The following is a 144179-nucleotide window of genomic DNA, read 5'->3' as shown; positions in this document are numbered from 1 at the left end:
GACTTAAAAGTGGTGCCATTCTCTGATCTGCAAAGCTCAAATTGACATCAGTGACCAAGAAAAAAAGTCCAATATAGGAATTAGTGAGAATTAGTGAAATTTAGTGAACACCTACTTTGTGAATGTCTTCCACCTATCCAGCACTTGTAATAATATCACAATGTCCAAATAATTTAAAATGTGTAGATATTTTTGAAAATATTTTTGGTATGTAGCGAAAGTTTTGGATAATATTTCTTTGTTTTTTTGAGAAATGCCTGGGATTTTGTTTGATTCATACAATATTTACATAGCCAAGAAAAGGAATGCGTAATTCACATAAATAATACACTGAAATACTAACAAAAGTATAAAATATTCTTTTAGTTAAAAGAAAGTCCTAAATTTACCTACAAACTACAAAGTTTAAACCCCTGTGGTTATTAAAGGCAGTATGATATACACAAAAGAAGCCTCTTCAGTTCTTTAAAATATGAAGAGCAGATAATTTGGTTTTAGACTTCAGTATCCAGGGAAAGAAAAAAATATAGTGGAGTAATAACAAAATGACCTCATTTACTGAGATAGAAGTGCGCTGTTTACTCTTTGATGTAACGAATCTCCTCCTTCCTTCAAACGAGAACACATTTGTATTTACATTTATGGAGACAGAATTATGGGGTGAGCATAAAATTCAGATATTATGTAATGGACAAAAGTGACACTTTCATAAACAGAGCTGCTGATTTTGAAAGTTTGATTTAGACGAGATGTTTTTCGCAAAAAAAATCTTACTGCCTTTGGATTATTAGTTTCCAAGGGCCTATTGTGGCCTGTAAGTAAGGCATAATTCAATTCAAGAATCAGAGGCAGTGAGATGACAGTGCTATGGGTTACACTTGCTTTCTTCCTCTTACTCTATTTTTTTTTAATTGGGTAATCGAGTCCATGTTATAACCAAACTGATATAAAAGGTCAGAGCAGGAATTAGTCTCCTCTTGGGACACTTTACCATGTGTCCTTGAAGCTCTTAAGGACATTTTCACTATGTTTAAAGAAATAGACTGCAAATCTGGGCATCGACCATTTATTTTTGTTGAATCTGCCTCCTTGGTTTGTCCTATACAGCACAACAGGAAACGCTGTCAGCCATTAGCCTACAAAGGAACTCTGATAAAGAATATGTGCTGGATTTGTTTGGTTTTTTTTTTTGTAAGTGGGCAGTGTGTAATGAATAAACTGTGCAGAAAGGAAAGCCTTTAGAAATGAAGATTAACATGTGGCCTAAGGTTAATGATACACTATCCAAAGTTTCTTTTCTTCCACGAAGGCATATCTTGGCTTACATGCACTGTAGTTATTGAAATTATAATAGAAGAAAACATTTTGGAAGAGGAATTATTGCCAATATTTAAATACAGTGAGAATGTGAAGTATAATATGCAATTTAAAGCTCATTAAAGTTATCTTCCTAGTTATTTCTTTAACAAAAGGATTTGGACTGGATTAATTATATCATGACCAAATTTAGAGAAGCTGATGCAACGTTTTTCTGGTATTGTGCTTTATAGTTACATTGCAGCTCTTGGCATCTGCAGCTCTGTATTCATCCTCTCAAAGTTTTTATTTTGAATCCTTGTGTGTGTGTCTAAAAACGTCTGTCAGGCTTAGAACTACTACTCTACTTCATAGGACAGAGTTCTTAGAAAAACAACACATTTTTCTTTACTATTGTATTATTCATGTCAAGAGTGAATGATATTCATATAGAAGGACCCACATGATCCAATGGAAACATCCATGCATTGTGAGGCACAAAGCTAATGGATTCCAAACTCTGGCTGTCTGAGTGCTCATGAGCTAACTTTCTGCATTCCAGGTGGTCTACCAGAGGCAGAAAAAACTTTGGGAGCCCCAACTCATAAAGAGACTCTGCTACACACAGAGGACTGGGAGGAAACCACCTCATAGAATTACTTGGGTCACTTTATGTCCAAATCAGTGAAGAACGTTATATATATATACATATATATACATACATATATATATTTTCACATAGCTGAACTCATCACAGCAGTGAGGAAAAAAAAAATAAGAAGAAGAAAAAGAGAGAAAAGATTAAGATTAGAGAGAAAGATTAAGCCCTTGATCTTCCAGTCTTGCCCTGAATCACTGAAAAAAAAAACCCAGTGCCAGATGCAAGCAGAGCCCCATCAGTCACTGCTTTGCTATACTGAAAGCACAAGAAGTGCCTGGCTTTTTGAGCAAAATTCAGCTTTTCAGAGACTAAGAAAACAGGGAGTTTGACACTGAAAAGTTTAGAAGCATTTAAAAAGGCAGCGAAGTGTCTTGCTGACTTCAAAAGATTTTGAACAGTCAGGCACGTGATTGAACAATAAAATGTATAATATCTCAAAAATATTACAAAACATCTGTAAATTTCTGTAGGTATTTTGGAAAAGCAATGTGTGTGTTGTTCCCCTGTTAAGAACACTAATGATTACAAGGTAGCTCATACATGGTGCAAAAACTGGTGTGAAAACTGAGTTCAATTATTATTCAGCACAATTACCAACCACTACAAAAAAAATTGCTAAGCAAATTGTATTGAAGATCTGTCTGAAAAATGTTTAAATCAATAGTAAAAGCAAACTTTATTTGACTTGCAGCCACAGTCTAGTTCCATTCCCAAATTTTCCACAGGCTAAGTAAATGCAATTAACCAGCAATTAATGCTTTACCTAATAAGAATTTTGTTGAGGAACTGAATATACAATACTCCCCCAAAATTGTGGAGAAAAGCAAGTTAAAGGAGTTTGTCACAGACATAGCTATAGTCAGGTGTATAGCAGAAAATACATTATTATTTGATCACTTCTGAAATTTTTCTTACATTTGATTTGGTTTTAGGGTGTACATTTTCATGTTAATACTTATTTAAAGGCTCTTGCTCAAAGACAAAATTACTTTCTTCTTTCTTGGGAGTAAAATCAAAGGTAATTCTATCTTGAACTGATGGCAGAAGTTCTCCAGAAGTATTTCCTCTATTAACTTATGCCTTCTATTTTTGATTATGCGCCTGTATTTCTCTTTATATGATACTTGTTCTGTTCAGCAATTGTTTCTTGGAAGTTTTTTTTTGTAACCTCATGCAACATTCTCAACACCCTTGCAACACAATAATTTCTCTTAAAATGAAGACAAGAATCTCCCATATGTTTCGATAAAAACAAAATAAAGAAATGTTAGAATTTTATACATAATCCAATTTGTAAATATAGATAAGTAATTCTAGATAAAATAGAGATATTTGAGTGCATTTGACTTCAACTCCTTTTTATTTAAAGTTTCATCAGAATGAAGGAATTATTAGGAAATGTATTAAATTTCAGGAGTCAATATTTTTTCAACCCCACTGCTTTCTTTTGCTGTATCTCCAGATAAATAAAGCTGTCTTTGATGTTAAATAAATACTCAAGCTTGTAGCTTATCTGATCTGCCAATTACCTTTGATTCCTGTGGTCCTTGCCAAAAAATTTTTATTTATCCAAGAATGATAAACGTAGGAATGAAACTTGTTATAATGAATACTCAGCATCTCTGCCATTTCTGCCATTTTTAATCAAAAATATGGGGTTTAACCATATGTCCATTATCTCTATTTCTGGCTTCATATTTTAACATCTAATTATTTGAGGAATCAAGGAAATGGCAAAGGTGAATTTCCAGAAGGTGAATGAGGGACTTACTCTGTCATCTGTAACCTGCAGAGTTTTATATCTGCCCACGTACAGTTGGGATATGAATAACTCCAAGATATATTACAGCTACCTCCAATTTCAATGTTGGAGTGCTCTGGTTCCCCTGGTCAGTCCTGGGCTCATGAGGAAATAGAGAGCCTTGCTTCCCATGCATGAACTTGGGAGACAGGAATACAAAGCAGTGGAGGCGAGATACTTGACACTGCTGACTGAACAAGCAATAAGTCCTTCAGAAATGTCCCAAAGAACCTCAAGAACTTAACAAGACTTTGTCCAGACCATCATCTCTGGTAGATCTCGAGGTAATGTGGCTTTTTGCCATTTGAGCTCATCAGGCACAAATAAGTGTGCTGAAAGAAAAAAATACATGGATTAATCTCTGTGACTTTTGTTACACAGGAGATTAGACAAAATTAGACCTTATTTATACACGAACTGTGTGTACAGATACAGCATCTACTAAGAAAATAACAGTAATTTCACGTAGTAAGAAAGGATTTCACTTTCAAATATCCTACCTGCTCAGTTTTGTTTGTTTGTGCATTGGTTTTTATTGTTAGCTGGTTTGTTTGATATTATTATCATTTTGGAGCCTGCTACTACTTCTGAAATAGATTTTTACATTTTAAATTCAGTGCTTGCTTAATATTAACAATCTCTTTTTTTTTTTTAATAATTCTGGGCATACTTTGAAAGTTCAATCTCCATTCTAACAAGTTTCCAGTTTGCTGATTCTTCTGTTGCAGAATAACTTGCACTGGAGAACTTAAAAGGCATCTCTAATTTCTGTTACTGTCAAAGGCTGGATGGGTCCAACTTTTCACTTTGAAATTACGTTCTTCTTATGAACTGCTTATTAGGCAATTATGTGTGCTGTTTAAGTTAGAACTAGCTAGAAATTGAAATAAAATTATTTTTAAAAGACTCAGTGGTGGTTCTTGTTGAAAGGCAGTTATGGCTGTGTGGCTGTCAGATAGGGTTTGGAATAATGAGACACACAGGTAATCAGCACGAACTGGCAGGAACATTTTTCCAGTGATTTCATTCCAAGGGGACCTGATTAGAAAAATATTGTGCTTATTACTTTTGAACGAGCATTTTAAGTAGGTCTGGCTAAAAAGGGTTGCATATGGCATTACTATTTCAGGCACCTACAAACTGTAAAACCTAAGTAACTAAAGAGAGGAAAATGGCTGTATTGAGGATCACCATTTTAGTAAGTCAGTCAAACAAATGTTTTTGCTACCTACAACTGAAATGTTCTGCTCCCAACTTTTGAAAAACATTCTAGGTGTGACCGGCTCCAATGTTGGTGAAATACACAGGAAATAGACATCAGGTTGTGATTCCCATCCTGCCTGTACAGCTCTGGTGCTTTTCATCTTGTGTTCTTTGGTTATCAGTTCTCATTTACAATGCTCCCTTCATCCAAGTGGACCTCGAATGCACTCATAGTGAATTCTGCTTTTCTTCTTCATTTTCTTCTTCTTGTTAACTTTGGGAACAGGTAAAACTGATTAACATAAAACTGAACAGAATATCAACAACAACAACAAAGATATCTGAGTTTGCAGTACTATGAATAGCCTCATCATGAAATAGGGAAGTAAGATGGATATATCTCTGCAACCTTTTGCTACTGGTACCACTCACACTGCAGTGTAGCTCTCAAGTCCAAAAGGAAATCTGCAATATAAGCAGAGAGGGAGAGAGGAATTGTCTCAAAAATAGCAGTGATTTAAAAAAGAAAAACTGAAAAACATTAGCAGAAATGGAGGAATAGCTCGGATCTATTAATTCAGCATCCATTGCCTGGTTCACAGGTGCTGTTATTCAGACGTGATTCAACTCATGCTGCTGCAGGAATGAAGAGCCGTTGCTCTTTTGATACTAAATGCTTTTCACTGCTATTTTTGTGTTTTTGAAAATGAAGGAAATGGTTATATATATATATATATATATATATATATATATAAAATACGGATAACAATAAGCCAGTGATTAAGACTGTATGAAAAGATGACATTTTTACAACTGCATAAGATCCAGTTTAGTCTCTCTGTCATCCATTTTGCATTACTGAAGCCTGATGAAGTTTTTCCAGGTAGCCACCAGACATGTCTTTATTGCCACAGCAGATACTGCTTATAGGCAAATATAGCTCACACTGATAAAAGTAAGAATAAAATCTGATCATTCTCTTTTGATGTTGAAAAGAAATAAAAGCACAATAGGTGGCATCACAGAGCTCCCACTGATTCTCTTGAAGGGGCAAAGAATTCAGTAACAACTTTGGAACCACATAGCTAAGCTACAAAGCAATATCCTTTCTTGAATCTCTGGATGTAACTTAACAATTCTTTTATAATGGAATTTGCAATTATAAACTAAAACTGCTCACAGAGTTTAAAAAAAAAAAAAAGAAAAGCTATTCAATATTAGCTACTTGGAATTATGCCTTGCTAAGTCATAATGACAGGCCAAAATGGAAGAATGTTTATTTGGTAGTCATCTCTTATGTTTCCCTATTAGTTTAAGCTGAATAAACTCAACAGACCAGCATTAGTAACAAGCCAGCATTGCCGGTTGCTGGGAGCATCATATGGTTAATTGGTTATAAAATGACTCTCAATAGGTAAATCTGCTGCTATTCTACATTTTATCTTAATAACTTAGTACAGTTTTTGGTAAGCCTGAACTACTCTTAATACAAAAATGCATTTTAAAATGCTGGACCAAACCACGTAAACTTGATACAAGCCAGCAGTGTACACCTGCAGCCCGGAAGGTCAACAGCAGGCTGGGCTGCAACAACAGAGGAGGAACAGGGCAAGGAGGAGATTTTCCTGCTTTGTTGTGCCTTCATAAGTCTCCATCTGGAGCCCTGTATTCAGGCCTGGGGTTCCAAACACAAGAAAGATGTGCAGCTGTTGGAGCGGATTCAGAGAAGAGCCACAAAGTTGCTCAGAGGGCTGGAGCATCTCTCCTATGAAGAAAGGCTGAAGGAGCTGGGGTTGTTCAGCTTGGAGAAGAGAAAGTGCTGTAGAGATCTCATTGCAACCTTCCAGTACTTGGAGAGAGCTTATAACCAGGAGGCGAATGATCTTTCAGATAGGCAGACAGTGATAGACAAGGGGATACAGACTTAAACTAAAAGATAGGAGATTTAGATTAGATATTATGAGGAATTTTTTTCACTCAGGATGATGGGCACTGCTGCCCAGAGCTGTGTGTGTGCCCCATCCCTGAAGGCACTGAAGGTCACGGATGGTCCCTGGGCATCCTAAGCTGGTGGCAACCAGCCTGCAGCAAGGGGTTGGAAATGGATGGTCCTCAAGGTCCCATCCAACCAAATCATTCTATGATTCTATGCAGGAAGGTAGAAAGATACAGCTGATGTCCCCTCTATTGGTGATATGTGGACGGTTGGACTGGATGATCTTGTAGGTCTTTTCCAACCTTGGTGATTCTGTGATTCTATGATTTACCCAGAGGCAATTCACCCAGTGGGCTCTATGTAAAAATATTTTCAGACTCCCGCCTTCCCAGTGCACCAGCTGCAAATGCTGTCTTTTGCCTGTTCAAATGAGCAAGACTAAAACAAAAACTTAAAAGAGGAACATAGATAGGTATTTAAAGGAAACAACCAGAAGAAAACACCTTGCAGTAGCCAGGTGCAGGAAGGACAATGTGAAAATGAAAAACAAAAAATAAAAATGATAAAAAAACCAAAACACAAAAGACATCAAATGGTAAGGGAATTCCTGCCCAGAAAGAACTGGATTAGTTTAAAATGAGTGCTGTGTTCTTGAGCAAGAACACATATCGAGGAGTGAGGAGGACTGCTGACATCTAGTGTTTTCTGCTTAAACAAATCCTCTGCTGATATATTCTCAAAGAGCAGAAGGGGCTGGATTTGGTGGCAGCCCCTGGGCTCGAAGCACACAGAGAGATCAGTGGCATCATTTTGTAAGGGAGTTGCAGAGGGAGAAAATTTGAAGTTCCTCCTCTGTATTTCCTGTTTGTACTAATTATATTTTTAAAGGCCTATCCTTTTGCAGACTGAAGTAAAGGAGACTGCAGAGGGAGCTGCATTTGAACATTTACTTTCTCCTTCCCTGATATTCTTATCTTCTTGAACCAAGAAACAGCTTTTAAAATCAAGATCATCAATCAGTGCAAGCAAAAGCCAACAAAAGACACCAGGAAAATCTTGTCTGTCTGCCTAGCTTCCCTGAAACCAACAACCACATTTGACTCAATTTGCTTTACATGCATAACAAGAAAAAGCTGGAAAAGAGTGCCTTCACCGATATCGCAGATGCAATAAGAGCACATAAATATTGAATGTCCTCACTGTGATTGTCAGTGTGCTGCCTTTTAACCAAACATAATTCTTCTATAATAGTTTCATTGGAGAATATGTTTTGCCTCCCCACGCAAGTTCATTCTCTTTGCTCTGTCTATTTACAGTTTGAGCATGCTGTCTGGTTACGTTAGGACTGTCATTCTTATGCTGCCATTATTATGTGGATTGTTTTGTGAGCTCTGTTGCTGTTAGACTCATTATTTTCAGCCTGCTAAATGTCCTGACCTAGATTTGATTGCCTACCAGGTGACTCATTATTTAAATTAACTTGTAGATCTACATCAGGCACTACAATCTAATTCCTTGAATTAGATTGCCTGCTGATTCTTCCTCTCCAAACAACTGATAGTTTGAATGACTGTCATTTATGGGAAAAAAAAAAAGTCCTTTATATATGAATCAGTATGTAGATAATAATTTTCATCTGTAACTTCTGTCTGGAATTTGTTTTTCTAAGCCTGAAATATATGTGAGGATGTGAACTATAGAAAATACTGTAAACACTCAGTAGAAAGCCATGAGAATTTAACATTTTGCCTGCAATAACCTTTACTTAAATCTCCCAGAAAGATAGCATTTGGCTAGCATTGAGGCTGTCTTTACCTATATTGCAGATACTTTGACCCAGCAGCTGCAGGGAAAGCAGTGTGCTAAACACAGAGGAGATCGTAACTTTCCTGAGCATCTCATGCAATCTAAAGGTTACAATGAGAATGTCTTTTTGCAGTGATGGATGGCTGCCCGCATGGGCTGCATCGTTATTTGGTGTGGGACAGCTAGGGCTGGTACTGCTCATCAATGAGGATAACTGGTTCACGATCTGTCTCTCAAAGATAAGACATGAAAAAGACACAGACCTCAGGAATGACTCCCAGTCTGTTCTCTCAACCACAGGACTGTTCTGATGAGGATATCAGCTTTCCTTCATGTGTTTTCTAGAAAAGGCACTTTGCATAAAGTTTCATAAATAGTTCATTCTTTTGTAATCATTACCCTCTATAAAATGATTTAAAAATGCATCATTCTCGTGCCACTCTAATTAATATTGTTTCCAGCTGATGAGTGGTTTTGACTCTGCAAGGTCAGCTGTTAAACTGCCACTGTCACACTCAGCTCTAAGCCTGTTAGTGCTTCATGGGGCTGAAGTTTCTCCCTTGGGTCTTCTGCTTTTACAGCAGTAGGGACGGTCTCTTTCTCTATTTGGTAACGTTTGCTCTGCCTCTTCTGAACACGGTTGCAAGGCACAGGGAAAAAAAAGTAGTAGTACTTGAGGTTTGGAAGCTGAACCTGTAGAAAGAGCAGAATTCATCCCTGCAGCACAGCAAGGGAAGGAAAAGCCCTGGGTGCTGCAGGCTGGTGCTTCCTGCTGCACAAGCAGAGGGACTCACTGCTGGGCAACCTCAGCTCAATGAGCATACAATCACAGGCCTAATTGTAATCAAATGAGTAATCCAGGACCAATCCATAAAACACATCAGTGTATAATTAACATTAAGTGAGTTCCTACTCCTATTGGACTTAATAGAAGATAAGCACAGCTTAATGGTAAGCATATAGTTGGTTGAATTGGACCTCTCCAGTCCCCATACATTTCAGAGAAGAAAACTTTGTAGTCCATAAGAGTGTGAAGGATTTTTTTCTTGAGTGTGGCCTCTAGCAGATAGCAGAACCTGGAGTAGATGAAGAATTTATGAGAAATATATACGCGTATATGAAAAATAAAGAAAAGCAAAGTGTATTTAATCTAAATCAAATCCCCTGGGGAGTACAAGCCAGTGCATAAAGCACTCTGCATTAATTTCAGTTGCACAGGAAGGATGAGGAAGCGTAGGATATTGCTTCTGCTTGTTTAGACCAGAACATACATTGTATCTGTATAGCTCTGTGGGAAAGGAACTGCTTGTAACACTGAAGACACAAAGCTCTTGGTGGCTAGAGGATGATCCAGAGCAGAAAATGGCAGCCATAGCCACAGCGGCTCGTGCAACCAGCTGATCGACTCCAGCTTCCAAAGAGCAGTCCACAGAGCCTTTGTACTCCAGCATTTCCATTTCTGGCTTCCAAAATTACCTGTTATTGAAAAATTATAAGGGTATTAAAAATTTACAGGGGAAAAAAATAGGGAAAACAGTTGGAGAAGAATGGAACTCGCTATGAGCATTGTTGGGAATACAGAAATACATGTTAGCTGCTGATGGCACAGGCACATAAACTATCAAACTGTTCTGCACAGCTAGGGTAAAGCTTGCAGAATTAAACATTAATGCTAAGCTGCTTAAGATGAACACTGTGACTCCAGACTGTGTACATTAGAAAGGTTGACAGAAGACTAATTTCTAAAGGAGAAAATGTTTTAAAAATTAAGCACAGCCATCAATAAATCAGCTGAGCTTAAAATAAAAATAGAGGTTTGGATTTATACTGACATTTGATTATAATATAGCTATAAGAATAAAGCTTTTACAGAACTATATTCTACAGTAGTCAACTATTTCTAACACTTAATGTCTTTATGCTGGAGATTGTGCTTAAAGAACTGTAACCAATGGTGTAGTTCGTGGATTTGTATCAAACTTTGCATGGTACAAACGCTACAATAATCATTTTTCTTAGAATATATATATACCAGTACAGATCTTCAGAGTGCTTTACCAGCATTATTTAATGACATGCACAATAGCCCTTTGAGGTAAGCATTGTGGAGATGGAAAAGCTCAGACATGCCAAGATATTTTTTAAAGCTATTTGGTGAACAAGCAGAAGGGTAAGAATTAGAATTTAAGAGGACTTAGCTCCCCAAAATGACTAAGGATCGTTGTTTTACAAAGGTTTCCAAATGTGATTAAACTATTAAAACGCTTTCATTCAAAATGCAAATAACACGTGGGCTCTAGCCTACTCCGATGCCTTTGGCCTAAACTGCCTCATTTTGCTGCTAAGGGCTAGATCCTCCAAGAGGTTTTGTAATCTGCCCCTTTAGCAAAGTGCTTACAGCAATAAGACTGCATACATACAGACTTTAAGCACCTGCATTAACGCCTCTGTGGATTAAAGCCATGTGGTTCAGCACCTTGAAAGACTGAGCTTTAAATTTACATTTCAGTGTCATACACTGCTTAAGAGAATTAATTTTTAATAGTCGAGGTATTGTTTCTGATGAGCTTAGTCCAGCAAAAACCTGAAAATCCCCCTGCTCAGATGTTCCTGCTCATGGTCTCATCCAGCAGCACCAAGTCCGCTCTGTTAGCCTGCATTTAGGTGGTGCTCAGGTGTGTTCTGTCATCCCCTATCTAAACAAGCACAGAGACTCCAGCAGACAGTGAGAGCTGCCAGCAAGGTAGTTTGCCCTGTGCCTTTGCTTTCAGTTGCAGTAAGCACATATTATTTGTGAGCTTGTGTTGAATTGTTTCAGGCATAAACTGCTGCGTTTGATTATGATTTTTGGTATTCCTCTTCTCTCTAGAGGTGAAATGGTGAAGAAGTGCACTTTTCCATCTGACTTGCAACCTAACGAACTGGTTCTCTTATTTCCTCTCTTGGTAAGATTTTTTCAGAGCATGTAGGTTGCTTTTGAGAAGATTTTACTTAAAAGCTGTAATACTTAAGTGGCTCCCAATGCAAGATATCCCAAATGTGACAAACTTGGCATCTGGGCTGATGATAGCTGTCTTTGACTCTCTATGGAGATAAAACTAAGACAACATGGAGTCATTCTTCTTTTCAATCAGAAATGAAAAACACGACTGAACAGTACATTTTGGGGGAGATTTCATTCACTGGCTTATCTAGAGGATGGGTGTTTGTGTCAGAATTTGCAAGATTCTTGTTTAACATTCAGCAGCCTTAGCACTCAGTAAACTGTGGTCTAATTTATGGTTATTATTATGGCTGATTTTGTGAACAGATTCTGAGCTAAATGGGCTTTTTGAGTATTTGTGTGGGTATTTACAATGAACCTTACAGTAATCTCTAATATTTGGTATTGAGAAAAAATTATGTCTCTCTTTTGATCAGCATTTCATGCTTTTAAAAGGAACTGTGTTTCCATGTTAAATGGAAAGTGTTTTCTTTTGACTGATGAAGAGCTTTTTTCCCCCCTGTTTTGTGGTAGAATCTTTTAATGTGAAATAAGAAAGTGAGGAAAAATCCAAAGTTCAAGAGAAACAAAACAAGAATATTCAGTTGGAGACTCTCAGAGAACATTACAGCTGCATTTCAAAATAGATTATAGTATTATTTTGTTGTTTTCTATTTCAGGATTGCACTAAATTTTCTTTATACAGCATAATCTGGTTCTTTTCTTGCCTTCTCCGTGAGCCTGATGGGGTCCTGTTTATCCTGACTTTCACAGTCTGGAGAAGGATGATTAGCAGTAATATTTGGAAGTGGAAACAGTTCTCTTGGGACCATCACCTGGCATGTATGACCTGCCATATGGTTGTGTGTGCAGATGATCACTATGCTGGTCTCGGCCACTGACAGGATTTCAGGACATCAGTCTCCTGATAGAAAGAGATCTTTTGTATCTCTTCCACTGCAGGAATGTAAGAAGACAAAGTGACCAGCATCTCTTACAGCAATATTCCCATTGTTCTGCACATTACACACGTTTATAGTAAGTTCTGGATGTTGAGTGCTCATGGAGCTGAGGCTCCACAAGTATTCTCTGGGATGTCCCCAAGTGCAGGTCCCAATTATGTTAAGCTTGAGTTATGCAGGAGTTAGTAGAAAAAAAAATCTCAGGTTTTCATATCCCAGATGAATAAATGGCAGAACTGTATGGGAACAGCTGAATCGTGGCCTGAACCACTGATTGACCACCTGAGGTGAGCAATGAGTCAGCCCTGGGAGCACAGATGAAGGCAATTCACCCGTGCTGCCAGAAGGGGTGAAGTCTGGCTCCACCTCTCTTAGATCCATTTAAGAGCTGACTACGAGTGGGGAAGGGTCTCTTGTGGAGATCCCTCCTCTGGAGTTTCATAGTGAGCTTAGGATACAGGTAAGCATTCTATCTATTCTCTTTTGGTGCAATAACAACTAAGCCAAATTCTCTGGTATAGTTCATAATTATAACATCTGTATATTTATTGATTATACACAGGACAAAGTTTATACTCAATATTTTTTTTTAACCCTGGCCTATGTTCCATGAAGGGAATAAGAGAGTGTTCCACTCTGTAGTTTAAAGATAAGAAAAGCTGTGTTTTTGTGTATGATGGAGTACAGCTTGGAAGTGGCCTTTTGTTGGCTCTGGTTTCCTATGCAGCAGTACTAAAGCAATTTGTGCTCTATGAAAACAGGTGACATCTTAAGGGGCCATCCTCTTGAAGCAGCACAGCAGGCTACATCCCATAACAGATCCAGAATTTTTATTGACCTGATAGTGTTGAGGTTTGTGCTACAACAATATAATCTCAATAGAACAAAACCTAAGGGTTTGCTTTTGTATTTTTCCAGCTTCCTAAAAATGCCACAGCCCTAAAGAAGCAGAAGCAATCTTACAACATATGTAGAATACGTAAGGATTTAGGAGGTGAGCAGGTAGGAATGTTTCAAAGACCATTCAACGTTTTCTTATGTATCTCTTCTGGGTCTAAATCTTCTGTTAGATCTGTACTTGGTAATGTAATTAGCCAAAGTCTGCAGCGATAGCCACTTAAGCTACCTGGTTTCAGGGATGACTGAATATCTCTCAGCCCCTTCAATCCATTTTTACAAATGTGCAAAAAATGGGATTACTGGGAGGCTTTGTGTGAGTTTCTTCAGCTGTAATTCCAGAGGAGTTCTTAGAGCTGTTCATCTAAGAGCTTGTCTCTGGGGGTTGATGACTCTCAAATCTATCTTACCACTTTAAATGCCTCATCCTTAAATATCCAGGGTTGAGGGGTAGAAATGCCACTTACCTTTCCATCCCCTTTTTGCTCTCGGAGAAGGATGATAAAGCTACTAGGAGAGACAGATGAAGATAAGTGGAAGGGTTAGGAAGGAGGAGAAAGGCATTTTTCCTCACTCACCCCAGCTTGTGCTCTAACAGGTATTTACAGTCTCTGGCTCTTGGTGCTTGTACTCAACTGTGTCAATCTGCTTCTATCCACAGGCTGACTGTAGCTAGGAGCAAGATAATTTATCTTTCTTGCTCTTACCCTTGTCTGTGTCCCCACACATTAAGTATGTTTCTCAGGCAGCACAAATATGTGTGAAATCTCTTGATTGCCTTTGCCCCGTGTGAAAAGGCATTGTGTGCTCTGTCCTTGACCAGCTATTGTTACGCTTTATAGCTGGCTGATGAATTCTCAATGCACAAGCACAAATTCTGATGGGTTGAATGAAAATATTTATATATGTATGCTCTGTACAGGAAGGGCACAGCTCTTGGTGACATTGCTACCTGAGAGCTGCATGGCACTCTGTGCTGGATTTTCATATTCATGGGCTACCTTCTTAGCCAGCATATAACTGGACTGCTTATAGACTGCATTGTTGCTGTGTTCTGACGTATTAATGCTTTTGGGTGGGGAAGGTGCTGTGTGTTGCTGCTCTTCATAAAGATTATTGCTTCCTACAGAATAGGTAGCATTTTTGGCACCTCTACACTTGTACTAGGCATTTCCAATTGTTCAAAACATAGTGGTTGTTGGAAATTTCCTCCTTGTCAGCTGCAAGGATCAAAATCAGTGATCTTTTTTTTTTCTAAAACACGTCGAATTTTTGTGAGCTTTTTTTCTCAACAGCTAAGCTGCTAGCTGTTAGCTAAGACCTCTTAGGAAAAGACAAAGACTAAGCTGAAGTTAGGGAGGGAGATAAATTACCTTCGAGTGTTCTTGTTCTTCACTGTCTGCTTAATGGAGTCTTCCATAAATATTTGAGTTAAAAAGAGTTTGTACTCTTGTTACTTGAAGAGCGAAATCATGCAGCTTACAAATTTAGCAGTCAGCTTCTCTCCAGAGACTTGATCTTATTTTTGGGTGGTCCTGTATGGACTTGTACTCAATGATCTATATGAATCCCTTCCAACTTGGGATATGATCTGATTCTATGGTGTGTGGTAACTGTTGAGTCATGGCCTGAACCACTGATTGAGCACCTGGGGAAAGGACCTGGTCAGCCCTGGGAGCACAGGTGAAGGCAATTCTTCATGTGTGTGACTGGAAGGAGTGCAGCCTGGCTGCACCTCTCTTAGACCTCATTTAAGGGCTGACTGCTATTCTGGAAGGATCTCTGGTTGGAGATCCTAAATCTTCAGTGATGGGTGAGTGCTTTTCCTTTTTTCTTTATAACACCTTTCCATTGTGTTAGTCCCTTTGTCATTATGCCTCCTGTACCTCCATTCCAAGGCATTGATCTTTCTGATAGTTACATCTGGTAAACTATAATACCTTCAATTTCAGAGAACAGTGTCAGTAAAAGAATGATGTCTAGAGATTTTGTAGGAATAATCTTTAAATAGAAGAATGACTACATCTACATCCTGCCTATGAGGCACCAATATATCACCTCTAAGTGTTTAGTTGTAAGATTATTGGGATAGTTGTACAAACAAGCCCAGTTCTAGACTTCCTTCTTTTTTCTTCAGTTGCAAAGCCAGGAAAATTGGTGAAATGGCAGGTTTTTGATATATCTAAAATATGCACTGATAAACATCTATCAGTGTGTTGTTTTTTTTTTCCTGGTTGGTTGATTTGGTTGGTTTTTGTTTGTTTCTTTGTCTGATTTTTGGTTGGTTTGTTTTAGCTCTGCAAAGCAGTTATTTAAACCAAAATGGCTGAAGCACAACCAAAGATCAGAGAGAGCTCTTTGCTATTTCAGTGTACCTAAGTACTCACTGGATTAGCAACATTGATGTTGTTGGAAATAATCCAAGTAATTTTTGTCAGGACGGTATCTCTGATAAAAGCAGAATTTATTCGCGATTGCAATGGCGGGCGTCCCACAAGTAGGAGCGCGCCTATGGACACAACATGACAGCCTTTATACCCTGTTTTCTCCCCCTTGCCTTCCCCCTCCCCTGTTTCCCCAATGGCTGGGTACTCCAGGTTCACAATCTTATCAGAAGGTTTACATTTGTTATTTACTTGTTATCTGGTGCCAGTCAGCAGTCATCCTGTTGTCTCCAAGATGTCTCGGTGCTCTCCTTGTCCTATTGATATGGTGATTTTCTTTAAAGTCATCATCGTTAAACAAAGAGCACTGGGGGATGATGTCAGGCCTTCCCAATGTCAGGAGCTTCCTCGGGCTGCCATGGCTTGTTCTCTGGTTTGCTCTCGTGCAGGATATTCTTGCAGTGTGTATGACAAAATGTACATATATACACATATATACAGTGTGTTCCTGGGAACTATGATAGCGGAGATCATAAAATAAAAATAATATTATACAATTCTAATGCAGAAACAACACTTGATTCCCACAATTCCCCCCTTTTTCTTTTTTATACATTGTTGATTTCTGCAATTCTTTAAGGTTCACTTTTATAGACATCGCCCTCTTCTTCACTTTCTTTATCTCCCATCTCCTCCAATACCATAATTTTATCCAAATGTAATAGCTCCATTAGTGCTTGCTTCAGTAGTGCTCTATCAATCACTCTACTAGTCCCCTCACAAAGGGGATAACACAGCAACCAGTGGCCATCAAGGCTGCTGCTGCTACTATCAACGAAGTAAATGTGGATACAGTCACCCCTTTCCATTTACCAAACCAGAACTCCAACCATCCAGTGACAGAAGTATCTATTCCTGATTTTTTTCTACCACTTCATTGCCAAGGGTGGCACCAAGCCCTTGCAATGCCTTCATTATTATGTCATCCAGAGCTGTGTTATTGGCATGAAGGTGCAACAACGGGTACCCAGTGTTACATATACATTCCTTTATCATATCTTAGGAGATCCTATTTTCTCAGGCCACCCTACTTGTGGCATATAACTGTCCTGCAATTCTCTTTATTGCACTCTTTGTATAATTTGTAAATCTCCATTGATTATAACAGATGTAGTTAACCCAATCTACATTCTTGTTGATCATCACCCACCAGGACAGTGACTCAAACCCTGCAACAGTTTGATTTCTTGCCTTAAAATCATCAGGAACAACAAGAAGATAAAAGTTTAAATCCTTAGCTTGCCCACATACAAAACAATATTGATATGTAATAATGTTCGTCACAAGAGATACATAAGTATTTACATTAAATGCTGCACTCATCAAATTAACATTTCTAACAGTTACAAGAGCCCACATTTCTGTCCTTAGATTCACAGTTTTAAGGGTCCAGCTGATTTCAGTTCTCATTGTGTTCGAGGGACCTTCTTATCTCTAGTATGATGTATTCACAATGCTTTCACTGTTGTGTGGGATGTTAGCAGTGCCTGGAACAGACCTACCCACCTTGGTCCCAGGGGCGAATCTTAAAAGAGATTTGTTACATACATATTATCGAGCCATATCAAGGCCTTGGGCTCTAGTTCCTAGAACCAGTTTCTCCTTTTCTCAGAGCTATTCCTGCAGACTAATCACATGCTCAGTTAGTATTTTGCTCCCTACTTGGGTAGAGATCCCCGTTTGTACAACATAAGGCCTTTTGTACGGTATTGTGAAAGGACTTAACCCATCTTTGGCTCTAGGTTTTGTTCTGGTACTAAGGAGAGCCAAAGGCAACAACTGTGGTCAGGATAGTCCAGCTTCCTGGCCCAGTTTTACACCCTGTGATTTAATTACATAGTTCATCTTTTCCTCCTGACCACTTGCCTGCGTGCTGTGTGCAATTGCCAATTTATTCCCAATGCTTGCTGACCTCTTGGACAATCTCTGCAATAAAACGAGTTCCCTGGTTGAAGGGTATTGTTGCAGGACACTCAAACCTTGGAATAATCTCCTGCAAAAGTACCTTGGTTACTTTCTTGGCACTATTGGTCCTGCAAGGGAATGCTTCTGGTCACCCTGAAAGGGTATTGGTTACAACTAGCATATATCAAAACCCTCATTTTTCCTGGCAGTTAAAAAAATCAATTTGCAATTGTTGTCCTGGAAGGTTCCCTTTCCAACAAGCCCCACTCGTACCCTGTTCCTGGTACTAGGATTGTACAGTTACTTTCTGGTGTCTGAACCCCCCCATGTTTTATTATGTTCCCTTAGAACCAAATTCTATAAAATACTAACGGGCACAACAGTGTGTCCATCTGGGTATGCACCCATCTGTCAGCTTGCTCTCTTCCCTTCATTCATTAGATTGCTATCCTTTCTAGAGTACCTTATAGGTTCTGACTAAGGTTCAGGTATTTCAAGTGTACCGTCTGGAATTAAAGCTGTTCACCAATTTCTTTTCCTTCAGCTGCCTGTTTTGCCACCTGATCCATCATCATATTTCCAGTTTCCTGTACAGTGTCACTCTTCTGATGTCCTTTACAATGTATAACAGCCATGATGTTCTTTGGTAGATTTACATCATGCTGAATTTGTTTTCCTTGTGTGTAAACAATCCTTGCTCTTTCCAGATGGTACCACGAGTGGGTACCACCCCAAAAGCATATTTAGCATCCATCCATATATTTAAGGTTCTTGTCAAGGCAATTATTTCAGCCTTCTGAGTGGAAGTCCCCACAGGTAATGGTTGTGCTTCAATTACCCTGTCAGTAGCAGTTACTGCATGTCCTGCCTTACGGTTTCCTTGTCTTCACAAAACTGCTTCCGTCGATGAATCCAGGACTCCTCAGCATCGTCCAGGACTCCTCAGCATCGTCCAACGGTTCCTCCTGTAGCTCTGACCAACTTGTACAGACAGCCTCCATGCAGTCGCACACTGCTGGCTTGGAGGCAGCTCTGCGTTGGTGTTCTGGGTGTTCAGCAAGTTGCTTCCTTCTCTTTGATCAGTTGTTCTTTCTGTTGAGAAACTTGATAGCCATTTAAATCAAGAAATTCAGCAAGCTCACAGTCCATTGCACAGTCCTTTGTTACTGTAGCATCCACGTACTGCAGTAAAGTTCCACTGTGAGATGGTGAATCCAAATCTCAGGCTCACGAGTTGACCAGTTCTCAAAAATCATTGGGCTGTTCTCACAACCCTGGGTAACACTGTGCAGGTTAACTGAATTATTATTATTATTATTACTTTTAATTATTATTATTTTTTTCTTCTCTCCATATTTGAGTTTTTCTATTCAAAGGCAAGTAATTTTAGACTTTCTTTTGCAAAACCAGGCAGAAAAAGGTGTACTTCAAGTCCAGAACGGTAAAACCCACCTACTTATCCCTTAACTTGGTTAATAAAGATATACACCATGTGTTGTATATATTCAACTTTTCTATTAATTGCCCTCAAACCTTGTACCAAACTATAGCTCTTGCCATCCAATTTTTCATTTGCAAGATTGGGTGTTGTATTTGGATTTCTATCCAATTAGTAATCCAAAATCCAAAAAGTTATTTTTATTTCTTTTATCCTCCTACAATCTTGTATCCTCAAAGGGCATTGCTTTACCCTGGTTGGGCTGGCTCCCATCTTTAACTTAACTTTCATTGGGCTGCATTTTTGGCTCTGCCAGGCATCCCTGATGCCTGCAATCCCGTGTATACCCAATGCAGGATTTACGTAACTTCTGGGAGTACAACATTGCTTTTCCCAGTTTGTGTTAAAGCCAGACTTAAAATTTTCAGTCCATTGCTCTTGCTTGACAAGTAGGTCCAATCGTCTCTACTGAATTTAATCTCTACATTCAACTATTCTAACATGTCATGCCCAAATAATCGTTTTGGAGAACCTGGCATGTACAAGAATTTATATATTCCTACTTGTTCTCCTAGCCTGTATTTAATTGGTCCAAAAAAAAGTAAACTTCTCTTGCCAGTAGCTGCTACAACTATTACAAAAATCATCTACGGGTAACAGTAAGACGCACCCAGAGGTACCAGAAAACAAACCTCTTCAGCCTGCTTCCCCTGCTGCTTTCAGTCCTGGCAGGGTGGAACTCTCCCTGAGTCCTTCCAGGCTCCCCTTACCTCTTCTGCAAGGTAAGGACATCCCTGTTAACCTTGCTCAACTTTGCATTCCCCAAGCCCTTTTCACTTCCCAAACTCTCATCATCACAGCCATTACTAACATTGTATTTCAGTTTCACTCCCTTCTCTCCCCAGGCTTCCAGTGCTCACACTGGATATCGGGTTTCCCCAGCTCTGCAGATGCCGGCTATTCTCACTTCCAATGTCCGTCCCATCCCCATTCACAAGCACTGCACCCCTTCACATCACAGCGGGCGGCTCCAGCCCCCAGCTCTTTCTCCCACTCCAAGTTGTTCTTACAAGCCGCAGTGGGGGGGGTGTGCGGGGATGTGTTCTTGTGCCGGCCCAACTCTAATATCCCAAACTCACTGTTTTCCTTAACCTTTTTGCCATTTTTTTTTTTTGTTTGTTTGTTTTTCCACAATTCCACTATTTGTACCCTCAACTGTAATTCCACATACCATTAACAATTGCAATTCCGCATACCATTAAAAACTGCATTGCCACATAATTTCCATATACCGTTAACAACTGCATTTCTACATACTATTAAAATTGCACTTCCACACAATTTCCACATACCATTAAAACTGCATTTCCACATAATTTCCACATACCATTAAAAGTTGCATTTCCACACAATTTCCACATCCCATTAAAAACTGCATTTCTGCATTTTCATATACCATTAAAACTGCATTTCCACATATCATTAAAAGCGGTATTTCCACATAATTTCCACATACCATTAAGACAGTTTCTCCCAGTGCCTTCAAAATCCACAAATCAAACAACACAATTCCTCAGCTTCCACAAACACCCAGCACTTGGTCTCATGATTAGGATACTCAATTATACAACTGGTCCCATTACTCCATTTACGTTCCTGGTTTCTTATTCAATATTCCCCCTGGCTCACCAACAATGTTTCTCCAGTGAGCCAAAATACAACCCAGGGGGTCTTCTCATATCACTTTAGACACCCCTTGTTCCATAACAGCCTCGTACACAACATAACATAACACAACACCTTCAGAACATAAACATTTAACAATCATAAAGACAGTGACAATAATCAGGACAATTTATCCTCAGGATCATTCCTCTCTCTCTGCCTTCCTCCAGAGCTCAACCTTCCCTCTGTATTCATTTCCCACACTTGCATAGCTGTCAACCTCCTTCTCCAATAAACAACATATCAATGATAAACATCATTTCCATCCATGAGTACAAATTAGGCCCTAGAAATTGATCTAATTGTTCTGCTACACTTATAGGATCCTCAGTTAAGGAATTTTTCTTGCAACTCCTAACTTCTCTTCTAGTAAAAACAGCAGGCATTACCGCACCTTTTTTTCCCTTTGACCTAAGACTGCCTTAAGAGGACAAAGTGAAGTATTAGTAAGGTTAGTATTAGAGAAAGGAAAACTCTCCAGGTCCCATTCGCATTACTCCAACTCCCTCAGTAATTAAGAGCGCATCCTCTCTCCAGGACCCTGCACAGATCAGCAGCACCCACTCTCCTCCTCTGGAGAGGTCACCGCTGCTTTAAAAATTGCACTGCTTTAGAAATTAAAAGGGGGGGAAGTTACCTAAGGGATCCCATTTATGATCTTTCTGCTTCTCTTTCCCATTTCCTTTGAACTTGGACTCCTCGCGAGGAACATTTCTTTACTCCTTGCACTCATTAAGCGACCTAAGCCAATTCTGTTTCAGAAAAAGGAGTCTTACTGTTGACATATAAATACAAAGTCTGATAGGCCCAATTTTCGTCAGACTCCTATTTTGGTCAAAACAAAAATGATTTTCCCTGTAGTGGCTCCCTACTGTATACAGTATTTAAACATCTTTTCCCTGTTCTTTTCCTAGTTTTGGGATTATTTTCCAATTTTGAAACACTTCTCCCAAGGGGCTGGCTCTCTCTAGGCACCATTCCGGGGACCTTTTTCCCCTGCTCTCGGGAACTCCTATTACCCATCCCTCCAGAATGCTACTGTGAACTCCCCAGCTCACAGGTTACCACACTCTGATTCTCGGATTTCAGGCCCAATCCCTCAGGAGTACTAGACTCCTATCTCGGATTAATAGGGGTGTACTGCTGGCACTTCGTCAAGCGCACAGGGTACCGCACACCAACAGTTCCCTCCCCAGACTCTTCCTTTCACCAACACAGCCGCTTCGTCCGTCCCTGGCCGTGCCCCTCGCGGGACAGCGGAACCGCAGGTCGGGACTCCGCACTCGCTTCGCACTGACAGCGCGTCTCAGTCACACACACTCAAGAGTCTCAACCGACCCCCAAGGAAAGAGTTAAATCCCCTTACCTTGGTCCGTGCACGAAGTTACCGGGTCGCAATGGCCAACACCCGTGCCTGCCTGCCCCTTGGCTTTTACAGAGTCCGTCCTCTATGAAACAGTCTCGGTTTTTTATCGGCCGTACCAAGGAGTCACCTCACCACCCAGACAGGACCGCTGAAATCAGCGGGGTGCACCTATCCTGTGCAGGGCAGTAGGGAAACTCTCAAAGAGGCGATAATTCTCCCGGACGAGCCCCCAAATTGTTGGAAATAATCCAAGTAATTTTTGTCAGGACGGTATCTCTGATAAAAGCAGAATTTATTCGCGATTGCAATGGCGGGCGTCCCACAAGTAGGAGCGCGCCTATGGACACAACATGACAGCCTTTATACCCTGTTTTCTCCCCCTTGCCTTCCCCCTCCCCTGTTTCCCCAATGGCTGGGTACTCCAGGTTCACAATCTTATCAGAAGGTTTACATTTGTTATTTACTTGTTATCTGGTGCCAGTCAGCAGTCATCCTGTTGTCTCCAAGATGTCTCGGTGCTCTCCTTGTCCTATTGATATGGTGATTTTCTTTAAAGTCATCATCGTTAAACAAAGAGCACTGGGGGATGATGTCAGGCCTTCCCAATGTCAGGAGCTTCCTCGGGCTGCCATGGCTTGTTCTCTGGTTTGCTCTCGTGCAGGATATTCTTGCAGTGTGTATGACAAAATGTACATATATACACATATATACAGTGTGTTCCTGGGAACTATGATAGCGGAGATCATAAAATAAAAATAATATTATACAATTCTAATGCAGAAACAACACTTGATTCCCACAATGTCATTAAAGCAGTCTCATTTTGTACTGGAAAATATTCACCTTAAAGATTCAAAAGCCAAAGTTTGACTGATTTAATTGTTTTTAATTTTGAGAAAATGTTTGCGAACTATCATGCAGTACAGACACTGGTACATAGGATGTCTCTGAAGTTCTCACTTCTGGCTCTTTCAGATGTGCTGTGAACAGCATTATAGATTTAGCCCCAACGATGTCTTCAGGAAAATGTGAGCAAGTTTGTTTTATGCAGTTGTAAACAATAGAAGCCTACAGAGATAGACTGAAACACTAGAGAAATGTTGAGAAATATCAAAGAAATACCCTTGTAGATTGACAAAATGAACAGGAAAGTAATATTCTGAAGCTGCAAAATTTAAGCTTATATTTCAAATGCTTAATACAAATAATAAATATTTAATTAGGAGAAAGTATTGTATGTTCTGCACAACTCATCTGCAATTAGCGATTTTTCACATGTATATTAGGAAAATTGTGATGTACATCATAAAGAAAGTCCAGGAAGCTTTGTTTCTGAATTTATGTGCAGCTCTCATCTCACAGGCACAAATGCACGCCCACCAGATAGAATGTTTTCCTATAAACCAATGAAGAGCTGCTTACAGCTCTGTGTTGATTGTGTTGTATCACTGTGCAGGTTCATTACAGCTTGACTGATAATTATTGCCTTAAGATGCCATTGAGACTTTATCTGGGTTTTGCTTACACACAGTAAGAGGCAGCAGAACTCAACCTGTAACACTGATGGGGTTTGAATATCACTGGAAGGAAATATTTACATCTATCTGCCAGTGTTTGCCTGAGATCTGTGTTCCAGAAACCACTTGGGTCAGGTTTAGGATAACTCTTTCTGTGTGAATTTTTTCATTTCCCTATGGGAGAATATTCAGCTGCCTAAAATCCTTGACACGCTTCATTTGTTGGTCTAGAGGATGCCAAAATTCTTGAGCAATTGGGAATAATATGATGTAGGAACAGCTTACTTTCTCCTTGAGTGGGACTGAAATGACCCAACATAATCTGGATTTAAACCTAGTCTCTTTAATGGGGTATATATATATTCTCCAAAAGAAGTTTTAGATGATGAAGGAAAACTTACAGAAGACCTGCATACCTGTCCCCCTCGAGACATCTGGTGAACATAGTGCTTTGCTTTTGCCCAGATGAGACCCAAGGAAACAGCCTTTAACTACAAAGCAGCACCAACAAAATGAGTTGAATTTCCATCCAAAATTGTCATTACTTTGGGAAATGTTTGTCCATGTCGAAAGTCTTTGAGCTGCTTTTTGTAATTACAATTTTGATTGTAAAGTAATGATGCTTTTGTTGCTCTGTACCTTGTTGCTCCTCCACCACTTTATCTGTTGTCTGTCCATGTGTTGACTTCAGATGTATGTGCATCTCCCGTTGAATTCAGCGGCACTCCTCAACCACAAGATTCAATTATCTGCTGCTAATGGCCCATCCATTTTGCAATCACCTGTTGCTTTCTGAGTATTCTCTTAGCTCATCCTAGTATTGACTAGGTTTATCTGAGAGAAATCTGCTGAGAGTGCTGTCAGGATACCACTTACCGGTGTATCTCTTTTTGATGTTCTCTCAATTCTTATTTTAGTAGAATTCTTATCTTTCCTACAACAGCACACATACCACTGTGCTTCTGTCTATGCACACATTAAAAGAAAACTGTGCAGAACTTTGACTTCAGTGACTTCTCATAGAAAATCTTGTCAATATTTGAAGTAGTGTTTCTAGAAGAAACTAGGAAGACTGTGGTGAGCTCTAGGTTGCAACTAAAATGTCATCAGCTATTTAATGTCCTAGTGGAGCAGACAAGGCCCCACATTTTAACATTTTCCCCAAAAGAACACCAGCAAATATTGGTTACAGAACTGAAGACATCATGGCTGCAGAAAGCTGAAAAACTGAGTTAATGCTGTAGGGGTTTAGGGTTGCTGACTGTGGTTCAGCCAGAGATCCTACCAGGATAGGTGCCTGGACCATACAGCATGCCCTCCAGGTGGAGAAGCCATTGAAGTATGAAATAACTGTGATGGTTCCCTCCACAGAATGCACCAAGCCATTACTTCTCACATTTTGTCATGGCAGCAGCCCCTTCAGTTGGTACCCAAAAGCTGCATCCTCATGGCAGGCAGAAAATGTTGATGTATGTTTTATATTCAAACACCAGTGGATGTTGCAGAGAAATTACTGAGTCCCCGATGGCAGCAGCACAGTTTGGACAGCGTATCATTTTCCTCTGCTAACCACTCTACAGAAAGTTTAAGTCTTTCACATGTTCACCTTGACAGATCTGGGCTAATGGGATCCCTGACAGCCCAGCTGCCTTGCATCTCAATGTCTCCAATTGGACGCAGGTAGCATGTTTTAGAATGGACATAAAGCTGAAAAGAGCAACTAATAAACCCCTGTGGAAGAGCTGTGCTTTTGTGAAATCCCACCAGCTGCAGTGTAATGCTGCCTGGTCATGGCCGCATGGGTTCACATCTTGATTCAGAGTGTGGCCACTCATCTCAAATGCAGAAAGGGGACATGTTCTTTTCCCTATGTTTATGCATTTCCTGCACTTGTTGATTACTTCAGAGGGCAGTGTATTTTAGTTTCCGAACCATACTACGTAAAGTGTTTTTGTCTGTCTTCCTGGCAAGTGTCACGTGATGTTCCTTTTGGCACATAACGTTGACAGTAGTCTCAGTGCTACTTAGTATTACTTATTTATCAGTTCAGTGACTCTGCTATGCTAAGGCAAATAAAAGGTACTATCTTCTGCCACAGAGCATAACATTGTATTTGCATGCCTGTATTTACTGATTGATCCTGATTAACATAAATTTATTGGATGTCATCAGGCCATTGTCCAACTCGTTAAAATTGCATGGTAGAAACAAAGAATTCCACGTGGCACTCCAAATCGGGGTCCTTCCACATAGAGGGCAGGTAGACACTTTCAAGGCATGTTTGTTTACTGCCCCAAAATGAAGCTGCCTCAGGTTATGGCTCTGTACAACCACTTGGGCTCCTTCTGAGAACAGATGAAGACTGCATTTCGGTCATTCATATCAGTTCAAGCAAAGAAAATAGGATGTCCTTCATTCCATTTTAGTGTTATGCACAGGCATGCTCTGTAAGTAATAAGCAATATTAATTAAATCAAATTTTGGTCTTCACTAAACTTGCCTACCCAGATTAACTAAGTATGAGAATTTTTCCTTCTTTGGTGCTGCTGGTGCCATCCCAACGTATCGTGCTTGCGCAGATAGAAAAGTTCTTTATCGCACTGCAGCACTTCCCATGCAGGAATAAGCTCTTCCAAAATATGTCTGTGACAGCCCCTGTTTATTTGCACTAGCTTTGTGCCTGTTTTGCTTTTGTTGCAGAAGGTGTGATTCAGCCAAGCAAGCTGCTGGAGGGAGGGGAGCCTTGTGTCTGCTGGCATGGAGAGGCACTGGCATGGAGGGATCCAGCACAGCACTAAGTCCTTTGGGAATAGGAAAGTGTTGGGGTTAAGGATTGGGGCTAAAGAAATGCACACTAAGGATGAACCTTTAGTTTAGGCCCCCATGGAAATACTGTATTCACCCCTCCTCCAAACTGCAATAATATAGGAACTGAGTCTCCTTTGTTACTCTAGCGTGAAGTTATTTTTCACATTAATTATTGCAGCCCACCAAAGTCCCTATGCTAATTTGATTTAATCACTCTATTCTGGGCAGATATCTCTTGGTGTAATCTTTCTTTATTCCTAGAATCTGTTTTGTTTTACTTTTTCATGTTGTTGAAATACATGGGAAGGCTAAGCATAAGCTGATGATGAATAGACAGCCAAAGGTTGGCATGCAGTGATTTGTCAGATATTTTTTTCAAGCTGCCAAATAATGAGGAAAATGCAGCGGTTGCAATGTGAGTGCAGCAATCATCATGCAAGTAGGATGGTACACAGCTATTCAGACTCAAACAAGTGGATAAATTTCTCTCTACTGTTCTAGAGTGATGCTCAATATCTGAAGCCATTGGAGCAGGTGGAATAGTGATGGGTGAAATCAAATGTTATTTGTATTCTTGACAACACTAACTTGAAGTAACTTGCTGGGTGAGGTAGAATGGCTGAGCTCGCAGGCCTTGAGTGAAGAGAATGAATGATGATTCAAACTGCTCACTGATGGTTAAAATTAGATCTAAGATGGTCTTATTTCTTAAAGTCCTTTGCTGAGCTTGTCTGCATATCACAGAAGCAAAACGCTAATCTAAGTCGTCATCTCAAAATAAAGCAGTGAGTTGCTCTTGTCATCTGAATATGGGTTCTGAACAGTGTTAGGAAAGCTGCTGTATTATGCTGTGTACGTAGGTGGAAAATTAGGTAGTATCCAGCTGTCTTTGTTGGTTTGCAAGATGTAAGGTAGGAGAGCCTGATGGGCAATACCAGCTTGGCCCTGCAAGGGGCTGCAGTAAGGCTTGTGATGGCACTTGTACTTCAGGCATTTCTTGTACAGAGCATTCTTTTGGGTAAAACCATGCAGAAATACAGAAGAATCCTGACATGTCACTCTTTGCCCAGGTAGTAGTCCTCAGTGCAGAGAAAGTGACACCCAAGAGCTCTACGAAGCAATGTCCAAGCCCTGATGGCATCTGCCATCATGTGGAAAACTCCAGTGGGTTACAAAACAGACTTCTACAGTAATGTTGCAAGGCATTCAATTCATCGTGAGATTAAACTTAATGTCTGCTCTGGAAAGCCTTCATAATGTGGACTATTTGCCTGGTAGAAATATGTGAGTAAATCACGAGCAGTTGCTTGGGCATCTTTAGTAATAGGACAAGGGGGAGTGGTTTTAAACGGGGGAGGTTTAGGTTAAATATTAGGATGAAGTTCTTCACACAGAGGGTAGTGTTGCACTGGAACAGGTTGCCCAAGGAGTCTGTGGATGCCCCATCCCTGGAGGCATTCAAGGCCAGGCTGGATGCGGCTCTGGGCAGCCTGGTCTGGTGACTGTGCATATAGCAGGGGGTTTGAAACTAGATGCTCACTTTTGTCCTTTTCAACCAAGGCCATTCTATGATCTATTTATCGCCTTAGAAAAAGTGTTTGTCTTGTAATATGCAGGAGACAGCTTAGAAGAAGGAAGGTGGTCCCATATCTGCAAGGGAAGAAGATGACCACACATTGTGTTTGAACAAATTAGGAAAAGGAGATCTGATGTTCTATTCTCTGGAAATGACTGTTCACTTAGACTTTGTATTTTAAAACTGATAAATCATAGATTTCATGGTTGTGTAAGATTTTCCTTTGAATGCCCATGCTGCTAAAAAAGTATTATAAAAGCAAAGCAAATTAATATGTTGAATTAGCTCCTGCTAATTACTGCATGAGAAGAAGCAGTTTGTCACAGAAGTATCCAGTTCAATGGATTCTAATGTGGTTGCTCAGGTCTCCTCGTAGAAGTGGGGCTTAATTGACATTAAGATCACTTGACTTGCACCAGTGAAACTCAACTTGCTGAGATCATGGCTGAATAAACCTATATCGGATGACTTGACCCTTCACTCTTGGAAAGCTATTGGTGAAGTCAGCTACAGGATTACTGCATTCAGAGCCACCTGCAGAATTCTTCATCTTTGCCCTGACACTGTAGTGTGTAAAATGAGTAAACTGTTTTTAGTGAATTGGTTGCAGGCTACATTTTGGCAAGAACATGTCTGTACTGGTATGTTCAAAATCTTGCTGAAAAAGGTATGGTAACTGTGATTAGATAGAGCAATCTTTAAAGACTTTCAAGTGACTAACTCCACGCGTGATCTTTTAAAAAGGTTTGTTAAATAGGGCATTGAGCTTGCAAAGCCTTGTTTGTTCTGACATTTCTAAGTAATTCAGATTGAGTTTCAATCTACTGGACTTCCTTATTTGCATTTCAAAGACCCTGAGAGTGAGCTTCTCTGATGTGGGGAAGAAAGAAAGAAAAAAAAAAAAAAAGCAACAATCCCCCTCCCCCAAAAAACTTTGCTAGTTGTTAGTTGAAGTGCTGACTCGTCAGTGATGTCACACTTTTGAAACTGCCTTGATGTCCAATTAAGGATTTCTGAAATGAAGCACGGTACAACACCAAGAAGAGCAAGGAGAATTCAGCTGACAGGAGATTAGCAGAGGGTTGGAGTTGGATCTAAAAGGGAACATTATCCACGGTGCATCCCCAAAGTGCCTTACCGCAGATCAGAGAGCTGCAGGAGTGTACCTGCTTGTTAGAAGGTTTATAATACAATGCACAGGATTTATAAATAACTGCTGAAGTCTAGTATATCTTTCATTAGCTGACTAGTTATGGTTTTGGTCTCAAGTGGAGAGAATGCATTGCTAATACCCTGCTAACCCATATCCTGCCTCGCAGCTGGTGATAAACTGCCAACACTTGATGAAGGGCTGCACGCAATAGTTAAACCAATGTTCCAGTAACAACAAAGGAAAATTAGGGCAAAAGACTAGAAAAAATGTTGGCTTTTAATTGTTTGCAAAGAAAAATAATTCATCACTGAGTGCAGTTCCCTTCCAATATCTATATAAATGTTAAGGTAAAATACAATGTCATCTTTATCTATCATTAGTAATGACCATTAATAATAGAAAAGTAGATACAAGCCTTATTTGAAATAAAGTAAGTAATAACCCTTACTGATAAATGAAATAAATCATATTCTGAACTTATTTTTCCAGTTTAAAAATCTACATCTTTGATCTTGGTGTAGTGAAGAGCACTCACCAGTTTGCTCAGGGTAATGGTTCCTTATGGACTGATGAGGTGTTGTATAAGGTAAACCCTTAATTTTGGTGTTAAGCAGTTTGGTTGTGGAAAGAAAGCCTAAGAAATGTAATTACACAGATGTTCTTGTACACTCTATTAACATATTGACAATTTGTCCAGATATCTTCTGGTCATTTCGAAAATGCCTGGATTATTCTAATAACATAGATATTCATTATTGTATTAATACTATGAATATAAGTTATATTACTGGTTCTGACAACCTCTTTGCCAAGGAGTTGAAAATTTTCCTTTTTTCTAAATATCTTGACTACCACAGGAATGAAACCATTGATCCATTGTAGAGCAGAAGGATCTACACTATTTTTTTTCCCTTTCCTCTTGCTCTACCTCTTCTCAAATAATCTAAGAATGAAAATTAAATTAGGATACTTCCCAAGAAAATGTGCTTCATACAAAACTTGACTTCTTATTTTCATGTTTTGTTGTTTTGACTTGTTTTAGTTTTAGACTCTTGTGTAACAACATAATATTCCAAAAGATATTTCAAAATACAAAAGAGGAAACACATTGTCAAAATTAGTCAAAATATGTTTTTTCCTTTACTTCTAGTGTAAAGGAAATTATAACAATAAAGTAGCCAAAATTTACCATTTCCAAGTAAATCTTTTCCTTTTTATTTATTTATTTATTTTTGTACTGGAAAACAGTTAAAATATTATGAAATTCCAATGAGATGTGAAGATCAACTCAGCACATTTTGGGGTATTTTTGTTTTTTTTTTTCCTTTGGCTAGTATGTAGCATCTGCTGATGAATATGCAGCCTCAGCAGTCTGCAGTATGCTGATCAGGAATTGACAGAACTATTTAAGATAAAGAGACAGGCTCAAAACTGCTGGGACTCTTAAAGCCTAATAAAGGAATGGAAGTGAAACCACCACATTTTTAAGCAGTTTAAAACCATCTAGTGGAGTTAGCTAAAGTAAACTAGACTTACACTCTTCTGCCTGGACTTGGCAAAAAGCAAAAGAAATCAGCAATCAGTTACAAGATCTCTCTCTTTGAAAATTAAGCTAATAACGTGCATCATGAAACCTTCACTCTTGAAGTGCAAAGATACAGAGATGTACGAATCTATTTCCCTATGATTCTGAACATCAGTTTACAGTTTGTTGTTATGGAATAGTGCAAGGCCTTACGCCTGAGGAAAAGAAAACTGAGTAGCAGTCAAAGATTGATGCTTATGATAGTTGTTCTGATGCTGTTCAAGTTTATTTCCAGTTCCACCAATGTCTTCTAATGCCAGGATATGTTTGATTTCACAAGGCAACTTCTATCTGGTCATTTAACTTTTAGACTATCTCAGAAAACCTTTTTTCAAGTACAAATGTATTATTAATACTACAGGAAAAAAGCCATCGTTATTATATTGACATATGAAAGATGAGTATTATGAGTAAAGTATTCATGAATTTGCTTAACAGTCTTGCTGCTCCAGCTTTTGTGCCTGGTTGTTCTTATAGTGGGATTAAGAGATGTGCATTGAAATAAAGAGCAGGAGTATCTGATAAATATAACAAAATACAGACAACTCCAAGTAGAAGAAACTCTGCCTGCTTTTACTGTGTCAGAGCCCTAAAAAGCCAGGCTTACTGCTTCTGCCACACAAAGTGTCAAGGTTTATGTAGTATAAATTACTGCTGAAGTCATAGCCAGACTGCATAAAACACAGTGACAAATGAAACAGAGTATAAGAGCTCCTGCAGTGATATGTGCAAGATGACTGGAATGTTTTATTTATGTGTCTCAGTTGCTAATTATATTAAGCATCTTCATATAGTTGGGTTTTATTCTGAAAAAAAAAAAAAAAAAAGAAACAAAAACAAATAGAAACTGGTTTATCTATAGGTCAGGTTCTGTGCCAGAAATTTTCAGCATGGTCACCCTTATCTTTACTCATCCATTTATCTTGCATAACTTACTTGTGAGAAAATAGGTTGGCTTTTATTAATAAAATGCATTTCTTTGTGATCCATGAGAATAAGTCTTCTGCATGGGCTGTCTTCTCTGTTCTATGCACTCTTACACATTCAGCACAACATTGTTTCTAAACATATGGTAGTTCTCTGAGAGAAAATAGTATTTTTACTTATTTTCTTCTCAACAAAGCAGAGACCTGAAGGACCATTTTATGGATATATCTGAGAATGTCCTAATGTCACTTGTAATCTGACTTTGATCTTTTGCGAGATGAAGAGTGAAGTCATTAACTTCAGGACTTCAAGGTTTGAGCCATTCTCCTCATCCCCACTAAAAAACAATGTGTACTAAGAGGTAATAACAAATCATGGGTAATAATGTTCTCATGGGTACATATTTTAGGAAGGGGGTAGGAAGCTGAATGTAAGGAGCCTGCCCTGTTCATCCCATCCTAGGGTGTGAGACTGAGAAATGGGAGTCGCAGTTCAGGTCAGCAACCTCTCCAGCTGTGTCTTGAGCACTTCATGCTTGACCTCTGCTTTATGTTTGCAGTGACTTCCTCCAGTTTTTGTTAATGCACAGCAATCAGAGAAGGCATTTCTATCCTGAGCCTCTCCAGAGCCTCGTTGTTTGTAACCATGGGAAAGCAGCCATCGTGCTTGCTCGAGAGGAAGGTGAAGTTGCAGTTGCACTTTAAATTCAAAACAGCTCTTTTTCTGTGCTGACCTCCCTATGTAGACAAGCCCTTTGTGAGATCATCTGCAGTTCTGATGATAATGGCGGCTTTATTTTCTTATATTGGGCCTTGGGGTGCAAGAGCTATTGTAAATCCTCCTGCATTCGTGCATGTTATTTTTCTTTATTCCTATCCTAATTCACATTTCCTATCCCCTAGACCAAAATAGTGATGTAAATAAGCTTTTTATTTTCATTTTTCAAAGTTATAGCTCTGCACAGCATGATACCAAAAAATCCACATGATTTCTCTTTTTAAGCAGTGTAGTGTTTTCTTTGTTGTTTTTTTTTTTTCTCAAGGTGGGGAGGTGTTATGTATGAAAGGTCAAATGCTGCCTCTCACATATAATTCATTTAATTACAGAATGATCTTTCTGGCCATCTGCTTATTGTTGAATTAATTGTCAATTAATTGTCTCTTAATTGAAGCATTTGTTTTCAATTTTCAAAGATTAGCAGGGTATTAAATGAGAGAGGTCAATACAATTTGGGAGAATGTTTTAAATTTTGCTTATAGAAGCTGGGAATTGTAGCTTTCATTAAACATCACTCCAGTATAATTTGTGTCATTAAAAATGGCAATTTTAGCCAATTACTGCAGCTGTTTTGACTTCATTTGCTTGAATGATTCCTGATCTCAGGACTTGAAAAGACCTGAAATCTCTCTATGGCTTTCTGCTGCTATAGCTAGTTTAAAAAAAAAAAAGAATCATACAAAGAAAAATATTTAAATTATTACTTTTTACTGGAAAATATGACTCTTTGACAAGCAAAACAAACAAATGCTGATATTCATAAAGGTAGACACCAGGCCCTAATTAAGTTGCTTTTAGAGCAAGGCAGGCTTACACAGGGAGAAGACTGATAGAGGTGAAAGCATGAGCATGGCTCTGCATGAGGTAGGATGAAAAGACCCCAAGTGCTTATGGGTGAGTATTCAGTACTGGGAGCACACCGATGGAGCTATGGTGGGTGCAATTGCACTGGGCAAATTATAAATGCACTTAAATATTTAGGGATTGAGCTCTTATTACCTTCAAGAGTTGTGTGAGCTGCTCTGAATCTCAGCCTAGAACCAGATGTTGACGTTCCCATCAGCTCTTCAGTTGTGGAGCCCTGGGAGCTGAGCCTAACTGATGCAAATTGGCCAGGAGCTCCCTGATAAGCCCACGGCTGTTCAGCACTTCTGGTAGCTGTTAAACATTTTGCTTCTGTTTTACATTTCTTTAAGTAATTTAGATGTTTAGATTGAATAAGGCATTGATCCCTTGATGTATCTGCTTTATTGAAAGGAAACTTTAGTTTTGGAAGATACACTTTTGAAAGAAAAGAAAAAGCTATTTTTTTTTTATTCCCCAATGAACTTCATAGTAGGGGGAAAAGCTACCTGAGTTTAATCCAATTTATAGCCTTCCTAATCAGTGATTCAGCAGATTCCAGGGGAAAGTGTTTAACGTTTAGGGTTTTTTATTGCGTGTCTTTTTGAACTGAGTAATTTTACTGAAGACAGAGCTGGTAAAGACAATCCTGTTATCTCTATCTTGATGTTATTCCATTTAAGAAACCACTGTTCTCTCTTCAGCTGTTAGGATGCAGACGAGAAGGGATCTGACTTTCCCAGTATCAATTCCTAGACATCAGCAATTGTGTACATAAACTGATACAAGCATTCATTTGACCACATTACATCTACTATCTAATCATGGAGAAAAGTCTTCCGAAGTCCAAGCTAACAGAGTTTAGATCAGAAATATCAGTGCCTGAGTAGATAATACCGATTGCTTGAAGAATATATTATGTTCTCTTTTATTTGATAGAGAAGAAATTAAATTTGATTTTGATGTTTGCATGCACTTTGTCTTTATGAGGATGAATGTATATTCATCCATCACTGTATGAGGAAACTCTATAAACTCTACCCTTATTCAGCCCAGACAGACTTATTTGTTTCTTCTCAGACATATGAACTTGTGTATTCAGAGTAGCCACAAGGTAAATCAGGTCATAATAGATTAGCCCATGATTATCATATTTTGCAAGCAGATGAATAAGACATCAAGAAATGGCATGATGTCCTGTGGTTTTTCTCCTGTCAGTCTGAGGTACTGTCTGCAAGGGCAGCTCTGAAATGGGAGGCCAGAAAAATGCAACGGAAAAAAGGGCCACGTGTTTGACTTTGCTTGAGGTTTTGGAATTTGAGCTTAATCCCTGGAGAAGTGAATCCAGAAGCATGGTAAAATGAGGGAATACATTATTTCTCTGTGTAGCTCTGTAGTTTGTGAGTAAATTGCCTCAACTGTGTGTGATAAGTGTAGAAAAGAGGATGATAAGGCTGCCAGTGAATATCAGGGTCTGAATAGGAGATTCTGGAGGGGATTGTGATTCATTTTACTTACAGCAATTAGTGTAGTGTATATATTCAGGGGAGAGCAAAATGATAATGTATGTTACAAAAGCCCAAATCCCAGGCATGTTAAATAAACCAGGAGCAAAGGTAAATCTGCTCTTTACTCGCATTTAGTGTTAAACTACAGAATCCAACAAATCTTGCCTGACTAAGCTCATACTTAGCAGCTGGGAACCTGTTTTCACTTGGTCATGCCTGCTGGCTTCACATAATTTATTTTTGATTTACATTAAGTGTGAGTGGAAAATATGGCCTGATTGCTTTTACTCAACAGTCATAAAGATGGCTTAGAGCACAGTGAAGATCATTTGGAGGTTGAACAGTAAGGTCTTTCCAAATAAAGTCATTGTTTTGTTAATGGTATCTACAAAATTAGTTAGAACAAAGCACCAAAATAGAGGATGATATTTATTTTTAAATAATATGCTTTGCTGAGATCTTCACTGTGTCGAAAGATCTTGCAGAGAAAGATTTAAAATAATCTTTGAAGAGAGTAGACTCTACATCTGAAAATTAAGGATTACGTATAGTAGAAAAGCATATATTTTCCATTCTGTTGAAGATTCATAAAAAGTCTGTCCAGTGATATCTATTTATTTATTTAATATTAAACACTGTGTTAGGTTGCATGCATCAAAGTTCTGGGTAGGGATTCTATTGCTGAAACTGGAGAGAACAATTCTCTGATAACATAAATGTTGGTGTTGTATATTTGCATCTACTTGTTTTGGTCTGTAGAATGGAATAACCTTTAACAAAGGCATCGCAGGTAATGTTTTGGTACATTGAAAATCAGAGTAATTTAATCTTTAACCACAAAATCTGACATTTTCCCAGAAATATTGTGTTCACGTTTAAGATTCTCTGAGAGAGTCTTAATGCATTTCATTGACTAATCATGGCAATTAGCGGTTTTGCTATGCAAAAACTGAAGAGCTAGTCTGCAGCTCATTTACCAGAACCCAAGTAGTTGTTTCTGTGAAGTCACTGAGCGCAGTAAGCAAGGTGAACATCAGCTCTTCGTGCTTTTTTTTTTTTTAATTTTACAACTTTTTAATGTTGTCTGATTAATGTTGTCTGATACACTGAGATGCTGTTAGGTCAATAGATCCTGCCCCCCCCAAAAATCCAGATTACTACCCTCAGGTGCTTTCATTAACTACTCCTTCTTGCAAGCACATCTTTGCCCAAATTACTGCTTTGTATTTTTTCATACTGATTTCAGCAGTTTTTGTCTGATTAGCGGAGTTGAAGTATGAACATAGTTCCTAACAAAGGCAATTCCTGCAGGTATGCTAAATGTTCAAAACGTTGCAAGATATCATTGTTGGTCTTTATAACGAGCAGATAAGTTTATTAATAAAACCCCTACAGGATTTAATTAATGAACCTCCACCACCTTCACCAATATTCCTTTATGTCAAGCAAATTTTGGAAGCCAAATTTTCTTTTTCCTGCAAAATTTATCTGTCATAAAATCACTGCAGCTGTTAATTTTATTTATTTACTTTATTTATTGGCATTCCTTTGAATTGGCAAAATGTTAATCAAGATACAGAACATCATAGAGTGTCTTTATCTTAAATGTTAGAATCTTGTTACATTTCTTTGTGAACTGAACACAACTCATGGTTCGTGAGTTCTAGCCTGGATGATATTAAATAGGTGTTTTGTTCCTACTGTGAGAGAAACTCTTGCAGATGAGAAAAATGTGGGATGTGTGATGTGTCACTGCAGTGTAAAAATTGTCTGACTTGTGTTACAAATGGCTTTATCTCCTTCAAAGCCATCGAAGAGAAAAATTGCCTTAAATGACTGTGGATTAATGTTCTGCCATATGAAATAAGAAGAGTGTCAGCTACAGACCACTGAAAGTAAGAGGTGACATGCTCTGCAGTCATCTGTCAGTAATACTGGGGGAAAATGCTGTGTTGTAAGAGAGGACCTCAGTTTGAATGACATAATACTATTGGCCTCATGCTGCCAATTCAAAAATGTCCTTGGAATTTATAAATATTATCAGTGGCAAATTCCTATACTATCTGTTACACATGGAGGTCTTCTATAAGAATTCTCACCTTGAAAGAGAAATAGATACTCATCATAGAAGTAAAAAGCTGTTCTTGAGTTGCTGAAAGTAATCCTAATTTGAAGCCCTAGATATGTACTCAAAGCTTCATACCCATATTTATGTTAATATTCTCAAAAACATAGACTGAGTGCATCATGTCACAGGCATTTTACAAGGAGTGGTTTCACATTCTGAAATCAGAAAATGGAATCAGTTATGACTCTGGTCAAAGCAGGACAAAGAAATAAAAAATAACTAAGTGGAATGAATAGATATATACACAACGATTAGCACTTGCTTGTCCCTGCAACTTTATCTCTGTTCTTTTCATAGAATCACCAGTGTTGGGAAAAGACCTCCAATATCATCCAGTCCAACTGTCCACTTAACACCAGAATTTCCCCACTAAATCACGTCTCTTAATACAGCATCTGAACACTTCTTTAAACATTTCTTTTGCATGTCTGTTCTGCATGTCAGATTTCACCTGGCTATGAGGATGGTGAACATGAACAGATGTGGCTTCTGACAGTCACCTCGCAGTACCAAGCACGGCCCTGTGCCACTGCTGATTCTGTCCATTTCTTTGGTCTCTCAATAGTCCTTATTGTTGCCATTCACAGAAAAGGAGTTTCAAACTTATGTGAAGATTCTTTGAAGCAAAGCCACAGGTTTATTTTCTGATTTGAAAAAACTGTTAATGTTTCAGAACTTATTCAGTTCTTTTCAATTCTGACATCTGAAGCAACGATGATAATATTTCCTTAGAGGTGTTCTTATGCTTGGGTTTTCGGCTGTCTGCTTTTGCTTGCCTTCTGTTCGGCCTTGAGAGGAAGGAAGCTTGCTTTGGCCAGCAGTGATGGCTCAGCTCTGGGGAAAAAAGTTACAACACCTTGTCAGGACTTTTTATCACTTTTTTTTTCTTTTTGAAGAGATGTACACCCAACAAAACTGTTTTATGTGAGAACATACATGAGAGTATAGTGTCAAGTCAGGTTGTTTGCTCCAGGCTTGTGGCTGCTGCCCTTCTTCCATCCTTGCATTACAACAAACTAAGTCTGCCATTCTTCCTGCTTGGTTGTTTTGTAATTCCTCATGCTGGTTATCTTGGAAACAGAGGTGTTTAATGCTGGTTATGAAAGGAAGCAAAGCATGTAAGATGTCAGCTTACAACACTTTCAATTATTGTGACACTGATGGAGCAGGCTGCTGCCAGGACTTGTAGATACGTATTTGCTATAGGCTTTGTTGCATGTGGTGGTTATGCACAAGAAAACTGTGATCTATCTAATATGTTGTACAGATGTGCTCAAACTACAAATAATAATTTAGGAAAAATGAAAAAGATGAAAAAGACCTCTATACCTTCCTGACCAGTTTGATGAAATTATGACTGATCTTTCCACAAAGACTTGAAAGACATCCTTCTGATATTTTATATAGGTTTTTTGGCAATTCTATGTAATTGCCACACCAATAAATTATTTTACACTACACTGTAAAATAAATCACCATCAGGAAATGCCAACTAAAGGCTGCGTTAATGGTATAGCTACTCCCATATGTCCAGCAGATGTGTTAAAGTGCATCCAAATCTCTGACCACATTATGAATTTCTTCAGTCCCATTCTAATGAAAAATCACAATCAATTTCATTTATTGGGAAGAGATGCCTTAAAGATAATATGAGTGGAGCTCTTGGAAGAGTTGAATCTAAGTGTGCATCGCACAGACCAGAGAAGTTAGTGCTGGGTCTGGGTTGGATTTTGATGACAATGCACTCATTTCACCATAAAAGGTGAGAGAAAAAGACTAAATTTACAAAATAACTGAGTTTGTTGGGAGAACTGGCAGTCTCCAGACTGATGGCACTGTTGTTTCAGCAGGAATTTTGTTAGCAAGGGCTGGAGCCAAATAAGAGCAAATTCGAGAAACAGCCTCCTTTAGCTACTCTGATTGATCTTCAGCATTGCCAGAGGAAGTTCCTTCCATCGGAAGTAAAGACCACATTTCTGTCACACCATCACACCTATGCTACAGCATTTACTTTGCTTTTTAAGTCCAGAGAAAGAGAGGGCGACAGGAAAGAGGAGGTGTGAGACAAATTCTTAGATGAATCCTTTTCATCTCTATTGAGAGAAAGGTAAAGCAATTTGTCAGAAGGATCCAAAGACACTGAGAGGAGTGTGGCTATCAGATGTGTTCAATAGCTGCTTTGAAACTGTGAAAAGTTTCCAGTAAGCAGAGGAGTCTGGCAGGTTCACCACCCGAATGGACAAGGAGAGGAACTGGGATGAGAGGGGCATGAATACCATTGTGTGGATGTTAGCCCTTCCTTTTCCAGTTTTCTGCGACTGCATCATAATATGTGCATCTCTTTGGGTATGAAGCAAAGCACTTTAAGGGAGTGATCCAACAGCGTCTTTTAAGTATTACTTTGCTGATGGCATTCCAATGTTCAGAGGAAAAGCAAGTTTCCACTGTTTTCAGGCTCAGGAGAATCCAATTAGCAAGCACAAATTCTTTTAAAGACAAATTAAAATATACTTCTGTGGGATGATCGTAATATGTCTGCATGAAGATACAAGATGTAAAATGTACACATATGCTTCAGAACCTTGAGGCAAAATATACGTCATGTCAGCAAAAGGGGATTGTTTGGATAAAGGACAGTGATTCTTTACAGCCTTGGAGCTTTATTTTATGATTATTTAAGAATGACACTTAAAATGCTTGAATACATTTAGGGCCTATTCGAATATTTTTTTGTTGTGTAGATAAAGAAGTCTTTTTTTTTTCTTTTTTTTTCTGAGACGTCCTGGTAGTTGTTACTTGTGGTTCCTTTGCTTAATGCCAAGCCAGTGAGCTCTCTTGTGCCAGTAAGTTAGAGGGCAGGAAAATGAGGCTAGTGACCACATCCAACAAGCTGTGTCATCCTCTGCCCAGCCGTCTGGCACTTTTGAGCCCTTTCTGCCTGTTTTGAGTGATTAAATGCAGATTTTTCAGCACCAGTCCACATGCACTTATTTCACAGGCAGATAGCAATGCAGAACACAGAAAACAGTGGGTAAAACAGCAGTGGGCTTACAGGCGCAAATAGAATTAAGTATTTTGAATATTTAAACTTTGGTGCCTGCCAGTTTGGCAGGCTAGACTTCTTGATGTGGCTTCAGTGAAACTCACCCATGAGCCTGTTAATTTGGACAGCTTAGGGGTTTGTTCAGAGAGAATGTGAGCCAGCGTGAATCCCAGCAGGGAGCTCCTGCCATGGGTTTGTGCACTGTGGTTTTGCATTTTTTCTTCTGTCCACAGCTGTTGGTATTTTCTTGGAGGCTGGACTCAACCTGGGCTTTGCTTCTCCTTTTTCTCTTTTAATGTCAGGATATCCTGAGCCTCTTTACTGGGGGCCGTTTACTATCAAATAGCTCCTTCGCGTTTCTCTGATGTTGTACTTTCAGAGCCTTCTCCTCTGAAAGCCTTTGGTAACTTTGCTTTGTGTTTTTGCGAAGCCAGCATCACACAGGTGAACCATGGTTAACCATGGTGAATGTACATTGAGGTGGCAGGACTGATCTGGCCCTGGAATTTTGTAGAAAAATGCATGAATAGAGTACAAGGCAGAAATAGAAATAGATTGGTGTTGTCATTTCATAGAGAAAGGATGTGGTTACTGTGGTCTTTTATTTCATTATCATTTGCAAGGCTCATTTTTGGAAACGTATCTTTTTATTTGGCTGAAAGAGTGCATCAGATGGTAGCAAATGCAGTGATACATTTTTGTAAGTCATTTACTGTTTACTTTTTTTCCCTGTATTACTTTCTGTCCCTACACACTACAATTTTGTTGATGGTTTTGGGGTCAGGGAAAGCATAACAGCATTTCTGCAGATTCTAAAACTTTGGCACAAGTAGGGATTATGTTATAAAGCAAAATGTGACATAAGTGGCCCATACACACTCAGTGAAACTCCTGGAGAGCACTGTATGTCACTTTTCTCTCACCTATTCTGATCTTTCCTGTTGTGTACTGGTAATGTCAGAATAGTTTGTGCAGCCACTACTTCATACCTTTGTAATCAAGGTCTTTTATCTAATAAGAGCACTTCAGTAGAATATGTTACTTCTGAGAAAAATTAAATAATAGTTTTGATGCACCTCTAAGAAGTCTCAGTGTGTGTCCTGGTCAGATATATTTCATACATCTCCTCCATAGGAAAAGAACCATGCGAGTAAGCCGTGTTGCAGATATATTGCCATTGTTCCTGCAGGGTAGAGGATTGTAATCTTTTATAGTAAATTTAAAAAAAATGAACTGCACTGATAAATTTTGTGTTTTACAATGAACACACTCAACGTGTTAATCTTTTATATGGTCATTGTCCAGAAGAAATATACATGGCGGATAGTTAAGACATCCCTGTAAGGCACCAGGGCAATATGCCTTCTATTTTAGATTAGGGTAGCCAAGCAGTTTTATTCTTTAAGGCTGCTGTAAAAGCTTATCTAAATGAAAGATATTAAAAGGTGAAGTTACATACAAGAGTGTTTCATTAAAGTCTTCCTGGAAGGTGATTGTGTTTTTTTTTTTAATTCTTGGTGTATCTTTAAGGGTATAGAATAAAGCTAAGGAATTTGTACTGGCCGAACAAGCTTTGCACATTTATTGCTTAATTGAAGGTAATTGGCCTGGCCATAGAAATGTAGACCTTGCCATTCCAAGATCATGACATGTAAAGGTTAAGTATCACTTCCAGTAAAACCTTCTCAGGGAATTTAAAAGTTACAATACAAAGTTTGGTAAGACATCTAATTTTCTTGCTGACTGTGATTTTGCTATTTTTAATTTAAGGTTATACTGGCATTTAATTTTATTTATAACAAGTATAACCTGATCAAAAATGATTATTAAGGCATCTAATGTTACTTTAATAATAGCTTAGATTTTTTGGTGTTTTCTTTCTCTTCTCTAAATGGCTGCCAACTTAAAACTTATCTCAGTGTAGCACAATTGTGGTGAAATTGCATAGGAGAAAAAAGATATACTTCAAAAAAAAAAAGAAAAATAAAGGGACGGGGGAAATGTAATACTTCCATCTGCAAATAGGACAAACCTGATTCTTGGACAAAACAAATTGTGAAATAGCCACTCATCAACATCAGTACACTGAAAAGTTCATAGATATTTTACGTTGCTACCGCAGAACTATCTACCATAATTTGGTGGCGATACTTGTGTAACGCAATTTATTTTGTGTTTGCCATAATACACTGAGTTAGTGACTGACTTAATTCTCAGCAATGGCTCATTTGAACTTGGATCCTGCAGGGAAACTCTACTGAAGTGTTGCATGTGCCAGCCATAGGTGCTATGCATTAACTTATATGGCATTTCTATTAGAAAACAAGACTTTTAGATATTTATGACTAAGCTGTAAGACTTGTTTCGAGTGAAATGCAAAGACTTTCATCTTATCTAACAAGTTTGCCTCTCCTATTTTCGGAGAGAGACAATTTGTTTTATTGTATTGTTTGTTGTTTGAGCTACAGTTAATAGTTACAAACATAACATGAAAGATTGCACAAGTTATAATTGCACTGCCCTGATGTCCATGTAATATGGACATATATGCTACCTCAGTAGCAGGTGGATCAGGCTGCAATTTTGCAGCTAGTTTGAGCAGGTCTAAGTCTATATCAGCATAGCATATCTTCCCTTCATTCCCAGTTCTGTCTGTGTCTAACCTCTACCCATCTCCTACATTTAAAAAAAAAAAAAAAAAAAAAAAAAAAGAGGAAAAAGGGGGAAAAAACCATCACACAAGTGAATATCAGTGCTGGCACAGGAGAGGGTCTGGGTGCATGCAGCCAAGATGAGAGAGGAAGCCAGTTATAAAACTGTGTGCTCTATTTAATTTCTCTTTAATAACAAAGCGAAAAATTTCATATCATGGAGAATGGGGAAGGATTTGCATTATTTTCCCAGTGGCATATACTGTTCGTCTTCAGTTTTCACCATGTTATTTGCTGCCAGAGGTCATTTATGGTCACATGAATAATTAGAAAATGTTCTTATGCAGGTGGATGTGTTCTCTGCTAATCACATTTGTCCTTCTAAAGACAGAGGAAAAAGTGTCTGTAATTTTTCACAACACATTGTTAATTAATCTAACATCTGAACATCCCTTCTTACTGAGGCTTGGTGTTAAAGCACTGATTTGGAAATAAAACCTTAGTTTTCTGAACACACATGGCTGTTCTCATTACAATCATTCTCCTTAATTATCAATTGTTCCTTAATTAGCACTAGCATTCAAGTGTAATATATGGACTCTATATTGCAATTACCTTGTGCGTGGAACCATTGCAGGTTCCTGATGGAGGACCATCTAGAGGCCAACATGTGCACGAGAATCATAGAATCATAGAATGGCCTGGGTTGAAAAGGACCACAGTGATTATCTAGTTTCAACTCACATGCTATGTGCAGGGTCATCAACCACCAGACCAGGCTGCCCAGAGCCACATTCAGCCTGGCCTTGAATGCCTCCAGGGATGGGTCATCCACAACCTCCTTGGGCAACCTGTTCCAATGCGTCACCACCTTCTGTGTGAAAAACTTCCTCCTAATATCTAACCTAAACCTCCCTGTCTTAGTTTAAAACCATTTCCCCTTGTCCTATCACTATCCACTCTCATAAAGACAAAGGAGAGGACAACATGGCTTCATATCTCTGTGATGCCCCATGCTCAGCAGCTACTTTACCCCAACTCAGCCACCAATAGTGTTGCTGTAGTTCTCAGCAGTTTCAACTCTTTCATAAGTAGCATTTGCCATGGCATCGAAGACATTTAGCTATGCATATTTTTTAAAAATTCTTTTTATTGTCCACCAGGATAACATTCTGAGGCAGGAAGGTCATAACTTCAGTAGTGGAATGACTAAGACTTTTCGCCCTGTAGTGGGAAGACTTTTGAGTGGTCTTATTGGTGGCATTTATTACTCTGTTGTACTGCAGGAACTTTAGAAGAAGCTTGCAGTGAAGCTGAGAGCTCGGCTGGGAGGGCTGCCCCCTAGCTACTGCTCTGAGAGACTTGAAAATAGTAATGTTTTATATGGGATACAGAGCAAAATTAGATATTGACTAATACAAATTTGCAATGACCTGTGGTGTCGTGCTTTTCCAATCTACCTCAGAAACATCAAAATTATAGTGTTTTCTTTTGTAAAGCTATGATCAAGCATTTCTTTGATAAGCCCTGATTTCAGGCTTTTGAAACAGTGCAGAGGAAGAATGGGAGACATGTTCACTTAATCCTAATGCAGTGCAGAAATACCTCACCATGTGTGCAGCAAGTTTTCAAACAACTAACCTGGGATTTATGTATATATATATATATATATATATATATATATATATATATATATAATTTTTTTTTTCTCAAAATGGGAAAGAGTTGGGAATTTGCTTCAGGTTTAATTTTCATTTTAAAGGTGGGTTGATATTGTCTAATAGATTGGGAGTACTGGAAATGCTGGCCAGAGTTCCAGCACCCGTGTTGATGCAATTATTATTATATTTGTAAAAGCTTATAGTGGTCTCAGGAAAGTATTGGGATCCTTTCTTATCAGATTCTGCACATCCATAGTGAAAAATGGGCCCAACTGCAAAAGATTTATCTCTAATTTAACTGATCGAATTCATGGCCTCATTTTTTTTCCACTTTATGGGAGAAGGAAGGTGAAGAACTATCTGGCATGTAAAGCACATGGAAATGTATATGGCGATGAGCCCTTAAGTTAAAAGTTGTTGGGAATGTTTTTCTCCAAAGTCAAGTGAAACTTGCTTTCTGTCAGAAAAGTGCTGCTGGTGCCACTGTCAGGTAACTTAATTTTTATGGGCTCTGTCATTCAGTTCTCAAATTCTCTGCCTGGTGCAAATTTATTCAGCTGATGATCGTAGAAAGCACGTTATGCTTTTGCATCATTAAAATAAGATTAGGAAATTATATTTCTGAGACAAAAAAAAAAAAAAAAAAACAAGATAGGAAGAGGGATTTTTATAGTTCTTCTTTTGTGTGTGTGTAGGGGACCCTCCAAGCCCAGTTCATCTCCCCTTGTGCAAAAGAGGATTTAACTGCATGCAGGGCTGTGTCTTTGTCTTAAACTGAGTAGAAGCATGGCAACTAAGACAATAACTCTGTTTGACAGTGTTTATTCTCTAGATTCCCTTTTACAGAAAAGGTCAATCCCAGGTAATCCTGCCCATTAGATGTGCAGAGTGAAAAGCCACAAGCACCCAAGCCAGTAGGGAGATGCAAGTTGGCCTCTGGAACCCAAAAATCTGCAGATTCCTATCTCTGCTCTGTGTCGGACATACTTTTGGTAACGAGGAATCGTGTGATAAACCAGAATTAACAAAGAGGCAAGAATTCTCTTGGAGATGTTATAGGAAGCCTATAGCTCCTCTTATGGAGCAGCCAGGCAGTGCTGAGATCTGCTCTCTGGTGACAGCGATAGGGCCTGAGGCAACTGCATGGAGCTGTGTGAGATAAGGTCAGGTGGGGTTAGGGAAAGGTTCTGCATCAGAGAGAGGTGGGCAGTGAGCACTGCCCCAAGCTGCTGATGCACAGAGAGCATTTGGCTAGTGCTCTCAGTACCATGGTCTGATTTTTAGGTGGTGCTGTGTGGGGTTTGGACTCAATGATCCTTGTTGGATCCCTTCCAACTTGGGTTATTCGATGGCTCCAGTTGAAGTGATTGAACAGGCTTGGAGCTACCTGTGATACACAGGAGTGCAGACACAGCGCTCCTATTTATACTTGAATTGTTTCTTAAAGTAATTTTGTTTGACACACTGCATTCCTACAAATGATTTTGCTTTCAGCAGAAAAAAATCTGCATTTCTATACAGATAACATGATTTTAGAACAAATTAAAAAGAACTAGAAGAAAATATATATACATTTGTATTTCTTGAGAAGGAATAGATTTATTAAAAAATAAACTTCTGCATTTAACTTTCTTGTGAAACATTTTAAAAGCCTATTTTATCCTTTTGTATCATAAAAGTCATTTCCTTCCTTTAATGACTCCTCACAAAAGTCGTCAGCACTATAAACTCTAGTTTTATCACAGTAGATTTATGTAAAATATTGCTAGTATTTTCTTCAAATCAATAAGCAATTTTCATGCCAATAGACGGTAAAATTGGTGTACTTTTTTGTAATTCAAAAGTAAATCGTATACTTTCTTAAAACCTGAGACAAATCATTTTTCTACACAGATAAAATAGCAGAAATCTTGAAAGTTGCTGTTCATCCTCTGGCTGAAGTCAATGGGCAGCTCTAAGTGGTGGCTCTTCTGCCACAAATGATAAGTCTGTATCAGGGAGCTGAGTGGAACCTTCTGTCAAGCCATCTTTCAGATTTCAGAGTGACCATCATGTACTTCAGCTCAAATTTTGTTTGTTTTCATCTGTAAGCATTTAGTCTATACAATATTATTGAGATCTCCCTATGTTATATGTGAGATTTTATTTGCCACTAGAAAATACCTAGGATGGTGTGTGCCTTAAATTTGTCTCATCGCTTGTGACTCCTTTCACTGATCTGTGACCCATGAAGCATCCTGGGCTTTTGCTTTTCTCGTTTACAAATATATGAATTTATTACTCAAAAAAATGACCTTGCTTGTTTAACAGCTTTCAAATATGTGGACATCTTACCATGATTAACTTGCTCTTTGCTGGTCCAGATATTTATGTGTGCCTTAGTGGCACGTTGTTAAACTGCACCTTCAGGAAATGGAGATGCATAACACAGTAGCCACTTCCCTAGTTGGTGTAGTGGTTGATTTAGGCTACAATGCCACTGAGAACCGAAGTCTGGACGACCCTACTTTGGACCAGCAATTTATTCTTACTGTTTTCCCCACATGAGTTCTAGCACCTGTGCAGATATATGGCGGAAAATTAATCCAGCTGTTCAGTATATATGGCTCCAGCTCATGATTTGGTTATAGAAGTGCTAGTGTTAGCAAAAAAAGTAGGGAACATTAATGCACACTTTATATAGTGATCAGACCTGTCAGCAGCAGCCAAGCCTTGCACCAACTTAAAATGAGTGGGGAACGGCAACCTTTTAGCTCTTTTCTTCAACCTGAGGGATGTATCTTACCTATAAAGCAGTATGGAATGGCGAGTGGAGCGCAGGGCACCATGGTGTGTGTGACTTGTGCTGTGAGGAGGCATAAATAATTAACAAACGGAGCAGAGTTTGGCATGGTTGGTTGAGTGACACTGACCTTGAGCGTCCAGATATCTGCTCTCACCAAGGCAATTAGTGACTGATTCAAAGGGCAGACGAGGCAGCCAGGAATCGATAAGGTGTGAGATATTCCATGGACACTGTCCTCCTTCCTCAGACCTGGTTATGACTTTGAATGTTCATGTATGTTTGCGTGACATTGCTCTAGATACGTCTTCTGATTATGGTCTCTGGTAATGTCTGTTTAATTATTATGTCAGATACTTTTATTGGTGGAATACTCAAATAAATGTAAACAGCACCTCATATTGCTACGGACTCAACACTCCCAGAATATAGGAAAAAATAGACCAAGTTCTTTATTTTTTTCCAGAACTGAATTTAACTGCAAACAGTGCACAGCATAAATAGCCATCCATCATCATTTGGTAGAACGTCAGAATTCAAAGCAGAAAAAACCATGACACAATTAAATAAAAGGGTGAAGGTACACATGGCATCCTTCTCACATCACAATTTGGTGGTGCAGAAAGGGTAAAATCCTCTGCTTTGTGCTGATAACATTGCCAACAGAGTTTTGGGACACTAAACTCCTATCTCTGTTATCAGTGGGAATCACACCAGCATCCCCTATAGAAAATATGGAAAAGCCATTTCCAACTCCGAAGCCACTGCCACCTCCCTTTCTGTGCTTGTTCCTGATGCCTCCTCCTGGTTCTGGGATATTTTCTCAGATGCTACAAGTTGGACCTAAAACTTGCATTATATCCAAGCATTCTGCCACGAATCATGACAGTGTGTAGGATATTTACACATTTTCCTTTCTTGCCACTGATACTAAAACATTTTTTTCAGTGTAGCCACACACCCAAATAGTTAACAACCCCACCAGGCTTGGTAAAATAAAACCAAGCAGCTGCAACATCTTCAATGTCATTTTCTGAATTCTGCTACTTTGGCTGTGCTACACATTCTGTAAAATATTTGTATTTTATCTTTAAAACCACATTCAGATGAAATGATCCAGAAGTGAGCAATTTGCCAAAAGCCTCTGTCTTTTTTTATTTTTTTTTTCTTTTTGTGCACAAAAGAATGTACAAAGCACCTTGGCAAATAATTAAACATTCTAATTTGAGGTAATCTTTGATTAATGAAGAAGTTGCTTTCGAATGCTCTTCTCTAGCTCTAATAATTGATCTCTAATTGTCCCCTCTAAAGGTTATATATTGCCTTTCCTCATGATTGTGTCCTACTAATGCCTTATAACTCAGATCCAGCTATTAGCCACGTTCATTAATTCCTCTTGAAAATGCTGTGAACTTTCCAAATTGAAATAGTGCTTTGTAAAACCAAGTTTAGTTTTGTACAAGTTGTGGGTCTCCTGAGAAAGCTGCACTGAGAGATGTCACAACCATGGTGCATAATTTATTCAATTCTAAATTATTTTAGAATTATATAAAAACTATTGGATGATGTTGGACAGAGGAAGTGTAGGAGGATAACTTAATTAAAAATAATAGCACAGGTGCTGTTTGTTCTCTTCCTGTAAGTAAACAAGTGATAGATTTAGAATGAAGTATGTTATGTCTAAGTGGTAAAGGCATTTATGCAGAAATTGGAAAACTATAGAATTTAAGACCTGGTGAAATAGCTGTGATAATAGGAGAAAAAACTGTGTTGTTTCACACAGATTTTACTTGGATCTTTAGCAAATGGAGAGAGCTAAGCACATTTACTTAATTGTTTTACTAATTGAGAGATGAGGCTCCTCCTAAGAATGTTACCTAATTTCTGAAAGCTGTTTTTTAAATTCTTTCCGCTTTAGCAAAAAAAAAACCTTTTTAACCTGTTTTTGACAGGTTGCATGTTATGCAGTTTAAGAAAATAGGCTAAATGTCATCTTTTTTCTTCTAGATATTAAGCTGTGTACCCAAATGGTGGTGTGTGCCCGTTGTCTGACCACATCATTACAGTGGTAGGCTTGCAATTACCCTGCCTGTTTTCTGTGTAGCCTGATATGAAAAAATGGATAAGGTACTTGCAGAAGCACAGATTTTTACAAATATGTCTAATTAATACAATTTGAAAATGCTTTTACTTCCTTTGCTCTTGAATTTTTCAGTCCAATTTCATTAAAGCAAAATACTTTATTCATGTGCTGCTTTCCCCAATTTTGGTTTAATTGTTTCCAGTCTGTACAGCCCGGCTGTCTGGAGATGTTTATTACTGAGTAAATGTATTCTGGAAGGAGAAAGTCTGGCTAAATTGCTGCAAAGAAAAATTCTACAATCTGACCTTATCAAGACACGATCCAGAAGGTTCTTATTTTTCATTTTGACTGGGGACTGTTAGCAAGGAAAAAACAATCCAAAGAAGTTAACTAAAGTCTATCACAACGGTCGTTGGAGGTGGGGTAGGAAAAAAAAAGCAACACAACATTGTCAAGTTTATAATCCATTCTGCAGAATTGCAGAAAAAGCGTTACACAACCTGTAATGATCCAAAGTTATTTTCTTTTGGCTTTGGAAAGAATAAATTCTATTCCACACAAATGCACTTGGTATTTAGGGAACCTTTTAATATACTTAAAGTATATGATAACACAGAATGAGTGCGAGGCATCAAAGTGTTCAATAATATAGTTTGAGTGATCTTTAGCAATTCTCCTGAGCATTTATGACTTGCTAGAGGGAAATGCACTTTTCAAAGATCATGAGCGGTCCCTATGGAGACCTGTAACCTTCCTCAGAGCAATTCACCACAGACTGATAGGTCTGATCACTGCGCAGGGGAGGCAGCCGGTTTAAAATGCTCTGGATATGCCCTGAGAATACTAATATGAGCCCTGTGACTGCTGAGTCATTGCCTGCACCTCGAGGTTCAAGCAAGAGGTGAGCTGGGGATTATAAATATCGGTAGGAAGTCAGCTATTGGCACAGCTTCGTCCAGACCTTGGCCAGTTTGTGGTCTGATTTGCTATATAAGCATTTTATTAGGGAATCAAAGGAGGATTAAATCTGCAGCAGTCAGGGAGGGCTGAGAGGCTCAATAGTGGGGACAGGGAGAGAAAGAGGGAGCATGAGATGCAGAAAGGACACTTGGAGACATGGAAAAGGAGGTTCTGAAAGGAGGTTGTAGAGAGGTGGGGGTAAGCCTCTGCTCCCAGGTAACAGTGATAGGACGAGAGGTAACAGCCTTAAGTTGCACCAGGGGAGGTTCAGGTTGGGTACTGGGGAAAAATTAGTCTCAGAAAGAGCAGTGATGCATTGGAACGGGCTGCCAAGGGGAGTGGAGGTGTTCCAGAGTTGTGCAGATGTGACACTGAGGGACACGGTCAGTGAGAATGGTGGGGGAAGGCTGGGGTTGGACTTGAGGATCTTTGTGGTCTTTGCCCAAGTGTAATTACTCTGTGTTTCTATTCTATGATTCTGTAAGCATGTATCTTTGCTCTTTTAGCCCTGAGTTTGGTTCTTACCTGTGATACCCCTTGTACCTGCTGGGCTCGCTAATACATTTGATCAAAAGTTGAAGAAAGATTCTCACTGAAGAATATGCAGGCATGCATCCCCTTCCCAAGCCACTACCTGCTGTTGAGCCATTCCCAGGTGTAACACCTCACATTGCTGCCTGCTACTATCCTTTAAATACTACTGGTTTCCTTGCTGCTCTGAGGCAGTTCTGAAAAGCAGCCCATTGATACAATCAGGCACAGCCAGCTTTGCAGCTCCAGCTGTTGAAATGCTCAGGTCTGCTGGGTGCTTCTGGTTCACCAGCAACACACCATGTGCCACTCGGGTTTTTTTTTTTGCACATTTCAGCTTGTTATTTTCCGACCTGTCTTCTCTTCCCCACCCCAAATCTTACTCCAGATGGTAACTGCTGTAAGAGCTTAAACATAAAATCAAAACTGTGAAGTACATTTGCTTTTATGGAGCTGCAAACAGGGGGCAGAGGAGGAGGGAACTGCAGCAGTGTCGTTTGTCTAACTCAGTTAAATTAATGTCCTCGGTTATTAGTCAACCTGTAGTGGTACAAAGAGCATCATAAAGACATGGTACACAAACATTTAAAAAAATGAAAGCTCTCTTATTATGGAATGCCTCATGATCAAGTCTCGTTGTTATCCTGTTGTATCTGGCCTGTAGCTGAACTCTGGTTTCCTTCTCAGAAACTCTTTGACCACAGGCAGGAAATGTGCTGTGAGTAGATGAAGAAGTTGGCAGTTGTCCTGTTGTGTCCAGACACACAGCTGGTCATTTGGTGGATGGGGAGCTGCAGATCTACCCATGCCTGGAGGCTCTGTCTGATACAGACACCTCTACCCGCCTTGGAGAGGATCCTGGAGAAAGGGTGGCTGGGAACACTGTAAATCCCCCTTCCCAAAGCAGTGACATTTATTTTTGAGAACGTTATGCAAAACATACCAAGCAGCTGCCATAAGAAAAATGGGTGCCAGATACCCTGTTTTGCTTTCAGTCTCTCAAATGCCCCTTTTTGTCATAGTGATGTCTGTTAGGAAGGATCAATTGTAGACCCATCCCGCCCCGGCTTTTGGTAGAAATGACTTTGAAAATCCATGCTGCCCAAAGTAAACATTAGTAAACATTATCAACAAATATTTGACTGGGGGGGGGGGGGGGGGGGGGGGGGGGGGGGAGGGGGGAAGGGGAAACTAAGTGCCTATCTCTTGCAAAACTTCTTTAAGATAGACAGTGATAAATGCTTCCTTATAGCAAAAGGGTTTTAAAACATCTGTGTATGTGCATTCTGCCTGGAAATTTGATGAAGGCATCAGCAGTACAGAAGTCTTTTATTAGCAGCAGCTGACTTGGAGAGATCTGTGGAAGATTCATCTATTCAAAGTATATTTCCTTGCTGTTGCCTCTACCATGGAATTATCTAAGCCAGGGGGAGTTACTGCTTTTGTTTTTCTTTGTGTGGAAATCACTTAACCCCAATTCCCTTATTGTCCTCCTCTATTACCATTATTAGTGTAGTGGTGGTATATTGTTCTCTAAATGTTATTGCAGGAAAGTAAATAAATTCTTCTTTATATTCATCTATTTTTCACCGAGACTCCACTTTAAAAATAGACCTTCAGGGATAAATTCTTAGAAAGAATAAAGACTCAGAAAGAAATGAAAATAATAATTGATATTCAATGTGAAGGAAAACAATGTTGGGAAAAAAGGAAAAAAAAATCTGTATGTATTTTTGGAGATAACAGTCCAATTGAAAAGGAAATATGTGAAATGAAGATTTCAGTAGCTCACTTTAGCTACCCAAAATGCAGCCAATAATTAAGAATTTCATCGCTAATTCTTCTGTGAGAAAAAAGAAAATATAAATCCATAGTTTTGGGTCAATTCTGTGTAAGGCAAACTAACAAAGGAAGAACCCCACATCAACATAACTCAAGCAGGCCAAGTACATGTGTTTGCTTAAAGAAACAAAACACAGGTGTTATGGCCTGGGAGTGATGACAAGGTCAGTTAGAGCAGCTGTAGAATATTTTAATCAAGCAGGGTACAAATGTGACCTCAGCTGCAGTAGGAGCTTTTTGAACAGAGCAGGTGTATAGGTGGAGAGATAGCAACAGGGATAAGAGTGCTGGTACATCAAGCTGGACACACAGAAATCCAAATGTGTTTTTTTGTTTTCTTTTTTTTTTTTTTTTTTTTTTTTTTGTCTGATTGTGTAGTTGTTGCTGTTAGGTCTGAGATGAATTGTATCATGCAGTTATGAAGGTAAGATGGGTACACGTTATGCTTTTAAAAATAGCTGTAGGACATGTCTTATGCTGGTAACCTTAGTTTTCCTTAGTAACTTTGTGGGCTGCTGTCTTTGCCTAACTGCTCCTTTTCTGACTGTAGAAATTGAGGTTGTTTCTGGTCAAGGGCCTTCCAGGTTGTCTTATCCTGGATGAGCCAAGAATTTTCCTGTTAAAGAGAGCCCTTTTCTAGTTTATTTTATCCTACTGATAGCAGAAGTGGTGTGGGCCTGCTACCTGATGTGCCAGGTGTCCTAGCAGGTCGTCCATCACAAGGTGGGTGAGCTTCAGAATGCCTTCACTTATTTGCTGCAGCATGCCTTAAGAATAACACATAAGAATCCTCAGGGTAACAAATGAATTTTATGTAAATGTTTACATGGAGAGGAAAAAAAAAAAAAAAAAAAAAAAAAAGAAAGATTGTTTCTTCTTCAATCCAGGACCAAGGCTTCTGTTGTAAGACCTGGAGTGTATTCCAGTGATGCTGTGGGTGAATAATAGGTGGACGCAGCAAAAGAGTAGCGCGAAAGATGAGATGAAGCAGTATCAGCACGCTCATGGACTTGTCTGGCACTGTGCAGCTGAGCACATCAGAATGAGCCTTCTTGTTGATCCCCTAATAGCTCTTTTGAGAAACGGGTTGAGGCTGCCCCCCTCATGTCATGGCATTCCTTCCTTTTCTCCTAGCACACTGAAATTCTGTCTCATGCAATCTCACTCTGCAGATAACACTGTTCTCCTCTCCTGTTTGAACTCACCTGTTAGAGAATTGACTCTCTGCAACAATAACACGGATCTGCACATTGCTCTTACTGCAGTTCACAGCGGTTTCATCTCTTGTCTGCTGGTTACTTAACAGCATCATGGAGGGGGGGGGGGGGAAGGGGGGGGGGGGGGGACAGGTGATTGGGTTAGTTCTCAACTTTTTTTTTTTTAAGTTGACAGATTTGCTGATTGCTTTAGCCTTGAATTTTAGGGCAAAGGCTTTTGTCATTGTTTTTCTTTCATCTCATCTAGAGAGTGGAGGAGAAAAGCCAGGAAAAGGGGGTCAATGTTCCTACTAGCATGAAAATCTACAAAAACATAGTTGGTCTCTGCCAGCATAGCTGTTTTTGTGTTGTCACTGACAATCGTGGATAAAACTCAAAATACCATTTTCAAAGGAAAATGCGCTAAGAAAGCTTGCAGTCTGTTGTTATCGTCTCTTTATTTCCAAGGACGTGCTGAAAAATTGCATTGTATTTTAGCTTGTTGTGATTTAAATGGCCAACCAAATGAAACATAAATACTACTCTGGGTTGAATGATGTTTATTCTATTACTTCAGCAGCTGCAGTGTCCCTGCATCCTGCTTTTCTTTTGGCCCAAATTCCTGGTGGTACAAATTGTCTTGTTTAGTCCCTTATCGAGACACTTGGACTCTTGCTCAAGACAAGCAGTGGCAAATCCAAAAATTCATTTGACAGTATGAAGCGAGTATAAGAACTGAGGGCTTGATGTTAGCTTTATTTTGGGTCTATACTGAGTATTTTCTGAGATGAGAGGAAGTGTTTCAGTTTAGCAGTATCAAAAACAGTGGTGTTTACTGAAAATGGAAATGCAGATAACAAATCAGCATTAGCACAGGCTTATGTTCACACAAGTCCATGCTGGAGTTGCAGACTAAATGTAAATTTGAGATAAAACTCTGACTCCTTTAACTCTCCTCAATGTTGAATTATTATTTTTTTCCTATCTTTTTGGTACTGAATGAGGCAAAAGTAAAAATTCTTGGTTGTTTTGAGGTGACTATGCTCTAGCTGTGTGTAGGAATTAACGTAGCTCTAGTGCAGACAGTGCGGATTGAGCTGAAATAGGAATACATAGGTATTGAGGTGATCTTTACAGGAAGGCAAATAGGAGTATAAACTCTATTTGTCTCTAATTTCACCTCTGATTCTTCTGTTTCCCACATTGCCAAATCCACACTCCATGTAAATTCCCCTTGCTCGCCCTGCCATGTTCTTGTACACTTTACTGACTCCTAGCTGCTACATATCGATCTGCTCCTTCCCTAAAGTCAAACAGCTTAGTTTAAAACCACTTTCACTATGGTTGTTTGTGGCCTCAATCTTGCACCTCTCTGGGATAAAGGTCTTAATCAGAGATTTTAATTTTGCAACAGCAATAAAGAAGAGCAATATATAAACTTCTATATGTACAATATGCACACAAGCCATTGCTTTCGGTTAATTCTTGGGGGGTGGGGAGGTCACGTGCTTATCCTCTGCTCAGGTCAGAGTCTGACAGAGCAGACGACACATGACTACGGTTCTTTCCTAATGCGACTCATGCATTTGCACAAGGGTTTCCTCATCCTCTCCCAGGAACGGCTGCCAATCTCAGGGTAATGTCACTTCTCTGTGGAGGGGGAAAGATGAGCTTTAGATGTGAAATTACTTGTAACACTGAGTCACTGCTCGATGTTAAGGTCAATGTATGTCTAAATTGCTGTAAGTAACTGAGTTTATTCTAATCCCTTTGTCACATTCCCTTGTTGCAGCTGTGACACTGTTCTGTTACTTATTTAATTACACGTTGTGTTTGCTGCTGACTGTTGCTGGGTACACTGCAAACGTTTAGATTTCTTTTCCCTTCTCTTCATTCCTGTAATGTAAACAGATTCACTGAAGTGTATTTAACCTGAAATAATCTAGAATGCGTTGCTTTGGGCTGTGTATTTTAGGAGTTGCCTTCTGCACTTCTGTCTTCACGAAAGCAGCTTTCTTAGTGTAAAGGTGGGAGGAAGGATCGTCCCTTACACACTGCACAAAGCTGTAGGTTTTCTTTGTTTCAAACAGCTGCAGTCCATGATGCCATTGATGCTGTCATTGGGTGTGCTTTGAAAGCACAGATCGGTTTTGTTAACTTGTATGCTTGTGTCGGTGCACAATCCCAATACTCAGAGTTCACTCGCAGGGTCACCTGAAAAACTCAAAGGTCTGTGGGCTGAGCCATGTTTAGCAACCTGTTGGACAGCCATTGGAGGGCAGAAAGTGCAGGACCTGCTGTTTTTTCTTGATAAACTCTCCCCTGAGGCTACTGACACAGCTTTTAATTAGGGATTCGTTGTATGCCCATGTCAACACTATCTTGCGTAGAAAGACTGTGAGTAAAAACTTGGAATGCTTGAAAAGAATGTTTTAAGGGGCTGAGGGACTGTACAGTTCTTTTATTGAAGGCATCAAAATACAAACATAGGCAGAGTAGAACTATAAAAATACAGTAAGCACGTCTAGGAATAGGGGAGATTTTTCTTATAATTAAGCCTAATGGACCTCTGTGTGTGAGTTTGATAGGATAGCTTGTTAATATTCATACTTATTTCTGTTTAGTCAGTAAGTTATGCATAAAGGACTAAAGAGAAATAATCACGTCCATGTCATTTGCCTGACTTCCTCATCCATTGTCTTTTATGGTCTTTCCACTGTTTTCTATGGGTTAAAAATTGCGAATGAAATGAGTTGGTACTTGTGTTGATCAAACACGTAATGACTCTTTTTAGTTTTGATTCCACATGCTCTTTTTGAAAGCTAAACACTGCCAGCATTCACTGGTGAGTTCTTTCAGTGAATTCCTGCATATACCAAGAGGGTGGGAGAAGTAAGGGCTGAAGTGGAGAGTACCTCGGGGAGAGGGGGTGGGGGGAGAGAAACTAGTGAACATCAGAAAGAGATGGGGAACAGAAAGAAAAGCTGCAGAAGAATTAAATCTTATGGTAGGGGAAGTAGTGAAGATGTCAAAAAAGAAGAAAAGAAAAGAAAAGAAAAGAAAAGAAAAGAAAAGAAAAGAAAAAAAGCTGATTTCACGTCCTCTTTCTATTAAGCCAAGAGTGCCAGGAAATTTCAAGGAAATGAGGAAAATGCTTGACATTTTTATTATACTTCAGAGAAGGTGGTAGAGGTTTTTCTTAGTATTGTGTGTTTATACTTCAAGTCACATTAAAAAAAAATCCTGATAAGGAGATGTGGGGAAGTGGGAAGAATATTTTGCATTGATTTTGATTTGAAGAGGATGCAGAATATAATTCTCAGTTAAGTGAAGATGATTGGGTGGAATAAAGCTGTACTGTTTTTGATTAAAAAAAATATCTGCATGTAGAAAATAATTCACAAATTACTGTGAAATAACTACATGGCACTCTGTTCTACAGCAATTAGGAAGTGCTGTAAAGTGTATTCCTCTGAAGCCTAAATCTCAACTGAAGAACAAAAGTGCTTTTTTATTCTGGTCTCAGAGTTCGATTCTGGGATTTCATTGCTCAGTAGGATTTTGATTGATTGATTTTTATTTTAGTAGTTTTGTCTAATTTCATAATGCTTGTATTAAATCAGATACCTCAGAGCACTTAATCATTTTTAGCTTCTAGATCTTTGCATTGGATATTATATTTGCTGTCAAAATTTAATATAAGAATTATAATAAACAAAACTCATTGATCAGATGCAGCAAACTGCAGCAATGACAGGGAACCAGAAGCCTCATCCAGAAATTCGTCTCTAATAAAGAGACACCTACTGAATTCATTGGGTTTTGGGTCAGGCCTCAATTGGATACAAAACCCATTTAGGCTTTCCACACAGGCCAGTGGATGACCTGGATTATGATAGCTATTAATCTACTGTAATAACTTACAGTCCTTACAATGAAATAGGAAAGAGACAGATGGAAGGATGCTGTCGTGTCTTTATGTGTTGGGAAAACAAAAAATCTGGAGACCAGATGAGAGGGATATGGTGTGTAAATAACAAAACAAAACAAAAAACCAACAAAACCAAACTATCCTTCAAACATCCTTATACATCTTCTGGTCATAAATTGCAATGGAATTAGCTGCATTACCTGTATGAGCTAACTGATGGAAGCTACATTTGTTGTAGTCTCTTATCCAGGAGAGAAGGTGGGGTTGGAAATACTAATGCTATACATTACCCCTCCTGTGAACCTGTTCTGTGATACTCAACTCCCTGTCAAGTACACCTGCTCTGCTAGGTAAAGAGTCTCAGCTCTTTACATACACTGAGGTCTTAATTCAAGAATTGTGTTCATAAGCAGCAAAAAAATCTAGGCATTAATGAGAGAGAAGGGAAGCCTGGATGTAGGAAAGGCTGCTGGGTGGCTCTTTTATCTGGAACGAGGCAGTAAGGAAGGAGGTATTTCCATCTTCAAGGATTTTGCTTCCTTAGTGTGCACTAAATCTCTATTAAAAAAATAATACAGTTATATATTGCTTTCATGTTTACTGGCCATTCTTTCCATGATAGTGTTGCAAATAAAAGAAATAAGTCTTTGGAACTAGTTTTACTTTCCAAGTGCTGACTCCTGTATTGCTTGAAAGTAGTGCTGGTTAAGCCCATGCCTTCTTATAATTTATAAATGGGAGAAGTGTAAACTTTTGCCTCAGTATCTTTATATTACAACAAGGTGCTGGTACAGGTGGTGTCCGTAGCACGTCATGATCCTAGCTTGCTTTTGTAGATATTTTGCATCTATTGGAAGAAATAAAGGTCTCTATAGAATATTCTCTGATGAATGCCAAGAGGGTCCAGAGTACACTTCTGACCTATAGAAGGCTGCAGATGTTGCCAATACTGCAGCAGAGGAACTGGGAAATGCAAGGTCCAGGAGCTGCTGCACAGCTGTGGAGGCTCTGGGAAGCAGTTCCCACTGTGTCTTCCAGGGGTGATCAGTTGGTGTGTACTGTTTTCATCCATGTCAGCTGCTCCTTTAGCACTGCACTCAGCAACTCATCACACTGTAGCTGTTCACCTCCCAGAAGCCATAGAAAACACCGACAAAAGGGATGCTCTAATACCTTTCTATCACTTTTCCAGTATTCCTTTCCTTTTTAGTAGCTAAGAAGTGATTAGGATGACTGGGTAAGGATGATAAATTTGGTGATGATGAGGAAGTGTGAAAAACCCACGTTCAGCAATTGCTTATCTCCAAAGGCCCCTAAAAGAAAGTGAATATTATCGGTTAAATATCAGCTTTTTTCCCCCCTCTGTGTTGCTGAGATGGGGGAAAAAATAATACTGTTTAATGTATCTACTCTGGAGAGGAACATTCTGATCATAAATCAAATGATTAAACCAGATAACTGGCATCATGCTGGCCATTTACCTAGAGAATAAAGAGGTTTGAATTAATTGGCACTAATGGAGTTGCTCTATTCAGAGAGTTATGTTGAGATACCCACAATTGTCCTTCCTGTATGTGGTCATGAAGCTCTTTTGGATGATGTTCAGGGGCTACCATTAAAACTTGATTTAAAGAAAAAACGCAACAACAAAAACTCACTAATTTACACTCTTGTGCTTATTGCTTGGCTTGGGCTTTGTCCCTTCTTTGGAACAAGGGAGGTAAGACCATAGGATATCTGATGTAGCTTAAAATATTTTAAGGTCTTGTTTTTGAGAGCATCTTGTGATGTCTTTTTCATCTGTATACTTGCTGTCTACCCCTGTACATTAGCACAAAGGGCCCCTCCTATTTGGCAAGGAAAAAAAGCTGAGAGAGTCTGAGCATTGTAGCCTGGAAACAACTTTCAGTGTAGCTATGCACCTGCTATCTTTAGGAGCACAGACTGTAATAACAACAGTGCTGCCTCTGGTTTTCAGATCTGGCAACTGTGAACGATGCTTCAGTGTTTGTAACTGCTGTTGGTCTGGTGGGAGAACTGGGAGGCTGCTGATATAGCTTAAAAAGGCAACAGCAGCATATCTATGGAGCTGGGGGGAAAAAAAAAGCCTTAAAAACAGAAATACGTTGCTATGTATTTTCTTGAATTGATCAATTTTGCCATTATTCATTCATATTTTGCTACTTAAAAGCTTTAAATGAAGAAAATGTGGGACCTTGAATGCTGCAGCTTTGGTAGCTGCTTATCAACCACTCATGAATATACACTCTGTAGAAGCTAAACTGTGGCACTTCTCATTTTAAGGTGAAATTGAATGGTCTGAAAATGGATCCATCTTCTACTGCACTACCAGCAACCATTATAGAGCAAGCTGCCTCGCGGCTAGGATGCAGCCCAACAGACAAGAAACTTGCTTTATACTTAGATGAAGAAGATGAGTTAAAGCATCTTCGTGAATGTTTCTATATCCCGAAAGTCAAGGATCTGCCTCCAAGTGAGAATTATAATTACAGTGGAAGAGTGGGGGGAGGGTGGGGAATTCTTATCTTCTGCATACGTTTATTGCAAATCACTGGAAATCATTGTCACTTATGAGATAATTGAGCAATTGCAGTTATATCTGAGCACAGTGTGTCCCTGGTGTTGCTAAATCAATCCATCAACTTATTCTAGCACCAAAAGCTTTATGCTCTCATTCCCTTCCTGAATAAAATGCGAGGATACAGTGCTTGCATGGTGCTTATGCTGTCAGTCAGCTGCTTTGAACAATATAGTGACTGATTGAAAATTATAGGCGAAGCCTTTCTAGCTAATGGTTTGAAACAGCAATGTCGCTTACAACTTGTAGTTCAGCACAGTTACTTCCTCAGTATAATACAGCTTAGTGTTATCTGTCTAGTTGCAATTATTTTAGTTAATGAATGGGACGGTATGTATATTATATTCACATTTCTTCCTTATTGCTAGTAGTGGAGATGATTTTCTTCCTGAGGCTAGATGAAGACTGTGCCTTAAAGCAAATAATTGATCTCAGCAAATAATTCATAACAAAGCCTTTATTTGGGGATTGCTTTCCCCATGAATTGCCTACAAACAGATCACTGCATGTTTCAGTGTAGCCATGCAAAAGAGTCTCTATCTTTTTCTAACCTGATGAGTAGGTTGTTCTGGGGAGACTGGATTTGGGCACAGAGGGAATTCTGGTCAGGTTGTTAAGAGAGGACCTGGTGTGCAAGCAGCCAGCCAGGAGGGGTAAGCCAGGAGGGATGCTTTTGCTTCTTATCAGCGCTCCTGACAGGAAGTGCAAAGCATTTCCATGTTTGGATGCTCTGGTGCTGTGCTTGGCACTGCTACCAGTGGGTTTTGTAGCTGCTACTGCTGTTGTGTATGGCCACAAGTGACCAGGGAAACCTGGTGTGAGCATCTTATCTTCAAAGGCAGTGTGCTCTTGGTCTCTGCTTCCCAAGTCCCAACTGGGTTTATTTTCATCTCACATGTCAAATGCATGGGGAACAAAACTTGAAGTCTTTTCAGCTGGTATTACCTTGGATGGTGAGAATGGTTATGCATGGTCCTCCTCTCTAATACCCTTCTCTGTGGCAGAAAGCTTTTATTAAAAATTTAAGGAAAAAAATCACAGTTTTCTTGCAAAATATTTTTGCTAATAAAAGCAGGCACGATTTCTGCAGATTTTTTCTGGAAAGGAAAGTACTGATGGAACCTGAGAAATTATAGTTCCACTCATGAGATTACTCTTGGAAAAGGTCCATAATGGAAAACTGACAATTTCTTGAATTTCTGAACATTTTTTGAATGTGTGTTCCTTCAATATCTCCTTACCTAGCAATCTGGAATGCTGGGAATGCAGTGTGGTGGTTTCACTCTCAGGGGCAGTTGAACTCCAGTGCAATGCCTTAGCAGATTCAAGTTAACAGAAGTATCAAAATCTACATACAACTGACGAGATACTTCTGTGACAGTATTTGTTGCTTCCTTTCTAACATCCTCTATGTTTGTCAATTAGCATATTTGGACCAAATCTGAATTTCTTTACCCAAGTTACTATAATTCATATACCTGAGATTGTGACTACTTTTCTTTTTGAAGCTAAGCAGCCTATTGATAGTATCAGTTGAACAGCCTAGAGAACCCATCATTTTTGTATTCACAAATTGAAGGTTCTCTCTTCCCCCTTTTTCCCTGTCTCTGTTAGAAGCAGCTTCCCTGCTGAAAAACAGTAGGGGTGTGGGGAAAAAAATATATATTTACACTGCCAGCACAGAGATCTCATGACATTTATCTTGGCACAGGAGCGGATCCTAGATAACATGCTTAAGATAAATGTCATTACAGGAATTAGCCATCAAATACCTTTTTATATATTTACATAAAGCGTAACAGTGAGGTTTTAAAATGAAGCCTTAGAAGAAGCAGATGAGAACATCCATAAGAGACAACTGTAAAGTTACATACGTGAAAATATTTAGAAAGTCAGTATAGTAGCTTAATTTTGTTTTCAGCTTACAAACTGTCTCAGCTGTCTATAATGTTTATTTGTTATATCGATCAGGGAGAAACAACTAGCAGTCTAAGTCCCTGGCAAATCTGAGGTTTTATGGGCAAGCCTGAGGGACAATGCACAGGTGAGCAAATAAGAAGTGATGATAGGAGAAGATTTAGGGAAACATTCACGTATCATCTACCTCTGAGATGACAGCATAGTCTCTTTAATGTTTTTTTCTTGCATGTTGAGAGAGGTAGGAATGACTGGATTGTGTTCAGGTACCAAATTGTCAGTCTGATTAAGGCTGTGGCGTGTGTTTTGTCATATCATAAAGGAACTGAGCATCATTTGCTTTTCTTGAGAATAAAAAGTTGTCCTGGAGTGAAAGTGGTAAGCTGTATTTCCCTGAAGAGATGGTTAAAGGTACTGTTAGTCTTAAAAATGTGGCTCTTTGGAGGGCTTGTTGGGGATGTGTGCATGGGGAAATAGGAAGATATGTAAGAAGTGATCTTTCATCCTTCAACGAGGCATAGGATTCAAGTAATTTGTAAGCAGATTTAATCAATTTCTGGCTCATGAAAATATTATTTCTGATTCTTTGGGCTGAATATTTCTGAAAACATGCTTGTTTTTGAAGTTTGAAAGGTATGGAAATACATCTCTAATGCAGAAAGATTATGTAGGTCTGACCAATCCACACACATTTGAATAGATGTAAGAATCGTTGATAATGTATCCGATAAATCTTTAGGTAAATCGTTGTTCATGTACCTTATCCTATTCTAAGGGCACATTTCTGTAATTATCTATCTTTTTGTACCAGTCTTTATCTCATCAGTAGATCTTGCTTCTTATTAGAATATTTCATAGATTTATGTCAACCACAGCTCCACTAGGAATAAAATGGTCTAGTACTGTAAGAAATAAGGATTATTTTTGTGAAAGACACTTGTCTTAAACTTGTAATGATATCACAATGACAGTGGAAATTTTGGAATATAGTGAAATGCTGATCAAGACCAGACAAACTAAACAACAAACCAAACAAAACCCTAGAGTAGACAGCAGCAACTGTCCAAAATGAGTATTTTAATGATGCCAGGGAGGAGGAAATAAACAGCCTTTTGTGAAAAGGAAGAGTATAGTCTCATATAAAGGCTATCACATGCCAGAAAATAAATATCAAAAGTGACAGATGTAAAAGTAGAAAGATACATTTTCTTAAAGAAGTAATGCTGCTGCTTTCCAACAGCAACCCAAGAGGTGTTTTATCTAGAGAGAACTGTGGTGCAAGAAAAGCAGCCTTGTTTATAATTCCTTACCTGTTTTAATGCTTGATTGAAATAGAAAGAGTAACAGTGAGATTTAGAGCTTGAATTCTTGAGCAAAGACCCTTCTTGCTGTTCCCAATGAGACCATATTCTGTGCTTCTTGATAGGAAGAGAACTGTTAATAGAACCAATTTAGGACCATGGATAATATTTATACCTCTCTCCTTTCATTCCTATTAAAATATGGATGAAAAACAGACATAGTATCTGTAAAACAGATTAGGCTGAAATTGCTCTCTGACTTATGCTTTTTAAAAGCTTCTAAAGCTTTAAGGAATAAATTACCTATGTTGCCTATACTTCTGAAATATGTGTTTCTGGTGAAGTTCAATGAAGTTGGTAATTGTTAGTGTGAAATGTAGTGAGAGACCTCTTCCAGACACCTAATCTATTTTTCTACCGCTTTAAAATAATATTTTCAGACTGAATTGCAGACTTATTTAATTCTAGCATGCATCTTAACATATTCCCTCGTTTACTAAGAATACAGGTAATGTTAACTTTGGGTTTTGTAAGTACCTCTATAGATGCATGCTGATTGCTTATAAGAAGATCATCTGTGCCTTCAAGGATATCTAGTGTGAGAAACAATAGAAAAAGACAATGTTTGGATTGATAGACGATGACATGGGGTAATTAGATTGTGTTCAGAACATCACTAGAGCTATTATTTATAAATTTCCAGGCCTTGCTTTCTCCTAATCATTGCAAGAATTTGTCAACATACATTTCCTCCTCCTTAGCAGAGGATGACGTGAAGTGCAGCCCACAATATATGCTGACAAGAACTTTTGTGACTGCCTTACACTATTCCAAAAATGAATATTTCTCTAGGTAGCGATTTAATCATGCGGAGAGATCTTAATGAAAGACACAAATTTACCTAGTCTTAACTTCTACTAAGCGTACAATTGAAGTAGTTTCACAGCTCAAAATAGTGACATATTGATGATGGAATAAGTGGATGGTCTGGCCAGGGAAATGCTCAATTTTCACTCACTGTTCATTAGGAACCTGACAAAATCAGTGCTGGTGGCTGCTTTCCATGCAGCTGAGAAACCTGGGGATTTAATTCTGCCTGAACTCACACTGGTTCCAAAGTGCGTGTGCATGCACTTGGCCCCAGATTGCAGGAGCGTGAGGGAATAACCACTTGCATGTTGCTCTGCTGTCCTCCACCTTAGAAGAGGACACTTTTATGATGAGGCCACTTGTATGGCAGGAGGAAGGCTGAGATGTTGCAATCCTGTTTGCCTTTGGGGAGCTGTGATGGAAGCAGCTCTGGGTGGTGACACGTGGATATATTCCTTCCTTGTGTTATTTGTGGTTTCCCACTGCAGCTGACCTGACCCTGGTAAACGGAGAGGAGAGCTGCATATACTTTGTTGGGAATTCTCTTGGACTCCAGCCAAAAAAAGTTAAAACTTACCTGGATGAAGAACTGGACAAGTGGGCTCGAACGTAAGTAGACCATGTGAAACACCACCCTGTGCTTCAGATGAGCACTCTGCTTTATTTTAGGATTTGCTTTAGAAATGCTTGAGTAGAAGAATAGTGTGCTAAACCCTCTCCAGCACAGGAATAAAATGTTCAGTGTTTCCCCAGAATGGTTTAAATCTCCTTTAAAGGTGTGAGTGGCAAAGGAGGCAGAGAGAAATTTTCAGTTATGATGACCTGTGCTGCTCATGATGGCTCTGCTTTGACCCCTCTGAAGGGCTGTGCAGTTTAAGCATCTCCATCCAATTGCTGCATAAGTTTATACACAAGGTGCATGAACTCACTTGGTTACTGCAGTTTGCTAAGGAACATGATTCAGTTTTAGGACTTGTGATGTTTCTAATTCATGTTTTAACTGCTTGTGATTCGCTTGAAGGGAGCTGCAGTTGGGTCAGTTCCCCTTGAAATGGCACAGAGCACAAATGGTGCTACTGGGGAGATATCAGCTCTTCTTGACCCAAGTTGATGTTGCAGATGGAGACTGCATGATGTAAATGTGAAAAGTTTGTGGCTGCTGTTTGCCTTGTTAATAGATGGATGCTGTGAACTAATAAAAATGGTTTACTGTTTCATATTTATTACTTCTTTTCTTAGAAGTGAAAAGAAGGTTGAGAATGAATGGGAATGGGATTGAACTTTGGGAAGCCCTCTTTCCTGCTGGTTATTCATTCAGTGCAGCACTGCAGTTTCTACAGCCATTTGAAAAAATTGCAACCTTGTCCATTTCTGTATGATTATCGTACTTTATCAGAGAAACAGCTGAGTTTTTTCGAAAGCTAAAAAGCAGATAGAACTCTTATCTGTTACTGATGCACTGCGAGTGCAAATGTATTTCAGCTCCCTTAGTGCACCTTTTTATTGGTTCGCTTCCATCCCTATGTTTGTCTTTGCTACAGTGAAGCATATATTTTTTTCTTCCCCCTCAACGATTATAAAATTTTGGAAGAAAAGTGTAGGCAGCATGTTTCTCCAGAAGATCAAAAGCCCTTTAAGTAGCTGTATCCAAGGGGGAAATATGGCTGGATGTGATTTCTAGCTACCAGAAGAGAGGCAGCAAACCCAAAAAGGCTATTTGGATCTGAGTTGTATTTTTTGGCAAACAGATTACCCAGAATACATCAAAGATTTAAAGAAAATAAATTTACCAAAAAAATTTCCAAAATGGTGCTGGCTGCAGATATATTTAAGGCAACTGAGACAGTCAAGGTGAGGTTGAGCAAAATTTGAACTAAGGAATTTGTGCAAAGGAAATGATGGTGGCAGGGAGGGAGGATCAAGTGATGGGAGCTGCGAAGGGATATGGAGCTGAAACACAAATAGTTCTTCTGGTCACCAAGGTCAGCTTAGCAAAATCCAGTATAAGACAGCAGCTGAAGCTTGCTCAATGCCCTCTGTGTTGGCAGTGTTGAATTTAGTGGCTGCAGCTGGCATAAAAATAAGTAGCAAGACTTGAAGGATGTTTCTAATTCATACACCATTTCTTAAAGTCAGTAGTGACACAGATTCTGTCTCTCTTAGAAAACGTGATAAACCAATTTGGTTGCTGTGTCATAGGACTCATCTTAAATAGCTGCTGCACTGTCTATTTAAAATGTTTTCACTGCTTCTAGCTGGTGGCAAGAGCGAAAGGGACAATTACCTGGGAGCTGCCACTGGGGATGGGAAGCTCATGTCTCTGAGTGGTGATGGGCACAACTCATTAGCACAAGACCTGGAAAGGGAAAGGCTTTCATGTGTTTTCTTCTTTCTTGTGCTCCCTCTCACACTGGCACTGCATTCCCCCCACACACAGTTCAAATGGGGGATTATTGCTTTCTTTCCTTGCTGACTTTTCTGACTCCAACATAACTCCTGGTTTGGGATTTTCTTTTTTTCCATGTTCCTCCTTTCTCTCTTTTGTATTAATATATAGAGACTTCAGAGATAGATAGATATAGAGATTTAAGCCACTGATGCTCTCAGTGTAGATTAAAATAAGAGCACTGGAGACTTTATCCTTTTGGTTTTCTTGTTTTGATTTCTACTGAATCTGAGGTTTCCTGAATGGGGGCAAAGAGATGAAGGGTTGTCTCCTCTATGCTTAGCCTAGAATCACCAAGATTCCACTTGTCCACTGTTTGAAATCTAAAAGACCAAGGTTCCAGTGACTTGCCTGGTTGGATGAAGGCCAGAAGATGCTTTACAGTATCTTTTTTCCCTCTTCATCTGCCAAAGCTGTTTATGCAATTAATGCATTTTATAGAATAATTGCATGCAAACATACTCAAATGTAAAAGAAAAACTTTGCCTTTTGAGGTGACTCATTGAAGTGGAGTTGTTAAATCAGGATGGAGCCTGCTGTAGGTCAGTTGTGCTTTGCAAGGAGATGGCAAGGGAGAGGAGAGCCTGTGATATGGAAGTCTGAGGAGCTTGTTTAGTTGGGCAAAATGAAGAGTGAAAAGGAAAAGGATTGCTGAATGTGTCATGGTACAAGCACTGGGGGGGGAAGGAACAGCATGTGAAATAACATACTGGTATGGTAAATATAAACTGAGAATTAATACACTCAGGGTAGAAACTAATTAACTATATATGCTTGGAAGCATTTAAGCAATCTGGTAACAACCTTCTGGTATAATAGAAAAAAAATATGCATGTCTGATGAGAGTTTTACAATATGGCACCTGCAGTACCAAAAGACTGGTTTTAGTGCATTAAAAGGTGTCTTTCGTGCTGAACTCACCCTGCAAGACATAACAGCCCTGTGAACAGGAGGGCAGCTTGGGCAAAGCCACTTCTCTGCCCTTCTGTAAGAGTCATCTCTGTATTGTACGCTTTAGCACACTGTATGTTAGGACTGTAAATGTCTTCTTTATTGTCCTGGTTTTTGTTTTTGTGGGTTTTTCTTTTTTCTTTCAGTTTTATCTTCAATCTACTACGCTATGCAGTTCTTTTTCCTTGGATATGTCCTTTCCTTTGACTACTTCTTTGCTTGAAGCCAACATGAAAGTTAAGAGTCTGTATTGGCTCCTTAAGCAGCTTGCATCATTTTTGGCAAAGAAGCAAAAAGGAAATTTCCATTTGAACAAGATTTGGATGAGTGCAGAAGATTCCTGAAGCTGGCAGTTAATGTAAATCCCTATTGTTACCTCCTTTGGAACCTTGGGATCGTATCAGAAAAAGTGTTTTTAGTTTTCATAGTGACTTTTAAATCAGCCAGGCCTCAGCAAATAAAATGTGGCGTTCAGATTTCTTCCCAAATTGAAAACAAAATGGTAACTGACGAAAAATTAATTTGCAGAATGAGAAGTTCTCTCAGTAGTTTAAGAAATTGATCTGTCTGTATGATGCCTTACGATTTGATGAGATGTGTTTTGTATCCATTAATTTGAGTACTTCAATTTAAATCTCTCTTGCTATCTAGAGTACAGTGGAAGCAAAATAAGTTAGGTTACATGTGTCTGAGGGGAATGCCAGAAGCACCGCACTTGTCCTTAAAGATTATTACCCCCAGTGCCTACCAGAGCTCAGAGAGGGGTGGCATAATATACAGAGAGATAAATTCTCTGAGGCAGAGCATAGAATTTTACAACCTAAGTGGAATAGGATGTATTGTGCCATCAGCAAAGGCTACAGAGTTTCATGTGATTAAAATAAAAAAAAAAAAAGAAGTCCAAGAATATGCCTTTAACTACCATTTTAGCTGCAATAATTTTTGTCTCTTGGCATTTATATTGCCCATCAAGAGGAAGGCAAGCTATAAGATGTGCCATAATAATATGAATAATAATTAATGCTGGTTCTCCCCTCTTTCACTGTACTCAATTTTTTTTTTGTGTGCTTTCTTTTCGAAATAAAATAATCTCACAGCTGAAATCTCATATCTGTCTTCGTGATAACTTGGAAATTTATTCTGAGTTTTTTGTTAGTCTTGTATGTTGGTAGAGAGAGCTTTTGTCAGTAAATTCCCATTAGAAGGACACTAATGGCTATAAAATCAGAGAAAGCTAATGAAAGAGAATCCCATAGGTAGTTAGGGCTTCTTTTTCCTATCTTATTATGTTCAGTATCCTCTTTCAGAAATGCAGATTCCTTCAGGCTGGGAGCCACTGAAAATCTGTTTGTGTTTTTCTTTCTTTAAAAAAAAAAAAAAACAACAATCTGTGTTATGCCAAATTTTCTTGGTCACTGTATAACGCTTAAGGATAGGAAGGAAAATTGGCTATAAGCGTCTTGTTGTTTGTGAAACACATACCACTGTCTTTAGGGAAAGCAGCTGCATTATGTCCTGATTGGAGAAGCTAGGAACTGTGTTTCTCCACTTACCCAGCTACTGCCCTTATTTTTCGTCTATGAAATATTCTTGTAAATGAGCCCTATTTCACACTGCCCGCTTCTCATCTCAAGATCTCATCAGAGAGTAATTCCAAAACTGAGAAAAGCAGTCAGCTGGTGAACTGTGACCTTATCCAAATTAAGGAGCGAGGTCCTCCTCTTAATCTCTGTGGAGTTAGACTGGTTGAATGTAGGGAGACTGTATTTTGTCTGTAAGAGATATTCAGTATTACCTGTGTTAAGCAGGAGCTAGTCCAAAAACAATTGGTATTTCACAAAGAATAGGCAAAAAATGTTGGAAACAAATTGTATACTTGGCGGCAGTTTGTATTTTCTTTGCTTGGGGTTGTGGTTCTTCTTGAAATATCTCTAAGAGGTGTGATTTAGAGACAAGGTAATCAGAAAATCTGACTGTAAAAACATCCAGGTTATTTTTGTGGGTGGTGGAACAAAATTCTGCTTGAGGGCAGGAAAGTTGGAGGTGGACGGGTAAAAACAATCTTCTAAATGGTGTGAAGGATGGGGGGCTGGCTCGGATTCTCTCGTACACACTCCTTTGTCACACCTTAATCTGCCAGAAGTCTTCTCTTGATTTTAAGTGAATATGTAGGTTCATTCCTCTTTAAAAGGTTTCTTACGTGCTGTTTTTCCTTTTTCTCATCACAACTTCTCAGGCTTATTTTTCCTACTCTGTTTCCTACTGTCTCAGTCCCTTTTTGAAGCTGCTTTATACTTGGTTCCCATGCAGCCTGGCATTTCTGACTCCACAGGTACCCTGTGGTGCTCTGCAAATGTGAAAATCATCCAGTGTGAGATGGAATGAGACGGAAGCCCAGAGCAATGTTCCCCTAGATTAGCACCATTATTGCTTTTCTCAATCTGCTATCATTTGCATTTAAATCTGAACACCACCCCCTGTATGTTTAAGAAATTTTACAATTTTTTATTTTTATATGCATGGTGACTTCTTTAAAAGTTTAATTCTGTCACATTCAAAGCAAAAAAAAATAAAGTTAAATCCAGAAGTGAAGTCTCTTTGGAGTAGTGATGCATTCAGATCTATAGTGCTGGTGTTATCCACTGTAGGCACGAACGGTTTGCAAAATAAAGTTTCAAAATAGGCTCTGTTAAAGCACAAACATCTAATTGCACATCTAGAATAATCTGTCAGGGAGAAAAGAAGCAATTTACACATAGCTGCTTGGGCAGCTTTATGCAGATGGGTGAGCTCAGAGAGGAGACTTGTGAGACAGAAATTGATTGACAAGAAGAGTTGAATAGACTGACCATGGAAGTGGTGGAGTCACCATCCCTGGAACTGTTCAAGAGAAGGGCTAGTTATGGCACTGAGGGACAGGAGCACTAGTGAACATGGTGGCAATAGGTTGATGGTTGGACGAGATGATCCTAACATTCCTAACCAGGTATTTTTCTTAGGACTGACCCAAATGGAGCAGTATGTTTTCATGTCTTCCCTCTCTTTCCTTGCAGAGGAGTTCATGGCCACTTCAATGGGCAGCGCCCATGGGCACTGGCGGATGAATGCCTTGTGGACCTGATGGCTGAGCTGGTTGGTAGGTGTGAACTGCAGAGAAAACTTTCTCTAGAAATGGAAACAAATTTCTTTTAAGATGGAAAGCCCTTAAGCTCTTAATTCCTTGTATTCTTTCATGTTGAAGTAGTTTTTTCTGATTGCCTAGTACACGGAGTAACACTTTGTTTTAAGGCTGCAAGTGATTTAAGAGATGAATGTAGGCAATAATATATGAGCATATGCTTATCACGGATCTAATTGCAGCAAAGGGTTTCTTGGAGCCTCTTAAGCCAATTGGTCTAACATGTGAAGTCCTTTTAAAGGGCACTTGGCATTACAGACTCTGATCCTCCCTCCTAGAAGTGAACTAGTGAATTTTCCCTTTTGAGAAATGATTTCTACCTAGACATTTTCTGCTTTTCCTCTTTTCCTCATCACTAAATCCAGCCTCATATTTGAGAACTGCTTATGTCAATGAAGCAAGTAATTGGGGCAGGACCTGCTATTTGTAAGTTCCCATTACCCTACTGTACTCCTTGAGGAGTCCAAGTGCTGCAGGACGTGGGCAGTAAATGCAGCTGGTTATTCTGGAGATTGAAAAGTAGCCCTGGAGACTTCTCCTGGTGAGTTTGCCAGCCACAAAAGCAGTCGTCTGAGTCTGAATGCAAATTTCCTCTATTGCTTCTTATTCTGGCCTGTGTGCTGTTGCTGAAATAACCTTTCACTGGGATTTTGCTAAGATTTGTTGCTATCAGAAGGGGGAGGAGAGATGTTACTGACGCAGTCTGTCTCAGACCCATTTTCTCCCCAGTCCTTACAGCTGCTGTCAAGGTTAGGTTAGGAGATTCTATTAAGATTTGTCCAGTATTTCAATTTATTTGTTGAGCTTAATTGTCAATATTGATCACTTTAACCAAATTATCATGTGTTCATTTATGCGTTCTGTAAGGATAAAATATTACTATTGTTGACCATTCGTATGCTAGATATTGTCTTGTGTAATTTCTTCTCCAAGTCTAGACAAGAGCTCAATGAGAAAGGTGCATTTTTCTCCTTCAGGCAAAGCTAATGGGTTCTGAACAGCAGGAAAGGGAGACATTAAAGAATGTTTAATGACAAGCGCACTTATAAATTTATTTTATTCCTAAAGCAAATAAAGAGAACATGTGCCAACTTTGACTTCTCTGTGAAGTTTCAAAATCAGTAGAATTTTGGAAACTATTATTGGAGAGGAACAAGTACTGGAAAACATTTCTATACTTGGCCTATCTGTTATGTAAGTGACAAGATTATATAAATATTGGTGAGGCTATGTTGAGCATCGTTGTGCTATGTGGACCAATCCCATTTGCAGAATGAAATGAAAACCAAAATGCAGATCTGTTCTTCTGTCTTCCTGTATTTTGTTTTTGGCACTTGTTGCTGTAGTACCTAGTATTCCCAAGGAAGTGAAGAAATTGCTTTATTTTTTGCTTTCACAATGTTCAAGGGCAAGCTCAGTGTACATGTATCTGGTAACTATCACAGAATACAGAAACGTTAGATTATAAAAGGGAAGTATGTTGAAATGCTGGATGTAGATGACTTAGGGATTTCTCTAGTTTGACCACTCTTCCCTGGCAAGTTGATGCTTTTGTTCTTTTGGTGTTGTACTGGGGAGCTGTGGGCAGGTGAGAAATGTGATCAGTCACATAACTACTTTGATGCATAAGAAGGGCTTTTCAGTTGTAAACCTTGAACTTCAGTAACTGGAGGGCACTATGAATGCCTCATTATTCATCAGATCTGAATGATATCATGATATCAGGAATGTGTGCCGTGGATCTGTTCCCAAAATGGGGTTCCTGATCACCTGGTGGGGTGCAGGAGTGAGCTGGGCATTGACCCCCCCACAGGTGCCAGCTTCAATTTGGCAGTTTTAGTTTAATGTCACTGCAGAAAGCTAAGAGTAAGCTGGGGGTCTTCTCCCATCTGTTATGTTGAGGCTGCCAGCTCAGTGCATTTTATTTGTTTATTTAAAAAAAATATTTGAGGTGCAAGAATAGGGAAATGAGTTTTACTTAAATTTTCTCTAATTTCCTATGAGCCTCCCTATTTTTCTTTCCTTTTCCAAACTCCGTGTGACACAGATGCTTTTCATACCAAATGGACCAAACTACTTGGAACTTATTACAACAGCTTGTTTCATTTTAGAGTGTATAACTCCCTCTCTAAATATATATTTTCTATGAAAATTATGATGACTGAGGCCACCCTACTGTTGACCTATTATAGTTTTAGAACACTTCAGTGGGAAGCTTTTTGTCGTCCTATTGTTTTCCTCAGCAGTATAGTCAAGAATATCATTCTGGATTTTGTCCTCAGATGTGTTTAATTAAAAAATGGAAGAAGTTTTAGGCTGAAATCTGATCTGCACATCAGCAGGTTTTTATTTATATAATATCCTTACAGCATTTTTCAGAACCTATGGAAGCAATCCTTAGGAGGTAAACAAATTAATATTTTCCAAATAATAGATGCATTGTAAAAATGGCATTTACCTGTCTATATCAGTAAAAAGATAAAGAGAATAAATGCAGGAAATATGTTATGCTGTTATTTATTATTATGTACTGTCTTCCAGCAAGATGCAGTATATGATTTGAGTGAATTTGGATTTCTCTTCATAGTGATTTTGATGTAAGAATATAAACATAATTTTATGCTGTTTTTATTCCGTATTTAATATGTTATGGGAAAGAGGAATTGTCAGTTCTCACTCTAAGTGGTAGTGAGTGAAAAATATTTATTCATATTGGCTAAAGACTGTAAAATATCTCTGCCCATCTAATGGTTTATAGTGCTGTAACATCTTGCTTATTAAGTGCGGCCCCATTTTCTTGTTCAATGAAAGTTACAGTAGTAAATATGTTGTGAAATGCAGAGTCAAGGTCAGTGGAGGCCAGAGCTTTTTTTCACCCTCACACCAAGCGGCATAACGTGATGCTGGTAATCTCAGCTGCTCCTACCAGACTTTATTAAAACATTACAACCTTGGCAGGATCACCTTCCAATGGAACAAGATTAACTGTGTGGCTGCTGCTCCATGATGTGCTCAGACAGGTCTCTGTTGAGGGAAGACTGAACACCGAGCAGATTTGTAGTGACTTTGAGTGATAAGGAGTATTTGAAATAAGCAAACCGCTTATAAAATGGGAGCCTTTAGTCTTTGTTTTCAATCACTTCACAGAATGCTTTTTACTTATTCTGCTGTGGATCAATCTCCTGCTGCAGACAGAGGGGAGAAAGATGGCAGTGCCTGCCTAACACAATCATAATTGTCTCTGAAGTTGTCTTTTGCAAATGCTGCTTCCTTCTATTAAAGAGGAGATTTATCAAGCAGAACATACAGGTTTTAGCCTGCCTTGGAGATATGGTATAAAGTTAGGAAAGAAAGCAAGCAAACATAATTTTGTCTCCTGTGTGCTGGGTCTTTGAATATTGTAATAGGTTAATTGGATCACAGAAAGGTTGTTTTCTGAAAACAGAGCAGGTTATAAGGGGTAACAGTTTTCCAATGACACGGATGAGGTTTGTTTTGTGGGCATGAAATTCAATAATGGAAAGCTTTTAATAAATATATAATTTACAGAAGACAAATGTAGTGTCATATTTAATTTGGGATGCTAGCATGCAGCTAAAAGTGATCTACGGATTAACCATTAGTTTGATATGGGAGTGGTGCAGTGAGCAAAGGATTGCTCATGCAGAATTTGCTGTGAAAAACAGATTTCTTGGAAAGAGCAGAGATAGACAGGAAAGCACCATTTTTGATTTTATTTTTTTCCTAGCCTCAAGAGTTCCATAGAAACATTAAGGCTGCAGATAACACTGTTTTGAGCTGCAATCACTGACTAGCTGTCTTTGTATCTGCAGTAGAATGGGCACAAGGTGACTTCTTCCAGCAGCATGGAGCTTGTGGATGCAGTGCTATCAGAGGGAAAATATATCAGAGGAGAGCAGTTTAAGTGATGAAAAATCTTGTTTTTCTTGCTCAAGAGCTAGGTTCACTTGTATTTCTTCTCACAAACTCCAAGTTCCTCATGTTTGGAGGAGGGAAATTAGAACAACTTTTATTCCTCCTGGATCATCCTCTGAACAGGTCCTTAGGACTCACTGACAGCTATCAGCAGGTCTTGTTGTTCAATGATTTTCAATTTTAAATAATTTTAAATAATTTTAAAGATTTCAGCAACACAAAGAAGGCCATTGAATCTCTCAATCAAGGTGGTTCTTGGCTTTTCCTGTGATGGCAGAAGCTTAGACCTGCACAGCAAGGATTTAGGAATAAACTCTTCTTTTTCACAGATTTCCATGATCTTTGATTAAGTGTCCATTTATTGAGCTTAGCCCATGACTGTGTCTCTTTCCAAGGTTGGTATAGTTGTAGCTCAGGGAAGCCACACCACTTGTGATATAGTGGGATTGTCTCTCCTTTGTTGATTAGGGGCCAGGACATGAGAAAGACAGGATTTGCTTCTCCTTTTCTTGCTGCTCCCCTTCTTCTTTTTGCCCCAGCATGTTTTCCTTTCCTCTTTCTCCATCAGAGTGGCTGCTGCCCTCCCTGCCTGCTCGAGCTTGCCTTCATCTCTCCCTCTCTTCACTCTCTTTCCACCTTCAGCAAACTCCATTGATGGGTGATGACTACAGCAATGTGCACAAGCCTATCTTCCTTCCAGCTGAAGAAAACTCTGAAAGCACTGATTTGTCAAGGGTGAATTACTACTTTTCAACAACAGACATCAGGCAAAACAGAAAGAAATAGGAATTGATTTTCTCCATATCTCAACACAGTACTTTGCCTTAGAGTCCCTCATCCTGCCTGAAACCTTTCACCAGTGGTTGATAAAGGTTTGAGAATTTGTTGCTTAATACTCTGTAATAACAATTAGTTGTTACTCCATTAGCTCTGTCTGTGATTAACTGTGGCCAAAAGGCATCTGTTATTCCCCTCCCTAGAGCTATGTAGCTATGGCTGCTTCCTGTTAAGTTGCCACATTAATAATGGCCTGTTATATTCATTAGGCCATTTTGGCTTGTTTTTTTAATTAGAGATGAGGTTTATGTTGACATCACAGCTACCACCTACGACAGATTATTGTCTCAATATGTTTTCTTACTTGTTTTACAGATAAACTAATGACAAAAATAAGTCTGAAATCTTACTTTACGTATAGGCTTATGACCTGATTTTTGTCTGAGGTATTAATGGCAATAAATCTGCTAGTGGTTTGCCAAGAAATAGAAATACTTCATTGCTTTTTGTTTTTCTGTGGCTGACCTGAAAAAGAAATATTTTCCTGCTAGTGTGGTGTAGTGAGTCAGACAAGAAATCTTTTTCCTTCTCTGTGATGACATCTCAAACATTTGTTTACTTTCCTGTCTTTAGAGAAACACTGACTGAAAACATTTTTCTTATTTTATTTTCTCAATACTTCACAAGGTTTCTCAGAAATTATGAATCAAATCCAAAACAGTATATACATTTTTTTTATTTCAGGTTCCCAAAGACATGAAGTAGCCTTAATGAATGGACTAACTGTTAACTTGCATCTCCTGATGGTATGTCTTCGTGAGTTTTATCTGATATGTCGACAAATGTTTTTTCCTTTATTTATGAATGGCTGTGACAAATATGCTTTTCTTAATGTAAGTAAACTGTTTTGTGGGGATCTCATTAAGGCAACACCAGGCAAATGCTAAACTTTCCTTAAGCCCTTGAAATAGTATCTTGAGCAACATCATTTCTGTATAAAACCAGGCTCCACTTGAACAGAAAAGCTGGACAGAAAGGTGATTTCAAGGAACAGGTTGCCCAGGGAAGTGGTAGTGTCACCATCTCTGAAGGTGTTTAAGGGAAGCGTAAATGTAGTATTCCAGAACATGATTTACTGGACAGTATTGGTGGTAGATGGAGGTTCTTTCCAACCTTAATAATTGTATGACTTCATAAAGTTTGAGCTTTTCTCACATGTGCTGTCCTCAGAGAGGATATCAGAATATTAATTGATGGTAGTTAAACATCCTAAATAGCTGCTCAACTCTGGATTCCATGCCAAATTTGAGAGCTAAAGAAAGACAAGACCAAAGAGTAAAGATGGAGCAGTAATGTGTATTAAATTTCAAATCATTATTTAAGTCCTGAATTTTATATAACTACAAAATGCAAAACATCTGTTTGTTGGTTTTATGACACTGTGGCCCTAAACGTGATTTCCTTTTAAGTAGCTCCCTCAACAGTTATATCCATGGTTCTTCAGTGATTCCGAAGTTTGCATCAAATGAATGATCACATGAGGTTTTGTGTGGTCAACATGTAGAATAAACATATTAGCATTTAGATCTTGTCTGTAACGTATCTCTGAATTTCTCAAATTAAGGCACCTGAAGCAGGGCAGGGTGGGGCTATGTATTAGCTAATTGACCTAATTGCTTTGCTGAGAATTAGGTGCAATGCAGCTAGAAATCGAGTAAACAGCCCAGATTGAGCCCTGTGGAACTGTCTCTACACCTCTATCATGAACAAGAGGGTTCCTAAGTCTGCTCCTACTCCTCCTCTTGATGATGATGAGTAGGAAAGGCAATTCCCCTGAAGATGCTGAGATGGGTGAGAATGAGGTCTTTACAGAAAGCTTGATCCTTTCATTCAGCTTGTTTTAGAAGCAATGGTTTGATAGCTAATGTTTTAGAGCTGAGATGGAAACGCAGCTCTTTTGTGCTTTGCTATTCTTCAGAAGGGAGATGGGGCTGGGCGAAATCCAGACTTTTCTCTGTCTGCAGTCAAATCTTTGCTGTTGATTCTTGTAAGAGCAAGTTTTCACTATCGGATTTTTCGTGACCTTCATTATGAATCTATGAAATACAGTATTATAATGTTCTCCCACTTTGATAAATGTTATATGGACAGAGAAATATTTGTGGTTTCTGGGGATTCTCTGTAGTCTACATGAAAGTAAAACAGTCTTTATTAAGTTACATGCTGGGAGCATCTCTGCTGAGGTACATTTCAACGTATCTTTTTCTTTTTTTGTTCCTAACAGCTATCTTTCTTTAAGCCTACTCCAACACGCTATAAAATTCTTCTAGAAGCCAAAGCCTTTCCCTCTGACCATGTAAGAAATTAATATTTTACCATATTTGTATTATTAATCATATTTTTCCAAAGAATATCAGTAGCCTGATTTGAATATTTATTAGCTCATCTTGTCCAAGTAACATTACAATAAAAAAATCTGTCAGAAGCTTTTGAGCTAAGCATATTTTACAGATCGTAACTTTATTCCTTTTGTTCAAATAAAAAATGTTACAAGAGGAAAAGATTGAATGGGCACATTGATTTATTAGTCTTTTTAAAGACATCGAGCAAACTACTGGCCTAAATCAACTCGAGTTGTAAATGTTTTATTAATTCTTGTTGCTGTTTTACTTTATGAAACCAAATCAATACAAATTCACAGCATTAACACTTATGTATCCCCAGACAGAGATGGAAATGTTTGTTCTTAGCACTTTGGATTACTAGTTCAAACATAATTTGTCTGCTATAAAATGAGACGCAATTGTCCATGCATCATAGCTTACAGAAAATTAATCTTTGCATTTGTGACCCACTGCTACTTTATCATCAGCTCTGTAAACTCATGGAAATTGGTAACAAATTTGATTTCTAAGGTGTGATAGACACGACTCAAACTACTTCCAAGTTTATTTGTGTTGAAGAAGGCAGCACAACTGTATAAACCTCAAATTGCCTTTATTTCAAACAAAGGCAATTTCATGCTAATCTTGCATTTCTTCCAGGTGCACTTGTACACTGGGACTCCATCTTTTTAAATTTATATGGTGCTTCAGTAATACTCAGTGCAACTCCTGTCACTTCAGTTCTTGTCATGTAATTTTAATCTATTTCATGGTATTACTTGATAATTTTTATGCTATCTCCAGAACCATTATTTACTGATTTAAAAAAATCAGTATGTAAGAATTTAGAACTCTCATTTCCTCCTGGCTGTGCAGTACATGAGGGTAAGTAACATGGGTAAGAACATGTGTAGGTCAGACCTGTTTGCATGGAAAGCAGTGCACATGTGACAGCTTGGGAGTTGGCATGTGCCAAGCAACATGCATACCCACGGCCCAGGTTTAGCAGAATGAGCTATAGATTGTGCTGCTGTGATTTCACTGGACCATTATCTGTGAAGGTTTTGTTTGCTGACATGTGGCAAAATGCATCTTTTGCCTTGTTTCCAACCTCATTCTGTTCCATGAGCCTATCCTACAGAATTTAGGCTTTGACTTTGTCTTTGCTGCCTGATGTGAATTAAATTCTGATCTTTTCAAACCGAAGGGAATCTAGAATGTTTTCAGAAAAGTCAGATTAGGCTTCAAGCATTAATTTTAGTGAAAGGCAAGCATCTGAATTGCTTTTCTGAAGTTCTGCTGTGCTTGGCTTTTTTTTTCCTTTAGTTGCTTTATCGTGAACTTAGGCTAATGTGCTCTGCATGAAAATCTCTTGCAGTATGCTGTTGAGTCCCAGCTTCGATTTCATGGACTCGATGTGGAGAAAAGCATGCTCATGCTGCGGCCACGGGAGGTTGGTGAGATGCACGTCAGCTCTCCTTGCTAGTCCTAAGGCAGAAGTGGATCTCATATGAGAGAAGGCATATGTTTTCAAATATTCTAGCAGCTGCCTGCAGAAGTTATAGTCCCATGTTCCCTATAATGCTTTTACAGTATTTGGACAAATTTACACAAGTTTAATGTATATTTAGGTAGAATTTCAGTTTTATGATCAGAATTACAATTGTCTGATTCAACTGGTGCATTTGCCTTAAAAATGTGGCTCCCCACCCCCCTACCCCAACCCTATTTTTTCCTATTTGCAGAAAGCTAACAGCATCCTGAGAGAACTGCAAAATGGAACAGTTCATTGAGAAACACTAATGTCCTTTTAGTGTCCTAAGGTAAAAGATTGCCATAACATGAGCAGCACTGTGCCTTTATCTGCACAGGCTAAGGAAAAGGTCTGCTTTGAATAATATGCAGCACAGAGTAATTTGAAAGATTGCCTTGCTTCAGTGTTGCAGTATTAAGAACTCTGCCACCTAACTATAAACTGGTGGTGACCTTTTGCTTCTGAAATCTGAATCATCTTGTAAGTAAAGAGCCCACTACTGAATGCTGATAGATTTGCAAGAATGGTTGAGATAACAGCAGTTTGCAATACTTGCAATTCAACAATCTTGTCCCAGCTCTTTTCAGTAACAAGTCTAATTTAATTCTAGCTTTTCACTGCCTAATTGATCCCTAGGTGCTGGTATGTTTTACACAATCCCTTGCTAGGAAAACAGAAGGAGGACAGGGTAGTTGCTTTCCTGTAAAGAATTGAGAATGGAGACTTTTTGTTAAAGTTCTTTTACATGTAATGACCCCATGTTTGGGGATTGTTGCGCTTTGATGATGCGAGACTTATTGTTTTTGAAACAGAAATACAGCAAACTTATAATGGTTTCCTCTGGGATATGAAGTTTATCAAAAAAGTATAGGACGAAACTGTTAGACAGCTTTAAGCCTTGTGAATGTCACAAATTTCAGATATTTAAAAATAACCATATATGCTGGCTTGTAAATTAAAGCTGTCTGAAATATTAGAGTACGAAACATGCTAAAATATGAAGTGAATAGACATTTAAAAACTGGCACTTTCGAGATAAGTTTGCTAATTTTCTTTTTTGAAGTAACTCTACTCATAGGCTACTTCATGGCTCTACCTTTGTATATCATTACTGTGCTAAGGATTTGCTTTTGATCTCCTTATGCAAGCAGCATGGCTTGTGGTAAAATATAGATTACGAAATCAGAAATGACAGTTTCATTACTGCCAAAGTTGATGTAAAATGTGCGTTTTAACTTTGTTTTAGGGGGAGGAGACCTTGAGGATTGAAGATATTCTTGCTGTGATTGAAGAGGAAGGGGACTCTATTGCTGTTGTTCTGTTCAGTGGGGTGCAGTACTACACAGGCCAGCTGTTTGACATCCCTAGAATAACAAAAGCTGGCCAAAAAAAGGTAGGATTGCTCCAAGACCAGCCTAAATGTATATATAGGGAAATATTTTTGATTTCCTCTTTTTGTGGAACAAACTGGAGCGTATGTGGAATGCTGTGGGACTCTGATAAAAGGTAAAAGCATGCTGTGCACAGATCATTTGGGGACTGAGTGCTGTGGGAAGAAAGAGGGCTGAGAGAGCCGATTTTATAGGTGGGTCTTAAAGTATGTGAGGAGATTATGGAGATTATTCATGACTTGACTTCTACCTGGCTTTCCCTTAAGGATAGAATTCTAAGAGGTTCAGTGCAGTAGAGGGGGAGGAGGAAATCATAGCTTCTGTCTCTCTTTAAAGATTAATTTGTGCTAGATTTCTCCTCGTTTGGCAGACTTCCGTAGTTTTCCCTCTTTCCCTGTGGCCTCACTTCAGCAGTGTTCACCCCTAAGGCAGGTGAGCTCCCACAAAGCCAGCACTGCTCCAACCCCACTGCTCACTTTTCCAGAGATGAACGCATCAGCAAGATGACTGTGTTTTAGTGATGGCCTTAGGAACTTGCAGACAGTGTGCTCCATGGGCATAGCTGCAAAACTTCTTTAACCATATCAATTGCCTCAGGAATCCAAGAGAAAACAGTTTTTAATTAAGTCTTCTACTCTCCAGGAAGTTTCCAGGCTTTGCATAGGGGCACTCTTTTAGTAGATGTACCTTTTATCTAATTGAGGATTAAACCACTCACAGGTGAATTTATTTAGTATCACTGTGCTTTTGCAAAGCAGTAAATTATTTACAATTAGATGTTTTAACTCTGGAGATGTTCCTGACTCGTGTCAGAGTGTGTCTTCCGTAGCTGTAGTTTTGGCTGTGGGCGTTTCTCTGGAGGTCAAGGGAGTAAGCAGCTGGGCTCTGAAAAATGATGGTAAAGAGCAGAGCAGGTATGAGAAGAGCTGGTACAGGGACTGTGGATTATTAAAAAGAGTGGGGTTCTGACTGAACAGCACTTGATGACAGAATTGGTCCTGAACATAATATAAAACAGCACCAACCTGTGACACACATGTAGAGAGCCAAGGAAGAAGGAAATGAAGGCAATCAGCTGCGGGGGCAAGCAGGTCTGTGCATCAGCTCCAAGTAGCTCTAAAAACAACACCTTTGTGGTGCCTTCCTCTTCCAGTGTTTTTCTGAAGGTAAGCAGTTAGAAGGATGGACTGCAACATCTGAAGGGCAGACAGGTGATTGATGGGGTGATGCCAGCCAGTGCATTGCTCACTCATGCTCTCTGTCGCAGCAGAACTTTTTGCTCATCTACTTACACCCACATACAAACCGTGCCTCCAAATCCACTCTGTGAAGGGTCTGAAAAATCTGATATCTCTCTTCACTGTAAACATGAACAATTTGGAAAAATCTCTTTACATTCTCTCTTATAGATGCCCACTGGACTATGAACATGCATTTCAAGGAGCAGAAGCTCTGTGGCTTCAGTGAAAGCTATGAACTAATTCAGTGACATGCTAAGACATGTTCCAGGGGAAAAATAGTCAGTGATAGTTTGTTCATACAGAGCAAAAATGGGCTTGATGGTTATATTGCTTGAGAGGATAACCAGGATGTGTTATAGAGAGCTTAACATTTCCATAAGGCTGTGCAAGTCAAAATATTAATTCAAGCAGGAGGGTGCATGGGCTGCTGTGTCCCTATGAATGCTTCTGAATGAATGTAGGCATAAACTGTGCACGCAAGTAATTAACCTGTTCATGGATAGTGTGTTGGACTGGGAAGTGAGTACATTCATGACCTGGGATGTTATTGTATTTAAAGAAAAGTAATAAAGTCTGTAGAAGTGCTTGAGTGCCTAGATAGCCTTAAAAGCAAAGTATAAGGCAGCTCTTGTTTTTCAGCCACTGTCAGATACATTCAGCTCCACATCCTTATGGATTCTGCCTCTGGGCTAAGTGATGTTTATATGTTTATACAAAACTAGTTTTTAACATACAGTTTCACCACACTTAAACAATCAGCATACTGCAAATATTTACTTGAGCAGCTATTAAATCAGCAATTCATGGAGAGTTTGCTGTGTTAATAGTGGAAAGTTGTTTTCCTGAAGCTGCTGCTTCTTGATTTTGGAGATTCTGGTTACTGAAGGGAAAATGCTGGGTCCTCAAACACAATTGGCTCCTCCCTTCAGTTCTCAGGTCAGAACTGATGTTAGGAGCTGATGCTGGGCCAGAGGAGAGCAAGGAACAACTGCTGACCCAGCCGTACAGAGAGAAGGAGATGTGATGAAAAGGAAACAGCCTTTGCTGCTTAAGAAATTTGAGTTCAGATGATTAACCTGGATTGCATTTAATCCAGTGCTTTTGGTCCTCAATTTTGAAACAAGTAGAACTTGAAATGCAGTGTCAACTAGAACAATTCTTGATTATGTTGGACAGTGAGGCTACTGAGATGTCAACCATCTAGGGGGATTCCAGGTACTTATGATAAGCAGCTATTTTATTGTATTTTTTTCACAAGGGCTTTTCCATATGTTGTTTGAGGAAGTACTTTGCTTTTATTTTATTGTCTTTTTCCTCTTTTATGGACCAGTTAGGGAATATTATGAGAACTTAGGATCCAGTATTCTCCCTGAGTTGAAGAGGTATTGTTTATCATGCAGATGTTTCAGTGTCTCAAAAGGTCAACTTGATGACTCAAAGGGAAATTCCAGTGCCATGCAGCAGATCAAGCAGAGCTAGATATGTGTGATAAAACTGCCTGATAGGATTAGTCATTAGCATCCATGTAATGTCTATAGGTTTCTTTTCTGTACAGTACTTATCCCTGGGCTGACAGGCTTTCAGAACTTGAAGACCATTTCTTCTTCAAGAGATTCTGGACCTGATGAAACCAGCAGTGGTTAGAATGACTGTCTCATACGTGACATTAACATAGAACAGCTGAAGTCCTTTAAAATGTGCATTAAAAAAGGCTTTGCCTGAGAAGTCATGTTGACAGCAGAAATACAAGGCTCTCCTTAGTGGAATCGAAGAGTAGTGAATGGTCCCATGCTCCTGAGCATAAGCAGTGAAACTGTGCAGAGCTGACAACAAGAAATTGGGAAGACAATATGAGACAGTGTCATTTGAGAAGAGGGGGAAGAATATCACTAGTCAACTGGTGTGGCTGAGGGGAAAAAATGTCCTACGGATGGTCTTAATTATTGTAATGGACAATTGAAATAAAGTCCTGCAGTGCTTTACCCCATCAGGGCTTAACTAGAGGTCTGAGCCACAAGCTCTGGAGGTCTGGAAAATGTCCTAGGATCCTTGAGGTCAATCATTTATGAATTAAGTTACCAATTTCCTTTTACATTTTTTAAGCCAATTTTGTAAGTTCTCTACGTATGCTAAGATTCTTCCCAGAGTGAAAGCTCTGCACATAGACAGCTTCATTAAGTCATTAAATATTAAATGAACTAAATTAAGCTTGAAAAATTACCTCAGGCTATTTTTCCATCTTAGGTCTCTCAGATAAATCAAAATTACAGCGTATTGTGCTAGAGACCCATCAGCAGGCTGAAAGAGGATGTAACAGTTTTTCTTGTTCCACATTTCTGTGCTTGCTGTAGAGGTTGCAGGAGATTTAGTTGTTTTATTCCTCTGCAAGCAAAGAAATGGCTGACTTCTAGGAGACTGCCTTTCAAATATGATTTTCATTTTATAAGTTACATTGTACTTTTCACTGTCTCTGTACAGTATGTAAAGTATTTTAATCTCTTGAGTCCCAGTAGGAGGAGATTTAAGATCCTTCATCTTCATTTCTTTTCCCGTCTCGCTCTAAATGTCCCAGCTTTGCTTGTGTGAGGCTGTCATTTCTCTCCGTCTCTCCAAATGTCATTGTCCATGCTGAGTTGTTACCTGCTGGTTATCAGCAGCTACCCAGACACGTTGCAGGAATGACTTTTAGATGTTAAAATAAAACGGAAGAGGCAGGGGAGTGCTTGCGTCCTTCGCTTTGCCCATAACAGATGGAGAGCTCTGCTTTCCCTGTGCCTGGGGAAGTGACGTTCCCACGCAATCCCTGCTCTGCGTGGTGTGTGCAGGGAGAGCTGTTTCAGTTTGTTTTACTTCTTCCATGAAATCTGTGTGGCTAAACATTTGCTGTTCATGCGACTCGTGCCAGACGCCTTCCTAGGAAAGCCAAGCAGCATCATCGTTTTTGGGGATGACAACTTGAGTAAAACATGAATGGGATTTCCCGAGGTGGTGCAGGAAACCAGCATGGAACCCAGGTTCTCAGGCTCATGAAATTTAATGGTGCGCTGTGGGATTTGTCAAGCCATTTCAAAACAATGGGGATTGGTTAAAATGGCTGAGGGATATGTCCCGTGGGTGGCATGCTGATGACTATCTGCTTGGTGGGCTGCAGGTGCATGGCACTGATGCAAGCCAGCACCTACCAGCTGGCATCAGCGGTCTTGGCACACTTGGACATATTGAGGTTACAGATGTAGCTCTGGCTATGGAACATCTATTTAGTACCATGATTACAAGGGCATGCAACTTCCTGGTGTCACAGAATCATAGAATGGTTTGGGTAGAAATGGACCTTAAAGCCCATCCAGTTCCAAACCCCTGCTGTGCGTTTGTTGCCCCCCACCAGATCAGGCTTCCCAGGGCCACATCCAACCTGGCCTTGGGCACCTCCAGGTATGGGGTATCCACAGCTTCTCTGGGTGCCTCACCATCTTCTCTTATTTTCACTCTACAATCTTTTCTCAATTATTCATCTTGCACTTAAATATATTGTAGAAATTACTGCTTACATGTAAGGAAGGGCAAATGAATTCAAGACAGAATTTACCATAGAGTTGAATTTCTTATGCACTTTTTTCCATGAGCAGCAAGTTCTTTTGTATTAATATTGTTAATGTGCTGCCACGCTAATTCTCCAAGACTCCTAACATATTGCAGTATGCCTGTTGTTCACTGAAACCAATGAATTTCTTATAGCAGTTTAAAAAAAAAATTGGTGTAGTTCATATGCATGTAAATGTTTGAATCCAGACAACGGATGTTTTGAAGCCGGGTTAATGTCTTAAGCTTTTTCATTCACTAGCAGATTGGCTTTAGTATCTTATTTTCTGAACCTAAACCATTTTATCTCTGGATGAGAGCATTCCCATGGGCATCCAGTGTGCTTCAGCTCTCTGCATTAACCTCATCATTTACGTTTATTTGTCCTAACTTACTCCTGAGCGTCTCTATGAAGGCAAGTTGCAGTGTGTGTGAAGGCTGGAATATTTATTGGAAATCTGGTTCTGTTTAATAGCAGATGCTTATATTATGCAAATATTGTGGCAGTGGATTTTCTTCTTCCCATCATTTTGGGTTGGTTTTTCCAGCTGATAACTTCACTAGTTCCTCCACTGGAATTACCATTGGATCTTCTTAAAATGCTGCTTCATTCAAATTGTTATCTATCTTATACAGAGGATTAAATATACCAAAGTATTGTTTAAATAATTCAGTTCAGACTCCCTTCGTGCAAGAAACAGCAAGAGATTCTTGGAAAAAAAAGAAAAATCCTTTGTTTTATTATTGGATGCTGATTTTTTTCTGAAGCCTGGGCTCTCACTCTTATGCCTACCATGCTGTTTTCAAGCTGGCTGTTTGTGGTTTTTAAAGCAAAATGCAAAATAGCATTTTATTTGTAGTCTAGGCACAAAAGGCAGTTTTATTTCTCTGTGCTTAAATAAATAGCAAAGTTAAGAAGACTTTCTTAGTTTAAAAAATGCTGCCATCCAGTGGCTGTTTTGTGTGTAAAACTGCTATTTGTGATCTTACACATCTGTATTATATATCGTTTTTTCTCCTTCCTTACACAGTGCCCCACGCAAGTTTTGGTTGTTAAAATACACCCACTTTTAACAGAGAAGTGGCAGTGTGTTAACAAATACAAAAATCCCTAAAAAATCAAGATGTTGCATAGGATGCTATCTCACTAATTTGGATTCCCGAAGAGCAACATCGGGGTTTGAAAATTGAGGAGACTTTAAACATAAGAAAAAAGTAAAATCTAACTGCTGTTCTCTGAATAATGTCATTATGTATATTACTATTTTTCCTCTGCCTAGAGCTTCTCTGACTGCTTATTTCGAGTGATCCCACTTTACTGCATGAGGAAAAAAAAATGGAAATCTAAACTATCTCCGAGTGTCCTTGAAGACAAGCCCATAAAACAAATGACAGTTTTGGTAGATACATACAGGTCTCATAGTAAAAACATATAGATGATGGAACTTGTTATCAAGCCTGTATAGAGAGCAGTACATACAACTAGCTTTGAAGATACTTTTTCAAAGTAACTTTAAGGTGCTGGTTATCTTGATAAGCAATATATTAAATATTTTTCCTGCAGGGTTGCTTTGTTGGATTTGACCTGGCTCATGCTGCTGGGAATATAGAGCTCCATTTGCATGACTGGGGAGTGGATTTTGCATGCTGGTGCACCTACAAGGTAAAAGAGATTCCTTGTTTGAGGTCCTCTATAATCTCATTTATAGAGGTAAGATGAGTATGAGCTATAACCTGAGATGTTATTATTCAAAGCTTGGGTTGAATCTTTGAACCAGCTGCAACATCTCTTGAAGGATACTGACTCTAGTGGTGCTTTTGTTATGAGAAGCTCCAAAAAGTAAGCGGTACGTTGTTGTTAGTGTTAGTGGATGTTGGTGGATAGATGCCAGCAGTGGCTAAACATCTGCCCTGATGGATGTTCAGATCCATGGCCATGGAATCAAAGGCTCTCCTCTTATTTCTCACACAGAGAAGTCTTGCCACTATGGGATTTTTGTAAATTGTCCCTAAATGAGAGCAATTTCCCCTAAACTCAAAGAATTTCAGGTCATGCAGCAGGATATTTATTAATTCTCTTCACTTTCTGTTGAGATTGAGAGTCAATAAACACAGGTTAATGAATTATTTCTCTGTATATTATAATGTGGGTCTGCTTCAGCCTTTTGTCTGTTAGATTTCAGATACCGTATGTAAGCCAAGAATATTTTTACAACTAATTTGAAAAAATACATCTACTTCTACCTACGTTAGCACTTCGAGACAAGTGCTAAGATCTCCATTTTAAAAACCATGAGAAATATTGAAATTAGTCTGTTTTATAGAGCAGGGTGAGGTAAGAAAAGCTATACATTACAGATAACGAGCACAAAAGATGCTTACGTTTTGATTTGTTCTTTCCAGTATTTAAATTCTGGAGCAGGAGGCCTCGCTGCTGCCTACATTCATGAGAAGCATTCCCAGAGTATTCAACCAGCGTAAGTGTATTTCTGAACTTAAATACAGGGAGCTGGAAAGGTAGACAGGACTCCTGATCATTGACTTGTAATATGTTTGTATGGATGGATGCAGAAAAAAATTCCCTGCTTCAAAGAAGACTTATTAGACTAATATTTGTTGCTGACTTATTGCCTTAATGAGGAAGGTAGTGCAAGTTTAGATAATCTGGTTATCTGACTTTGTTATCTCAGAAGGGTTATTTTATGCTAATTTGGGTATATTTTGAAATTGTTAGTGTTTGAGCTCACATCTTCAATGATTTTTCCTTGAAGTCTGCTATTGGTTCTAAACTAAGCGTAATCATAAAAGAGAATGCTTATAATATTAAAAATAAGAAACCCAAATCATGCCTGTGAGATGGCTTAATGTAAAGAGAATACTTAATATCTTCTTTTTAAAAATGGATTTTTTTAATCATTGAAGTCTTTTATTGGTGAACAAAAATCAAAGGCAATTTCAACTCTGTGTCTAATAGCCCTTTAATACTGGCATGTTTTCATTAAAATTATATTCACTGGTAAAGCTGGAAAGCATTACATGGAGATCTGTGCTCTCAAAGACTTTATAATCCAGGAAAAGCTGTGCTATCAGAACTGAAGTTAGCTGCATTAAAAAAAAAAAAACACCTGTAATTTAAAACATTATGTCTGCCCTTTATGTATATTAAGAACAGTAGGATTAATACTTTTAATGCATTGACAAATGTAAACACGTCCTGGCTTTAATGCTTGGAGAATTTGCTGGCGCTTGCTTTTATTTTAGCTTGAGGAAGGCAAACTAAATCAGGTTTCAGAGAAATAATATTATAATAAACAGCTTTGCTGTGCTATGTGCTGGTTTCAGACTGTCTAGACTCTCAGGAGATAACAAAATAACACTGATAGGTTCTTCTCAGTCACCCATAACAGAAAACTCATTAGGATGACATATGACCTGCTGTGAGCTGATTTGATCTTCATGTGTGAATGCTGGCAAAATATTCCAGATATTGGGATAGCACTGCTGGAAAGGTGTCTGTTAGTCCACCATTAGTCAGCAGGTGCAGGCTTGGTCTCCTGGCCTCCAGCTTTGGCTGTGGCATGCAGGGAAGATGCTGGGCAGAGGTGGAAAAAGTGCACCAGCTGGAAATCACAGAATAGCAATGGAAAGAATGAAAAAAGTCTCAAGAACTTTGAGTCTTTCTTCTTCCTTGATGAAACATTGGAATTTCAAGGAGGGCACTGGCTTGGTAGTGTAGGGAAGGGCTTAAACTAGTTTTTCCTGAACCTGCTTCTTCATACATAATCATTAACTTGTGTATTGGATCTCGATGTTGAATGCCTTAAATACAAAAGCTTGTATGAAAGTTTTTCAACCTGGGACTCAATTGAGAATATTATTCCAAGCTTCCTGTGTAGACCTTCTGTATTATTTAATCACAGTTATTTCATATTTCTTAAGATCTGATAATCACTCTCCAAACTGTTTGTAGCTAATACATCCTGTTTTTTTTTCCTCTTCCCTACCGACCAGCCTTTTCAGGCTTCCAAATAAGACAGTGAGACAAAGGAGAATTTGTCTTTGTCAAAGTATTCAATTTTATAGCTGATTTAAATGCAGAGCAATTTGCTGTATGTTGTACAATCAAATAGAGTGGAATTTAACTGCTCTGGAAGTTGCAGTTTTTATGTTGAATCTGAAAAAAGTCTTTGGCTGTCATCTGAATCAAGGATGACACCCAGTGGCCAGACAACTTCATTCAAAACCGAAGCACTAAACACTTTCTTCACTTCCACCACATCCACACATAAAGGTTAATTAAATTCCATTCCAGCTGATAGCCCTTTGTCATTTAAAGCATGTGAAATATTGTTTTTTTGCTCATGATCAGCATTATGGTTGTCACTTTACCCAATTCTATGGATTTAATTTGTTTCAACCTTTATATTTTCTAGAAGTTATTGACTAAGTAGTTATTTATCCATTGGAATTATATATCATATTTTAATATTAAAAAATATATATGTTCTGATTGTAATTCAGAGAGACAAACCCAGAATATCTGCCAGGTGCCTTTTTCTATTACTTCAGGGCAAAAAGGACTTAAGTACTCAGTGGAAATTAAACAATTTAATCCATATTTCTTTACTAAGACACTCTTAAGCCCAGCTACTGCCTTTCATCAAAGGCATTTAGAGGTGTTTTGTCATTGTTTTAATTTCCTTTATTTCTATATGTGTGCTTTTTTTTTTTTTCTTGTGCCCAGATTCTTGCTCATATGAACATTGCAAGGAAATGGGCATTGGTGTTGTAGGTATGGCTGCTATATTACCCACAGATGTTGTTCCATCCAGTCTGCTCCCTGGACTAGAAAAAGTGAAAACTCTGCTTCTTTCTGTATTCTTTTTTATGCGTATGTGTATGTATAGAGAGATTTATTAATTTTATTTTAGTAGCCTTCTCACAGCAGATAGGGCCATCTCAGGACTGATCTCTGCTTTGAGCCTGCAAACTGAGGCACTGTGTCAGCCTAACTGTAAATCTAACACCTCCAAACCTGCATTGTGCAGTAATACCATGTCATATTCCAACAGACTGAAATAATCACCAATCTCACTTCTGTTTATGTGCTAGTTTCCCACTAATTTCTCTGAAGTCACTAACTCACCAGTTCAAGAGCTGGGTTTGATCCCTGGGCCTGGTGATCAGAAGGTGGAAGGTATGGGCAGCACAAGCTTATCTGTCCCCTTCTGTGTCACTGCAAATACTGTCCTGCACTTGAGCTTAGCTAGATATCGTCCTCTAACTCATAGCAAGGCCATGGGTTTAAAAGTTACATTGTGTAACCATCCTAATTAATATCTGTACCTGAGTATTTTGGGCAGTCCTTCACTAGTCCACTATCTTTCTTCCCACAGTAGTAAAATTTAATCAATCTGACATATATGGGCCCCATATATTCCTATTCTCTCATGATCTCAGCTCCTTTGAAGTCTATTTTATTACTTGAATGGCTCTTTTTAATACCTGTTCTATCTATATCACATATATCACAGAGCAGTATACTCTTGGCTAATTGTGCTAGAGCCATTTCTCTGTGACAGTAGACCTGGGCAGAGTATGGAACACTGCTGATGCATTGACCACTGGCTGCATGCTGATCCCAGGCCACCAAATTTCCATTTGAATTCTGTTGTGCTGCATAATGGGAGATTAATACCGAAAATCAGCTTGACTTGCATTTTGAGCTCAGAGAAACCCCTTTTTTTTTTTTTTCCGATTCTCAATTTCTCCATTTATGAAAAGAAGGGTAATGATAATTTGCCATGCAGGTTAGCTGCATTAGGGACAAAGTTAGTGGGCATGGTGGGGATGGGTTGGTGGCTGGACTTGATGATCTTAGCGGTCTTTTCCAACCTTAATGATTCTATGATTCTTTACAGAAATGTGCAAGTTTGCAAGCACCTAGGATATATGGTACAGCAGCAGCCAGGTATTCATAGCAACTGTGAATGCATGGTGAGCTTAATCCTGCTGTCAGCTGACATAAGGGATGGGGAGGGAACAAACTCTCGGAGTCTTGAGATAGGAATGGAACAAAAGTCCTCGCTGAATCCTTGTAAGAAAAAGTAAGGCACAATTTAAAAAGATGAAAGGGAAATAAATGTATGTAAAGTAGTCAGGAGAATAATAGATAAGACTTGGCAGAGGATTAAATGAAAACTGTACACAGCCTAGCGTTTAAAGCAGAAGGATTTATCAAGACTTCAGCACAGACTAGCAGCAGGTAAAAAAAATGAAAAGTTTAAGTGATGTGAAGAAGTGTTGCGTATGCAGGAAGCAGATGATGTCCAAATCACATCTACTTTTGCTATAGGGTAAAAAAATAACATAAAATAAATAAAAACAACCATTTCATAGTGCCTTTGAGAAGGACAAGATACCCCTCAGACAAGTTCTTTGTATATTGAGGTGAAAAATCAGCCATTTCTCTTAGATCTCTTTTCTTTTAGATTTCTTGAAAATTGAAAATACCAGAGCACAAGAGGTTTCTCTCTACCTTTTTGTGTTGACCTGCATATCTTTTTGGTAGGTGGACTATTTCAGAGATATGTGATAAATGTAAGCTGTGTCAGTGACTGTGTCAGTGACTGATGTCTCCCCTTCCCTCCTCTCCCTTGTCCCCACCCTGCTCCCATGCCAAATCCTCTCTTCCCATTTGCTCTACTTTGGAAGTAGTTGCTCAGTTCCTTCCAGGGTTCTGGTTGTTTTCCTTTAGTTATTCTCTCAATTTCTGGAGAGATACCGTATTATCCCTTTTAGAATTGGAGATGCTTAATCCCCAAATGAAGTAGCTGAAGCTTCTTTGACGTTGAGAGCAATATGGCTTTGGAATGAGGTGATTATTGTTGAGAGTGAGAGAGAATAACAGAAATGTTGGGAAAGTTGCTTTATAACTACAGTACCAGAAAGAAGTAAAGTTGGTTAAAATGTTTCTGAGAGCAGGGGACTGATGTTCCAATTGTTGCCCTTGTAGTCTATCAGATCTTGATACTGCTGATAACTGGGTAGAGCATCCTGGCCTGGCCAAGTCAGTCTGAAGAAGCAGTGCTGAGACTTCCAGGACACTGCACTGAACACGGTGTGTTGGAAAGTCAGGGATCACAGATGATAGTGTGTGTGGCTGTGTGCAGAAGGGCATGTCGTGGTGCACTCAAATTGTGGAGTGATGTATAGGCAGTGTCTTTGCGGAGCGTAACACGTGTCCCCGGAGTGCATGAAGTGTTTTGTATTGAGGTAGAAAGGAACTGTTTCTTTGCCAAGGAGATGATAGCAATTTAGATCCTTGAGCTAATTTAGAAACCAAAAGTTAATACCTCCCTTGGGAAACGACTGTTTAGGAATAAAGGCATCGGCTAATTAGGCTTAATTGCATTGTCTTGGGACAAGTGATTTATTAGGCCAATCTAGACCCATGATGGGCCTGCAGGGGTGTGTTCTCATATTCACCAGCTGAATGGCAAATATCCAGTAGTACTTTTTAACTTTGGAATAAGTCTTTGGGACAAAAAAAGAGAGGTTAATGTGCATTCCCACTTTCATCTTTTCAGCTCTGTGCATCCTTTTATGTCACTGCCATGATAAAAATCATTTTTATCTTGTTCATTGTCAACATTTTCTATCTTCCTTCAAATCCTCCCTTGTAATTAAGCTTCATGTTCAAGCAGTCTTGCTTCTTTTCTCATTATAAATAATCCTCCCATTTTCTCCTCCCTGAAGGTGTTTCCTTACCTGTTGTCATCACTGCCTTGTCTGGGTTTTAAGGTCTGCAAGAGAGGGCCTGTGAGTCTCCTTGTAAATTCAAGGGATTATGTACAAGTAAAGTTGCTGGATATCAAGTATGCATTCCTTATAGTGCAGCTGGAGTGTGTATGAAAGTAATGCGCTGTTATCATTCCCTTTGTGTGCTCCCATGATGTACAGACCTTTACTGTAAGTTTTGAATTCTTAATCTTTGCAGTAGAGCATGCGGAAAATCAGAGATGTGTTTCCATTTATATTTCTCAAGTACAGAGCTTTAAAAAGCATAGTGCTGAACTGATATCTGCTTTTGACTGTAGGCATCAAAATGCTGAAATAAGCAGAGATAAACAGGCAAACAAAAGCACTTAGCCTCTCTGAGTCATGTATTCTCACCATGTATTCTCGCAAACAGTATTTATAGCATTGGTTGTTTTGGCTGCAGACATCTACAGATATCTTACAGGCATATATGGGGATTTCATGTTATTTAAGCCTTGGTCTCTAATCTCTTGCTTTTTCATTTGTCCAAAACTCCAGCAACATGAAGAGATGTCTTTTCAAGCATTCTTCTCACAGTTATTTTTTTCCCAATACTGGTCAAATCTTTTAGTTCTTTCTGGTACTCGTTCTCCAATACCAGCGTACATGATAGATCAGAGCCAATTCCAATTTACTTTCAATCTCTCCTTCTGGACCGTGCTGGCAGGACACAAAACACTTGTTTGCTCTGCCACAGCCCCTTCCTGCCTCTAGCTTTGGAAGTGAGAAGGGAGGCAGCTACACTTCTCACAAGGGCAATTTGCCATCTGAAACCTGAAGTTTTTCTCATCAGCTGGTGTAAGTCACAACTGCTTGAACACATGAAAGGAACCCAACAGGCTTAGGCTGGTGGAAAGGTGAGTGTAGCCTAAGGGCAACTCTTGCATCCCCATTAACTAGCAAGGAAGAAATCCTGGGGCTCTCCTCAGAGTCTATGGCTGCTGTGATCTCTTTTTCCCACTTCAAAAGATATGTGTTGTTAGCTGCTTGCTCTTTGCACCTCCGATCTCATCCTCAGTTAGTTCTGAATGCTCTTTTCTGCTGTGCCTTAATTTTACCAGTAAGGAAATGCAATGAGCTGGCTTCCTTCCTGCTGAATGAGCTTCCTGAGAGACAGTACTCACGTTGGTGTCATACTTCAAAATGGAAGGCAAAGCTACCTTTCCATGCCTTAGGTCACTGAGATATTATCTCCTCTCTCATGCTTCTCTCACTCTTTGCTTTTCAGTATGCACCCTTGCTCAGGGAGGAAAAAGCTGTTGGAGAGGAACCAAAGGGGGGCCACAAAGATGGTCAGAGGGCTGCAGCACCTCCCCTACAAAAATGGGCTGAGGGAGCTGGGCTTGTTCAGCTGGAGAAGAGAAGGCTACTGGGTGATCTCATTTCAACCTTTCTATATCTAAAGAGAGCCCATAAACAGGAAAGGAGTCAACTCTTCAAAAGAGTAGATAATAGCAGAACAAGGGGAAATGGTTTTAAGTTGAAGGAGGGAAGATTTATTTTGGATATCAGGGGAAGTTCTTTACTATAAGTCTGGTGAGATGGTGGAACAGGCTGCCCAGAGAGGCTGTGGATGCCCCGTTCATCCCTGGAGGTGTTCAAGGCCAGGTTGAATGGGGCCCTGGGCAGCCTGGTCTGGTATTGAATATAGACGTTGGTGGCCCTGCCTATAAGGTGGGGGAGGCAGGGGGGAGAGGGGAGGGAAATTGAAGCTTCACGATCCTTGAGGTCTCTTCCAACCCAAGTCATGATTCTGTGATGATTCTATGAGGTTCAGGATTGGCTGTGACTTCATGCAGATACCTGTGCTCACTCTGGTGCCTGAAGAGAAGTGAGATACCGTGAGGAATGTTATATATTCCTCTCATCTCCTTCTTCCTCCAAGTTTGAATCCAATCTGGGAGCTCCCTTAATTTCTCGTCTTAGACTTCAGCTCAATAACATCAGTTTGAATCTTCCAGTGCCATTTAGTGACAGTAAATGTTTGGTAATACATCTATAAGATTCTATTGCAACTATTCTGACGCTTAAAACTTTGAATTCAATTAGTTCCAATCTCTGACATACATTTAGAACAAAACCCCTCATCTAATGTAGATTGCTTTTTGTTTCAGGCAAAGAGCAGAGGTGATAACTCTTGCATTTTAGCTAATAAGGATTCCAGTATGATAAAGGTCTTGCATTAATATTGTGATTGCTCTATTCAAAAACAAAAAAGAGTCAAGGAAGCACATCTTCCCATATCTTTAAATTTTCATATAATAGTTCAGTCAGGTACATTTATTATTTAGAAATCTATCTAGATATTATTCCCTCAAAGATTCATTCAAGGGATTGAGGAGGCCATATAGTAAATGCATCATAATAATCAAAACCATCCAAGTTTCCTATAAGTCAGAATTAACAGTTAGAAGTATTTCTTGGAGGGAATGTTGCTTCTGCTTCTTGTTTAATTTAATCTATTTGAAACAGCCTAGAAAAATTTACTGAAATCTGAAAGAATGTAATATGCTTTTACCACTACCATAATATAATTGGGAACTATTCAATACTTTATAAAAATAGCTGAGAATTTTATTAATATATCTATATGCTAGTTGGCTCCCTGCTTGATTTTTAATTTCTGATGCTAGGGAGAATATTTGATTTTTACTTCTGCTAAGCGTGTTAGCATACTGTTGGCTGTATTTCCCCTTTTCACAGATCTGATATTTCTCTAGTGCGAGTGATATATAAGCACTTTGTGCTAATAGTTATTCATAAGCTGATTTAAGTTTTTAATTCATTAGCCTTAGAGGTGTTGTTTTTTGTTGTTTTTATAAGAACTTTTTCTGGGATTTAGTTTAGCCCACAATTTGGCTGCTGCTTGATTGTGCTTTCCTTTTGCCTCATGATGGCGAATGAAGTTATCCCCCCTCATCACAAGGTTTGGCGCAGAGCTGTCAGTCCTCCTGGCCCTGATTGCACTCGGGACGTGGCAGCCATTCCTATTCCTCTGCACTTTGTCTCTTGTTGCAGAAGTGAGCTCAATCTCCTTTCCTTCCAACCTGGAGGGGTAATGTAGAGGGACATTTTGAAATTGGTGTATTCCCACTTGTGTCGAGCCTAAAAGACTAACAAGGAAAAAAATCAATGCAAGAGGAGCATGTGCAACCTCTGTCTTCAAATACCTACTGGCCGTAAATCACCTTGTGCTTGATTGACCCAACAGCCTTGGTTTTTCACCCAAGAGTCTCTCTAATTGTGGCAACAGCTGCATTGAATTCCCCACCCTTGAGAACACAGGAGCTGAGAGCTGCCTGTTTACTTTTGGGGAAAAAAAAAAAGAAAAAAAAAAAGGATGGAAGAAGAGCTTGAAGGATTTTGTCATGTCAGCTATTGCAGCTGTATTCTCAATAAATGTCATTATGTCCATTATGAAACTGGCTTTTCAAGATAATGGTCAAAAAAATTTTGATGCTAGGCACAAAATGATTTTTTATTTTTTTTTAACCAAAAACAGTGCTCAAAGTATTCTTTTTATGCTGATACTAAAAATGCAAGCTGCTTAATAGAAATATCACACTATTAACCCCTAATGCAGTCATGTTACCTTGGTCCTTTGCCAAAGTGAAGCCTCACTATATTAAATATGAAAAGTTACTACTTCCCCAGTAACAACTTTTCATAAGGATTTGATTGTTTTTCCACTAAGCTGTAAGAAACTGGTCTGTTTATAACGTATGGCATTGCTCACAAGTTGCATGTGCTTAATAATTAGGTAATAAATTGAAAAGCATCACAGTGTCTGGTAGTCTGAAAATACACAAGTCTGAGACAAGTAATTACCTGAGCTTTATGAATTCTTTAACAACAGATCCTGCTTAAAATTAACTATAGCCACTGAATGGAAGAGAATAATGGAAAAAAAAAATCTGTTCTTATCACTTGGGAAAAAGGATGTCTAAATAGATGTAAGGTGGGTTTGGGCAGGAAGGTTCCTTAATATAGCTTTGGCAATCCTGGCAAGGTTTTCTGAAGGAGACAGTGAGAGTTAAGTTTGCAAACATTACCAGAGCCCAACGGGTGCTGGTTGCTAACTCCTCATGCAAATCCTCACCTCAGTGTGTTCCTTATGAAGAACACTCCATAACTGACAGCTTCATGGCATGTGAAGAATTTCACTTGTACGTGAGGGTTAAAATCTTTGAATTCTGTATCTCCGTGATGAAACTGGGTGTTCCTTCAAAATTCTTCAATTTGATTAAACAGACCCCTCAAGCCCAGATGAGATGTAAGTATTTCACTCCCTTCCAGCAAACTGTCAGCAAGGAAGACTTGGGTTGAAGCATGACCTTGCTTTGGTGTGCAGGAAGATTGGGGCAGGCTTGGTGAATGGGAGTTTGTTTAGCAAGCCCTATTTTCAAGCATGACTGTTGAATAATGTTGTCTTACTATGCAAATTTATTTTATTTCAAAACAGCTATAAAATGTGTAGAAATAAGCAAAGGAAAAAATATATATATTTTTTTCTTTCTTTCCATAAAAGCCTGTTAAGTGACATGGATAAAAAAAATATTAAATTCTGAACTCAACAGAAACCTGAGATTGGCAACAACTTTTGAGTCTGAGAGAGTAATTTGGGAAAAGGCCGAGAAGAGGGGAAAGAGTGGCATCAGTCATTGCCTACAGCTTCCCTCCTCCCATCTGTATTTAAAAAAAAATCAGTAAAAAATACTCTTAGGAAATCTGTTTCTCCATACGTACACAAACCTCATTACTAAGTATGTGAAACCATGTCAACGAGTATATTCTCACCACTCACCAGAGAGTTAGGGCAATACTGAGCAGTATTTCTGGATCTGAAGGCTTGAGGCATAGAAGGATGAAATTACTCATTTGCGATCAGGGAAGTCTGTGATAAGAAAATTGAAACTCCTCAAACTCAGTCAGTGAGCCAAAAATACGCTATGTAAAGTAATGAGCATCTTTTCTATTTGCTTTCTTTAGGAGAGCTGATTCCCAACACTATTCTATATTTTGTCATTGAATCCAAACAAATGCAATCATACTCCTGAATTTGCAGTACAGTTAATACAATATGATATTGAAATTTAAAAGTAATTGCTGTTAAAAATGGAGTAAAATTAATGCAGAGTAGAATGCAAAGACTGCCTCAGCTATTGAACCTGAGGATCATGTCTATGCTTAGAGGAGGTGGGAAGCATGCTTACTTCCAGGCTGGTGAAATCTATGTTCATGTCATCCAGTTCCATGCACCTCAACGTCACCCCTGTGGTAGGTGGCCCCTGGCAGCAGAGACAGTGTTGTACCTTGTTAGTGTGTGGTTTGGGAGGGTGGGAGCATGCATGCTGCTTTACTCTTTTTCTTTTCTCGCTTGCTCCCAGTTTCCAATAGTGGTTGCATAGTATTACATATTATGGCTTTGTGAGGTGGTACAAGTTTATTTACACAAGGTCAAGATCTGGGATTTACATTAGTCTGAATGTTGCAGGAGATGCTCCTGCTCAGGACCTGACTCCTGGCTACCTCTTCCATCTTTACTGCTCTATAGTGGAATATGCCTCACCACCTGGAACTTAACAGTCAAGTTGGAGATTTTTATATAGATAAATGGCACGCTGAGGAATACTTCAGGTCTTTTGGGATTTGGCTGTCACTTCTTTTCCATTATAAAGTACTTTTTGAAACATGAGTGCTGAATGGGGCTGGCCTTGGTAGTGTGGCACACCACGACCTTCTCATGCATAGCAGGAGATGCTGATCAAACATGGTCAAGTTGCTGTAACTGAGGCCACTTGCAATTTGTTCCCAGCTTCAGACCGGTCCCAGACTCCATGCTTTTGTTTTTCTTTTTCAGTCTAACTCCTGAGACTTTGTGAGTTATTTACTTAACACTTTTCACGTTAACGGGAAAACATAGGAGATGCAACGGACCTCCATTCTTTATTTGTGTATCACATCATAGTGTGCTTCTATGGTCTTATAAACCAGGAGCACATGGGGTGGATGTGGTAGGGATGTTCTTCAGCTGGCCAGTGGTTCTGGGTGGGTGGGACTGCAGGAAACTCAGCTTGGTGGATATTGTTGGCCTCTGAACTCCTTTTCCATCGGGAAGTTGTCTTTGCAGACATAGTGTCAGTTCAGTTCTGTGTTCTTTGCGAACTTCTCATTTAAAGACGAGAGCAGGAGAAGGCATCATATGAACTCTTAATGCTGATTTGTACTGATAGGTAGAACACTGGCACAGAAATTCAAATCTATGTCAATACTCAGAAGACTTTATAAAATAAAATGAGGAGTTAATAAACAGTTCAGTAGCAGCCCAGTAACTACATCAGCACCTTTGCATGCACAGCCTGTCCCAGAACTTCCCGTTTATGATTTAACTTAATCCACAGTTTCATAAACAGAGCGTGGTTTGCTGGTATGTGCTCCTAACATAGACACTGTGGAAGCAATGCATGTAAAATTCCTAGATAGCATTATGACCTGATTATGGAGTGAAGAAACACACGCATGGTGAAGCCAAAAAATGTGATGTAGCATATTACTAATTTCACACTGAATTCCCATTGCAGCTCTTTAACGTGCTTTCTCATGAACTTAAAATGATTTCTCACACAATGTAATGAAAGGATGCTTCCAGTGCATTGCCCTGGACTGTGCAAGTCAAAATGCATTAATAATTTTTCCCTGTTTTCTGTATCACTACTCAAGAGTTTATTTTTCTCCTTGCGAAGAAGGGAAATGAGAGGCTGTGCTGCTTCAGGCTGTAAATTATAAATGGGTAGAATGATCATCTGTAACTTGGACACAAGGGTCAGCAAAATTTTTTTTGTATATTTTCTGTGTTTTTTTAACTGGATGATCTTTGATGTCTGCGCTGCGCATGCATCATGATCATTATAGCCCACGCTCTTGCATCATTAATGTAACTACAAACGAGGTGGCTCAAGTTATGAATAAGTAGTGCTTCAGTCTAATGCATACAGATATGAAGGAAGGAAATGAGCTAAATAAAAATGCTTATTGAGGAGATTGTTCCCTGGTGTAAATACTCTTAAAGGGAGTAGAGTTAAATGAGAGGGTACCGCTCCTTTCTGGAGTCATTTCCAAACCCAGCAAGTTTTTGTTCATTTATTTGAAAAATAAGAGAACATTCTGGGGTAAAGTGAATAATATGAAAAATATTTCAGCAATATTCATTATATGCTAAGAGTTGCACTAAGTGACTGTTTGCTTTAAATTGCATGTTGCTTCTTTCAAAATGACTTCTGTGCACAGATTGGAGAATGGCAGAATTTACCAGGAAAGTCCCTGTGCTTTTGAAGCACAGAGATATGGATTTTGTTTGCAGGATGAAACAGAACGTGTTATTTTAAATAGTGTTTCTTACGAAAGTGGGTTTTATGTAAAGGTACACACTCCACAGAAAACATACAGCTCTTCCTGCCCTAACTTACTCTCCTTTTTAACATGCCAGCAGTGGGTTTCATGTTTATTTTTAATGCTGAAGAAAAAGAAGTTAGCTGCAGGAGTGCTCCAGGAGCACCTGGATACCTGGGATAGGTTCCTGAATGTCCAGATGGATTTGAATATCTCCAGAGAAGGAGATTCCACAACCTCTCAGGGCAGCCTGTTCCAGTGCTCCATCACTCTGACAGTAACAAGGTTCCTCCTTGCACTAGCATGGAACTTCCTATGTTCCAGTTTCTGCCCATTGCCCCTTGTCCTATATCAAGGTAAAACCAGGAAAAGCCTAACCCCATGCTCTTGGCTCCCACCATTTTGATATTTATAAGTGCCAATAAGAACTCCTCTCAGTCATCTTCTCCAGGCTGCACAGGTCTCTCAGACCTTTCTTCACACAAGAGATGCTCCAGGCTCCCATCACCTCTGTGGCCCTCTGCTGGACTTTCTCTAGAAGTTCCCTGTCTTTCTTGAACTGCAGAACCCAAAACTGGACACAGTTTTAACTCTCAAGTCCAGTTACATCAAATTCTAAAGTGTTTTTAAATACCAGAGTATATTAGAGAGTTCAAGAAAATATTACATATTTTGTAGAGATCGTGACTGGGAATTCAAAATTAGTTTAGATTTTGGTGTCTGTTTTTGAAATTAGAATAATCAAAATGGTGACTGCATTTCAAAATACTCATTTTACATTCAGAGCAATGACTTTTTAGCAAGAGATTTTACTGAAGCATCTTAACGTGCTGTTTTATTGCCTATTATTTTTAGAGAGCGTTTACAAAGCCTTATGTTTAGGGTTTAACACCTTAGCTATTTCCCATCATAATAGGTTGAAATTTGGCATAGCAGCGGCAACCCTCATTTCATTTTTTTTTTCTCACAGGAAGTGGTAAACAGCAAATTGCTAATTTATGAAGATTTTGTTAGAGTCCACACTTTGAAGCCTGTCAGCTTAAATGTCAAATAATATGACATCCATATGGACTATTAGATCAATGATAGTGTAAGACTAGGGCTGCTTTGAAGTGCACATCCTGTAGTGACACCTTTAAAGATCTAGAACAGCCAATTTTTATATTTTTCTTTTTTTTTAAAGAAAATAAAAATTGTCAACGTTATGGTAGAAAAGGGCAAGAAAGCTAAAACTGTCTTCAAAAAATCATTTATTCTGTCATTTTGGAAAAGTTCTGAAATTTCAGTTTCCAAGATGAGAATGTGGTGCTGCAGCAGAGGTCTGATTTTAAGCCAGCTTCAGAGTTAGCAAGTTCTGAGCTTTCCAAATACAACCAGAATGCTTTCCATTGAGTTTTATTGGGGCAGAAGTCTGGTTGATGTTTTTCTTTAACTGTACGATGTGGTCCACATGGAACATTGTATTTTATTTTTCCTTGCTAAAGAGTAACAGTCCAAATGTATTTCACATTTTCTTCTGCTGTTTAAAACTTCAGAAATTCATGTAGTGCGTGTTACTGACATTACCTGTACGTTGTAGTAACATCCAGTCTTTAGTATCTACAGTGAAATGTCCTATAGATATACAGAGCATATTAAATAGTTGAAATATCTTTTATGATTCAAAGCGTCACTAACTAAGGCACTTGGGCAGAAGCAGCAGTTTATTTTATATTGGGTATATTCATTTTGGCAATATAGCATCTCATTTGAAATGAATGTATATTGCACTATTGATTTTCATGGGCCTTAGAATAGTAAAAACATCACACAACAATAAAAAAAAGTCCATGTTTTTTTCTGTATACAACATGTTTGGATGCAGCTCAGAGCCTTTCACAGAAGTAAACATAAAACCTATGTTGTTATACAGAAATACAAAATACTTTATTTTACACTATGCAGTATTCAGATCACAAGTCTTCTACTCAAATGCGGTCTTCATTCTGTAGAGCTAAACACTTCTTAGCATGCTGCAAGGAAGTGTTCCTGTTTCAGAGAGAGATGGTCAATGCTCTTCTTTCTCTTTGTTTACTTCTGAAAATGCTGACCTCCCATGTGGTTCCTCTTATAGATTTTTTTCCTATTAGAATTTTAGAACAGGTTTTATTTCTAACAGCCCTGCTACCTGACATAGAAGAAACTGAGCAAAGCCAAAGCTTTGAAGGAAATGGTGTCTGTTTGTCTGTCTTTGGAGAGCTCAGGAGGTCAGGAAGGAATTTCTAATGTTATAATAGCACTGATGTTTGGGAAGTTTCAATTAATATTGACATGATTAGTCACTGATGTTTCCAGTCAAGAAGTACACAACCCAAGGGATGTGGGGGAGACAATCCTTTGTTTTGAAGTGTTGATTTTGTCTGCAGCACAGGTTGAAATGTCCTGGGCACCAGGTGGTCTGGTGCCTCCAGCTGCTTCTCCGAGTTGTTCAGAGCAATGTCCTTGAGTGTATTTCTCAACAAACATAGGAATATTAATAATCTAATATCAACTTCATTTAAAAGCTTGGCTAATTTTCTTCAAACTAATAACTTTTCATTTTATTTTCTCCTGGAGATTATGTAAATAACTGATTTCTGGATTAAATTGATTTGGTTTTTCTTTTTAAAGCATCTTTTCTTAGTCATAAGAATGGTTCAGTAGAAAAACTTACTACAAGACTTATGTGGCTATCTCATAGTATGGAGAAGGCAATGCCAACACAGTCTTTCTAGTAAGGCCCAGTTGGCAGCATGCTGCCCACTACTACTAACCTCCTTCAGTTTGATCTTATACCACCTTTTAGCTTTCCATGTTTAAAATAAAGTAAGCTTAGGGGGGGGTTATGTTAAATGCTTTGGAACAAAGAGGAGGAAATATTTCTGTTCTATTTCTCATTTTGCAAAATGAATTCCGACAAAATGGTTATTCTTAGAAATCAATAGTTAATTTGAAAGATGTGGTACATTTTATCATTACTTGTCAAAAGGGAACTTCTAAACAGTAAAACTAAGTATTCAGTTCTATCTATTTATAGAATTTATTGCTTTTTTATGTCATTGTTAGAATTGCAATCTGTTAAAAATGTATGTATTTCTTAATCTTGAAACGTAAGTTAAAAGATATTATAGTAAAATTGCTACTCATCTACTTTATAAAATTTTAGGTTAATCGGCTGGTGGGGTCATGAGTTCAAAACACGATTCCTCATGGAAAACAGTATGTACTTTTACACCTTCAATTTTACCTGTATGTTTATCCCAAACAACATAGTTTTTACATAAGTTTGAGTAGAAAGGATGGACCTCTGTGTTTTCCTGCTTATGTTAAAGGTATTCAGCTAAACTTATCCCAAATATATAGTACTATAGAGTCAATAAAATACATTGAATAAATTTGGATGTGTGTCTGACTATCCATTTCCAGACACTTTGCTGATAAGATACAGGCATAGATTATGGATGAAACACTTGAATCACCTTAATGCATTGAACTCATAAGATTTTGAGTGAGGATCTGTTACTATTCACATGGATAATGTATTTAGGATTAATTCCACTGGAATTAATGGAAAGCAGTAAAGCAGCCTGACATAAGTTTTGCAATTGCTTTAATTTTTTTTAACATCTCTGAATCTTTTGCACTAACAATTGAGGGAATATAAGACAGAAAAAAACCTGCTGTGAAATAGGCTCAATATTTATTGTCTAGAGCACAATGAAATGAGGAGGTTTTTTTCTAAATCTGATGGCTAGACTCTTTGGCTCCATTTAAAATCATGGCAGAGAGACTATCCTGGGAGATCAGGATGAGAAAGGAGCTTTTTTTTTTAATTTTTTTTTTTAATAATGTGTTTTGTTTTTAATATACTTTTAATTTTCTGTGGCCCCTATTGATGTGACTTTGGCTGGTGAACACCTCACTAATAACCTCAGTCTGGTTCTTCTTTTCTGACCAAATTTAGGAGTGGCACTATACAAAGCCAGCAGGAGACGCAAATTACCTTGAAATACTGTTAGAGGAAGAATGTTGCTTATCCATTTGCATGGACGGTTCAGAGGCAGAAGTTGGGCAATAATCATTATAAAATTAGCCAGTCTGCTGTGCGTGAAGAGCATTTCCTCTGCAGCATCCTCTGGTGCTGGAGCATGAAATATAAATGATGACACAGAACTTACAGCGAAGCTTTATGGCTTTATTAAATAGATTTTGTGAAATTTCACAGCCTAAAGTCTATGCAACTTCTGTACGTGGCCCGAAGCTACACTTAGCTGCAAATGCATGCTCCCACGTGTCTCGTCAGTTTAATAAAGTCAAGGGATGTGATTCCCTGATCGTGCACCGCAGCTTTGCACGAGCGTGCCTCTGCTGACTTGGAATTTCTCTGGTTTATGCCAGTGGTAAAAGAGATTCAAGTGTAAAGGTGGCTTTAACACACACCATTTAAACAAATTAATTGCAGTTCTTTAGATTCCATGAAGCTACTAATGAGGTCTTCCGCTGGATAAAATTGGGCTTCTCTCAAAGTTAAAAGTATTAGCTGTGAATAGATTACTGTTTCCTTTTAATGAGTGATTCCTTCAGGCCACGTTAGTGAAATGTGTTATTGCATGAGGATGGACTTCAAGATAAAGTCCAATCCATTAAAAGGAAGAAATCAAAAACACTAACATAAATTATTCATTTTCCAGAATTACAACTAAGTAAAGGAATTAATGGATTTCGGTTATCAAATCCTCCGATTTTATTGGTCTGTTCTCTCCAAGCTGGTTTAGAGGTAAGTGACTGCTTTATTTTGAGTCTGAATTTGTGAACATAAAATGTGAAATGAATGTGAATGAATGATTTTATTGCTGTCTCTCTTTTAAAAGTCCAGAAAAGCTAAAAAGCCAAGTAGGGAAAAAACAAATAACCAAAAATTATTCAACCCTGAGAAACCAAATCTTTACAAATCTTACTTGTTTCTTCACTATTCCCATAAATTTTGCCGTCAGGTTTGGGATACACATGGTTTGCTTGTTCAGCTTTTGTACAGGTCTGACCACTGGGCTTTTAGAGGGTCAATACAAAAGATAGGTTGCCCAGTGCAGGCATTTAGGATTTGCCTCTATGCAATTCATATGAAGGACACCAATAGAAACTTTCCTAGCAGGGAATCATGTAAACCCAAAGGACCGTATCAAGAATTGTTTCTATATATATTCCCCTGTGCAAAACAGGCTCAGCTTTTTAGGAAAAATTAGATGGGGCAGCTGGGTGTTCCACTGAACCAGTGGCTCTATGATTTTGTTATCCTCTGTAATCTCTTCTATCACAAGCAGAAAAGACAGAAACTGTCTGTTAATGCTTCCTAAAAGGACAATTCATCAATGTGTTCTGGATCTGGACTTTTGCCTTTCATCTCTTCATTGGCTTTCTGGTGGCAAAAGGAGAAGGGCCCCATGCATAGTACAGTTCCATTTATGGAGCTATTCACTGTTCACCCCTGACATGCATGACTTTAGAGATTTGAAGATGAAGAGGATGGTTTTACACTGATTTCCCTGTATTAAATTTTGTGTAAGCTGCTTTTCAAGCCAGCCTTGGTTAGCAAGGTTTTGCCACAAGCATAATGACAGAAATTTATTTCTGCCAGCATTCCATTAGCATTAGCGTAACAGCAAAGCTGATGCTGATACAAAGAGCAGTGTCTGTACACTGTACATCCTTCTTCCTTATTGACTGAAAAAACAGTATTTTAAACAAACAAAATCAGAAAATTGCCAATTGTGCTCTTCCCTGCTTACATGCAACGCTGAAGGACTGCAAAGGGCACAGCAATGCTTCTTGTTCTCCCCAACAATTTATTTTGTTAGTCCTTAAACATCCAATATATTTTAAACTTTATGTGACCTTTGAGATAAGCTGAAAGCTATTCTGCTATGACCCAGATTGTCAGTGCTCCAGTTTGTGTGGGTTGATGTCATTTAGCCCACTGCGGGGAGCCTGAAACAATGAGGGCTGAGCAGTTTCCATCGCCTCCCCTTTCTGTGCCTGTATTACCTTTTGGCACAGCCAGGATTTCCCAGTGCTAATTGCTCTAATACAGTGGGAAACAAAATAGTTTTCATGTCTGGCAAGAGATGGCTAGTGAAATTGCATGCCACCTTCACTGGGACACATTAAACAGAAGGCAGTGTTTCCAATGAAAACAATGAAAACTGCAAGTGTTAGCGCCTGTTATTCCTCAATAATGCTTAAAGTGACTGTTATGGCAGTTGCTGCTCCCTTTTATGGAAAAAAGGAGAGTGCTCTACAGCCCCATTTAAAAGATCTTTTTTTGAAAATTTCACCCAGGAGACCAGATATTCCTTGCACAAAGCCTGAGCAGACAGATTTTCGCATTCATTCCTCATCCTGCTGCAACGCACTGAGAAATAGGAGACAGGTTTCTGTTTTACCTCCAGTGATGTGCTAAATGGCTATGGGTATGCTCTGCCCACCTGTGTGGTGAGGAAGGCACCTCTGGATTTCTGTTGACATGTGTCTAGGGGCTGCTGGTGGCTCTGCCATATTCATTTCCATGTCTGCTAAGCCTGTCTTACGGCAGCCATATTTTAACAGTTGGGATCACAGAAGGAAAATGTAGTTTTGTGCAGCCTTTAATGGCAGGGTGGAGCAATACTTGGAATATTCTACAAAATTTCCAGATGCTGCTGGAAACCAAACTTTGTTGTATTTCTGGTGGGACTTCTCATCTACCTCTTTATATGCTCTTTGAGGTGTGTGTAAGGTAATACTATTTATATATTGGTCTTGAAAGTGTGACTCCTTCAGTCTGAAACAATGATTTTCTGAGAATGAAGACGGTGGATTTTTTTGTGCAGAAACTCACCTTGGTTCTGATTTTACAGCTGCAGTCCGTGGAGACATGATTGTCTAAGCCCCTATATTGCAGCTATGAGCCACAATGCAGCCTAGATAGAATATTGTCTGCTTTGACACCACTATTTTGCCTGTTTCCCCAGCAGCTGCTTGTATGGAAAGAAGAAAAAGGAAGATCTGTGCAAGGCAGGAGTTGCATTTTCTATTGTTCCCTGTAGCTGAGTATTTCCATGTAGACCAGCAGGAGAGGAGCAGGAGCTGCATGGCCTTCCAAACTGTTGTGCCATGCCTTTTGTGCTTGTATGTGTGACAGCAGGGCTGTCATTTTTAAGCATTACTTTTCTTTCACGATGTTCTGACACAGATTTTTGTTTGTTGAAGCTCACTAGTTCTTGTAACTGGATGAGGGCACAGAGCTATTAAACCAGTCAAACAAACCCTGTTTCTTTATGTGGGCTATCAGATGCAGAACTTCTGGAAAGCTTTCTGTTCAGGGCATAATAAAGCAAATTTTGTATTTTTGAAAGTAAGAGTTGATAAATTAGTCATAAAGTTTGCCTTGGGCCTTAACTTTTGTTTCTTGAGGCATGATACCACGTTCTATATGACTTTTCCTTGTGCATCCTTGTTGCATGTCTTCAGATTTGCTTAGAAAAGCAAATGTTTTTTGTGTATGTATGTAAATTAATTTATGTAGATGTGTAGAAATCTTTAATAACAGACAGACATCTTTAATTTCCTCAAAGTAGTAATGTTACACTACGTGTTCAAGAACCCAGTTTTAAAATGTGTACCAACAATATCTGCCTGATATCAATGCTTCAGTCCAAAGATGTTTGGTAACAACAGCAGACTTGAGTCATAAAGTTAAAAGAAAAAAATAATTATTATGTAAGTCATTATTAACTTCAGAAATGGCCTTAATCATCTTCACCTTTTCTATTTTCTGTTGCAATGCATTACCATTTTAATGATTTTAAATCATTACAGGTTTTTGGTCAAACTACAATGAAAGCATTGAGAAGAAAATCTATTCTGCTTACTGGTTACTTGGAATACCTGATAAATCATCACTACAGTGAGGATAAAGCAAATCCTGAGAAGCCCTTTGTAAAAATCATCACACCACCTCAGATTGAAGAGAGAGGATGCCAACTCACATTAACTTTTTCTCTTCCCATAAAGTCTGTGTTTGAGGAGCTGGAGAAGAGAGGAGTAGCTGTGAGTAAATCAAAATTCAACTTCTTGTTCATTGCATTTTGAGCACATGCCCTGTGAAAATAATCATTTGTCTTTTATTCCTGGGTAATCTTCTGTAAGGCCAAGAAAGTCTTGAAATAATGAAAAGTGCTTATATAACTTCAATCTTTAGTTGTGCAAATGAGCAAGAAAGCAATGTTATTTTATAAATTATTTGATAATGTGCAGGCTGTCCTTTCTCTGTTGGTTAATTCTCACAATTCTGAGTGGCTTTACTGGTGCACAATGGTGTAGGTGTTATAGACTTTAAGCTGGTCCAAGTAGGACACTATGGACCAGTGGTGCCGTGTAACAGCATGGTTATCAGTCAGTGCTGCTCACAAAGAAGCAAAACTAAATTTAAGGCTACGCATTTCATGACTTAGAAGTACTGGGAGGAGAGGCTGATAGCCTAATGCCATATAAGTAATATATGAGTTTTATTTCTGCTGGTAACTCATGCTCCCAAAGGGCAACTCTACAGGTAAAATATGCTGCTGTTTTGGTGCTGCCAGGGAATTCCAGGAACTGCAGCTTTTAAGAGGGCCTTATGCTGTTGGCTTGTCTTTGCGATGCAATTATATGCTTCAAATATAAGAGGCTATTCTGTTCAGCAAAATGTTCAAATTCACAGAGAGGGGAAGAAAATTACTGTATGCCCTGTAACATTACTTGTGTCTTTAGTTCAAGACAGTCTATCTTACTGGAAGGGATGTTTCTTTTTTGTGGCAGCTTTTTAGTCACCTGTATGCTTCCTCAGCCATGGGTTACTGTGAGGTGGTAAGGTTGACCTCAGCATAAATTACAGGGCTGCATAGCCAATTAGAGCCCCTATTGGCACTGCTGTCCCAAGCCTTTAATCCTTTCCTTTTGGCCACACACCATTCTTCTCGCTCTGCTCCTCACAGTAATGCTCCTCCAAACAGTTTCTTGGATGTTCCTAAATTTTCACTTATGTCTGCACAGATACCCTTCTTCCTTGGTGTAACTCTTAAAAATACAGTCTGATAAAATAAATACAAAGCGACCTGAATTTACTAAGCGTTCCCTTTCTGTTTTGCAGTGTGACATGCGAGAACCAAATGCTCTTCGTGTTGCCCCAGCTCCTCTCTACAATTCTTTCCAGGATGTGCACAGATTTATTGAAATCTTGGGATCTGCAATTACTTCTTCAAAACAAACAGCAAACAATACTGCACTATCGGGTTCTTATTGATGGCTCTGCCATATCTTTTAATCTACTTCTGACTAAGATGCATTTATCCCACTAAGCGGTTCCTTGCTTTGAGTAAGCGAAGCTATATCCCATGCAATTTGCAAAAAAAAAATGACTGTGCTTGAATAGTTATTTACAACAGCCCTAATATTATTAAAGCTCATTTTTCCACTTTGCTTTGACTTTGACTTCATGAATTAGTATGCTTTGTATATTTTAATGGGGCTTTTCATAAACACTTTATGTAGTCTTATTACACTGGCTTTGAGAAGCAGGGAAGAATCACTATCAACTAGAATAGGAATGAAAAAAACCCACCTTCTTTATTACAAAAATGATGCATAATAGAAAGTAGAAAATAATAGACCAATCGCTAACAGTTAAAAGATACAGTCCAATTTACATTTTTAATTTATCAATCCCATTTAAAATATGTGGTTTACTAGGAGAGTAAAAGTTAAACAATCAGTTGTTTAATAATTCTTAGCTGCTACATATTGACTTTTTCAAAGGACCTAAAAATTTGTTTAATTAATGATTTAATTGAAGAATTAAATTGCATTGTGGATACCTTCTTTTCTGTGATACAGTTGCCTAAAACAATGCATCTTTTATCTTTCTAGGTAGTCGTTTTGAAGTTGATAGGCTTGAGAAAGCTGAGAAGGATTTTACATTCATGTAACCTACTGTGAAGGGCTACAGGAGAACGTATTGAGGTTTTAACAAGGCTTATTTTGGATTAAAATAAATGAAAACTGGATTGTTTCAGCAAAAGCAGAGAGAAACCTCATTGTTTACTCACAGTGTGGCCCAAATATTTATAGAGATTTGCACTTGGCAGCTAAGAGCAGTGAAGAAAAACTTCTTATATTTCACCAATGCTATACCCAGAACTGCTTTGAGAAATAAATAACACCTTGACCTGAATGGCAACTGAGTTCCAAAGTCTGTAGCTATTCTATATGCATCTTTTTCTTCAAGAATCTGTTAATCTGGAAACCTTTCTCTCTGACGGTTATTGCTTGGAAACGCTTGGAGAATTACTGTTAGTAGTACTACTTATTCCACTTCAAGAGTGAGAATGGATTTGTGGGGGAGAAGTGAGGACTACTCCAAACCACTTTGGCTCAAGAGCATTTCTTCTGTTCGAACTATTTGCATAATTGAGCATCTCTCAGTGCATGCTGGGGCTTCTGCAAATGAGAAACCTTTATAGTGGATGCCAACACTGTAAAAGTACCCCAAAAAGGGTAGTTTTAAAAAATCTGCCTGAATAAGACCTTTTTCGTCATCTGTTATGTGAAAAGGAAAGCTGAAAGAACAGCAAATAAAGAATTTGCTGGTACTGTTAGCACCTGTGAGAAGTAAGAAGAGCTCCTTTTGCATTAATATTGTTTTAAAGAGCAGCACTTGGGCAGCTCTGGCTCACTCAAGAGGTTCTGATTGCATTGACGTCATCTATTCTGAAGTCAGCCAAAGCTGTGCCATTGTATTGCAGACCAAGTATCTGAGTTTCAGTGGCTGGGGTTTTATTTTTATATGTACATCTGCAGCACAGCTACTTTCATCTGTCAGTGAGATGACCTTAGAAAAGAACCATTTTCCATAAAGTTGATGAGGGAAAGCATCAAGTATAAAACCGTGATGGGCCACAATAGCAAAAGGTGGTTTATTTCACTGCCAGTAAGTTCAAAGCACTTGTGCAACTGGATTATTCTCTCTTAAGTCTTCACTGTAAAGTTAAGCAAGCTTAATAGAAATCCACACCGAGTCATACTACGTCGTACCTTATTTTGATTTCAGCTGGACATATGCTGTGAGGAAGCAAAGCACGTCCAAATAGCATCTAGGAATCAAGTTAGTAGAATCCTTCTTGGAATTTATGAAGAGAACAATGGTGAGGTTTTGTCCTTGCAGAGCAGTTCGGTATCTGTGTTAAATTCGCTCTCTGTGAAAGAAACTTCTTGCACTGGGGACTGTAAAAAGTGAATTTTGTAAGGTTGGTAAAGTACTTGTAAGGTTGGTAAAGTACTTCCTGAATTTGTACAGTTAAGTTAGTGGTTATTAGTATTTTGCCTTTTAGTGTCACTTCAGGGTACAGATACAGGTATTGACTTTATTTACAAGCACTTACATTTCATTTGAGGGATGACTTTCAGTAGGTCAACTTATCTGAGTAACTTTCTCTTTTATCTATGAATAGTGAAGATAAATATAAAGCAATGAAGGTAAGCATCAGATTCCTTGCTTGTATAGACATCAGCTATTCATTTTTAAAATTTGCATGAGTTGAGGGGTCTGAAACAAAATTAACACGTGAGCTTTACATATACACATTCTTTCCTGATTTCTTGTAAAAGTTTACAAAATGAATAATACTGAAAGTTAACATTAGGTGTCAGTATTTTACATATTATTTAGTGAGAGAGTATCAAGTGAAAGAGCTTCTGTACAAAAAAATAAAAAAAGGAATATTACAGTCTGCTTTTTGAAATGCTTTAAGTTATCACAGTTAAAGTAATATCGGGAATAATTATGTGTGAAATAATTAATTGTATATGCCCCAAATGCTTTCTGGTACTTACTTCTCTAATTTAAAATTCAGCATTAAGTACTACTGTTTTCTAATTGTGGTAGTATTGAGTTCTTGGGTTGTCTGAAGAAATCACATTTACGTTTTTCAGATTACACTGCAACATGTGAGTGTACGTAGGCACAGAAAATTGATACTCAGGTAGGAAATGCTTATAAAATGAGGAGAATTGTGAATAAGCAGGTCCTTGTTTGTATGTGATCTTTCTTTGTGCACCAATTCAATACTGTCCAGATCACTTAAGTCAATTGTAAATGCTGAAAAAATAGGGAAAAATACTGTAGGGTCGATTGGCGCCTTCTTTTCCTCCCACTACTTTACTAAAGCAAGACTAGGGAGAAGACAAGGTAGAAAACGATGGTTTTGTTTCCCAAAAGAACAATGCAATCTGAGTGAAGAAAAAGGTATGCTGTGCATTTTTTTTTTTCATCTGAGGCTTGTTCCATGGTTCAGAATGAGACCATATGAAGAGAATGAAGATGTAAAATACTGGGATTCCTTGTTCTGACCACTGCAAAGTCCATCTTGCTTTCACTTTATCAGCAGGGTATCAAGCAAGAAGGAGGATTAGACAGTGAAGCAAGGAGAAAAAAAGTGAGAAAAAGAAACCAAGCCCCTAGTTTGGCTTTGTAATATGTTAAGTTCTTGGGAAAAAAAAAAAATAGTGAAACAAGATGTTTAAGCTATGTTACTGCTGTGTTCCCAGTTGGTTTTAAAAGGAACAGGGAGCCCCGGAAAAGATTCCTCTTGTGCTAAATGGCAAGGAGTGTGAATGTGCAGACACCAAAGCAGTGGCAGCAGTTGGATGAAGAGATGGCCAAGGTAGGAATGCTATTTCGTATATCCACTTGTAAAGCCCACTTTTATTTGCAGATCCAATCAACATATCTCAACCTGACTTATTTCAGACTGAGCTGACCTATGCAGAGTCCCTTAAATTCTCAGTAGGTTGCCATTTGAACCTCTGGGCATGCCAAGTAATGAAAATACATTTCTGAAAATCTAGTCAGTCTTTATGACCATCTGAGAGACAGTTTTGCATCATAAGCTTAAACTTTTGTCAATATTTGTGAAATATGTTTAGAAAGCTTATTCAGAAATGAATAAGTTATAGATCAGCAATTTATACTTCTTTATATTCCAAGTTTTTATTACCTAAACTTACTCTGCTAAGCATCATTTTATGCTTCTAGTTAAATATAAGTGAGAATTGATTGGGGCATTTCTCAATGGAGTTCTATCTTTATTTCATCATAATTGCTTCATATTTGAATAATGACAGATGAACTACTTCATTCAATTGCAGTTTTAAGGCTTTGAAGTCACAATAGCAGCAAAGGATTTAAATCCTGAAGCTGTTATTATGGCAGAGAAGACATCAGGGAAAAAAGGAAACTTATGGTGGTATAATTTTCTAGACAGAAAAATACTTCTGCAGTTGCACTACTTTTTTTTTTCTTTTACTTTTTTCCCCAGACACTTTGTCAACATAAAGATGATTCACAAAACATCAATGACATGAAATGGCTGAAACTTCTAGAAAAACAAATGGCATCTATCCACCCTGGAAGAAGACGTTAGAAATGCTAAATGAGAGCTCACACTGTAAGTAAACTTCTGTAGATATTTTGCTTTGGAGCCTGATACAAAATCATTTAAAATTCCAGACAGTTGCAGTACAGTATCTCACCAATAAAGAGTGCATTAGATCTTTTTTCTCTCTGACATTTACATCTAGTCCTGAATACGTGTTAATACTCTAAGGTATGAATTTCAAAGTTCCCTTTATCTTTGTGTACAGTTTTAAGCAATTAATCAAATGATTAAAAAAGCTCTATGAATGAAATGCAAATTTTAAGTAAATGCTCAGAAAGTTGCTGTGTTATAATTTGTGAGGGGGTGTGGGGTCCCTTTTCAACTGCAGAAGTTTTTTTCTTAAAAAAAAAATCTTCTATTTTATTGAAAGATTTTAAAGAGATTGTCAAATTGTTAAAACATGACCAAGTTTTATATCCATGATAGTTCTTTCTCCTAAGAGGCTCAATCAAAGTGGAAGAGGAACAGATTTTAGTTTTTTCTTACTTTTATTTAATACATTTGAAATAACTCCCGCGTGGGGCAAGATTATACAGGGTTCTGAAATAATCATGGGGCCACACAGCTCTGTAAATGTGCTATCTGAAATGAAAACAAGTGGCAGTCTTATCACCATGCCAGGTATAAAAACAAAGATCTGTATGGAAACTTTCCCAATTCAAAGATCTGTATGAAAACTTTCCCAATTCCTGCATATAACAGAGAGCATTCTGAATGAAAGAAAGCATCTTAGAATCGGAGATACTGCACGTGGAAAAGAATTGTGTCTTCTGGGATGCCACCCACCTGGAGGAGCATAGCATGTGTAGATACTCATCTAGGCAGTAGCCTGGCTCATGGGCTCCCCTACTGTAATATAAAGCAAGCTCCCTGATGCTGGAGAGACTGTCCTGAGTGGTGTAGGTGTTTGTGGTTGTAGAGTATGAATCAAACTTCCTGGATACAGCTTGCATCTCTGCCACCAAGGAGGGAGTACAAAGCAGTGAGATTCTTGCAAGGAGGGCTGATTTCTGCAAAGCTTGCAGCGATGCTCAGCACAGGATGCCAAGAACAGGCAGCTGTGAAAAAGTCATTAATGAATCTCAGCAGAAATGTGCTGCCATGTTCTTCTTTTTGCAGTGAATTAGGTCCAGCGTACTGACACTGTGTTTCTTCTTAATGAGTGCTTTATTTGAAGCTGCACTTGGGAGGTGAAAGGAAGTTGGAAGAAATACCAATCTTTCAGGTAGGGCATAGAAGCATTTTTAGTGTCTTAGTTGAAAGTTTATGTAAAAAATGTTCAGATGCTCTTGTGTACAGTATCAAATTTAAAGTTTGAGAAATGTGGTCATTAATTCTGCTTATTTTTCCCTTTTTAGAATAATGCTTTGCAACTGTGAAGCTTTAAAAGAAATGAGTGCACATTTGCAAAGATGCTTCTATCTTTTCCTGAACTGATACTTCCTATGGAAAGAAATGAGGTGAAGATTTCCTCAGAGAAAATGTCTATACATGGATGTCCATTTTCAACTACTTCTGAGTTAACTGCCTCTGAAAGGGTTATATCCACATCTGAGCTGGAAAAATGGCTTTGATGCAGAAGCAATAAAATATACAAGGGGCAAGGCTCTTTGGTTCTGTGTAGAGAAAGACAAAGGAGAACTTCAGCTTTAAAAGGCCCCTGTAAGATGGCTCATCAGGTACAATAACAGCACCAGCAGTGGTATTCCAAGCTCTGCCCCCAGGAGTTGCCATTCCTGTTAGACTGCCTAATTTTAAAAACACAGCTTTCAATACTTTTCATGATGCTTCTGTTCTTCTACAAGGTCCAAATATGTCAGTAAGCTTTTCTGTTTCTTGACTTTGGGTTTGAGTTTCAGATAGATTAAAGTCCTTATAAAAACAACCATTAATAACATATGGCTTTTTATAAGAGGCTAACCTAAAAGTTTGTTGGTACTCAACTGGGAAAGAGGCTTCAGCCACTAGAAGGAAGGGAGGAAATTGAAGGAATAGCTCACCATGATCAGAACCAAAGCACTGCTTAGATCTCTAGAACAGCCCAGTCAAAGCAAGTATTGAGAAAACATCCCTAGCACACCCTGACAAGATAAGACCTAGTGCCTACCAGAGCAAAAAGAAGTAGTAAAGAACGAGTATTGGAGACATCTCTTGCTAAGAAGAACTCGCGGGTGGGGGAGCATGACTGCAGGAGGGGAGCCCAATATATTCCACTTACATTTGCCTGAAGGAAGTAAGTTCATATTTTTGTCCAATTTTAAAAATATAACGTGATAACGTATGACTGTAATTGTGTAGAGTGATGGTGGGTAAGGACAGGCAGGTAAGCCATGAGCTGCAGCTTGGAGGGGTGCCTGAGTGTAAAAGAGACATTGAAACCAGGCAGAACTGACAAAGGAAAAAAGCTGCTCTTTTTGAGCTGTGTGGCACCACCAGAACAACTGATTCATTAACAAAAATGTGTCCACATAGTTAATCACGAGACTATGATCAGGGTGATCAGAGGAATCTATGGGAGCTTCTGAATCAGCTATACTCATCAGAGCAGGGCAAGAACATAGACATAACTTTCACTGCTAAATTTCAGGTAACTGCTAGTGTGGGGTAGTGGCTAACCCTGCTGTAACTTGGTTTCTTCTGTTGGTGATGCAGCCCTTCAGGGTGCTTCGTTTCTTTTCCGCCCAGAAGGGAACCTCAGGTCACAGCCTGGTTTCTGCATTTCACCATCCTGCTATCAAGAGATGTGTTAAGGAGCATTTTTAGATATCAGTCTTTGTTGTTCGGGCTTCCTCTTTTCCTACATCACGTGCTGCTTAACATACAGTTGTGCAGAAGTGGTTTATTATGATATATGTATTTGTTGTGTACAGTGACATGCTCAAAATACTGGTATTTGACTCAGATTGATCTGAAAATCCCATTCATTGTCATCATTTATGACTTCCTGCTTGAACATAGTACATGGGTAATTTAATGTACCTAATTGTAATCTGAGCTCCATGCGTTGTTGAATGAACATGAGCTTGACGAGGTAAATTCCTTCTGGATCAATGCAGGAGTGACAGGTGAACTAAATTTGGAAGAAATGACTCAACTTCTCAAATTAACCAACAAGGTGTAGATTATTTTTCTGTTTCAGATATGGATAAAGAATAAAGTAATGGTTTATTTTTAAAAGATCTGAAATGCTGTAGAAGTATGGAAGAAGCATATGACTGCTTCATTTTCATTAGTATTTTTATTTTATTCAAACTTTCTTCCTTTGAATGAATATTAAAACTGAAGTGATAAAATAAGGGGGAAAAAAACTGTGAATCATAAAAATTATACGCTGAAGTCTGTTATCTTGACATTTTTCTGAATGAATATTGAAATGCCTAGCAGAACTGGTCTTTAAGTTCCTCCATCAGTAAACAGACCCAGACTTACTTGAAAAAAAAATCTTTTTTTATTTAGTTATGAAAAGCATGCTCTTAATTATAATGATGTTCATGAAGTCTAATGCTTTGCAAGACTGCTATTTTCAATTCAAAGGCTCTTCAAAATCATCTGAAAAAAAAACCCACACAAAATACCTCATAATCTACAGTAAATCTATCCTAAAAATATTAGAAAGTGACTGAAATATGTACTAATTGAATGCATTTAATATATATACACTTCTACATGTATGTATATATGTGTTCTTTCTCAGAGAATAGCAAGATTTGTTTGTCTTCCATTTTTTTAAATGTTTAGAGAACATTTAAGAGGAATTTTAACATGATGAAATCAAACTTTCAATGAAAGCAGTGTCGTTAACTCTGATATAAGACATCAGTTTTTCAGGGCTATACATTTTTTTGAACATAGATAGCATTTTGTCTCTGAAGAGAAGATATTTGATGAGTTTTAGGCTTTAAAGTTTCTGGCTGGAAAAATTAGTCCAGAATCTCATCCTGTAGGATGGGAAAAAAAAAAACCAAAAAAAAAACATTCACTCTTCAGGAAAAAAATGATGTATTTTTCTAATTCTCTTGTGTACCTTTCTTTCAGCTGTTTACATTGGAAGAGGTTCAACAGCTATGAATTTAGGGACTTATGCTGCTAGTCCTTTAGACTTATCTGTTCATTGACCAAAAAACTGAGGAGAAAAAGAACACCTTAGAATATAATGATAAGGAAATGTATACGTAAGATGATGCGTAAGAGACATTGCTGAGTAATTCTAATCTATTTAATTTAATATACTGAACATAGTGATTTGTGTGAAATTACGTTACCCCTGTTATATGTCAAATCTGTTCAGAACAGCTGCTTTGCATTTCATATATCATAATGGCATAGACTGTAGAGTTCCAATGTTTAATTTTTTTTTGCATCATGGTCATACTTCAGCTATGCAAGCTTATTCATTGTTGAAATAGGGCTGGTGCCTCCATCACCCACTTGCTGCTGAAGGTCATCTAAGGGTTCTGAGCTGAGGATACATGAGGAATGAGTAGCCCTCGTTAAAAAGGAAGGATAAACCAGGATTAAGAATTCTTGCAGGGAATATTTTTCCTAACAGGCCTAACATTCAGTGCTGTTTTACTCAGAAGAACTGGGAAAGCTCAAGACGATCGAAGCTTGATATAAAGGTAATTAACTGATTGTAATTAACTGAATCTTCACCAACACAGGACTTAGAGCAGAGATGTGGTTATGTTCATGTTGGTTGGCCAAGTATTGGGGACTGCTGACTGCAGTGTCACATCTAATGTCTTAAACTCTCAGTTTCCTAAACTCAGAATGCTACTGAAATCTGAAAAATTGCTCCCTAGACCTAAAAACCCCATTTTTTTTTTCTGGACAGTTATTGGCATTGATAGTTGGCCATACTGGGCACCAGTGCTAGCATCAATTTGTACCTCTGACTTTATCACAGGTCCAAGGATTAAGATATTGCCATACAAAGTGCATGACTCATTTGTCCTTTTACGGTCTGCAATGGTGTAATGTAAAAGTACCATTTTGGCAGTTGGGTCTTGTAGCACTTTTAGCATTTGGAAGCCAAACGCTCCAGAAAATGCATTTACACTGCATTTAAAGCTTGCATGTAACTAAATCTTGTCAGAGAAAGTCTTTACATAATGCATCAACATATGCTTGTGTTTCTTTTTTAGTACAGTCTAGCTATATAATGGATTGGAGTGGCTTTTCTAAGTTATTTGAAATACTCATAGGCTAAGCTTGCCTTTAAAATAGCGTCCAGATTCCTAAAACACCTGGGAAAGAGAGAAATGACAAGCTTGGATTTCTGTAGAACTTTCTTACCTAGTAGTTCTCTTCCTTTTTCTTCCCTTTTCTTTCAGCAGTGAAAAGCTTGTATGTTATGAAAATAAAATGTTCCTAATTTTTGCTGTAAGGCAAAATCTTTACCTGGAAGTAAAAGTGCAGAGAATTCTATCCTAAATTTCTCTGCTGCTTTGTAAAGTATACATGTTTTCATTGCCTTAGCAGCTGAGCTATTAGGAGATGACTTAACATAAGATTGTTTTTCTCCTAAAATTTGAATGCTTTGGGTTTTAGACCTTGAGTCACAGTGCATATTTTCTCTTGATATAGCCAGCATTAAGCATGTGGAGAAGCTCTTAGGATCTATTTTCTACCACCTGTGATAATTAAAAAAAAAAAAAAAATGTTTTGCACTTAGGCTGCTAGTTTTCTAGTGAGTTTTGCTCATTTATTTGTTTTTCCAATGGACTGTAAAGTTTTGGAACTTCATTCATTTTCATTTCCAACAATTATCATCAGGAAGAAGTGATTGCATGCAATGCATAGTTCTTCCAGGATTGTCCTTGATTACTGCCCACATGCATAGTGTATCTTATAGCTTGACCTACCCTCTGAATTAGATTTTCTGCTAGAGGAGGTTGTCTGCTCTACGAGCCATACTATCAACCTCCTGTCAGTCACTCCAAAAGAGTAAAGATTGAGCAAAACAAGAAGAAAAATAAGTCAAATTTTCTCTCTCAGATGGCTATTGGTCCAGGGCTAGTCTTGGATGCCTGTTCAAGAACCTGATGAAACTTCTAATACTCGTTGCATTTATGACATGATGGGCATTCAGGGCAGCCTCAGTCAGCACTAAGTTTTAAAACGTTGTTTTAGCCTTAGTCTCTGTGTTCTCAGTTATGAGATATGGAAATCTGGACGTTCACCAGCTTGATGACATATCTCATAAGCAATGATGCCATGAGTTGCTGAAATAGAGATGAGAAATCAGAGCTCCAGAAGTGATTCTCTGTCTCTTTCTTTGCACAGTTAACGCACATAGACCAACCTACGGACCAAAAATATGCTCCAGGTAATACCTCTGTAATTTCCATTTCCTGATTAATTTTACTTTAGTGAGCTCTTAGATTTCTCTAAATGGATTTTTGCACTTTCAACTTATTTTCAGTTTTCCAGAGATCACACAGGAAGCTTGTGCTGCATAAGTTTCAGCAGTATGCAAAGCTGCCATCTTTTTATAGAATTTTGTCACTGCTGACATACTGTCAAATGGATGTGAAGGAAATCAGAGTATGCAACTTGACTTAAAATGTTAGGTGTACAGTGAAAGACATTTTCATGAAAAATGTCATGTCCTTAGTAATCTAGGTTTTCGACAAGGTAACTTAGCCAAGTTCTGCTGTGGTATTTTACACATTTACTGATGGTCGCTTCAAATCTAAGTGATGAAGTTCTGTTGTCCACACTGTCCACTAATATTTACTAATAGTAAAAATGCCTTTGGTTTCATCTGAAGAAAGTGTTTAGAGATGTACAACTAAAGTAGATTTTTAAATTAGCGATTCCCAGAAATTTGTTGAGCCATATAGCTTTTATAAAAATATAATCAATAAATTAATTCCAACAGAAGCTCCTTAAGCCTTAGCTTTTGTTAGTTTGCGGAGAAAACAGTGAACTGCTTTCTATCCTCACATCTGGAAGGAACAACCCATCATCACTCACACAAATTGTCTAATTTGATATTCCACAAGTCCATCTTCAAAACACATCCTTAAATTGCAGTGCCTACCAGAAACTGGTGGTTTAGAATTGTGAAGACCAGCTGGCATGCTATCACCTTCCTCTCCTGCCCATATGTGTGCGTTGCCTCCTGGAGCAGGAAGCAAGCAACTAGGGACAAGAACAGCATGGAGTTTGGTTTCATACAACATATGAAACAAGCATAACTGGATATTTAGCTGTAAGATAGAGGTTTTAGAAGTTAGCACAGAATCAGCAGTAATAACATAAGGGTCGCTCTGGAGCCTGATAGCTCCGTTTTTCCTTCAGCAGTGCAATGCTCCACCTGATTCCTTCTGATTTTCTGGGGGTCACTTGTGTTCCTTGTTTTCCATGTACTTCAGAAAATGCATGTTGCATTAAAGCAGTTCTTTATAGAAACTCTTCTTTTCTTGCTGCAATGGGAAATGGTCTGCCTGCAAATCAGGTTTTTCTTTGCTGCCTTGTAAAATCAGTTATTTTCCCTTTCTAGGTTGTTCTTAGCTCTACTCCAGTCTCAGTCCTAGCCTGATTCCCATCTCTGCCCTTTCTCTTAATTCTATTGTGAATGTTCATCTTTGCATCAAAACAAAACTTCAACTTTCAGAAGCATTTAACACATTGCTTTTCTATCAATATAAGAAAAATCATCTCAGCATGGGACGTTCGCCAGTGTGCTGATAGGAGATGGACAGCTGGGCAGCTGAGGATAACTTGCAGTTGTCTCTGGTTACCTGGACACTCAGTGTCTGCCTTTTGATTTTCGTGTAAGAGAAATATTGTCCCAACTTTTGTGAAGGTGACAAAATCAACTGTAGAAATCAGGGGAAAAAGTAGGAACAGTTGAGTGAGAAAGGTTGCTGAATGAGGCCTCTGAGAGGTGGAGGAAAGTTAAAATTCCAATGAAAATAACTGTGGGCTACATCCTGAAGCCTGCCCTGCTGATCTATCCTTCACTCTAGCCTTCTCACTCTCTTCCCACTGACGTTGACCTGGCAATACAGTATTCTGCCCAAATCCCACTGAGAGATAACTCACCCCAAATACTGGGGTGTTTTTCAGGATCTTCCACTGAGGTGCCCAGGGGTTTTATTGTTGGATGTCTGCACTGATGGAACACATCTTCTCAAGGAGCTCCACTGGCACTGTCAATGCCACAAAGCCATAAACGTGGACTTGATTTTCTCAAGTTGTATGGCAGATTGTTGTTTTACGATGGGAAACAACAAAAAAAAAACCCCAACCTCTAATTCTTGCAAAGCATCAACAGAGGGCTCTGCAGCCTGACTAGTCCTCATGCATGCACCACAGCTTCTGTGCCCTAACCAGGAACCCCTGCTCCTGCAGGGAAATGGGGTACTGGCTTTGTAAGCTGTGCTAGAAATACTGGGAAGATATTATTGTTCCTTTCTGAGCAAAAGGAAAGAAAAAGGGCTGTGTGATGTCCCTCTCTCAGGTTCCCCCTGCCCAATGGGGACAACATCGGTGTGAGCACTGCAGGAAGTGGAGCAGGGCAGCAGCTGTATGTTCCTGTGCTTCATTATGAAGAAGTGCTAAAATAGAAAATTAAAGAAACAGAAGTGTTTATCTGAGAGAACTTCAGTGGGAAACAGTTAAAGCTTGCTGTTGTTTACTAGCAGACTCTGATTGTCCAGAATTTGCTATATTATACATAATAAGTAACTGTGTGGAAGTGTCTTACTTAGCAAAGCCACATATCAAAGCAGCAAAGCGGATTTGTTGCCAGCTATTTGTTTCAGTACTCAAAGGGTTTCATTGAAAGTCTGAAAAGGGAAGTTGTCTTGAGGCTTAGATCTGTAATTCCTTTCAGCATTTCCTTTTAAACTTCATGTTTACCTTCTGCAAAAAATCTAATACCACCTGTTTGGTGCAAATTTAACAGATATTTTTCATACTTTAAAATTTGGCTTTTTCTCCAATCCGGAAAAGTTTTGCCCTAGACTAGGGTGAGATAGTTAGCTTCTGCTGTTGCAGGAAGTGGTTTGACTTAACTTTTTTTTCTAGCTTTCTTTCTATCTTTACAAGCTGAGAGAGATTAACCCAAATGCTGGCTATGGACACGTGACCAAGAAGTTTTCCGTTTTTTGAAACAGTTAAACTGTTGCTGGTTGATGACCGTTTGAGATGAGATGACGATGTCTGCGAGGCTGTAGGTAAGGAGTCTTAAATTCATTGCTATCTAATTCAGGAAATCTGATAATGGTTTTAATAATATCTGTAACTGTGTTCTGTATGCTTTCAATACAGACTGTATTAGCACGACTATTTTATTGTCAGTTTTTTTCATTTGAAAACAATGTGGAGGATGCTCATAAGAAATTATGCTTTAGATGTAAAATTGATATTCAGAATCTAAAAAAAAACCTGTCATATCCTCAGATATCCACAATATTTAATCATCTGTAACATCCTGAACTAATGATCGTTTCTCCCATCTGTATCCCTTGTAAGTAGTCATCCTCAAAAGTAGAAAAGATCAGCAATACTGCTTGGGAAGACAACTTGAATTATGTTTCCCTCTTACCTTGTCTGGCTGCAGCTAACCCTGTGTGTTTAAATGGCTTCCTTGCTGGTGACTGTGAGGGTTGTGATCAATAATGGTAAATTCTGCAAGAGTCAGTGAGTGGTGGAAGTTCGTCTCTAGTTGATTTTAGGTGTTACTGGAGACTGAAGAGTCTCTTGCCCTGCTCCACGTCAACTAGCTTGCTACTACTTTATTACTCATCAGTCGTTGCAGTAAAAATAGGGCATGGGGAAGTGTAAGGGTCATTGTACAAAAAATACCCCTGGTTTACCCATGGGGACTGTCAATGCATCTTTTTATGGAGTATTTCCACCACTGCTTGGTGAAAATGCCACAACAGAATGTTTCTGCATAAAGCTATTTAGATCCAGCCTGCTTTGTCATCTGCTTTGGAGCCAGCCACAAAGAAAAAGAAGAATGCAAAATTAGCTTTAGATTTCTCTCCATAAGCAAGCACTGCTTTCTGGCTTTTAGAGATGTACAAAGAAATCGCGAGGTTGGAAGATGTTCAAATAACACAATAGAGTGTTCTGATTACAGACACAAAGGAGAGACAAGATTTGTTTTCCTGCTAATACATAGTTTTTGCAAACTTGGTGACATGCTCATGTTTGTAACTGATAATCTTATTACCATTAGAAGCAACTTGTTTTTCATTTGGAAATATGGGTCAGAGTTGAAAGAAATCACACATGGATTTAAGTTCATTTTGAAATCATGTATAGTAATCAGAGACAGATTTTGGAGCAGCGTTGTAAGACTACATTTCAGATTTTCTATCTATATTTGGAGGAAGAAAAGTTGTCCTGCCTGCATACACAGCCCAGACAGGGAAATTGTATAAAAAGAACACATTGTCCTCCTGGGCTGTCTGTTGTGGGTTTTATGCGACTGCTTCAATGTTTTAGAGTGATTTGAAATGCTTTTTTTTTTTTTCATAGAGCTGTGAGATTTGGTAAACTAAGTTTGGATTCTCAGATTCATTTTTTTTTTAATTCTCTTCTTTGCCATTTAGCTCTTTGTGTCCGAAGGAAATTCATTTAAAAGCAGCATTTCTTGTTCGCTTTACCTCTCAATCCAATTACATCAGTAGCACATATTTGTTCATTTTCTTTTTCAAATGGAACAACTAGCCCCAAAACTCTGTGTTTTAAACTTTATACTGTATACTACAATGAAATTACAAAACATGGCTTTTGCTGTGCTGTCCAGAGAACTTCAGCTCAGCTCTGTGCTATGGAGTCTCACAGACTTTTAGCAGCAGGAGAAGGTACCTCCTCGTGGCCTGTTTCTACCAGGTCACATGGTGCTTAGGAGGTTGTGTGCAACGTTTACCAAATTCTCTGAGGCCCACAGTGTGCAATTCTGATACTTTCTGGAAATATAACTCTGCTGCATCAGCTCAATTGCTTTGAGTTGCTAATCACTGTTGTTGAAGCCTGCATGCTTGTAAAATCTTTCCCTTGATGCTGGAGAAGCCTCTCTGTTATGTGTGCTGTTAATCAGAGATCTGAAACATGATGTTTGTACTGATCCTTCCTAACCTGGCATATCTAAGTGTAGCTTGAGTTGATCTTTTAAAAACAAAAGAATGCATCACTGGAACTTCAGCCAGTTTCTGTGCATCCCATCTCTCAGTTAAGACTTCTACATGGATTTACCGAATCCATTTCACAGGTGGTGGTGGATGCCATCTGTATGAAGTTGCTTTGATAACTTTCATGGTTTTCTTTGTTGATAGCTTTAGTCCTGTACCACTGAGATGGGTTGAAAGGTTGGCCTTTGACTATGTATCTATCATGATAATTTAAGTGCCATTCAGAGCACAATAACAGTTTTCTTTGCCTGATAGCACATCCTACACAAAACCACCTCCTTTTCCTTCCTGTGGAGACTTCCAGCATCTTTTGTCACTGTGAAACTGTTTGCTGCAATGCCGTTTTTGTCTCAGAGCAGGCTTTGCTTCAGCTCATTTACAACAGCACAATCTCCTGCTGAGTTTGTGTTTGGAAACCTGCAAACTTGTTCTAGGTGAGGGTGCTTTAACGTTATCTGTTTCTGAAACATTCTCACAAAATTGATCTGCATGTATCAGTGGTCTCAGTCTTAAGTGTACTGGTAGCTCTTTTATCAGCATCCAAAAGGGATGATCATTCACTCACATAGGAGTGAGGCCTCGTATTATGGAGTCTATGGACTCCCATCATCTTTATTGCTTTATTTACTTATTCTGAAGGACAGTGAGGTGACGACTTCCAGCCTGGATGAAATAGGAGGAAATGTTTTGGGTTTTTTATTTTTTTAAGAAGGTTATATGAATGGGAAAAGCACACGCGAGTTTTCTGAGCTTGCTTTTGCAACCTGAGCGGGGCAAATGGAACCCCTACTAGCACTCAGTCTCCTTACGTGGTTAGCTCTTGCAGGATGCTTAGTGGCTGATAATTGTTTAAGGCACGTACGTCATGACATTCCAGATAGTTAATCATTCACTTGTATTTGAGCTGAGTATTGTGGATTTGTAGTGTGTGTGGTTTTTTTTTTTTTTCCAAAGCCTATTCCTGTGATCTAAACAGGCATAAACAAATGAACTTGAAGTGACTTCTGACTCCTCCAAGACACACACACGAGTTTTTCTGCACAAGTGCAACATGAAAAGGGGAGGTGGGTGAGAAAAGGAGGAAGAAAAACCCAGAAGTGAATATGACTGAGAGCTGAGGAGATGTGCTTTAAGGATGTGCTTGCCTTTTGTTTCTTCTTTTCCTGCCCCACCCTGAGCAAAACCACCACTGTATTTGCTGCTGAATCAGATACCAAAGCACCTATCTGAGCCAGATGTTGAAGCTCCTCTTAGACCAGGTGTAGTTCTCCTGAACTTATTTGCTGCTCGGAGTGTTATTAAACTTTCTTCCTTTGTGGGCAGGGAGCGAAATGACATAGATAATTTGTAAAGATATTGCAGCGTTGGAGTTCAAGGCTCTGAGAGAGTAACCTTCATGGTTGGTGGGTCCAGGTCCAGCCTGCAGGATGATCTCAGTATTCATAGGAATCATAGAATGGTTTGAGTTGCAAGGGACCTTTAAGCCTACTCATTTCCAACTCCCTGCCATGAACTGCTTGTCATCCACCAGATAAGAAGGAGCCAGGTAATGCAGAATGGAAGATGGACCCAACACTGTCATTCATGTGGGAATCCTCAGCCAGCATGGTAAAGCTGATAGGAGCCAGACCTCAACACATACTGTAGAAGAGTCTGATCGTAACTGCTGCAACCACAGCAAACGAGAACAGAAGCTTCTCCAGGCTCTATGAGTCAAAATGCATTTCTAGTGAATAATTTTACTGCAGATAACTAAACTTTTTCCAGAAGGAAGATATTACATCAGATTTTCCAAATGGCCAAGTGTTCTCACATGTACTGATTTTTTTTTTTTTTTTTTTGCACTGGGTTGAGAGGCTTGTGCTGGAAAGGTTAATGTTTCTCATATCACCGGTATGTTGCACAATGGTTACATTATCAGGGGGAGCAAAAAAAAAACAACAACAAAAAACAGACAAAATGTACTGAAGATTAATCATCACTAATCAAATTCCCACAATGATTTTTTTCTGGAGGAGGCACTTTGAATGGCGAAGAAAGTGGAGCCAGCCCAAGTAGAAGCATCTCAGTTACTCCTCAATTATCAATTCTCCTCAATTGGTGAATGAAGGCAAGGGTTGCCATCAGTCTTAACGGGGGGCTTTGATTTGATCATTTCTTCTATTCATGCTTGAATTTCCCTTGGAGAATTTTGCAGGGGCTCCAGATTGAGTAGTGCATAGCTTTATAGACTTGAGATATTCAGAGATGCTTGAGAGACTTTGTTTGGGAAACTTCTTGTCTAGTTTAATTTTTCATCTAAAGTTTGGAACTTTCCATTGTATCTTTCCACAAGTGCAAAAGATTGAAGAAAGGGAACTCTCAAGACATAGAGCAAAAATTTTATAGTTCCCACTAATAGGGAACGTGAGCTGGGTTAGACCGTCGTGAGACAGGTTAGTTTTACCCTACTGATGATGTGTTGTTGCGCTACACAGAGGCTTATTATCAGAGATCCATCTTTCACTGCATACAGATGTTTGGGGACTGAAGCTATTGCACTGCATGGATGTTTTAACTTGGGTAGGTGGGATTCCCAGGGCTTGCTTTGCACCCAGATGGAATCGACGAGGAATATGAGCTCTGTCAGCTCTGTGAGTTAGGATACTATATGCACACAGCAATGGCAAATGTAAGACACAGTGAGCACAGCTGCACAGCCTCAGAGAATGGGGAGGAGAGATGTGTATGATGTTGATCCCTCCCTGTGTCCATTCCTTAGGGCTTGGGAGGGAAGAATATTCAGCCTTCAGACATCACATTATGCACTTAAGAAGGAAAGAGACTAGAGGGTGATGGTTTTATTAGGGAGTGTAGTGAGAGGACGAGAGGGAATGAATTTAAACTAAAGATTCAGATTAGACATTAGGAAGAAATTCTTCACCATGATGGTGGTGAGGCATGGGCACAGGCTGCCCAGAGAAGCTGTGGATGCTCCATTCTTGTGGACGCTCAAAGCCAGTCTGCATGGGACTTCGGACAACCTGATCTGGTAGGATGGAAAGTTAAATAGAAATTACTAGTGGTTCAAAAAGGGCTTGAAAAGGCATCAGATACTTCCTTTAAAAAGAGTGTTTTGAAAGTCATCAGTTAAAACATGCAAATTAAATGTAAGGACATCAACTCTACTTACACCACTGCTCAATTTTACTATTTAAATGCATGACTCTTTCATTTTTGCTCTTCACAGCCCCCTGCGGGGAGGTGGTGGGGGGCGACACAGGTGAATGCCACTCTTCTCACTTATGACTGTTGGTGTTTACTCACCAGACCTGGAATTGCTGCATTTTTGCTGCCACTGCTGCAGGCTCTGACTGCTCCTACTAAGTGCAGCACATCTGTGTGGGATTGGGAGTTCAGGTGGCTCTGCTCCTCTCGTATGAACAGAGCATGCATACAAGGTTTCTGGCGTTGTCTTGAGTCACCTTTGTGAAATAACGTTTTGATGCCTGATCAGACATAAAACAAAGCAAGTTTTCAGTAATAAATTTAGGTGCATTTACTGGAGCTTGTACTCAAACTTCTCAAAGACATTCTATTTTTAGCAGCACTGTACCCTTGGTATTTACCTTCTGCTGCAAGCGGATGCCTTAGCTGCCGATATGAGATAGCATCACATCAAACCAACGTCTTTGTCCTACCCCTTTGTGTGCAGGGGAGCAGTGTAGCAGGGCAGGCACTGCTGGCACCTTCTGCTCCTCTCAGGGCCCATCAGAGGTGGTTGGCAAAGAGAGTAACACGGGTGCCCACCAAAGGCAGAAGAGGGGCTCACTCAAAGCAAACCACAAAGAATTTCCCCTTCTAGTTCCTGCTGTAGCTTCAAAGTTTTCTTGTAAATTGTAAGTGCTATCTCTGCTGCCTTTCACAGCGCTTCCCTTGCAAGAGCAGCAAGGGAGCTCTGCAAAAGAAAAATGGAGTGTGGGAACAGATCAAATGTATCTGGAGCTGTATTTTCCCCCCTCAGATGGGAAGTGGGAGCAGTGAGAAGGAAGGGAGCAGCTGTAGGATCACAGCTGAGAACTGCTGCAGATATGTATGGAGAAGGAGGGAGGGAGGGTAGGCGGCACTTCCATGTGCACAGCACGGTGATCGGATGCTATATCAGGCAGTGGGCAGGAGGGGATCTGGCTGTCTGAATAAGAAGTAGGCCTCTTGTTGTAAGACAAGTTGTGCTAGAGAGAAGTTATTTTATCATGTTTCCTTTTAATATTGTTTTTAAAGTCTGAGAAGTTTAAAGCCTTTCCTGTTCAGTAAACAGAATGATCAGGCTGATGGGTTTATAGAACTACAAAATGGATAACAATATGGCAAATGTGCAGTGATCTGTGCCCCAAATAATTTAGAGGTCAAAATCTGTGTGTACTCTTACCCCCTAGTCAGTACGAGGTGCTTCCTCCACCATAAGTCAACCTGTTGTCTGATGTGGACATGAACGTGGTGTAGGTCATCAATATGCTGTAAGGTCCTACCCAAGCTATCCTTGTGATGGATTACTTATGTAGTGGCAGTCAAATGGAAACTGAGTTTCTTTAGCTCATAGGAAATATGTTTCTTGGGCTATTCATGGCAAGCTTGCTTGCATTTTAAATTTTTTTCTAATACCTCAGTTTGCCTTGTGGTGCTAACTCTTCCACTTCTCCAGAGAGTTTGGGATGTTCCAAAATTACCATTGCCACATGTCTGCTTCAGGTAAGCATGGAAAGTTTGGATGAATATCTGAATCTCTGTGAGGAGAAGTTCTGCAAAATTGAGCTGGAAGTATTTCAAGCAGTCTTACTTTGAGATTTCTGTCACTTCTGCTTCTGCTTGTATCTGTAAATACGGCAGGAATAACCTTTCCTGTAGTATCTCATCACTTCAGATCTGGCAACATTAAAAGTAACAACGCTTTTCTGAACATTTAGGCTATAGAAACAGATTTCTTTCAAGCACTGGAGAAAATTTGTGATTCTTATGTGATCTTCCTAGAGAAAACATTGGATTTTTTTTTTTTTTAATTCAGAATTAGACAGCTTAAAACTAAAAAGTTGCTGTGTGGCAAGTGTCATGTGAAGATGTAAAATGAGTTCAGAGGTGCTCAGTCTTATTCATGGTGGTTCTACGGCTCTACTCTGCACTGCTTTGTAGCATACAAATATTTGGCAGGAAGGATAGAAGTAGGAAGAAATTACCTTTTTCTCACCGGATAGGATGGTGAAGGATGGTCATGAGTAACCAAACAGTATTCCTCTCATCCCCTCTAGTACTTCTGAGATTTTATTTGGTGTTAAATCAGTTCAATTGCCATGAATTTCTGTGATGCTCAGAATGTCTTCCTGTCATTGGCTCAGTGGTTGAACCACTCTCATTCTGCTATTCGTTATCTTAGAATGCACAAGAAGTGATACATATCAGACAAAGCTTTCCATTAAAAAAAAAAAAAAAAAATCATTGTAATGCTGTATATACACAATGAGTTTTTGCCATTTGGAACATTGTAGTTCAACTTGCACAGCACGGAAAATGGAGGCAGGTGTTGTGGATCAGATGCTCTCCAGAAAGAGATGCAGTCTGCTGCCAACAGGAAGACCTAGAAGGAATTTTATTTTTTTTTTTTTTCCCCAGGCATGTTCTTTTACATATTCAACTGAATTTCTACTATGGACAACTGTTCTCAAAACATATGTAGGCCAAACCGTACACAAAGAATACTTTTAGCTTCAAGTTCTACTTGAAAATGAGATATTAAGTTGACATACGAATGATGAAAATAGACTCCATTATGCTATCTTATATGATATATTGTGACAGACACGCTTTTGAAACAACTGTTACCTTTCCTGGGACTTTCACATGCAATATCATTAAGAAACTAAGTGACGCAAGAGGAGATATGGCCATATGCAGTCACTTGCTGCCTTGAAGAAGCTTGTATTTTTGTTGATTTGAGTATTATTATAATGATATTTCCTAGCAGAATTTTATTTGCACAGGCAAGCCCTGTGGTTAGCAGATCATGGAGAACTGCAGACGGATTTGTAGTCATTTAATATAGATGTGAAGAGTTGGTCCTATCTGCAAAACTTTGGAAGAATATCCCCTATTCTCTTTCTTTTCTAGTTAAGCCATTTACTATTGTAGATAGAAAAATAAAAAATAAAAAAATCCAGAGATAACATATCTCTCCCCTATAGTGTACAAGTAGTTTATTCAGATCTTTATTTTTTTTGTTGACTGATCCTGCTGTTTTTAATGGCCTTCACATAGCAGAGAAGAGACCTAAGGGCTTTAGGCTAGTGTAAGATTTGAGAATGACGCAGAGGAAGACCGTTGGTCTCTGCTTAATTCTAGTTTGACTGGCAGTCTAGCATGTCTGTTCATATTCTCTGTCTCTCTTCATCCCATCCTTGTGAGAAGCAGAGCAACATCTTGTAAAAATTAATATTTTCACCAAAATTGTGTATTTGGTTAAGATATTTTGCTGCCATCTGATAGAACTCAGGCTAAGTCTTCTATTATTTGTATTTTATCCTTCTTTTTTATGGTGAAAGGTGTTATTGCTAGTAGAAAAATTTAGAACAAACTACAGTCAAGCTTCACAGCACTGAGGCACTCCTTGTATTTTAGTGCTGCTGTCAATAGGCAAGAAATCACCGAAGCATCCAGCTGTAACTGTCTCAGGTTAGCAGGCTGCAGTCTGTATTACAGACTGTGCACTCCTGTGGGTCTGTGGCACATTGCAAGTGATAACTCAGATGCATGGTAATCTATTATAAAGCATATCTCCACACCTGGCTCAGTATTGCAGTAAGTAGGGTGATGTTATTTTAGGTGATAACACAGTTTGTTCGTATTAGGTATTAAGTTGGTACATGAGAATTATGTTGTTATTAACTAAGTTTTATTTATTAGTAAGAGAGTAGGTAAGGTTGACATGATCATCATATCAAGGATCAAATTAAAACCTTACTTTATCCTAAGAGTTGTTTGACAACAATGCCTGGAAGTACTGTCTAAGAACTAAGAACTACTACTACTACTGAACTAAGAACTAAGACTACTACAATTTTGGCCAAGCTAGGCCAAACTTTGTCTTTAGGTACATCCTTCCCAGAGACTGTATTATTATTACAATAATAATCCATAAATAAATAAGGGAATATTAAGCCGAAATCCATATTTTCCACATGGTAGCCGAAGAATGCTGGGTGGTGGAATATTGCTGCAAACAAAACAGAAAAGATTTTCTACTCTTCCCTTTGACATGAGAGATGTATGGACAACTGTCCATGTAAATTAGAGCTGTCTGTAGATCTCTGTGGGACAAAAGAATGACTACAAGGCAGCCATTAGAAACAGGAGGTGAGATGACCTCTGTGGTCCTTGCTCAGTGAGCAGTTTGTTGTGAGAGGCATCCCTGAAAGTCAAACATGGCTTTATCAGGTAAGAAGGTAAAAGGAACTGTAATAATTAGCCCTATAAAAGGAGGAATTATTGTAAATGAGCGCGGCTATATAGGAAGTAGGAACTGTCTGCTGCTTACTGATGAAATTGCAAGTTTAATTGATAAGTGAAACGATGCTGTTAAGGTTAGGACATTTAACATTTTACAGCAGACCAAACTCTGTGTAAAGTTCTGCTTTATCTGATACAAAGGGCTAAAACAGGACTACAGACCCAGGCAGTGCTGAAATAACGTTATTCCTGATCTCCCTCTCTGACCAGAGAATGTGACTGGTGGCTGAAATAAAATCTACTTCCTGAGTACAAATTATTTCAGGCTGAATAGCATTTTTTCTGCAATGGAAAAGGCATAGGAATGCTACTACTGCTTTGCATTTTCACTACAATGAATTTTCTGTTGTTTTCTAAGCTGGCATCAGGACTCTCTCTGCTGTTTGTGCCCTGGGTGCAGATGTGTGACATGTTAGCTGTGAGAGTGGCATGCTGCAGATGGCTGGAAGAAAAAACAATAGAGGTGGAACACAGCGGGCAAAAGAGTAAAAAAAAAAATAATAGTGTGATAGTTTATTTGTTGTCCTCTCTCTTTACCTATAGGTGTTTCATCTGTCCCCCTTCGTTTCCATCAGCTGTGCGTTAAGCATTTCCTGCCCCTGAGCTGTACTTCAGCAGAGATAATGTACAGCGTGGAGAAGGCTCAGAGTAAAATCCAATGGCAGAAATATTTATGTAGGTGTGTTGATTTTAAACACTTCTCTCAGAGACACAGCAATGTTTTCTACTTCGCAAGAATGCTCTGACTCACCACGTGTGGCGTGAGCTTGTTCTTGCATTTGTTAACTCCTACTTCCTCTTCTGTTTTTATAGCCTTTCAGACCTGTAGGTTTAGTATATTGGTGACCCTAGTGCTGAATTTTATTTTTCCTTGATATTATTTTGATAGGCTTTGATGGATGCTCTTCATGTACAGTGTTGCTCTTCAGCTGAAAGAATGCAATTCGTGACTGTAACCAGGTGCACTTCGATTTAAAGTGTTTTCATGTTGCACTGAACCCCTTCATATTCACTGTGCTTCTGACTTTGATGCTGTAAAATGTCCCCGAGAGCAAAGCTGGAAGAAATTAAAAGCTGATTTTGATAAACACTGAAAATTATATGCAACGGTTTTAATTTCTTAATGTTGAAAAACAATGCAACAAATAATATTAATCACAGACATATTTTTCCTTTCTTGGATAATGGTACTTGTTATAAATTGAATTGACATTGAAACATAGGAATAATTCGAGTCAAAACATAGAAATACTGCTATCATCTTGTTTCTTGATGAATTTGACTTTGCATTTCTTTCTGATTCATTGCATAGTGTTGCTTCACAAAAAACTTACATACAAATATTACTGATACTGTACTAAAAACTCAGGAAAGTCACCCTACCAGTCACCCTTCTCATCATATACTCGCCATTTCTGGACATAGCAACATGTCAAAATGAATTAAAAACCTGATAACTGCAGTATGAAACTTGCTCTAGATCCATGAGCTGCTGTAGGAGAGGAATACTTGCTGGCTGTCACTGTGAGATAGAATAATCAAGCTACCAAAGACAAACAAATAGCAGTGAGATGAATCATTTACTTCTGTAATTCCTGCAGAAAGCTATAAGTTGAAAACATTACGAGTTTTTCTTTAGTTGGAAAGTTAACAATGTTACTTTGCTTCCTTTATCATCTCAGAAACAGTGATTATAAAGGTAATAGGGACAGAAAATAAGTCTTTTTGCAAAGGAATATTTGAAATAATTGAAGTATTTTGACTGCTGAAGATTCTGTGAAAACAGTGCTTTTGAAAGAAATATTATGGAAAATGTTGGTTTTTTTTCAATTGTTTTATCAAGACTTAGCATTAAGTGAGAAAGCCAGAGATCTGTTCTTTGCATGTCTTCAATATTTCTCTTTCAACCTGAGCCTGATTCTCAGAAATGGGGCGGCTTTACATTGTGTACAGATTTGCATGCACTGTAACCTTTCCATTGCTCAGCTCTGCAGTACTCTTTGCTTTCACAACATGTGTACAGAAGTGAAATCAGGGCTATAGTTTATTATCCGTTTACTTGCCAGATAGATAAAATGTCCCTTGCCCATTTGGCAGTCACATAACACCTTTAGTTGGTGTCTGAGCTCTGACTTCACGTCAGCTCAATTCACCATGCAAGTGCTGTGTTATGTACTTCCTAGCATCCCAAACAAGAAGACTAATTCCCAGGAGAAGCAGCCCCAAGTGCTGACCCACTGAGGCTGCTGTTCTCCTGGTCAGTACAGCCCCATCCTTCCTCCACTGAAAGATTTAAACTTCCAAGGCAATCTCCAAAAGAGGTGCTTCATCTACGACTGACTTGGTTTTGCTCTTCCAGATAGAAACGTGATTTGTCCCTTCATCTATGGGATTCTCCTTGCTCCATAAGTAATCTCATCTTCTCATTTTCCAGATATTAAAGCTGTCCTTTTCCACTTTTCGCCTTCTGTGTCATCCATCCAACCTCATGTGAGGGCCTTTTTTTTGCTCCTGTACTTCATCCTGACTTTTTCCCACCCTTACCTGAGCTGCTACTTCTGTTTGACACTGCCTCTGAAGATGTACTTCTAAGAGGGTTTTCAGCATTTTCCCCTGTTCCTTTTCTCTGAGGTGAATCCCATAAAATCCCTTTACTCTAGAAACCCACGTAAATAAAAGGAGGGGGGGGGGGGGGGGAAAGCCTGCCTTGGTTCAATGCCTGTATCCAACAAATCAACGGTAGGAGGTTTCAAAACTAAAATTTATATCCAGATGCTAACTGTTTGCCAAAAGGCAAATTAGCTAATTATATAATGAACATGAAGTGCCTCATAAGCAGTTGTGCAGGGCTTGGCAGCTCTGTCTTCCAAAGTAAGGGAAACAAATTCCCCTGCAAAACCAGCCTGAGCTTGGCCCCAGCCATGCTAATAACTGTTTGGAGGCATCAGATTGTAAAAGCATCAGATAGGATCCTTCCTCTCTTTTCTGTTAATGTTATGTCTGTTTGCTGACTGTCTCCCTCTCTGTAATTTTCTGGAAATATTAAAAAAAAGAGAACAGATTTTGATTACTACCAAATTCTTCCTGCAAGAGCATTTGCAGAGCTCATATTGAGGGTGCCATCTACTGGCTCACAGAGCTGGTGACACCGGGCAGCAAAGGGTTTCTACCTGGAAATCCCAAGGCAGCAGCTTCTGTACCTTATGCCTTTCAGATTCTGCACAATCTCACCGTGCTCTACAGGCAGACAAACAAAATCTAAGAGAGGAAATACTGAGAGTTTATTTTTCTTTTGTTTGTTTCTTGTAATTTCGGTGTTTCACATTATAATAAAACGAGTATGAATTAGTTTCAGTTTCAGAAAAAAATGAGCTGGGGCTCAGTCAGATTAAAATCAAGAGGTCTTTGCAGACTTGGAGTTTACTGATGGTGCTCCTACTTAAGATCTGGGCATGAGCTTCTCATAGTACTAATTTATTTATTTTTTTTAATAGAATATCATGTACTGTAAACATCAAGCAGAGAATACTTAATTGCAACCCCATAAAACTCCCAAGAGGAGATATGTCAGAGTTTTATAGGTGGAGGATTTCAGAAGCAAGTCTGAGGGATGTGTTTGAGCCAAGCATTAGAACGGGGACACAGCCAGCTCTGCTCTAGTCTCTCGAGTCTGATCAGCTCTCCAGCCTGGAGTCTTCTGAAAATCTGTTGGGAAGTGATTTTGCTTTGACACCAACGTGAAATACAAAATGGTTTGACTCTCCAAGTTTCAAAGAAAGGAAAAATGTTTTTCTGCATATAACTGCTGCAGTTCCGACTGCCAGAATGGCAGAGCATCTCTGCACCATGGCTTTGAGTGGTAGATGCTCTGATGGGTCTGGAGAAGCATCTCAGAGAGGAAGAACACTCAGTGCCATTTCCAAAAGGTCCACATCAGTAGGTTGTCCTAATATCAGTACTGGAGCAAAAATTGATCTGAATACAACTGAGTAGCAGGTAAAAGCTTTAGCAGTATTTTCTCCTCTCCTTTCATGGTTCAACTTCTGTAGGGATTCTTGCATAACTAATTCAGTGCAGGAAACAAAGAGCATGAGCTTTGCTGTTTGCCTGGAAGTTAATGTTTCTATCATGGCACATAACGTTAGGTGGGTGATGCCTAATGTTGAAGCACTACCTCCTTGTTACTCTATTCAAGAGAGCTGTGTTTCTTCATGCTTCTGTATCTTCAGCTTGTGAGTTTAAATCCCTTTGGAAATATTCAAAAGGTATTTGGACTCAGTTCTAGGCATTGTGGTGATCCAGCTTGAGCAGGAGGTTGGACCAAATGACCTCCAGAGGTCCCTCTTAGCCTCAGTCTTTCTGCTGTACTTCGACCTTTCTTCTTTATTTTCTTCCACATCTGTAGCTGAAGGGCATCTTCTGGAAGAAAATGATTTACTGGGACCAGGAAAGGATAAAGGTATGAGATCTGTGTCCTCCCACCACAACAGTGTTCCGTAGTCTTGTCCATACTGTAGTAGGACATGCTGTAGCACTCCTCATGTACACTAGTACCTTGTCACCTTATCTTCCTTTGCTCTGAAGCCTTCTTAGAAATAGACTTTTGTGAAATCAGGGAGTTTCATTGTCAGGGGTTGAGAAGAACTTGCTTCCCAACTGTTGAAGCATGAGAACTAATGTGCCCAACCATCTTCTCATTTCAAAATTTTAAAATCGAGAGCAGAATCAAAAATCTCATTCATGCTGCTGTTAAAATAGTTAAAAATGAAGTGTCTGTTTTTTTTTGTTGTTGTTGTTCTTTTGTTGTTTTTTTGTTGTTTTTTTTTTAGATCTGAGTTTGAGTTTAGGATACTAGTAGAGTTAGTTGTAATGTGATTCTTTAGTGCACTTGTAACGTGTATGTATCAGACTGTGGAGGTAAGATATGTTAATTGGTTCCAAAACATGTCATTTTCCCTTGAAAGGTTTAAAATGTGTGGCACGAGCAGGGCCAAAGACAAAGTGTAGTGGCTGCCAGCTGGACATGAGAGAGGCTTGCAGGGAGATTAAACCACGCAGGAGAATGGCTTTTGAGATAAGGATAATCTTTTACATAAACCAAGTCTTCCAAGGCAGTTGAATGGGTGAGTGATAAGGACAATAATAGAACTGCAGAATGACACAGCTGATAGTTATCCTGGTATTCAAAGATGATCAAGAAGTTGCCAGCAAAATAACATCTCTTGATTACAGTGACAACGTATGAGCAGCACAGATACTTTTTTGCATGAAGGATCTCTTGATTAATACTCTCATTTTGTGTTCTTCAGGTCAACCCAGTAGCCATGGAAAGGTCTGCAACTTCTGACATGGCCTCTGAAAAGCCAAATCCTTCCCACAGTACAGGAGCTGTTCAGATGAGGATCAAAAATGCCAACAGTCACCATGACAGACTAAGCCAGAGCAAATCTATGATTCTGTCTGAGAATGTGAAAGTCCTTGAGCCTGTAAGTAAAATACTCCGCATATTTCATGTCTTCCAAGATTTTAAAAGTCATGGAGTTATCTTGGGTGTGGTTAAGACACTAGCTTCATGACAGTCCTTTGCACAAAGGGATTTAATGGCACTATTACATTCTTAGATGTATGGCTAGGTGATGGAAGAACAATTTTCCTTTGCTGAAACACAGAATTTGGTGGCCAGAATAACGACATTTGAGCTCTCAAGTGTTAGAGTGCTTAAATACAGCTGCTGTAGGGGATAATACTTAACAGTATCAGAGATATGTCACAATTTCTAAACAGATGAAAACCAGACAAAGAAAGAAATAAAGAAAAAAAAGGAAATTACAGTTCTGTACATAAAGGATAACTTTGCCAATAAGAAGAATGAGGCTTGCTGTAAGAATGAATTAACTGCAAAATTAAACACTGAAGAAAAAGAAACCTTAATATTTTAATAGTTGACAGAGTTGAAAGAGCTGACTCATTTTTTTATCTATTACCTTTTTTTTCCCCCTGAAATTAAGTAGTTAGCAATGAACTGTTCCGCCAGTTGTGTCCTTGCCCCTGTACTCCTCCTGAGCTACTAAACTGATTGGTATGAGTCTCCCCTGGTTAATTTCCTTCCATAATAGTGGCAACTTGCAGCTGAGGCCATATAACGTTACAAAATTATTTATGCAGTGTTAGCCACTTTTTGGACTCCAGATCCATTTTGTTTTCAGAGAATGCAAATGAGGGAGAAAACTCTGCTGGCTGGGGACAGAGTCCCAAGTCTCGGTCACTTTTCACAACCATGTAAGCTATTAATTTTTGTTTTGTTCATATAATGCATTCCAATGAAATAATCAGCTTTCTCAAAAAGTTACTAAGTGGAGAAAGTCAATTCTACCATCTGGATTTTCTACCCTAAATTCAAACTCAAAATTCAAGCTTTGTTAGAAATACATTTGTTATTCCCAAGTTTCTCTGCTATGCCTGAACCTATTTCAGGGACATGTATTTCTGCAAAGAACAAAAATCTCTTTATATGTATCATTTCTGATCAGTTTGAACAATTCCTACAATTTCCCACAACACATTGCACGTATTTCTTCCTTTTTATCCGAAGCAAAATGTTCTACCAGTACAAACCTGAGACAATGCTTATAGTAATTTACTGGGAATACTATAATGTATTATCGGGAAGAACTGTACCTTTGAAGAAGTTTAAAAGTTAAGTATATTTAATGATGCCTAACATATTTTATTGGCTGTGTTTAACAAAAGGCACTAGGCTGCAGTTGTTTTTGACAAGCATGAAAACATCACAGCATGAGACTGCAAAAGGAATTATGTAGAGAAATTACAAGTGATCCATCTCTCAATGAATTATCCACCTCAATAGCCTGCAGAACTCAGCTACCAATTAACACCTACTTTATTACATGTTGGGATGTACTTAATAACTTTCATGTGTTTATGCACTATTACCTTGACTGATGCCTCTTGTACAATTAGGCATAATTGGCATATCAATATGCAAAAGTTAAAAGGATTAACCCTCTTAAAACTAATGAGCATTTCTGTATCCAGCTGCTAAATGAGACAAAATTAGCATTTTTCACTTTTGGGCAGGATTTTATCATGCAGTTTCTCATTGTTGATATTACCTTGTTACATAACTTTAGATTTGGGGATAGTATGCAGGACTGTTACAGAGCAAGGGCTCTAAAAAGTTAAATGAGACATAAATATTTCCCATCGCGTCCCAAAAACCATTGCAGGTACGATATCTGTTCATTGGCCGAGAGCTGAAAAGTTGCTTTGTGCCACGTTTGTTTAGGAGCTAATTATCTAAAAGCAGAGTTTTACTATGTATATGTCATTTTACCCAGCAATCTTGGCTCCAATATAGTAGAATGAATGCTTGCCATGCTACTAATTCCCTTTCTATTTCGATTCTTTTCATCTCTTTTTGCCATGCTGAATTTTCTGACTAGATATTGACAGACTGAAAGTGGGCGTATTTGCTTCCATAAGCCCCTTAAAGTTGTTTGGTGACACCCCAGCCGAAAGCAAAATTCCTATGGATCCCTATGTTTTCAAATACTTGCATAATACGCAGTGCAATTTGAGTTAAAAGACCACTGAAATTTCAATTGCAAGTGTCAACTGCATGCCAGCAAATCTGTGCATGCGACTTGGGAAGGATTTAGGGAGAAGCAATGGGAGGGAGCAATCCCTGGCATCCAGGAGTCTGGAAAGAGCAGGGCTCAGCTTATAGACACATACATACACAGGTACATTCAAATTCAGTAATCCTCTTTAAAAATTCATGACATACTTTCTTGGTACACTCACAAACCTCACTTCTACATTTGGAAGCACGCAGACCCCCGCTGAAAGATGTGTATTACTCGTGTGCCAGGCTAAGCCAATTATTTTGTGCTAGAAGGGGAAAAAAAAAAAAAAAGGATCTGTCTTGATTTTCTGTTTGGAAATCTTCAATTTTTGAAGAGCTTGCCTCTGTTCAGATCATTACAAAGTATCCACTGATCATTGCTTATTTTCGGTTTTACCTCAACTGTGTGTTTTTGTCCTATCACTGGGGAGAGATTTTTATTTCTGCACCTATTAAGAGCTGAATAAAAGACTCCATGTTACTCTGTCTCTGCCCGTATTAGGAATATGCCTACTATAATTCTATTAATAAATGGGTCAAATCCTCTTTACCTAACTTATGCAAAACACACCGACTCCAGTGGATTAAAGCAATCAGCATTTGGCACATTTTGAACAATCAGCAGAACTATGTATTTATAAAACACGCTTGAAAAAAGAATAAAATCAACACTCTGGGCATAAAGGGCAAAAAACAGACACAAATCTAGAAGGATCGCTGGTGATTTATGGAGAAGAAAATACACAGTTTTCTCAGAGGGATTTGTTGTATTCTACAGTGTTGGCTGTGATGTTCCTAAGCACACCTGGGGCTATACTTCTGAAGGTGGACAGATTATTTTCGGCAGTGTGACAAAGAAGGATATGCATCATACATCAGCGGGGCCATATGCACTTATGCGTTTTGTGGTAGTAAAGATGCAAATGGGGGAGGCAGGAGCTAAGTCATGCAAAAGTGAAATGTGGATTCTTGGGGATTTTTGTTATTTATTTGCTATGGAAATGCTTGAGCATTGTGCAAAGGTTGAAATGGATATTAACGTAGAGTTTAAAGAGCATAAATCATGAAGCTGGACACACACTGTGGTAAGCAAGGGCTCTTTCTGTGCTTAATGTTAATGTCTGAACCAGGAACGTAAATGAGTATTTGCTATTTTCATCTCTTAAACCCCAGGGAAGTGCATTTTGCTTCATTCAGAACAACTTCAAACAATGAAACGTCTTTTTTTATTGGTGCCTGTATTAAGAATTAGAGCCTATTTAGACATTCCAAAATGGTAATGTATTAGAGCTTTTTCTGATGAGGTTAAACACACTGGTAAGTTGATTTCTCCCTCTAATACATTACCATGGAGTGGGAAGCAATCTTCCTTTGTTTCTTACTCCTGTGATTGTAGCACACTTGCCAAAGTTATGGCTAGCCAAAAAGACAGAAATAAAATTGCTAAAAATATAAGCCTTCTGTTTAGCAGAGTTTTTGAGCCATATTTCACAATCTCGGGGCTTGTACATGTTTACTTCAAATCAAGCTTATAGTCAAGTTTGAGGCTTTGTTTGTATAGATTGTCCTGAAGTAGATCCTGATATTTAATTAAAATGACACTAAATCACATTGAATTGATAAGACTTGGCATCTCAAACAAAGGTAATTGCCCGTATTGGTTTTGTACAAAAATAGAGCTGCTTGGAAAATGTGCAGCCAACACAGACTGTCAACTCCATTTATAGATCAATATGTGAAAACCATTGATCAGGCAGGCATGTGTAACAGTAACACTTTGCATTTATTTGTTGTTTTTATACCATGTTAAGGCTTACAGGATTATCGGCTTCCAAAATATTTTGACTTCCTCATAAATATGTTATCTGTTTAATGTTAATTACAAGACAGACTCCAGCCCTCTTTTCGGTTTCATTGCTATGGGTAGTGTCAGCTGAAAATGGATTATTTCAATCTCCGAGAGATCATCACAGCTTCTTTTATCATATAGTTTATTTAGGGAAAGTTTCTGAGGATTTGTTTTTTTCCCAGTTTACTCTTTTTCCTGGAGGAAAAAAAAAGATAAATCTTGACAAAATATTTCTAGGAGCAGAAAACCTCCTGCTTTCATTGCTAGAGTGGAAGGTGACATTTATTGACTTATTATGTTCTAACAGTGAATTCTCCCCAGATAATCATGAACTAGTCCATAAACATAGGTCCAGTGTTAATTCTGCAACATAAATATTGTCACAAAACACAGAAATATCAATTGGAGAAACAAATATATCTGTTGGGCAACATTATCTTTATCCTTCCTAGAGCAGGAGAATGAGGAATGAAACACGCCATATGTCTTCTTGCTGTGTTCAGCCTGGTTCTGTACCTTCAGAATTGAGATCTGCTGTGTGTCATCCCAACTCACCCCTCTCATGTCTCTGTATCCCCATCCATCCTGCTGCTGATGAACCTGAGTGCATGAGGGTATTTCAGGGTTCTGTTTACTTCAGTGAGCAAGTTTCCCCATTGGAGCAATGGGATTTGGCTCTCAACCCTTTTTCAGGGTCTTTTTCTTAACTTGCAGGCATTATTTCATCCCCATATCAGAGCAAGTCTCAGAACAAAGTGTTTTGTTTTTCTGGTGTTATTTTTTCCTCTTTTTTTTTTTTTTTCTATTATGTGTACCCTGTGAGAAAGTATTCTCTGTTGTGTGTTGTATATTTTCTAAGACTTCAGCCAACATAATCTTTGCTAACAAGGAAGAAGTTAATTTTATTGTTAAACTGCCCGTTTTATTTACCATCCACGCATTTTCCCTGTACTATTTCAGCTGTGTTGCTTGATAGACAGCATCATAATGAGATCACAAGAAAAATGAAATGACCACTACCTATTTCTTCTTGAAAGCAAGCATAAATTCATTTCAGCTCTATCAAGGGAGTGGTGAACGTACTGGTTTGGCTTCCTCGTTAAACCAAACTGAAGTTCAGACGAGTCGGAAATGCTGATTTTGACTTTCGCTCAGTGACAGAGGGATAGAAAAAAAGGGTTCAAAAAACCTCCAGGTTTTTTCTTTCTTTCTTTCTTTTTCTTTCTTTCTT

At 38.8% G+C, this 144179-nt stretch overlaps 2 protein-coding genes across 8 annotated transcripts in view; both read left to right on the top strand.

Moving 5' to 3' along the window:
- Positions 1-53143: 53143 nt before the first annotated feature.
- Positions 53144-121093, top strand: KYNU (kynureninase). Of its 6 annotated transcripts, XR_007378522.1 has the most exons (20): positions 53144-53222; positions 60230-60419; positions 65101-65221; positions 71063-71145; positions 76645-76706; positions 78185-78256; positions 79663-79737; positions 81065-81211; positions 87594-87692; positions 88433-88506; positions 104424-104476; positions 105949-106034; positions 109112-109342; positions 110424-110648; positions 111200-112575; positions 113876-113991; positions 114646-114774; positions 115885-115990; positions 116124-119384; positions 121051-121093. XR_007378522.1 is itself a non-coding variant. In XM_048952875.1 (14 exons), the coding sequence occupies exons 1-14, from the start codon at positions 53217-53219 to the stop codon at positions 110574-110576; spliced, it is 1452 nt and encodes a 483-aa protein (XP_048808832.1). In that variant the 5' UTR covers positions 53144-53216; the 3' UTR covers positions 110577-110752. The 6 variants fall into 6 exon arrangements, 5 of the variants coding, with proteins under 5 accessions (XP_048808832.1, XP_048808834.1, XP_048808833.1 ...); XM_048952875.1 differs by lacking the exons at positions 111200-112575; positions 113876-113991; positions 114646-114774; ... (1 more) ...; positions 116124-119384; positions 121051-121093 and having other exon boundaries at positions 110424-110752; XM_048952877.1 differs by lacking the exons at positions 53144-53222; positions 111200-112575; positions 113876-113991; ... (2 more) ...; positions 116124-119384; positions 121051-121093 and adding an exon at positions 55539-55630 and having other exon boundaries at positions 110424-110752.
- A 2740-nt stretch (positions 121094-123833) lies between these two features.
- Positions 123834-144179, top strand: part of ARHGAP15 (Rho GTPase activating protein 15) — a 316320-nt gene continuing 295974 nt past the window's right edge. Inside the window, exons 1-3 of one of the 2 annotated variants that reach the window (XM_048952881.1) lie at positions 123837-123953; positions 133998-134133; positions 138764-138940. In XM_048952881.1, the coding sequence (XP_048808838.1) occupies positions 138779-138940 (162 nt within the window). In that variant the 5' untranslated portion in view covers positions 123837-123953; positions 133998-134133; positions 138764-138778. Of the gene's footprint in view, positions 123954-133997; positions 134134-138763; positions 138941-144179 lie in introns of both variants that reach the window. The other variant, XM_048952880.1, reaches the window with a different exon arrangement.

This window comes from Lagopus muta, chromosome 8 (assembly GCF_023343835.1).
Source record: "Lagopus muta isolate bLagMut1 chromosome 8, bLagMut1 primary, whole genome shotgun sequence".
Lineage (NCBI taxonomy): Eukaryota > Metazoa > Chordata > Aves > Galliformes > Phasianidae > Lagopus > Lagopus muta.
The sequence above is the reverse complement of the archived record's forward strand: the minus strand, read 5'-3'. Positions and strand labels throughout refer to the sequence as shown.

Excerpts from the sequence above, each read along its gene's own strand:
- KYNU (XM_048952875.1), top strand. Across the intron at positions 76,707-78,184 it reads TTAACTTGCATCTCCTGATG|CTATCTTTCTTTAAGCCTAC; the intron begins GTATGTCTTCGT and ends TGTTCCTAACAG. Across the intron at positions 106,035-109,111 it reads CTCTCCAAGCTGGTTTAGAG|GTTTTTGGTCAAACTACAAT; the intron begins GTAAGTGACTGC and ends AAATCATTACAG.